Source organism: Glycine soja, chromosome 6 (genome assembly GCF_004193775.1).
Source record: "Glycine soja cultivar W05 chromosome 6, ASM419377v2, whole genome shotgun sequence".
Classification (NCBI taxonomy): Eukaryota; Viridiplantae; Streptophyta; class Magnoliopsida; order Fabales; family Fabaceae; genus Glycine; species Glycine soja.
The window spans coordinates 44,330,760-44,434,998 of NC_041007.1; the positions used below are offsets into that span (position 1 = coordinate 44,330,760).

The following is a 104,239-nucleotide window of genomic DNA, read 5'->3' on the forward strand; positions in this document are numbered from 1 at the left end:
CATATTCTTATTTTTTTTAAATATAGGTTTAAATATAGGAAAATAGGGCTCATATTCTTCATATTCTTATTTTTCTAAATGTTAAATTACTGAATTATGGAGACCACAACTGGGGGGGGAGGGGGGTTGCAGATTTTGTAGACCACAACGATTGTTTGTTGGCTTAAATAAGTAAATGTGCCTTTTTTTAAGAGAAATAAGTACATGTGTCTATTACTAAAAAAAGTGCATATACATATACATATAAAGAAATAAAAAAAGTAATCTTAATCCGAGTACGTAACTGATAAAATATAAATATGCCGAGTACATAAAGAAGCAGCAATAGTATTCTAATTTGGTTTTAGTATAAAAAAGTATTATAATTTGACCTTTACTTTTGCTTTTTCTTTTCCGAAGTGCAATTTATTTATTTATTTTCAATTTTTTCTTGCATCAAAATGTTCAGCCATCACTTTTTAACACGTGTCAAGTGCAAATTTATTGTCCTGACGCCGACTGAATCTCTTACTTAAAAAAGAATCCAGAAATAAAATGAAAAAAAAACATATCTATAATATAAATTGTTTTCATATTACTATCTAATATTTATCTTTTTTCAACTAAGTACTTGAAAAAAATATTAATTTTATTATTATCTGTAGTTAGTTCTCTTCACTTAAGTGATAATATGTCAGATGGAGTATTATGTCATCCTGACTTATTATGAACACCTTATTGTCACGTCATTACCTCCAATGATATGTCAATGATTGAGCGTGATGTTGTGACATTCTGTCTACTACGTCATCACTTAACGGAAGAAAATTAATGACATGTAGTAAAATGAAATTGATTTTTTTTTTAGATATGTAAAAATGAATTTATAGGTAGTAATATGAAAATGACCTATTTTTCAGGTATGAAAAATTTATTTAATATATGACTTGAAAACCTTATTTAAATCATATATAATTGGTATTTTAGGGTCTATTTTTCATGTTATGTCTTCCCTCACTCTTCCTTCACTATTTCTTGGACCCAAAATATATATCTCACCATTTGATTTTATTAGGTTCTCTTTTAGTTTTGTGTCTAGATATTAAATGTATGCATCTTAACTCTTTAATTTTATCTTTAATGCTAACTTATTAATTTAGTTCAGTTGATTAAACATAATAAATTGACATGTGAGTTATTGTAAATTTCAAATAATATTTTTTATTTCTACCAATAAAAAAATATCTTAATAATTTAATGTATTTCTTATTTTGAATGAAGAATTATCTTGAAAAAATAAATAGGATAAAGTTTCTTAAGCCAATATAAAAGTAAATTAGATATATGTTCATCAAGTTATTTTAATTAATTTTTAGTTATTTTGACAAGTTTACAAATAAAAGTGTTTGAAAAATAATTTTTTTCTTATTAACTTATAAGATTTGTTTTTAAACATAACTTAAATTTATAATTATCATTTTTATTTTTATTTTCAATAAAATAATAAAATTTATCATTTTATCTCAAATTAAATTATTTATTTTGATAAAACTCCTCTTTATCATTTGTTAACAAAAAATTTATTTTTTAGATTGACTTAAATAAGTTTTTCATACTCGAAAAAATAGGTCGTTTTTAGATTACTACCTAAAAATTCATTTTTTTGTCAAATACCTACCTGAAAAATTTTTAGTTTCATTTTACTACGTCCAATCATTGCCACGTCATTGAAGGTAATGACATGACAATGAGGTGTTCGTGATAAGGCATGATGACATCTCACGTCATCTGTCATGTCATCATTTAAGGGAAGACGATTAACGACATATAATAAAATGAAACTGAAATTTTTTTTCAGGTACTTGATTGAAAAAAATGAATGTTAGGTAGTAATCAAAAAACAACTTATATTCCAGATATGAAAAACTTAATTAAGTCAATCAAAATAAAACCAAACACTAGCTTCCAAAGTCCAACCAGGCAACCATGCACAGATCTATCTATCAAGCACTAACATAGTGGTTTTTTTTTTTCATAAATACGCATTCTCTCTCTTACTTTTTTTCCAATCTACACTATTTTGCAATTTAATTCTCAATATACACTACTTGAGACTTTCTCTCTCCTTTTTGTTTTTTTTTTAATTTAAAATATTATAAAATATAAATATTATATTATATAATTTTTAATTGGTTTTAAAATTACTTATTTATTAAATTAAATTTTATAATTTTGTTTTTTTTATTTTTTTAAAGAAAAAATATACAGATAAAGAAAAATAAAAAAACTGGATAAATTTATAGTACAATTTTTTAGTTACTTTGTATGTACTTTTGTAGTTAAATTTATGTGCTGTTGATATTTTTTTGTTATGTTCGTTAATTAAAAAATAAGATAATTAGTTAGTAGTATTAAAATAAACTAAAAAACACAGTAAAAAAAATTGATACATCTATCTTATACAATAGACATAAAATTTCAAAGAGTAGTAACTGCTATATTGAAAATATTTAGCAGTTATTTTTTGCTTAAGTGATAAGAATTGATATTTTTATTATTTATGGCTTGCAAATTTGAAAAGAAAAGATTAAAATATCCAAAAGATACTGATAACCGCTGAACATGAGCTATTTTTTATAATAAAAATATATTAAAAATATCTTTAAAGATATTTAATTAACAATTATTTTTTGCTGCCACCCGAATCAATGTGGCAGAATATGAACAATTAGTGGGGTGGTGGTCCTGATCCAAGGAGAAAGAGGAACGGCAAAGGGTCGTCCCGTTTCAAACTCTCATTCTTACTAAGATGGACCAAGAAGAAAATGAACGGGAAAATAGAAAAAAATGTGGAATTTGTCGGTAACATGATCATAACAGAAACAATTGTCCTAATATATCTCCATCTTAAGTTTTTTCTTAGCCAAGTTTAATTGTTTAAGTATTTTATTGATAATGTAGTATAATGTTCTTCTATAAATAAGTTGTTAAACAAAAAAATTTCTCATTTTTAATTAAATCTAATGACATAAACATACTAATTATATTTAGTAATATAATTATATTAAAAACAATTATATTAGAAAATTCAGATTTTAAATAAAAATATTCACCTAAAAAATATGTTAAGTAAATTAAATAATAAAACAAAAATAATTATATTTAATAATATCATTTTCTTTAAAAAAATTAAAAAAACAAAATTATAAAATTTAATTTAATAAATAAGTAATTCTAAAACCAATTAAAAAATTATATAATACCCTGTATTTATTATTTTCACACAAATTGTATTAAATTTAAAGGTGAACACCATTCAATTTGAGTAGTAGGTAAGGAAAATTTGAAGAAGAGAAAAAAGAATTATTTTGGATTATTTATATTATGTTTGATAGAGATGAATAAAAAGGAATGAAAATATGAAAAATGTTAAAAAAAGAAAAGAGATGAAAGATAGTGAAAAATGAAATATTTGGTATAAATGAAAAATAATTCAAAAAGGATAAAATATTTAAACTAAAGTAGTTTGATGAGAAATAGAAAAATTAAAATTAAACAATTATGAAATCTGAGTTTTACACCAACCTAATCCTCAAAAAGTTACTTGACAAAATGTTTTTTTATATAATTAAAAGGCTATAATGGATCATGCTAGTGTATGCTCAACTGAGTTTTTTTTAATTTTAAATGAAACGATCATAATTGATTATGCTTTTAATATTTAAAAGAACATTATCAAAATACTTTAACGACAAAAAATAAAATAAATATATTTTATAATGACTAAAATAATTTTTTTTCGGGAACAGAAATGAATAAAAATATTAAATTACAGGAAAAAATATATTTAAGTCTAAAATAAAATAATATGAGAGCATGATAATGATATGATATAATATAAATTACGTTCAAATGACAAAATTATTATTTGATAGAAATTACACATAAGTTTTTTTTATAAAAAATGAATTAGTTTTTGCAAATAATAAAAAATATTAAGAATTTTTTTTTTACTAAATTATATAAAATTGTATTTGATTTAAACAATTACATTTCTTAAAATTATAAAAAAATTATATAGATATTTTAAAATTATAATGATTATTCAAATGTTTTTCTTGTAATAATATTTTAACAATAATTATTTAATTTTTAATATATAATTAATAATATAATTTAAATACATGTATCAAATTTTATTATATATATAAGACAATATGTTGATTTTATACATACATATATATATATATATATATATATATATATATATATATATATATATATATTACCATGTTATTGGTACATAATATCTATCAATTTTATTGATGATTAATCGATTTGATTGAGTGTGTGTGTTTTATGTTAATATTTTACTATATATTATATTTATATGTTATTGGTATGAAATATCTATCAATTTTATGGACGACTAATTTATTATTAAGAAACCTAACTAGTTGCTTTTGGTGGGTCTCTCCTCCAATCTTCATTGTTTCATACAGATGACTCATCATCTCATCATCTGAGACCTTAATGAAGGAAATCGAATCTAATATATATTTTATATAGAAATTGATATTTATTATAAATTTAGTTATTGTGAGAGTTCCTATATTTTTATAAAATTTAATTATAATATAATTATATATGAAAACATATTTATTTATTATAAATTTTTTAAAATAAAATAAAATTTTGTGGTCATACAAATTATATTATAATTAAAATTCATAATAAATATTTTTTTAAAATAAATAAATTATTAGACTTATAATAAATAATCTAACTTTTTTTATATAAAATGATTGTTACCTATCATTAATTTCTTTTGAAAAAGTAATGAAGTTCATTTATTAGAAAAAATATGAAAATTAAAAGAGATAAATAGTTAACAAGATCTAAATATACACATAAAGATAAATGAATAATAATTGAGAGAGACATTCTCAACAATTTTAATTATAAAAATCTAAACTTTTAGAAAATAAAAATAAACAAAAAAAAATACAAAGTTTAAAATTAAAAAATACCAACTTACAAAAGAACTAAAAATAAAATAATAAATTATAAGAATTAAAATTAAAAATTAAAATTTATATGAAATAAATCATATTTAAGCCATCTTAATATTTTAAATTATCATTCTTTTATTTTTACGTCTCTATCTACTTAAATTTTCTTAGCTTTTTTTCTTCTTTTAATTATCATTTTATATCTATTTTAATTGAGTTTCAACAGTTTCTTTTAAAAATTTATCAATAGTTAAAAACATTTAAAAATATTCATTTATTATAAATTTAATTATATAGAAGTAAATATTTATTATGTAGAGTGAATTGAATGATTGTACTAATCTACCACTCTCTCATAAATGTTTAAACAAATCATCCTATTTTTTTTCTCATAATCTTAACGGTAACGTACCCATAACATTAAATACATTAATCGCTAAAAAAAACATTAAATGATTTTTTTTTGAAGTGTCATTAAATGAATGAATTAAATTAAAAGAAGAGAGAGAGAACTCACCACCTGGTAATCCTTTTTCTCTATAAATTCAAGGTCCTCTCCACCTCAAACCATGTCTCTTTCTCTCTCTGAGTGTGTGTGGCATTAGTAGAAGTTCTACACTTTTTCTCTGTACTTTTTTCCGTGCAGAGATCATAGGAAAAAAAACTATTAGCTTTGATCATACGAGATCTTGTCCATCACCAGATTTAATTTGTTATCGTAATTCTCCTGTTTTTAATTTTATCTTGAGGCCATCCCATTGCAACACACTCATAAAAAACCCCTTTTTCAGTCTCAGATTATTGTTACAACAAGTGTTATCCACTTTTCACAGTCACAGAGTGAGAAAAAAGCAAAGCCAGTGAAATTGTGTGTTGTGTCGTGTGTGATATATATAGAGAGAGAGGATGGGTACACGGAACTTTGAGAAAATGGCTTCTATTGATGCTCAGTTGAGGTTGCTAGCACCAAGTAAGGTTTCTGATGATGACAAGCTTGTTGAATATGATGCTTTGTTGCTGGACCGTTTCCTTGACATTCTTCAGGATTTGCATGGCGATGATATTAGAGAAACGGTTAGTTTCATGCCTTCACCACACCACTCTTTTCTTTGTTTTTTGTTGTTATGTTTAGGTTTGTGGGGTTATGAAAAAGATCATTTTTTTTTTTTGCTTAGTAGTGATGGATTTCTGATGCCCCCACTTGGAATTTTATGGAATGGTAAAATGTAAAGATGGTAGCTTTGGCTAACTTTGATGGATTCCTGAAACCCCTCTTTTGGTATTTGTTAAATGGTAACGTTTTTGGTATTGGAACATTGTCATTTGGTGGAAAGAGGGTCAAAATTTGTCTGGGGTATGTATGCACTCTGGAATGGGTGTTTTGAATTATTTTTTTATGGGCTTATGGGTCCTGAATTGTTTGTTCTGCGTTTCTTATCATTTTGATCATTCGAATTTTGAGTTAAAAGTTCAATATTTGGTGAAATACTGTTTCATGATTTAGTAGATCAAATCAATTCTCCCTCTTTATTGCACAATGGATTGTGTGGCTTATTAGTTTTGGTAATTTGATGTTGACTAGGTTCAAGACTGTTATGAGCTGTCTGCTGAGTATGAAGGGCAGAATAACCCTCAGAAGTTGGAGGAACTTGGGAACATGCTAACTGGTCTTGATGCTGGGGATTCTATTGTGATTTCCAAGTCGTTTGCTCATATGCTTAATTTGGCAAATTTGGCAGAAGAAGTTCAGATTGCCTACCGTAGAAGGATTAAGTTATTGAAGAAGGGTGATTTTGCTGATGAGAATTCTGCTATCACTGAGTCAGATATTGAAGAGACTTTCAAGAGGCTTGTGAATCAACTGAAGAAGACACCTCAAGAAATCTTTGATGCTTTGAAGAGTCAAACTGTAGATTTGGTCTTAACTGCTCATCCTACTCAGTCTGTTCGTAGATCTTTGCTGCAAAAGCATGGCAGGTTTGTCCATTACTTATCTCAATTTTGATTGTGGTAATGTAGCCAGAGGAGTAATGTTAGTCCATTTGTTAAGCATTTATCAATTAGTTGTGCTGAAAGTCAATGACCTGTAATGAAAGTGGACTACCCTTTGACAAGAAGTATTTTGAGGAAATGGTGGGGAGCACCCCTCCTCCTCACATCAACAAAGCCGGTTTTGTAGGGTTGAGTTAGGTCCAAATCTACAACTTTGATATTTATTAGTGGAATGTATTGATACTGCTCATGCCCAAGCGTGAAAGTGGGTTATACTTTTAAGTATTTTTCATTTGGAGGACATGGTGCTTGAGGGACTAGTGGGATGTGCTGGGAACTATCTTCTAGGGTTTACCAACGACAAGGACAATGGTTACTCCGTATCAAATTATACTTTGAAATGGGAAAATACAAATACTTTAAGTCTTTGGACAATAAAGATCGTAACAAGGTCCTAGATATTCTGTTGAAGGATTTGAAAGTCCTTACACAAGGAAACAAAGGGTTGATCAAAGACCTTAGTTACCTTTTGATAGTTGATAATACAAGGCAAATTAAACCAATATATCAATATGCAAATTATGGGAGAAAGAATATGATGATTGAAATTAAGGAAATTATAACTATTGTTCTTTGGAAAAACCCAAGTCCTGCATTGGATTATAATTTCAGATCCTTAATTTCAAATCAAATTCTTCCTTGAAAAATTCACATCTTGATATGTTGGTTTAATTCCCCTTATCAATGCTTCATTTCCACGTACAAGGACTTTTAGATCTTTCAAGAGGATATATAGGGCCTTGCGGTGAACGTTATTGTCTAAGGCTTCGAGGTATTTGTTTTCTCATTTCAAAGTATAGTTTTTGTAGAATAATTATTGTGAACCCTGAAAGATAGTTCTCAGCACATCCCACTTGTCCTCAAGCACCATGTCCTCAAAATACTTAGATTCAAAGTATAACTCACTTTCACGTCCAGACGTGAGCATTATCAATATGAACCATTAATATACCAAAGTCCAAACCTGAGCCTAACTCAACCCTACAAAATTGACTTGGTTGATGTGAGGAGGGTTGGTCTCCACTTATATGCTATATTCATGCTCCGCACTATTGGGCTTGGTGCGTGGATAATATGGTTGGGGACCCATTAATGGATATGAGATAAGTTTTGATACCATTTTAGATTTTAGGTTAGGGCCTAACTCAATCCCAAAAAATTGGGTTTTAAGATGAAGGTTGCCCCCCACTTATATACTCTATCTTGACACTATGTCTAGCCTATGTAGGACTTGTATTTTTCCCAATATGACACAACACAAAAATCCTATATTTCTGGCATTTTGACTGTTTTTATACTATGGTGACTTTAATCTTTCTGTTGATAATAATTGTTTTTTTAGGGGTTATAAGGTTGGCTTGGTGGTGAAGGGAGAAGGGAAGGGGGGGGGGGGGGGAAGGTCGTGGGTTTGAATCCCCCCACTAACAATTAACAACTAACATTTGCCGTTTAAAAAAATAGTTGTTTTTCTATTTCAGGATAAGGAATTGTTTGACACAGTTGTATGCTAAAGACATAACACCAGACGATAAACAGGAGCTTGATGAGGCTTTACAAAGAGAGGTAACTAACTGCTGATTGTTCTTGATTCCATATACTTGTATTTGTATAATGCCATTAATGATAACCACATGGTTCTTGGAGTTTTATGCAACTTTGCCTATATGGTTATTATATGTAAACAGCATAATTGAGGTTGATATTTTGATGGTGTCTAGACATGATAACCTAATGATTTATTAAGTGGTGAAATTATTTTATTTGGTTCTGCTAAGACAATCCGAGTTATCTGTGTTGTATGTCTATTTGTGTGGGTAGCATTGCAGAAATGCTATGATATTATTATGCTCTTCTTGCATGAAGGTATAATGGTTGGGATTTATGTGTTTAATAACCCAAGTTAAAACCTTTCGGCGTCTCATGTTTGGGTTCAGAACTGGCAGAAACTTTTATATAATTCATAGTTATGTTTGATCTTACCTAGCTTCAAGCTGTGCAGCATCTGATCAGATCAGAGTATAAAAGACTTAATCTTATTATGCTTGGTCAAAATTACTTATCTTAAATATTTTTCATTATATTTTAGCCTTTGATTCTGTATACGTTGCTGGTTAGCTGAAAAGCTCTACTTTTATGGATTTGGCTGTTCTGCTTGAATTTCCTCTCTTAGTTTCCCATTACTATAAGATTTGAATTCTATTAATAATCTTCTTTAAGAAGAATAGTTTTTATTGTGGCTTCAAATTAGTGGTTAAAATTGTATTTGACTATGTCAATCTTTATGGTATGGCTAAGGCCTAATGATGTTTCTCTCATGCAGATTCAAGCTGCATTTCGTACGGATGAAATTCGAAGGACCCCTCCTACACCACAAGATGAGATGAGAGCAGGAATGAGCTACTTTCACGAGACGATCTGGAAAGGCATACCAAAATTTTTGCGCCGGGTTGACACTGCTCTGAAGAACATTGGCATAAATGAACGTGTTCCATATAATGCCCCTGTTATTCAATTCTCTTCTTGGATGGGAGGAGATCGTGATGGTATCGTTCTTTTCCTAAGCAGTTAATGAGTGGAAACGTTCCTCTCTAAGCAGTTTTATTTGTCAAATGTGATTTTTTTTTGCCAAAGTATGCATGTGGTATAGATTCAAAATATCTACACCTCATTTTCCTTATTCAGTTTTCTGTCTATGTTAATCTCTCATCTTCTGTGTCAAACAGTTCCATAGAGATTTAGATTGTATTGTCTGAATATTATGAACCTGAATAGAAGCAGAAATGCAGAATGCAGAAGCAGAGAGAAAAGGGTAGAAAAGCTTAAGACATAGAGGGAAAACTTTGCTTATATTCTTCTTATTTCCCTTCTGTCAATACACTGCACATATATAGTTATATGTGCTCTCTACAGGACAAAAGCAACTAACAGAATCCTCCAGACATGCATAGGGAGCACTAATAGAATTATCCTAATGCACTACTGCTCATAACAGAATTGAGCACTACTACTACTAACATAATGGAGCACTACCAAATAACCGAAATTGTGCCAAAATCCCTTAAACATAATCCTTCAAGTGCTGAGGTGTTTTCTCGTTCCTAACAGTGAATCAACCTCTCACTATTTGTCTAATGTGTGTTGCAGGTAACCCCAGGGTAACTCCAGAAGTTACAAGGGATGTGTGTTTGCTGGCTAGAATGATGGCTGCTAATTTGTACTTCTCTCAGATTGAGGATCTCATGTTTGAGGTATCAAATATGCTGGTCATTACAGATCATTTATTTTATTCTAGCATCAAGGTTACTGTTTTAACTTCTTGCTTCTTGTTTGCTTCTGGCAGTTGTCTATGTGGCGCTGCAATGATGAGCTACGTGTTCGTTCTGATGAACTCCTTAGCTCCTCAAAGAGAGATGCAAAACATTATATTGGTATGTACTATGTAACAATGATAATATGTTGATCTGAATTATACTCTAAAATCTTATGTTCTTTATTGGAATCTACAATATTGATTAGAAATAATTTCATTTTCAATACTAAACTAAAGTTGTGGTGTCTCAGACTTATTATTGATTCATTTTGACTTGAACCTTGTGATAAGTAAATTGTAATGTAATTGTAATAAGTTCTTTGTTGCTCCAGAGTTTTGGAAACAGATTCCTCCCAATGAGCCGTATCGTGTTATTCTCGGTGATGTAAGGGACAAATTATATAATACACGTGAACGTGCTCGGCAGTTGTTAGCCAATGGAAGCTCTGAAATCCCTGAGGAGACTACCTTCACAAATGTTGAACAGGTATTATACTAAAATATCCTGATAAACTTTTGTTAGATACAGATAATTTAATGTTTTCACCTATAAAGCAAGTGTCTTGAAGTGACTCATTATTGCTTCTGTCTTTGTTCTTTAGATTATGTTCTATTTTTGAACACATTGAATTTCTAGCCCATTTTCTCAAGTCATACAAATATGTAGACTTTCATTCTTTGATGTTAATGTTAGTAGCAGTGCTGGATTTCCCATCCTTAAAAATTGTTTCGCTTCTTGATTATTGAAATACTAACGTATATTAGGTTTGGTTACTTTTAGTTTCATTAGTGTTTTGGTCAATCCTTCTAAAAATATGAAGAGGACAATTTTCAAACTACTTGGAGAATTGTGTATCTCTAATAATTGTAATAAACATCTGTTCTAGTTGGCAACAATTCTCTCAACTCTAATTAATTTCTTACTAATTTTAGTCAAACAGCATTAAACCCACAACTCTGAAAAGGCAATACCTTATGCATGGCATGACAATGAGACTATATGTTTTCAGAATAATCATGATATAGTAATTATATTAAAACTCTATAACCTCCAATTTTTTCTTGTAGTTCCTGGAGCCTCTTGAATTATGTTATAGATCGCTGTGTGCATGTGGTGACCAACCAATAGCTGATGGAAGCCTTCTTGATTTCTTGCGCCAAGTTTCCACATTTGGGCTTTCACTTGTAAGACTTGATATCCGTCAAGAATCAGATCGGCACACTGATGTTATGGATGCTATTACAAACCACTTAGAGATTGGATCTTATCGAGAGTGGTCTGAGGAACGCAGGCAGGAATGGCTGCTATCCGAGCTCAGTGGAAAGCGCCCTCTCTTTGGTCCTGATCTTCCTAAAACAGAAGAAATTGCTGATGTATTGGAAACCTTCCATGTCATTGCGGAACTTCCTTCAGACAGCTTTGGTGCCTATATCATCTCAATGGCAACAGCTCCATCTGATGTGCTTTCTGTAGAACTTTTACAACGTGAATGTCATGTGAAGCAGCCATTAAGGGTTGTTCCATTGTTTGAAAAACTTGCTGATCTTGAGGCTGCTCCTGCTGCGGTAGCCCGCCTATTCTCTATAGATTGGTACAGAGACCGTATCAATGGGAAACAAGAAGTTATGATAGGGTACTCGGACTCGGGAAAAGATGCTGGTCGTTTCTCTGCAGCATGGGCACTATACAAGGCTCAAGAAGAGCTCATAAAGGTTGCAAAAGAGTTTGGTGTTAAGCTCACAATGTTCCATGGCAGAGGAGGAACTGTGGGAAGAGGAGGAGGTCCCACTCATCTTGCTATATTATCTCAGCCACCGGATACTATTCATGGCTCACTTCGGGTAACAGTGCAAGGTGAAGTTATTGAACAGTCATTTGGAGAGGAGCACTTGTGCTTCAGAACACTTCAGCGCTTCACTGCTGCTACACTTGAGCATGGAATGCACCCTCCTGTGGCACCAAAACCAGAGTGGCGTGCCCTCATGGATGAGATGGCTGTCATTGCTACAGAGGAGTATCGCTCCATTGTTTTCCAGGAACCCCGTTTCGTTGAGTACTTCCGATGTGTAAGTATTGTTGAATACTTCAGTATAGAAAGATGTCCTTGAAAATCTAGCAGTTTAAGTGGCATATTTACAAAAATGATAATTTAGTTAGCATGATTAACTAAAATGCAATTGTTTCCAATCAAGACAAAATTCCTTTAGCATTATTGATGTTAAAATAAATCGTTAATAATGTTTTACCATTTTTTTTTCTTCCCCAATCTTGTGAATATATTATTATCAGTTGCAAAAATTCTGATTCAACTGGAATACAATTATATTTCTGATGATTTAAGAAACATTTCTCTTTCCTTTGGAGTCAACTATTTATCTTGCAATTTATTTCCTTATTTTCTTTCCTTGCTTTAATGCTGAATATTGTAAACTGCAGGCGACACCTGAGCTGGAGTATGGAAGAATGAACATTGGCAGTCGTCCGTCAAAACGAAAGCCAAGTGGAGGAATTGAATCACTTCGTGCAATCCCTTGGATCTTTGCTTGGACTCAGACTAGGTTTCATCTACCTGTATGGCTTGGCTTTGGGGCAGCATTTAGCCATGTTATTAAGAAGGATCCAAAGAATCTCCAAATGCTTCAAGATATGTATAATCAATGGCCTTTCTTCAGGGTCAGCCTTGACTTGGTTGAGATGGTGTTCGCCAAGGGAGACCCTGGGATTGCGGCTCTTTATGACAAACTCCTAGTGTCAGAGGAACTGTGGCCATTTGGCGAGCGATTAAGGTCTATGTTTGAAGAAACCAAGAGCCTTCTCCTCCAGGTATTCAATTATTACTGCTATAGGCTCCATTTCTATATGTTGATTCAGCATTTTGTGACTGTCATGCCATCATGCCATGGTACCATGACAAACTGACTATATATTGAAAGCTCAACAGGAAGCAGTTATAGTTTCTCTTTTTTCTCTAGTTGTATCATATGCATTTTTGATTTATTTTCTGGCTTAGTCCTAGCAAAAAGTGGAAGAGAAAATGACTTAATATTTTTCATAGTACATTAATGACCAACTTTGTTTCTTCTTGTTTGTAGGTTGCTGGACACAAAGATCTCCTTGAAGGAGACCCCTACTTGAAGCAAAGACTTCGACTTCGCGATTCATACATCACAACCCTCAATGTCCTGCAAGCCTACACATTGAAGCGAATTCGTGATCCTGACTACCATGTGAAGTTGAGGCCACATTTGTCCAAAGACTACATGGAATCAAACAAGCCAGCAGCTGAGCTTGTGAAACTCAACCCTACAAGTGATTATGCTCCTGGTCTGGAGGATACCCTTATTTTGACAATGAAGGGTATTGCTGCTGGCATGCAAAACACTGGTTAAGAAGCTGCATGCCTGTGTTGCCTTCCTATACAAGTAACTTAACTTTGGATACACACATTTTAACCTATGTTGTCTGCTACAGATGTGGACCAGCATTAAATAACAATTACGCTATCTATTATCGTTATCATGTAATAAAAACGGATTTTGGCTTATGCCAGCTTGGATTTTAACTGGATTCTCTTCTGTTTGATGTTATGTGTTTCTTATATTATTTCTCATAGGGATTAGTGTGTCTTCCAATTTTAAAATTGATGGGGCAAAACCCATTTTGCTCGATGCTCTCAAATTCTGTTGCATAGGGAACAACCTATCTGAATTTCACCAACATGCAGCAGGTGAGAAGTCAGCCTTGAAGGGTGTGTATGTGTGTGTGTCGGTGCTTTGTCCAAAAGTGACAAACTTCGTGAATGAAAATATACCCATTTGAATCTGTTCCAATGCTTGAACCTGTTTCTGCTAGATTAGCACCAGTACTGTCTTTTGTTCCCCTCTCAACGATCAAATTTTAATCTAGCTCCCATTTTTTTTAATCATAAAAAAAAGTTAAAAAGGAAAGAAAAAACCCTTAATAAATGAATTTTCTTATATTTGGTATACTTATTAAGAGAACAAAACATGAAATGAGGTTAAGTATGTCTAGAAAAAAAGTTACATCTTTCTCATTTAGTGCCTAGGAAAGTGTAAACTGAGTTTGAAAAAGCTTTGAAACGGTAATCCAAATACATCCTAAATAGAACATATTTTTTTGGATAAAAATAATAGAACATATTCCATTCTATTCCGTTACACTTTAACCATTTTCCTCGGATGGAGATAAGCTATAGCATTAGCATCAAACTTGTGTTTCCTGTCATGGCTTCTAAACTCTTGCACTCAAGCTTTTATCTCATGCTGTTCTTGCTTATCTCAAACATGGCCATAGCAAATGCTGCTCTTTTCAAAACCAAAGGCTTCAAAATCCTACACATTAAGGGTCACAACAGCCATGGAGAAACCAAAGTTGGAGGATTTGCTGCTCCGGTCTACTTGTCTATCCTTCCAAGAGGGACTCCAATTCCTTCTTCTGGCCCTTCACTACCCATCAATGGACGTGGGAATGTTCCTTAATGCAAACCAGGCAGAGATGTTTCAAGCCAAATGCAAAGTAGAAAGAAGGGTAGATAATTTCCTAAGAGCTAGCCACCTTCTAAACTTTTTCTTGGGGTTGGAGAGTGGACATGAAAGTGGGTCATGAATCTTCTTGACATTATGCTTATGTGTGTGTACTTTTGTTCATGTGCTTTCATTTTATTTAAATGAAGGTTTTAGATTAATGAAATAAAGGTGTTGTAGTTAAGCTGTGTATTTGGTTTTTCGTGTTAGAAATTTGTTAGAATTTTTTGCATCATATAATTAATAGTTGGGATTCATTGCAAGATGCAAGATGAAAGGATGAGGAGGGGCAGAGTCCTTGCGATTTTTTATTTTCGTTCATCGATCAGATTGAACTTTAGCTTATGATATTCGTAGTTCACGTGATTGGGTGAGAACTAAAGAGTTAAATCAGAATAAAAAAGAGACTCGCTCTTGTTTGAAATATTTTTAATGAGAACAAGTAGGAAACTACTCCCTAGGAGCTCTGAAATTCTTTCTATCATACTGAGGTAAAAGACAAAAAAGATACTACATATAAAAGTGACTTAGTAATTAATAACCATTTTAAAAAGTCACGCATTTATATTTCAATATTTATTATTCAAATTTAAAAAAAGTCATGTAATTTAATGTTAACAGGTGGGGGGGGGGGGGGGTCAGAATTCTCGAGCAATTGCAATCTTTATATTTACATAAAGAAAAATGTTAGGAATACTATTTTTAATAAATTTTTAATAGTTTTTTTATTAGTTGAAATTTATTTTAAAAAATAAAAAAATTTATGAGTTTCACATTTTATTCAGTGAATTTTTATTATAATTTTATAATTTCTAATAAAAATTTTAATCAACGGAATTAGTAGGAAAAAAATTAACAGAATATTACACCACATTTTAAGTAATAACTATGTTCGTTGATTATTGAGAATTTTAATGAAGAGAAACAAGAGCTTAATTTGATTCAGTATTTCTATATATCAAAAAACTATCATAGGTTAATTTCCTTACACTATCAAGATGTAATAGCGTGTCATAAAGTGAATAGACTTTCTAAATTTTGGTTGTAATAGTCATCAATTATTTTTTTTATAATATATGAATGATTAAGAGTGTTGAAGAATTTTACATCAAAACAATATTGAAGCAAAACTACATACAAACATGAATGCTATTTGCATTAAAATGTAGCAAATGTTTTTTATTTTTAAAGAGCATCAATATGCTATAAATATGCATTGAATATCATAAAATAAGTCAAATATTGGGAAGTGAAGGGGAAATACATATATTTAAAGTAGAGATTTCAAGGAATGATAGTTTACTCTTACTATAAATAGATAGATTTTTTTTTTTTTGAAGCGTAGGGGAAATAGATAATATATATATATATATATATATATATATATATATATATATATATATATATATATCTGTGTGTGTGTGTGTGTGTAAAATAAGATTTGTATCCATCAAATTATCTTTTTTATATTTATAATAATAACTTTGATATGTAAATTTTAAATAAAATTATAAAAATCAAATAATTATTATTTAAATATTGTTAAGAAAAACATTTAAAATATATTCTATTTTTTATATAATTTTAAGAAAAATAACTATATAAATAAGAAATAGTCAAAATGATAGTTTTTTTTAATAATTTTTAAAGAATAAAAAACTAAAACAGAAGTTCTTTTTAAAAAAATTATATGTAATTTCAGATAGAAAATAATTATCATTTGAATACAATTTATATCTTATATCATTATGCAGACTATGTCTAATACCAAACATGCTATCACAATATTATTCTCATGGTATATCTAACAATAAATAAAATTAAACTTATTTTTTGACTAGTAAGTATTAAATTTTAATTAATTTTTGTTAGTGAGAAAAATTGAACCCATGACTTTTTTCTTTCTTCTCTGTCTCTTCTCTCTCTATTATTTCACCATCAAATCAACCATAAAACCTTGATGAAAACTTGTTTTTTCCTATCATGCTCTGTCTTACTATCATGTCTTGTCATCCTATTTTATCTTGATCACCAAATGACTTAAGTTTTTTGAGTGGTTCAAATTGGTAAAAGTTGATTGGTTTTCGATTTTCAAACTTACAATAGTTACATATTTAGACATAAAACTCCCAAAAATGGAATACATGAATTTAATTGTGTCCCTTGATATCACTGATCGTAAATATGAAAAAAATGAAGTCGATATGTGCTTATTGTGGGAGAGAAGACTTAAGACCAAATATCTGGATATTATAATCAATAATCCAAATATGGAAAAACATAAATACAATTATATGTTCAATATGTGGGAGAGAAAAACCCAAATATAATGACATGGCATCCTCCCCCTCCACCCCTAATATTCTTCAGGTCTTTCTTGTAGCTACAGTAATTGCCTCCTCTATAGCTTGAGCAAAAGTTGCAATCTTGTATGTGAAAAAACCTACTAGCATTGGTATCAATTCTAAGTGCATAGATCCAAATTCTGGAACCAGAATCCTGTAAGAAAAGACAGGGTTTGACCATTATTCTAGGAAACTAAAAGAGAAAGAAGTGCCATTAGACCTAGAAGTCATTGGCATAGATGGCATCCAATCAATAATACATCACTCAAACATCAATGTATTTGGATATCTTGTCTAAACATTATATCATTAATATATATCTGTGTGTATAAAACCTAATCAAAATGTTTGGGAAAGGTTATTTTCTAGGATATAATCCCTTTTTTTCAAAAGTTTCCTCAGTAAGTTGGTAAAAATGAAAAGAAAGATTGTTTCTCTAAATTAATTTAAATCAAATATGAGACAAAAAACAAAAGCAAGAGAAGAGCTATACCTGGAAAACCTAGAAAAGATCAAGAAAATTTGTTTGCAAATTAAATTAACTTCGTTGACAAAATAATAATTGTTGCAATAACATATCAAATGAGAACTTACGCATTCCAGCGGTTATAGACCATGACCAAAACAACAGGAACCAGTAATCTTGGCTGCCCAATTGCTCCCCTGCAAGTAAAATATCCAAAAAAAGCAAGGTGAAAAAAAATAAAACAAAATAGAACATGGTTACACCTTTTTAAATAAAAAAAGAGGAACAAACTCATTGTCATCCAATTCCCACCTAGTAGGCATACCATGTGGAAATGTGGAAGACATCACTATACTTAAACAACATGATTGTACATATGAACCTTGGTTAAACTTCTACCTTTCTTTCTTTTACCACCATATTGCAATATGGAAGCTATAGGTATAAACTCAAACATGGATATCAATGGACATTGTTGACTAATCAAATAGTTGGGGTCCTAATAAGACTCATGTTTATCTACTAAAGAAACTAAATGATGAATAATATCTATCATCTATATAGATTACTTGACAAAGCCCTTTGCACCATCAGTCCTTAGCGAGTCCACGCTACTTCCCAGCATACGAATATACGCCAAAGAACCAAGAAAGCCAGCACCAAAGCTGAATACATGAAAGAAAAGCATACATTAAGTAAAATGATTAAACCTTACAACTTTCTTCTGATCTACTAGATGTTATGGAATATTAGCATTTAACCAATATTTCTATCTTACAAATCAGTAATTTAGATTTTACGAATGATAATTAACAATTATCATAACAGAGGAATTTATACAATATATCTCGCAATGGTAACTTGACAATAATTATACCCTAGAATATTTTACTTTTAACCATCTTAGTTCATTGGTGCCTGTTCTGAGCAAGGAGATATAAAATGAAAAAATGGGAAATGGGGAGGGGGGCAAAGACCTCAGATGAGGAGAGAATGGACAAACGTGAGTTAGCTTTTGGTAAGAAAGGGGAATGGAGAAGACCTATTAACTCAATTATTCTTCTTGAGAGTAAAACCCATTTTATTAAGCATTGGGATGAAGAGAGGAAAAAATAGGCTTTTAAAACTAATTCATTTCATTCATTTACCCTCTCTTTTAATCCTAATAAAACACAATGTAGATACATTTCCATTCAACTCCTCATTTTGTTTCTAAATGCAGGGAATGCAAATATCTTAATATCCCTTTCCTGTCCCTCCATACTGTTTCTATCACAAAGCCTTTGTTTCTCGACCAAACCTAAATCCTCAAAGACATCAATAAATATTGTTGACATTTCGTAGTTTAAAAGGAGAAATGTTTTAATAATATACATATGAAGTGAGTTCCCAGTTGAATGTTTAAACCCACATTAGTTAAACTGATCTAGAACAATGTCATATCCCAAGTGCCGAGAATTTCAGTTTATATCTCTTTTTGGAGAATGTTTACTGGATAGTGGTTGTACATTAAGCTGATTTTTAGCTCCAAATTCAACCATTTTGCCAGCATAGATGCAAAATTGAAGACCACCAATTCAGAATAACTATCTCAATAGGTACATGAAGAATTCAAATACCTAGCTGCAATCTCAGGGGAATAAGAAACATAAGCTGAAACCAGACCAACACCACCTATACCCAAGGTAAAGATTTGCAACTTCCTCTTTAACTGAACAGAAAAACCGAAATAAGTTTAGGAGCATAGTTAACAAAAATTGTTATTTGATCAATGCCACAATGGAGGGTATTATTCATATGACTTCTAACAAGGAAGAAAAAATAACCAGACAATGGTGCTTAGTACCTTATTATACTGCTCCTCAGCTTGAGCAGCCAAAACTTTTGGATCTTCACGAGACTGCCTTATTTCCCGGAACATCACATCCTATAGCAGTATAACTAGTCTAAATCAGATCTTTGAATATTAAAAATCAACTTTTAAATGTTGATAAAGGTAAGATACATAGGGTGTCAAGTTTCTGTTTTGGGTTCAAAAGTATACCATTAATCAAGTTCAATGTCTTACAGCAGTAAGTATTAATTTCTCCTAGGCTATATAAGATGGAATGAAAAATATATCCAGTTAATAAGTACAATGCTAGATCTTAATGGTAGGGACTCCATGATATAGCAAAGCATTACTTACACTGCCTCCAGTTGCGGCCTTGGTAGCTCTATCCCATTTTTCTTGCTCACGACGTGTTGGTGCTGATTTATATCTTACCCTATTGCTTCCTGTCACCTGATAATCATTTCAGTCGAAGAAAAGTGAAATGAATAATGTGGAAAAACAACATAAAGTATTATGTACCTTTGGTTTTTCTAAAATATAACTCAATAGAGGAAGAATATTACAATATTGGAGATATATCATAAGTCATTCAATACACAAGATATAATAATCAGGGGAAAATCAAGAGAAAAGACAAAGCTCTTACATTAGTTTCTGCATCAATTTGCAGGTGTGCATTATGATTTACAGGAGCTGCGAGTTCTTTGCTCAAATCAACTTCCAAACTGCAGTTCATAATTCAAATAACTTTATAGATAAAGAAAGAACAAATGTCAAGAGAATAATGGAACAGAATTTGAAGACTTGAATTTAAATAATGTAGAAAGAGACCTGTCCAGGCTCATGACTCTATTTAAGCTTAGAAACCCTGAAGGCTCTTCCTGTTGACAGGAACTTTATTTATGTCAGAAACAACTCACAGAAACAAACAAATTTAACTAATCTTGAATCATTCACCAAAATATCTTGAGTCACCACCACCACCAAAGCATTTTTTCACTAGGTGGGGTCAGCTAGCTACATGAATCAAATGACACCACTGTACTCTATCACCAACAAAGTCTCTATTAATTTCTTGAGTCACCATGGAATGAAAAGAAGAGCATTTTAGAAACCAAATATTGTGTTCTATCATTTTGATTCCTATGCAAAAATTGGAGCGAATTAATGACAAGAAAGAAAAGAAACCAATGCTGAACAAAGCAATTGTTCTCCGTACTCTTCTACCGCACCCAGAATTATATATGATATAAATTATAAAGCATTTAAGAAGTGTTTCTGTTGCGAGTAAATCTACACATTTGTCAATACAATGAAGTGCCACATAATAATGATTGTGCAAATTAAATCTGGTTTCATTAATTTCATCTCCATTTCCACCAAAAAATTGAATCATGCAATGTATACATTTTTCTTGCCTCGCAGAGTCTCATTATGTAAGAAATCACACAGATACAGGTCACTCAACATAACGATTGTATAAACTTAAGTGAAATTTGGTTATTTTAATTTCATTGCTTTGTTCACATGGTCTCAACATGTTACTTAAAAGGGTCGGACATCCAAGATAGGACACCACTGATGGGTTGAACATATCCATATCCATATCCTTATCCTCAATACTGAATAATTATCTAATTATCATAGATTAAACAAATTGAGATAATATTGTAGTTAGTAACAAATAGGAGTAAAACATTAGAGAATAACTGGGTTCCTAATAGTGTTGATTAGGATTGGGATTGATTACACAAGTGAAGATCATCACAGAAACTCAAAACTCAATATTAGAAAATTGATCGAGATAGGCATCATCAGTTTCTCTTGTTCCCTAATTCAAACACAAAAAACAAGCCAAAACCCACAAACACAAAGCAATCACCACAACCATCGAACAAATATTCCCCACAAGTAATTCTCCAACAACAATCCAGAATTCCAACAAAAACATACACCAGCACAACAGCGGATTTTTTTTTTTAAAAAAAGGTAAACCATCATTTTGGTCCTGAAAGTGTAAATTGGTGACAATTTAGTTCCTCAAACAACGAAAATTCTGATTTTGTATCCGAATGTGTAAAAAGTGCAACAATAACATCCTACTGATTAGAGATCATTTTTTCATTAAGCTGTAATGTTCAAGTACTAATTTGACATCAAGTTATATTTTCCAAGGATCCATTTGACATTAAGTTGTAAAGTTCACGTTCCAATTTGTAATTAAGTCGTTTGGTAGAATGCAATTGTTGCACTATTTACACATTTATGAACCATAGAATTCTGATTTAGTCTGTGAGCATATAAAAAGTTCAACAATTATGTGATTAAGTTGTAACATTCAAGAAATAATTTGAGATTAAATTGTATTTTTCGAAGACCAATTTATCACTAAATTGTAGGACATAACCCAATTGTCACACTTCTTACACATTGATGACAAAAAATTTACCCTAAAAAAAACCACACTGGGTGAGTGAGAGAACAGAGTGAGTGAAAGTTCAGACCTTTGCAGGAGGGGGTTGAGCATTGGGTTCCTCAATCAACTTTTGGAAGCGACCCATAAACTCCTTGTTCCACATATAGTCATCAGAGGCCAAAGGGTCTTCGTCATCGCCGCCCCAGTATTTGCGGAGTTTGGTGGTGGTGGGAGGGCCACCGTACTCCCCGGGAGCCACCCCGGTGGACCATTTCTGAGGCTTCTTCTTCGGAAGGAGAACCTTGGTTTGCCTTGGGTCTGGCAAGGGTGCCGAATTTGGGGACTCTGGGGAAGTGGGTGTGGCTACACATCTCACACAAACGTGGCTCACAAGTGCCATTTTTTTTGGTGTTGTTATGTGGGCATAGCAATGAAGGAATGGAATGGAACAACAAGGGATAGAAAGGTGTTATGTTATGTCAATTGTGTGTCTGTCATGTTTCCACATAAAAATCAGTTGCCACTGCTAAAATATCTCATTTCCTAAAATGTTTTCTAGTGTTCCATCCATCGCTCCGTCCATTCAATGATTGAAATCATGATATGCTTTTTGTATTATTTTTTATTTTTAAAAAAGAAGAAATTAATTTTGTATCAGTCTTTTTTCATATTATTGCTAAAGCCATTTTTACCCCCTTTGGTGGATTTTTCTAATGGTATCTTTTTTATCTATAAGACTTAGATTTAAAATTTTAGTTATGAAAATCAAACTCAGACTGAAATGATAAGTGACTTTTTAGTTTTATACTATCATCTAATATTAAATGAATGAATATTAATTAATTATTACATTTTATTTATAAGATTGAAGCATCTAATTTATTAAGATTAAAAAATAATTAATTTAATTGATAGTAATAATTTTTTCTTAAATATATATATATATATATATATATATATATTTTAAAATTATCCTATATTTAGTACTCTTCTCACTTTTAATTGTTTGCCAATATATTTTTTCTCCCTAAATTAAGAATATTTTTAATATAAAAATAATTAATAAAAAAATATGATAGATTAATAAATATCAAACTTTTACTCCTAATTTCCATTTCAAATCAAATATAATATATTTTTTTAAAAGAGATCAAATAATATGATGCTAAGTAATGAAAGAAAGACATTTCGGGTCTGCATTTATATTTTTTGAGTAAAATAATTACATAAAGATAAATAGGAAGTTAAAAGAAGAATAAGAAGTAATAAAAATCAAATAAAATTAGAAAAAAAAAACACATTCATACTCTGCAGTTAAAGAATATGATAAGTAAAAGGAAAGTGGAAACAAAAATGGAGTATTTCCTTTATTATTTTAGATAAGAAGAAAAATGTGTGTATGTATCCTATATGTATACTGAATTAAAGAAGTGTATAAAAATAAGGATAAGTTGGTACTTTAGTTATAAGTCATCCTTTTCGTCTTCTTTCCTCTCTAAAATCGGAAGAATTATAGTTAAATAAGTTAATAATGGATTTCAAAATCTTTTTCTTCCATCCTTTCACTTTTTAAAATGTACCAAAAAAGTAAAATAAATAAATAAAAATACAACTTTTCCATATCACCGGCCAACACGCGCAGGTTAAGTACTTCTGTAAGGAGTATCCGTTCCGTTTGGGTTTAGTTTGGTTAAATTTATGATTTTATTTAATTAAATTTGAATGAGTTAGTTTTGGTTAGTTTTTTTTTTTAAAACAAATGAAGCTCAATTTAAATTAATCTATTTATAAATATTTAATTTTGGATTAATTTGGATTGGGTCATTGAATCAAAATATTTAATTTTGTTTGTTTTTTTTTAATGTAGTTTTTTTATCAATTAATTTTTTTATTAAATGAATCAAACAATTATTTTTTTGTTAGATTTTTCTAAAAAAACAAATTATGATGATGTCACACTTCATTCCATGCCTCCTTTCCCAAATTGCAAACGGCATTATCAAATCAAATGAAGCCACATTTCCCATGCCTCTTTTCTTGTCCCTCCCTCATTGGTGCTCAAAGCAGCAACACAACACCCCCATCTCCTTTAACAGGATAAGATACAACCCATATTTCCACATTAATTCAAAAGGTCAAAAACTGTGCATGACTTTATACAACTATATACAATACTACCAACTCCAATTACAGTTTCTTTCTTATTAATTATTTTCAAGGAACCGCCCCCATAGCCCCCGGTATCTCCCACCCTCTCAGTAATAATAATAATAAAAAACAACTCAATTTTTGTTTTAAAAAAACCAACACACAAAAACAATCCAAGAAAACCACTACTGAATTTTTCATAACCTATATAGTAATTTCGTGTCTGGGTGCATTGTAGAATTGCCCCCCATAATTCTTGTAGAGGGTGAGAGTATAATTGCATTTTCGTACCATAAAAAACAGAACAAAAAAAGTAAGAAAAAAAGAGAGAGACAACAATTGAATCGAGCTAGAAATCGAAAGGGTTTAATTTTCACTTTTCCCATCAGCGATTGGAAGTAAAATTCCAATTTCACACACATATGAACAACAACAAGAAACCATCGTACAACAACACTAGAGACTGAAACCAAGAAAAACAAATCAAACATATCTACGATCCCAAGAAAGTGAATCTAATTAAGAACACTCAAGAGAGAGAGAGAACAATTCAATCGAAAGGGTAGGTTTTTCCACTTTTCCTATCACCGATTGGAAGTACAATTCCAATTACACGTATGAACAAGAAGCACAGTGTACAATAACTTCCATCCTACAACAACACTATATCGACTAAAACCAAGAAAGAAAGAAAAAAAACAACCCACAACAAGATATAACGCATATACGATCCCAAGAAAGCGAATCAAATCAACCGTCGAATTAATGTCTCCTAAAACAAAGACGCGACACGAATTCCGAACTCAACATTCTTCAATTGGACAAAACCCACTCCCCATGGCTCCACTCATGATGAACCCTAATCGCAGAAACATGATACGCAATCTCCTCATTAGTGGTAGAAAAATACACGTAGTAATGCTCGGCGTCTTTTTTTCCGGTGACCTGGCCGAGCCACCAGCCGTCGTTGTCGAAGGCGTCGACGCACTGGTAGAGCGCGAAATCGGTTTTGGAGACACGTGGCGGCTGGGGACGGAGTTCTTTGGGGAAAAGGGTTTCGGTAAGGGGTTGTTGTGATGCGTCGTCTTCGAGGAGCGTGTCGTAGCGTACGACGTAGAGGCCGTTGTCGAGGCGCGACACGACCGTGGCTTGGTAGTAGGAGCCGAGGAAGCCATCCTCGTTGCCGCAGATCTCCACCTTGTCGTCGCGCGCGAAATCCACCCTCTTACGCGGTGGACGCATTGTCGGAATCGAAAAGAAAAGGTTTCTTCTGTTTCTTTGATGAAGCAGCTGTTGCTTTGCTTGCTTCTTGAGTATGGTAATGGGTTCGTTTTCTGTGAGGGTGGGGATTTATTATATAGTTCTGGACCTTATGGTGGGGTCACGGGTGAAGATTTTATTTTATTTTATTTTATCTTTATTCTTTTGGATTTAATTTTTTTTTTTTACAGAATTTTATCTTTTTGGATGGTAAAATAAATAAAATGTGTACGGTTAGTGGTGGTAATATTTTTCTGGATTAAGTTTTTATTTATACTTGTTTTTGGTGTACTTGATTGTGATATACTATATATTAATTATAGAGGAATCTTAAATAAATATTTGATTGTTTTAAACAGCACATTAATATCTTTTTTTTTATCTCTTATCTTATTATTGTATATCATAAATATTTTTTTTTACCGTCATATATTATAAATTTTATCATCCTTATATATTTTTCTTCTCTTTATAAGTGTTTAATAGGAATTAGGGATGTCTATTAAATTTTTTCCTTTATAAGTGTTTAATAGGAATTAGGGATGTCCATTAAATTTTTTCCTTAATTATATTGAATGTGAATTTTATACATGATGATTTATTGAGTTTTATAAATAATAAATAATTGTCATTAAAGTTATATTTATTATGTTTTCTTAAATTATTGGAAAATTTATATTCCTTCTATTTATAATAATGGTTGTGCAAGGAGAGAATTTTTGTTTCAAAATAATTATTATTTTAACTTTTAAATGCAACATTAATTACTTTTTGTCATTTATATCCCTTATGATATTCATAATATAAGCTACAATTTTTTTTAATAATGACAAGGTTAATTTTATAAAATTGTAATTTTTTTATTTATTTATTAAATTTATTTATGTGTAAAATAATTAAAATGATAATTATAATAAAATTGAGGAATTACTGCATAAGTCATTAAAGTACATTTTTTTTGGGTTAGTGGTGTTTAGTTTTTGAAAAAAAATTCAAATTTTTATTTTTATTTTATTTTATTATTGATACAAAATATTAACGGAATTCATCAATAAATAATCTTCATCTGAAAACATAACTGAGTATCTTTTGTGAGATTCTTTCATTTTAATCACATTTTTTTCATTCAAAAGGCTTAAACTTAAAATCTTTCTAAAAAAACAAAATTCAGTATCACTTACACCAATAAAGTTTTGAAGTTTCAATATCCTGGGCTTTAAAACTAATATTTTTTTTATTCCTATATTATTTAAAATATCCATTTTTTTTCTATTAAGGCTTAAACTAACGGTTTTTTACTTGTACAGAAATTAAAGTTTGAATTTTAAAAAATATAGAAATTATAACTAATAATTTAAAAATCAAAAGACTAAAACTAAAATTTGAGAAACTTTCAAAGATTAGAAACGGCAATAAACTTTTTTTTATTAATTGAAATTTACTTAGGTTTGACTAACATTTTTTTTCCTTTTTGGGTTGTGGAATTTGGAGATTGACTTTTATCCAAAAGAAAACAAGATTGGTTTCTATAAAAAAAAATGGTAATTGGACGGTGGTCATTTTTTCGTGGTTTCTCATTTCGGGTTGGGAAATTGTTGGCTGGATTCTGTGGTCTGTGATCCGGAGGCCGTTTATACGGTAATTTTGTTGTTTTTAAAAGTCAAATACACAAATATGGGTTTGGGTATAATGTAATATAATTTATGAAAACAGTTGGATAGAATGATGAATTTCCATGAAAATAAATTTATTTTGTGTAAACGACGATACGAACATATTGAGATTTAAATTGGCAAGTGTCACTATTTTGAAATGGAGATTTTGAAGAAAATTTGAGACATTCTTTTCGAATATTTTGGATGTTAAGATAAGGTATTTCTTTCAAAATTAGAAGTAATTTTTTACTGATATATAAATTCTGGAGTTCAAAACTGATAACAAACATAATAAATTGTTGATAAATAATATATTTAAATTTTATAAAATAGAGAAAAAATACTTTGAGTTGATCAGAATTATTCCTATGAATTTTAAAGACTGATTGTTTTTCAAAATTTCAAAGTGTATATATTCGCTTATTAATAAATTTAAATATTATAAGATAAAATATTTTAATTTAATATATAATATATAATATATTTTAATATATGTAATAATTTATAAATATATTGAATATTTTATGGTTTAAAATGTCTTAAATATGTTTTCAATATATTAAAATTTAAGTTTTTTTTAAGAGAACAGACTTATATAATTTCATAAGAAATTAACGTGGTCAGCAATACAATGAAGAACATCATAAGAAAAGTGGTGACCAAGTTGATCCTCTCTTGGTCTATAGCTAGATTATGACCAATAGAGTTTGCTTGTCTCCTTACATGGCAAACTTTAAAGTTTGGTAAGTCACGAAGAAATTGACAACATAGACTCAATGATTACGCCAAATTCCAAGTGGTCCTTGGGCTTGTTATTTAAGGTTCGTCATGGCTTGGACAAACTGGCTTCTATCATCACAAATGCACGCTTGTGCCTCTCGGGTATTGCACTTCATAACTTATAAACTCACAGCGTTGGTATCCACAATGTTGAAATACTCTCCCTACCATATGCACATAGTACTAGGCTTTTTTTTTTTTTTTTTTATCGGGAGGGGATAAAATTCTAAGTTATTTTGTAATGGGGGTATTTTTTTTATAGAAATTATCCAAAAAGAAGTAAATCAAAAGAAGTAAGTTGTAATAGGTATTATGATTTTAAGTTAGAAGTCATAGTATTTGTTATGAATTTTTATTTATTTATTTATTTTCAATTGAAATGGTAAAATCATTTACTACTTTAGTTAAATTATTTTTATAACTTTAAGTCGTAAATATTTTTATTTTTTTATTTTACAATTTTAAAGTTGTAAAACTTTTTTTTAAGGGTTACTATTTTGAAGTTGTAAAATTATTTCTTTTTTTTATTTTTTTAAATTATTTAAATGTATAATAAATAATATTAACTTGACTTATTTATTAATATATTTTTTATAATTTTATTTTATATGTTATTAATTTATTTTAATGTTTTATTATTTAAAATATGTTATATATTTTTAATATTGTTTTATTTAAATATTTTTGTTTATTTAAAGTTTAGATAATCTAAATTGCAAAAAGTCGAGGTGCTTGATAGATTAACTTGGTAGTCGAAGTGCTTAAAATAGATTATTTAAATTTTAAATAAATAAAAACATTTAAATAAAACAATATTAAAAATATATAACATGTTTTAAATAATAAAATATTAAAATAAATTAATAACATATCAAATAAAATTATAAAAAAAATATACTAATAAATAAGTCAAGTTAATATTATTTATTATACATTTAAATAATTTTTTAAAATTTTGTTAAAAAAAGAGAAAAAAAAGCATAAAAAATGGTAAATTTTAAAAAAATTAACTTAAACATTGCAGCACACCTTTTTCTCTCTTCATATCTTAGAGTTACCTTTTCTCTCCAAGTTTGTCTTCTTTGTTTTCTCTAGATTTGTGTCCAAGTGTTTTTACCAAGGCCATTGCAACCTTCCTTTTTTGTGCAAGCCATGCAGTTGAAGGAGGATCTAGTTCTTGGGAGTTCAAACTTCAAACACAACATAAAAAGTGGAACATATTCTCTTAATTTTTAAGTAGAGGCTCAAATTAAAAGTTAGTTTATGAGGTGAAGTTGTCTCTCACTTATATACTTTAATTTGACTTTATGTTTAATCAATGTGAGACTTTGTTTTTTTCAAATATACCCTCTCACGTCAATGGTAGGTGATCCTCTAGATTAATCTTGAATATGTTGTGATACCATCTTAACTTGATCGACTTAAGGCCAAAGCAGTCCAAACAAAGACTTTAAGCCCCCCAAAATTTTTTTAGTACTAATATACCTAAAAAAATTATTGTAAAATTATATTTAAAAATAAATTTTAATTAAAATATTATAAGTAACTGTTAATATTTTTATTGGTACGGTAAGTAACAATTGATGAACAATAATTCTTTACCAATATCATAGTTTTGTTAAGAAAAAAAAGATTTAATAGTTAATAGCTAAATAAAACAATGATAATTTTAATAAACTATTTTATGAGTAAATAAAAGGTCTCATTCTTAAATTTGTTTTAGGTCTCTCAGGTACTAGAGCCGCGCTTGCATCTTAGATTTCTAAGAATATGAGATTAAGTTTAACTTAACTCCAAAAATTAATTCATGAGATGAGGGTCGACCCTCACTTATATACTCTACTGTGAAACTTTAATTTTTTCACAAAAGGAGGAGCACGTTAGCTATGACTATTCTCTCTTAATTCCTCCGGTGTCAAAAATCCTTCTTCCCCACAATCACAGAAAAACCCCTCTTTGCATACACAGCAACACCTTCTTAGTTTCACTCTAGACAGTAGACACACCTTCTCTGCCAGTTCCATCTTCCATCACAACACACACACACCCAACAGAACACAACACACTTTAATTAAGCCTTGGCATTCTTAACCGGCCATGAGCATCCTTAGAGACGCATCTTCATCCATTGAGCCATAGCCACCAACCAACTCTTGTCCCAACTGAGTTTCTCAATCTTATATATTAATTTATGTCATGTCATTTTGTATATTTCAATGTTACTGGTTGTTACAAATCTTTATCATTTTCCTTTTTATCAACTATATTTACATGTGTGTGCTTGTGGATATATCCTGGTTCCTGTTGCTTCCAAATTGCAACACTCATACATCATATTTAATCAATTGATCTGAGCTAGACTCCCATAATCATAACGTCGTTCATTGGCTCTTTGTTATTATAATATTAGTATGTGCTATTGTATTAAGTGTTGTTCTCTTGATCATTTTGTATTTTATTGTGTGATAACGTGAATCCAAAGTATTGTTTGTCTGCACTGTAGTGTTTTCATTGTTTTTATTTCACCAAATTATTTGAATCTATTGTTTTTCTCTTTTCTTATCATCGTTTACGTTTTTGTCTGCAAAGTTATGATAAAAAATTAGTTAAGGTAAAATTGGTTTAACATAAAAAGCATGAAAATTAAGATGCTTTAAAACTATTCACGTGCATTAGTAAATGTCTTGTATGAAAATAAAAAATAATGATAAGGATAACAAGAAAAATAATACTAAAATCATATTAAAATAAAGGTTTAAATATATTTTTTGACTATGTCATTTAGTGTTTTTAGACTTTGGATTTTCCCCAACACACTTCTTAGACTTGGTGTATGAACAACAAATGATGGGTCCCACTAGCTCGAGGGGTGAAGATTGTTCTTCATTTATATATTCTAATGTGACTTTACTTTTAGCCGATGTGGGACTTGGGCATGTTAGAATTTGAGAAGCCTAACTCAGCCCCAAAAGCTAGTTCAAGGGGTGAGAGTTGCTTATCATTTATATATTCTAATGTGACCTTATTTTTAGTTGATGTGGGACTTGGGTTTTTCCCAACAATTTTAAATAGTAAAAAAATTAAAAAAAATGTAATTTAAAATGATTTAAAGATGAAAAACAAAACAATAGAAATAAAAAAAATCTTAAATTACAAGATTGAAAAGTATATTTAAACCTACCTAAAGGACTTCACACTTATAATAAATGACATTAATTATAAAATGAAGCATAGGTATGACTACTTTGAATGTACTTCCAATTTAGTTATTACAAAAGCTATAAAAGATCAATGATTACTTTGGATCATAGTTCAAAAACCCAGTCGAACCAGTTCAATCAAGATCCAATGACATAACTGGATCGATTTGGTTATTGGACCAGTCATGTATTTGGTCCGGGATAATCTGGTTAGATTCGATCGATTTGGTGTAAACCTGGCGACCTGGACCGGTTTTGAAAATTCGCTTCACATAAAAAAGAACTCTCCAAAAAAACTCAAGACTTATGTAATTGTGTTATTGAATTATTATTTGTGGACTTGTGTTATCAACTTTAATAGTTCAATTGTTATGTTGGATTTTGGAGTATGAATAATTTTTTCTAATCAAATAATGTTAGTTATATGCTTATATATAATAGATACATATATAATTTTAAATTTTTTAATATATATCAAGTTAAACCGGATGAATTATTAACTCATCAATTGGACCACTGACTCACTATCTCAACCGAGTCACTAACTGGACCGAGTTTCATAGTATTGCTTCGGATGCACTTTTGATCTGATTGTTGCACAACCTTTTAAATTAATTAAAAAGGCAAAATTAATAAAAAAAATAACAAAAGTTTTATGATAATCACTTTAAATACACTTTTTAATTGATTATCGTGAGAGTCATTAAAAGATTATTAACTTATTTTAAAAAGTTTTTATCACAAATTAAAATCAGTCCTACAAATTATAGGATATAACATTGGATTCAATTAACAATCATTGTATTTCTTGAGATTGACATTCTCACTAAGATAAATGAGATAACACTATATATTTTAATTGTCCGTTAATTAGGGGTGGGAATAGGACAGGCTTTAAAAGGCCTGAGCCTAGCCTACGATTAATTTTTGAGGCCTAAGCCTGGCCTATAGCCTATCAAAGGCTTTTATTTTGCCTCGACCTGACCTTTTTAAAAGTCTAGCCTGGCCTGGTAGCCTATTTAAAAGCCTATTTAAAAGTCTTCTTCACATTAAATCTTTAATATTCTTAGTTGTTTTTACCAAAAAAATAAAATAAATAACACACCTTCTATAATAGGCTAAACATAGAATGTTAATTACCTCTATCAAAAAGCTTGAAGTGAAAAGGATATGATTTTTGTTTGGTTAGAAACATAATAGGAAAGTTAAAAAAAAGGAAACCTGATAGAAAAAGGATATGATTTTTGTATAGGGATATGATACGATATGATTTTTGTTTGGTTAGGAACGTAATAGGAAAGTTAAAAAAAAAAACTGATAGAAAAATGATATGATTTTTGTATAGGAACGTAATAAGATAGGATAAGATATGATTTGTGTATAGGAACGTAATAAGATATGATAAAACATGATTTTTATTTGCTCTAGAATACAGGAACGTAATAAAAGAAAAAGGAAACCTAATAGGAATAGAAAAAGGAACTGTTAACAGAAATATGAAAACTAATAAAAAAATGAGAAATATAAAGGAGCACCTGACTTACACCTTGTAATTAAAATTTTACTTAATTATAAGCCAGACTTTATGTAGGTCAGGTCGTAGGCCCCTGTAGGCCAACTTAGCCTATTCCCACCTTTACCACTAATATATGTTAGATAACTTGTAGAGGTATATAGTGAAAAAATAGTTAAAACCAATAACATCTAAACACTATAGATGATAAATATATGTAGATTTTGATTCTGGTAGAAAACATGACCTATAACATAACTAAAATACCTAAAATTGTATAGAACAATAAAATATGAAACAAACCCTCTATGGTAGTCTAAAGTAATTGGATCTTGAATAGGTAAAAATAAGACATTATTTACAAACCCTCTATGGTAGTCTAAAGTAATTGGATCTTGAATAGGTAAAAATAAGACATTATTTCTATGGTACACTAAGTTGACGAGTTTAGTTAAAAATTACTTGAGTTGAATGTTATGGTTAAAATTAGTTACTTGAGTTTTGGTCATAATTTGAATGTTATGTTGTTGCAAACTTGTTTCCTAGTATCTCAATTAGTTGCTTAAGGAAGTTTTTTTTCTTTTTCTTTCAGCTAGAATTATTCTTTAATTTTGATTTCTTGTCTCTTTTTTCTTTTATTTATTTATTTAGCTAATGTTTTATTTTTCCTGTAGTTGTTGATTTTCTTTTGCAACAAGTTGACTAGTAACTAAATTAGTTGCTCGAGAAAGTTAATTAACATCTCACAGAAGAAATGAAAGAGAAGCTAAATAAAGAAGAAAGAAAAAAGAAATAAAAGAAATCAAACTAAAGAATCAGCCTGGCTGAAAATACAAAAAAAAAAAACTTTCTTAAGTAACTAGTTGAGTTATTAGTAGACAATTTTGTAGTAGCAAAGCATTCAAATTCTGACTTTTATTTCAAGTCTAGTGATTTTTAACCCAGATCCATTCACTTGGCGTACCATAAGAATAATGTCCACAATTGTTGATCTTTTTTTACTTATTCAAGGTCTAAAGACTTTAGACCACTGTGGAGTGCGTTTTTTAATATTTTTATTGTCCTATTGAATTTCAGGTATTTTAGTTAAGTTATGAGTCATGGTTTTTGTAAGAATCAAAATCTACATATATTTATCTCCTCTAGTGTTGTACATATTATTGGTTATAACTACTATTTTTTACCTTTTACCTTCAAAAGTTATCTGTGAACTATTGGAATATAATATTCTTGTCTCAATAATCTTAGTGAGATTGTCTATCTCAAGAAACAATAGGCGGTTAATTGAATTTGTTGAGTCCTGTTTGTTAGAACTGATTCTAGCTTTAGTGATGATAACTTTTAAAGATGATCGAGGTGGTATGGCCACTTGTATACACTTGAGTGTCCAAGGGTGCTCTCACATGCATATATGTGTTTTCCATCAATATTACGTGGAATATTGTGCGCTTTTTATTTCACATGATACTGGATTTCAAGGTACATTTATCAATAGTTTCATCTATCGATAATTTCAAAAGAAAGGTTATGTGGATCACCAATTTTAAATATGCATTTTCAACTTCTTTACTTTAGGTCACTCGTGCGTCTCTCACTCAAGATGTACAACATTTAAATAATTAAGTGTGCACACATCAACAATTACAATGAATCAGTGTTTGTTAAGATATGTTTTATTATTATTAAAAAATGTTTTGTGAAATAACGTATACTTATTTTGAAAATATATTTCTAAAACTTTTGATGTACGTTATTTCAGCATTTCTGATATTATTTTATTTTGTTTTATCTCGTCACAATTTCATTTATTTTCTAGTTTTATTTTTTTATATGAACATGAAATATACTAATTGATGGTATAATGGATAAATAAAAACTAAAAAGAAGAGATGTGGGTGTACTTAAAAATGGGGTGTAGTAGCAAGTGCTAATTGAGTGACATGACATTCACAAATAATAAAGCCCAACAAAACATCATCTCCAATTAACGGTACCCTTCCCTCCAACCAAAATAAATAAATAAATAACGGTTACAAGCGGTTAAGTTTTCTTCCAAACCAAACATTAATATCAATGTTCTTCAATTCTAAGACACCATAGTTGATGACAAATTCAAATTGAAATCCAACATGACTCGTAGACACCACCAATCATCATCCGAATGTACCTCATATTCTTCCGCCACTGGTCCAACGCATCATCGTAGAACAACTCCAACCCAAAAACAAAAAGTAGTATCAAAAGAAGATTATTACAACGTTGACGATGATGCAGACGCTTCTGAATATTCTCAGGAAGACGAGTACGAATCTGATGAGGAAGAAGAGGAACCAGAACAAGACATTGATGAAGATGACAACAACGTTAACGGTATTTCTTCCGAATACGTGTCCAATAATAGTACACCACCCAACGTTCCCGAAACAAGCACTTCAATCTCCGCTTCTGATCTTCGCAACCCTTCATCGAATTCTTCTTCTTCCTACGTGAAAATCGCTCCGTTACCCATCTTTCGCGGCATGTCGAGCGAGTCTCCGGTCACCCACTTGAGCCGTTTCAACAAAGTGTGCAGAGCCAACAACGCTTCTTCGGTGGACATGCAGATGAGGATCTTCCCCGTGACGCTCGAAGACGAGGCCGCGCTCTGGTACGACCTCAACGTGGAGCCCTACTACGGTTCTCTCTCGTGGGAGGAGACAAAGTTGTCGTTTTTGCAAGCGTATTACGATGTGGAGCCCGTCGAGGAGTTGAGGTCGAAGCTTGTGGGAATACGTCAGGATCAGAGGGAGAGTGTTAGGTCTTATTTTCTGAGGCTGCAGTGGATTTTGAAGCGGTGGCCGGAGCACGGGTTGGGTGAGGATGTGCTTAAAGGAGTGTTTGTTGATGGGTTGAGGGAGGAGTTTCGTGAATGGGTTCTCATGCAGAAGCCTGGTTCGTTGAATGATGCCTTGAAATTGGCTTTTGAGTTTGAGAAGGTGTGGAGGGTTAGGGGAAAGGAGGGAGTGGGTCCCACTTGTGAGGTTAGGGATGTGTTGGGGAAGGATCTTATTGTGGGGTCGTGTTCTGTGGGAGAGATCAGCAGTGGCCAAGAAAGGGTTGAAGATGCAAAAGGGAGTGAAGGTTTGGTGGGGAGTGTGAAGAAAAAGCAGTGCCACAAGTGCGGGAAGAAGAAAGATTTGAGGAACAGTAGCATTGAATAAAGGATTTCTAATCGTGATTGATGTATTAGGAAATTTAGTGTTTTGCATTCGTAGTGTGTAGACAGTATTTTTGGCATGGAGTTGAATTGCCATGTTGTATTGTATGTTAGAATTTGTTATACTCATTTCAAAATACATAAACTTCATGATTCTCTATGTCTATCTATCTGGATATATACATAGATAACACCAACTTTAATGGTTAGAGTTAGAGAGTATGTTTTGAGCAGCTGAGGTGTGAAAAGAATAGGAAGAAAAAGAGATAGAAATAAAAGAAAAAAGAAAGAGAAAAAGTGAATTTGATAAAAGATGAGGAAAAAGCACACGTGAAAGAAATGTAAGATAAATAGATATAAAAATAAAAAATTATTAAAATTAAAAGAAATAACAAAAGATTTTTGGTGAATAGAAATAACAAAAGGTACTCACTTTTATTGTATAAAAATATTTTTCTTTTAAGTAAAATAGTGTGTTTGTGACAAAAAGAAGGTATAACAAAACCATTTTTATTTGACATATTATTCCTTTCTTTGTCTCTCTTTTTCATACCAGGATCTAAGTAAACCAAAATATTGTCCCTTTCGAGTAGTACCACAATTACATAATTTTTTCTTCACTCTGGTGTTAGTTAAAAAATAATTAATTGATTAATTAGTTTGTTAAAGCAACTTTAGTATGAAATCTTGAACAAAGATTTTGAGTTCAAGATTTGGTTCTAGGTGAATCTTTCAGTAAAGGGGGACTAGAGATCTCCACGATAGAGAATGAGTTCTTTTGCAAGAACCTTGGAGATTTCTAACATAACTAAAAAAACAAAAAAAAAATAGTGAAAAAAATTGAGAAGGTGGTTGAAGAAAAAATGGGCTTACTTGGAGGTGGTCATGGACGGTTGTGGATAGTCATGTCGGAGGGCCGCAGAGGGGAAAAGAGGAAGGGGGAGGTGGGTTGCGAGGCCACGGAAGGGAGGGGGGAAGGGGAGTACACATGGCAACGGGGCAGGACGGAGACGGGTATTGTCTCCCCAATCCCCGATCCCGACTCCCCAACATGTCTCCATACCCGTATCTGGGAGTAGTTAAATTTATTATCCCATCCTCGTACTCGTTGGGTATCGGGTATCTTCGACCCCGTCCCTTACCCGATTCAAATTAAAAAAATAATTTTTTGTAAAGAAAATATCAAAAATTTGATTTTAGAAAAAATAAATTGATTGTTAAACATTTATTTTTAACTACTTATATATTAACAAATTTATTATAACGCATGTGTCTACAAAAATCGTTAAGAGAAAAAATGTTAAATTATGTAAAAATTCTAAAATAAAATTAACTAGTAATAAAAATTCTAGACCTTTTGATTAAATTATGCAAAAATTCTAAAAATTAAGTGGTGGGGCGGGTCTAGGTTCAAGGTCGGGGTGGATGTAGTAATCCCATACCCGTACCTGTACCCGACTTTTGGTTATCGGAAAAAACTCAAACCCGAACTCATACCCGATCAACTTAGGTATTACTCGTCAAAGTCGGGACGGATACCCACGGGTACGGATTTTCTTGCCATGTCTAAGGGGGAGAGAAGAAAGTGAAGGAAGAAGGTGGAGGGGAGGGGAAGGGAAGAAGGAAAGTTAGGAGAGAAAAAAGGAAGCTTAATGGTGGGGTTAGGGGAGGGAGAAAGAAAAAAAAATAGATTTAAAAGTGAAATCTAAGTGAGATCTACAAAATATTGTTTAAGATCTCAAAATGAGATCTACTATTAAAAAAAAATAATTTTTTGTAAGTCTCACATAAATTCCTTTTAAAAAAAAAGTTTTAAAAGTTAAGAACAAAATTAACATTAAAATTTTTTTCAAAATCCAAAAGTATCATATTATACTAAATATTTTTAAGCCTAAAGAGAATAAAGGAAGAGAAAATGAGAGATGTAGGCAAATAAGAATAATTGAAAATAAAGAAAATATAACACATCATTTAAATTTATCGAACTTGTTAGTGACTAACAATTAAGAGTAACTTTAATGGTAAATCTCAAATTGAGATCTTAAACTACTTTTTGGTACATCTCAAATTAAGAAATTTTAAAACTTTTTTAAACTACTTTTTGGTACATCTCAAATTAAGAAATTTTAAAACTTTTTTTTAGCTTGTGCTTTTTGTTTTGTTGGTGAAAAACATTTCTATCATGAACTCCATTATTTTTAAGTAGTCAACGCTTTATAAATACAAATCTTTGTTATTTATATAGTCTTCTTTGTAGGAATTTTTAATCCAAGGCACTTCGAGTTCGAATCAAATTCAATTTGAACATAGTAGCATTAAATATACAATAAATCTATTTTATACTTTGTGCTGGATTTTCAATTTGTAAAAATGTTTTTGATCCTCTAGCCGTTCTAGGAATACAGATTATGTAAACTTTTCTATTCCTATAAGTGATATGCTTAAGATGGTGGCAGTGATTGGTTAAAGAAGACTTGTATATATAATTCAGTTTGCTTTATTATTTTATCATAATTCTTCTTCTTTCCAATTTATTATTCAAGTACTATAGTTGCTATAAATAACGGCTTACTTTACTATTAGAGAGTTACTCGAAAGTGCATTGAAGGAGATTCATTTATGTTTCCACTTAGATAGCTAGTCACATTTTTTTATTTTTTATTTTTTATTATGAGAATCATGTCCATGTAGTGCTTTCTTTCTACAACTCTAATTTTGCTGTTTTTTCTTTGCCTGCCCTTCCAGAAGATTCCCAGAAAGTGAGGGTGCAAAGGTGAGCAATTCTTTTATTCGGGGTTACCATTTAGAAATCTTTCTCATTTCTATTTGACTACTTTAATTTATCCATTCATTACATTTTTACTGAGGCCGATTCTTGGTGGCACCATGGGATTTGATGCAAATGCACGTTTTTGAGAATGAAACATAGAACTGCTGATTACTCATTTGCATTAGCTAGATACAGGTTTACATTGTTATTGTTTCCTATTGATTGGCCATAGTTCCCACTAGGAGAAAAAGAAACTACACTTTATGCAACTTCATATGAAGACACTGCAATAATTCTTAGCCTATACTTGCATGTTATTTTTTACTTTCAAATTTCAATATCCTTACAAGTTAGTATGTTGCTATAAAATGTGGAAGATGGGAAATAAAAGACCAGAGAGGAGAGGAGAGAGATCAAGAGAGAGAGAAGTAACCGAAGGTCGTTCATTCATTCAGCACGAAGCGAGAGAAGCGGAATCCAAAGTCGAGGCAACAGAGTCGCGAAGGTTGCTCCTCTTCCGCTTCAGCACCATTTTCGTTGGTTTCAGGTCTTTACTAGAAGCTTCAGGGATTGGGTTACGGGTTTCGTCGATCCTGTTCTCTTTCTGAGCCTGTGACAGCGAGTGGTTCACGACGCGGAGGCTCTGATCGGAGCAAGCAGCAGGGAACACGCTCTGGCCGTCGGAGAAGCTGATCTTCTCGACGGAGGTCACGCAGCACTCCTGCCAGCTGAGCTCGCCGAGATCTGCAACCACGTCCTCCAGCGCCACCGCCGCGAACGCCGACACGCTCTCGCTCACCGTTGACCGCGGCAGATCCACCAGATCCAGCGACTCCACCGCTTGCACCAGCACTTTCTGCGCACTAAATCGACTTAGGTTTTTGCAATTTCTCGAAACGAAAACCTATTCGAGAACATTCTCTTGTTCTTCGAAGATTCGCGGAGCGAAAAACACAGATCCTAGACTATTACCGCAACCTATATCTTCTCATTTTACTTAATTAGTGTTGTATAAAAAGAAAAAACTAATCGTATAGGCGTGAGTGAGAACAAAACCTTAGGAGCGTGGTGGATTTTCTTGAAGCCGTGAATGCGGATGACCTGTGATAGAAGGAAGAAGGAAAACGAATCGCGAGTGTTCAGAGAGAACGATCGGAATTTTTTTGAGAACGAGAACTGAAAATCGTATAGAACGAATCGAATTAAGGAACCTGATTGAGTTGATTCATGGTGAGCTGAAGCGTTTGGCGAGAGTGAACGAGGTGAAGGTAGTCCTCGAGGCACAGCTTTTCGTTCTTTGAAGCGCGTTTCTTCGTGGAGCTTGCTTGCGATTGCGGAATCGCTGTTGATAATTCTTCCGCCATTGTAATTCAAAACGGAAAGAGCGAGAGAGAAAGCGGAAATGCCACCTTTTATACCGTCATTAGGCGCACGTTAGTTCAGTAGTTCGTTAAGGGATCACTCAGCACTACTAGGTGCACTTGTTAATCATATTAAAATTTAAATATTAATTAAATGAATACGAGTACATAAAGTATGCACCTCCACAAAATCATTAGAAGTTAATCTGTTCACTTTATAAAACGAAAATCAAACTGGTGATGCGTGTGTATCTTAAGTCATAACCCATAAGATTCATAACCATGACTAATTTTTAGTTTCATAACAAGTGATAGGTACAGTGATTCATGTGAGGATACAATGTTATACACAAGTGATAGTGGAAAATGAGACTTAGAAGATATGTAAAACTGTATATAATTTAGGAATAGTGGTGTCCAAATTTGATAATTATGCAGTAGGGTAAGATGCCATCATAGCTATGCCACAGAGTCCTTCCTCAGCTTTTACACCCCTCTGCATTCTAATGTATCCTTCTTCGCCCCACTCGGTTCCCCAGGAGTTTTTAACCAACCAATACTCAGTTCCATCAGCGCTAACACCGTATCCCACGGCAGTGACACCGTGATCTAACTCTGTTCCACACGAACCAGTGAACACACCGCTCTGGTAAAATTGAAAGTCAGAGCCACTGGCATCAATGGCTACAGAAACTGGTTGATTCGCCACAGCTTTTTGCAGTGCCTTCTCATTGTTAACAGGAACATCTTCATAGCCAGTAATAGTAGCAACGTGGTTAGCTGCAGCCTTAGCATTGCATTTTCCATCAACAGCCTTATAGGGGTAATTGGGTTCATTGTTGAGTCCATGGTTTTGGATGATGAATTTGAAAGCACCATCCATAAAACCACCTGCACAACCTTGGTCCTCACCCTTTGTGTCACAATCAACGACTTCTTGTTCTGACAAAGATATCAATTTTCCAGCACTCAGTGCATGAATTCCTTCAGTTGCTGCAACTGCAGAAAAAGCCCAACAACATCCTACAATACAAGGTAAAATTAAAAGTTATTAGATAACAATTCAATTTAATTTGATTTGTGAAACAAATTATCAAGCACTTACCACATTGGCCTTGGTCCTTGATGGGTGTCACTGCACCCTTCTGCCTCCAATCCACTGTGGACGGTATTGCAGTCACATTTTCATACTTAAAAGTGGTTGTTCTTGTGATTGAGGAACACATGTGCCCCTTGAATCTATTTCTTGGTGCAATGAACTCCTCATTGGTGAGGTCTGCAAATTGATTGATGCCTAGCGTGTAAGGTTTGTTGGCAGCATTGTTGAAGGCTTCGATGTAATTCACATTTTCCTTAAATATCTTGAAACGCCTTTCCCTTTCCTGAGGGTCCTTATACACTTTGGCATAACGACCCATCCATTCTTCGTGCCTCTCATACATGGATGCATCTTGAAGAGTGCGACATGTGACTTGAAAAGCCAAGAATCCCGAACAGAAAAGCAATGCCAATGAAATTTGATAGAATTGATTTTTGGCAACCATGGTAGCTTAGCTAGTGTAGTGTGACAATAATTGGAACAAGTACTTCAGGCTGGTTAGTGAAATGTGTAAAAGATTTGTTGTTCCGTGCTATTTAGGAATATTTGTGGTCTTTATATAGGCATGTTAACGTTGAATTCTAAATTAGCCATTTCGGGATATTGCTACTATGGACAAATTACTTGTCAAGCGTAGCGTAGAGACTAGAGACTCGATAAGTCGATATATGGTGCCAAAGTAGTTCATTGAAAGGGAGAATGTGCGTATTGGGAAAGTTTAGTATTATAAAAATGGAGGTTTGAATTCTTTAGCAACTTCGTGGAGACAAATTAATAAGTGGAACGTAGATATTAATATTTAATTAAGACTACACGTCACGGTAAAACGGAGCATAACATGAAAACAACAAAGTAGTAGGTTTAATTAATCAAGATAGAGATTTGCTCTTATAACTAATTAATTAATTAACAAGTCATGCTTGTTTTTGCTGCATTAACAAGTGTTGCTAAAGTCACAACTTATGCCTTCTAAATTAAGTAGAGGGAGGTATTATTTTTTGACGCATGGATGTTCAAGTGATTGAGAGTTGCACATGCTAAAAACATTTTTCCTTGTAAGTGCTTATAGTCATAAAGGGATGTTAATTAAACCCTTAGATGTCAACAAGAAAATCATTAATTGTCATCAAATTCGGATGCCCTTTTTACGCTACAGCTGATCAAATTATGATTATATATATATATATATATATATATATATATATATATATATATATATATACACACACACACACATATGCATGTATTCGTGTGTATGAAATGAAGATGCAATAACATCAACACTGGCATGCAAAAATGAAATAATAAATAAATATTTGAAGATGTACAATGAAAAAAATACAGTGGAAAACAAAAAGATTTTGCATGCATTTAACAGGGGAATGAAGTTTGGTGATCGATCTAAGTCCATTACTTACACTCGTGTTTATATTCTTTTTGATGAGTACTTATCTGTTTATTTTTTTTTCCGGGTTAGGGACATAAGATATACTGCAACTCATTCAAGTGGATTCAAGAGAATTTTGTACATGTCAAAAATTAAATACGAGTTCTTATATTTAATAGATCATTATGTTATATGTAAATGCACTGAAACCTCATGCGTGTTATTTATTTGTTTATATTTTAATTTCAGTTAAAAAATGATCTCTAAAATATTAATTGGTGACATTTGTTATATGACAAAAATCTTATATATATATAATTTTTTTATTATAATTTTCATATGAAGTTTTTAATTTTATAAATTATACTTACATTCCTTAATTATTTTTTTTATTTGAATTAATGCTATAATTTTGACACTTCTTAGTTAAGTGTGATTATTCATAAATGAGTGATATTTTTCTTTATATTATTAGTATGAAATTAATATATATCGATTTTATGAATGATTAAATTTGATGGTAAAATTACTCACCACTTTAGTGAGATCTTTCTTTCACTCTTTCTAACCAGGTTCTTAATTAACAAAATTAAAATTCACAATTTCACTTACAAAACTAAGTCCAGTACTACGGATCAACCACTTGTTATTGAATTCCAAAACACAAGATAGAATGACGGGAAAGACCTGCATTTTTGTCTAATTAAATAGGCATTTTAATTAAAAGCTTGGAAAAGGACATACAAGAAGAGAAGTTGTAAGAAAGAACACTGTCTAAAGTGAGAGGCAATGAAGGAAGAGATTATTGCACTACACTTGTTAAATTAAATAGATACATAAAGTATATACGCATCTCCATAAAATCATTAGAAGTCTATTCACATCATAAAATAAAAATCAAACTCGTTATGCGTGTATCGGTGTGTGACTGTATATATATATATATATCATAACTAATGACCATGACTAATTTTTCATTTGATAATAATTGATAGGTACAATGATTCATACACCGTTATATGCACAACTGAAACTTAAAAAGATATGCAGAACTGTTTATGCAGTAGGGTAAGATGCCATCATAGCTATGCCACAGATTCCTTCCACAGCTTTCACACCCCTCTGCATCATAATGTAGCCTTCTTCACCCCACTCGGTTCCCCATGAGTTCTTAACCAACCAATACTTAGTTCCTTCATTGTTTTCACCATATCCCACAGCAGTGACACCGTGATCTAACTCAGTTCCACATGAACCAGTGAAAATACCGCTCTTGTAAAATTGAAAATCAGCACCACTGGCATCAATGGCTACAGAAACTGGTTGATTTGCTACGGCTTTTTGCAGTGCCTTCTCATTGTTAATAGGGACATCTTCATAGCCAGTGATGGTAGCAGCGTGGACCGCTTCTTCCTTTATATTGCATTTTCCATCAACACCCTTATAAGGGTAACTGGCTTCAGTGTTAATTCCATGATTTTGAATGATGAATTTGAAAGCACCATCCATATAACCACCCTCGCAACCATGGTCTGTACCCTTTGTGTCACAATCAACAACTTCCTGTTCTGAGAGAGAGACCAATTTTCCTGTACTTATCTTGTGAATTCCTTCAGTTGCTGCAATAGCAGAAAACGCCCAACAACATCCTACAAGATAAATTTATAGTTAGATAATCGTTCAATTTAATTAGACTTGGGAATGCCAATGAATAATCAAGCACTTAAATTACCACATGAGCCTTGGTTCTTGATGGGTGTAACTGCTCCTTTCTGTCTCCAATCTATTGAGTCTGGTAGCACAGTCACATTTTCATACTTAAAAGTGGTTGTTCTTGTGTTTGAGGAACGCGTGTGCCCATTGAATCTATTTCTTGGCACAATGAACTCCTCGCTGGTGAGGTCTGCAAATTGATTAATGCCTAGCTTGTAAGGTTTATTGGCAGCATTGTTGAAGGCTTCAATGTAATTCACATTTTCCTTAAATACCCTGAAACGTTTTTCCTTTTCCTCAGGATCCTTATACACCTTGCCATAACGAGCCATCCATTGTTCGTGCCTCTCATACATGGATGCATCTTGGAGAGTGCGAGATGCGACTTGAAAAGCCAAGAATCCCAAACAGAAAAATAATGCCAATGAAATATGATGGAACTGAATTTTGGTGGCCATGGGAGGTACTAAGTACTAGCTAGTGTGATGGTGGGAACAAATATTTCTGGTTGCTCAATGAGAGGTGAAGATGTTGTGCTGGTACTCCAGATCGTTTGAGGTATATATATGAAGTCACGTTGAATCATAAACTAACTGTTTTAGATTTTTAACTGAAAGATTTTTATTTATGTTATTTCTTTTTGTAGTTGATAGGAATTCGTGAAGACCCCTGTGTTTGGTCAATGTACTCAAAACAATTTACCTGTCAAGGAAACCTGATACAACCATTGTTGGGTCTGCACAAGAGTGGTCTATGAGTCTAGCCCAATATTTCTATATGTTCTCCTTTAGATATTAGGCCTAGGCCCAAGTAAATAAGACAGTAGATCCTAGAAAGCATTTGACAATTGTTAGGCATTCTGTTCGTGTATTTTTGTTATTGCATTCTGTTCTTAATGGGTATACCGTTATATATATGATTTGTAATGGTGCTGCAAGAAAAAGAATAAATTCAGTTTAGGTTCCTATTTTCTTCTCGCTTTCTAATTTCTGTGCAGTTCTCCCTTACTTGAAAAGGGCTTGTATCAAAAACCCAAATATAAAAACTAGAGATTTTTTTGTTATATGTCACAGGTTCAAATATATACTGATTTTATTGTACTAATTTTTGCTGTAAAACTTGTCTGGTCATGTTTATTTTTGGGTGAGATTTTTTTAAATTATGTTTTTGTCATCCAAAAAATTCAAATTGAGATTTTGTTAAAGGGATCTAAATTCAATTCTACTTAAACGAGTGTATTTTTGGTATAAAAATGAATAAATTTTTTAAACTTCAAACTAGCAAAGTGACAAGACTAACTTCAAATTAGCCTTAAGGGCAAAAGTACAAAACAGGACTCATAAAAAGAAACGTATGCAGAACACCAACTAGTACATACTCACACTGAGTGATAGGCAGCAAGATCCAAAGGACAGGCCCAAAAGGAGGATTGAACCAGCTCACCATTTGAAAGATTATGTTTAAGGGAGTTTGGGCACCAATTATGCTATTTTCATAGTGCCCCATTGTGCTATAATCATTAGTGAATAATTCTGTTAGTTCTGTTAGTAGTACTTGCATTTTGGCAATTCTGTTATAGTGCTCTATTAGTGCATAGGTGATTCTGTTATTGGCTTTTGTTTGCTAGCAAGCACTAATAGTTATAAATATCTGAGATGTATTAAAAAGAAGATAAGAATGATATAAGCAATTTCCCTTCTCTATCTTAAGTTCTTACCTTGTCTCCTGTTCTACAATTCTTCCTTTACGCTTCCTCTTCCTCTCAATTTCGTTTTTCCTTTTCCTCTTCCCAAAATCCTCTATTTTTTCTGCATACCACCAAACGACGATCTCAGACTTATTCACTGTTAGATCGTCGTGAAATTTGAGCACTAGGTTTGAAACTCATTTCCAAACATTCTCACCGTTAGGAATTACGAAAACATGTTGGAACTGAGAAAAATACCATTTACATCGTAGCTTTTTCTTTTTTCACAAAAACGCAGAACTATCTCAGTAAAACTATGATCCTGAACTCGTTAACTATTGGATTGTTGTGAAATTTTGATATGTGGTTCAAGATTCATTTCTGCACATTTTCAATATTGGGATTTACAAAATAACATATGTGGAGGGAGAAATACTCATCGCACGTAAACAGTGGAATAGAGGCTTCAATCCTTCTCCTTCTCTCTAACGTTTGGGAACTCTATCAAAATAGTTAGAGGAAAAACTTGAAGAATTTCAGGAAACCGCTAGAGATACCACTATTGCTGTCACAATACACACGTGAGCCCGCTTAGAGGTAAGAGATGAGTTATTCACAATTGGAAAGTAGTGAGAACATGTGTAGGGATCCTTAGAGTATCAACTGAAATGGGTTTTTGGGGTGTTTATGCAAATTTTGATTCTATCTTTATAATTACAACTGTGAATTATATATGTTTGATGAACCAATTGATGTCCCAATGAGAAATTGATGTGTTCTTGTGCTGAGTGTGAACCTTTAAAAAAATTGAGTTCTTTTTACTAACATGAATTATACTCTAAATAATATTATTTAATGATTTATTTTATACAAATTATTATCATGTTCTATATTTTCCCACGATGATGATCAACATGTTATGCCTAGTATTACAATATATATATATATATATATATATATATATTAATACTAAAATAATAAATTAAATAAAGTTGTAAGGTTAATGCCTAGTAGTAATTTCTTTTGATGTAATCTTAAATTAATTGTTGTAGAAACTCTTTTGATTAAAAATAATGTAGTTTGATTTAATATATATATATATATATATATATATATATATATATATAATATGTTTTGTGTTATGCAAATATTATTACTGTGTGATGTGTATATGAGTTATGAGGCATGATAAATTATTATAATAAAATTATAATATTGTTATGGAGATTGAGTAGTGCAAAGTTGAATGTGTCAATTGGAGAGATACATGTAAACATGAGATGATTGATTGTGACATAATGAGATGCGAAATTATGTACATGAGTTTTAGTTGTGAATAAGTGTGTGGTTAACACTTGATGTGACATTACTTGTGTTGTGAGCTGTGAATTATACAATAACCCGACCATTGTTTATCTTGATAAAAATGTTGATGCACAATCTTAAAGGGAAAATGTAGGTTTCCTAGTTAGGAATCAGTGTTAAATTGTAGCGCAATGTGTAAAAAATGTTTGAAACATGAGTATGAGGTCGTGGGTATTGTATAACTCATGAATAGTGTCTGCTTATAATATTATTGTGGAAATCGAGTATAAGTACAAAGTTGAACATCTATTAATTTGTGAGATACATGTAAACCTGTGATGGTGGATTGTGACATTCTGATATGTTAAATTGTGGACACGATATTTGATTGTGAATAAGAGTGTGTGTTTAACACTTGATGTGACAATAATTGTGTTGTGAACTGTGAATTATACAGTAACCCAACCAGTGTTTATATTGAGAAAAGTGTTTATGCGCAGTGTTAAAGAGAAAGTGTAGGTTCCTAGTTAGGAACCGGTGTTAAATTGTAGTGCAATGTGTTAAACGTATTTGAAACACGAGTGTGAGGTCATGGGTATTGTATAATTCATGAGTAGTGTCTGCTTTCAAAAATTATTTTAGGGGTTGGACCTGAATCAGAAAGGTGAGGCCCTAATGGATTCTTCGGAGTCTAGGCCTTGGGGGTAAAGACACTCGATTTGAGTGCTTCTTTAAGCCTATGTTGATCCCATATGGTTGGAGCATTCTCGCAAAACGGAGTGATCCTGACTGGTCACATTATGATTTTACTTAGTGAAAGTGAACTGACATACCCATTGTGTCGTGTGTCTTGTTATGTACTCCTAAGCGCCCAGGGTGGTTTTTCACTAACATGGTATCACATGGCATGTAGGCTTGAGTCTTAGTATAATTGTTGCATAACACTTGTTAGTTGTTTATTATGAAATTGATGAGTGTTATTGCGTCTTGACTCGAGTGTGTGATTCATGTGTAATGTGATTAGTGATTGAAAAACAAATTTTAAAGATAAAGTGGTGAAGTGATGTCGGTTGTATTAAGTTGAGTTATGTTATAAATATTTTCATAATTTATTTTGATTACGTCTTGTTTATTTGTTATGTTATTTTTTGTGTGATAACTCACTCCTTATGTGCTATTTGTGTTTGGATCATGTGATGATCTTGAACCTTGTGTTCATGGGAGCAGATGATTAGGTGGATGACTTCAAAGAACCTCGGTCAAAGGACGTTGGGACACAATGCTCTGATAGGATGTGACATTGGGGATGAGTTTTTATTTTAATTGCATGATGTTATTTTATTTTATTTTACCTTACTGATTTAACAAAACTCTTTTTGTAAACTTTGACGGTCTTGTTTTGAGTCGAATATGTTTTTAATAAGTCTTATTTGGTAATAGTGAAGTGAATGTGAACCTTTTATCATTTTGAAATGCTTTTATTTAAATGTGTTTTAAGAAATTTTAATTAATTATAATTTATTATTCCTTATATTATTAGTACATATATGTATGGAGTAGAGGGTGTTACAGATTTCACACGTTCTAAATCCACCTTAGATAATCTTGAAGATGCCATCGGAAAACTCGCCTCCTCGCAACTAAATCTTATGGCCAACCAAACCACCATGTCCACTAAGCTCAATGACCTCATATAGAAAATGTCCTTCCAAAAACCAATCAACCCTCACATTCTTCCTCATCGACCTCGGTTTGATGGCTCAGACCCACTGGGGTGGATCTTCAAGATCACCTAGTTCTTTGACCACCACGCGACCTTTGATAGTGAACGTTTGATGATTGCCTTGTTTTACATGGATGGTCCAACACTTGCTTAGTTTCAGTGGATGTCTCGCAATGGACAAATCGTGTCCTAGTCCAGCTTCTTAAAGGCATTGGAAGCTCGATTTGCTTCTTCTCATTACTATGATCCCGCCAGTTTCAGTGGATGTCTTTCAATGGACAAATCGCGTCCTTTGTTGAATTGATTACCATGGTGAGTTCTCCACTGTCCTTGCTGCTGGTTGTAATTCTGGCCATGAAATCCTAAGTATCCACCTACATTAAAATTTTGTCTTGGCTGGTTTCCCATGTAATTAACTTCGTGTGTTGTATCTTCAGTAGGAATACAACAACCAGATTCGTGAGCTCCACCACAAATAGTACAACCTACAACCTGCAAAACAAAATAAGGTAAAGGTTGACTTGCATTTAATTGAGTTGGCAACTTACTTAATGTCTCTGTTAAGATCTCAAGCTGCTTGGACAACAACTTGTTCTGTGCCAACAAAGCGTCCTGTGATGAAAGCTCTAACAAACTTCTCTTGGTGGGAATGTGTGTCCTGTCACGCAAGATAGCGTGATCACTAGCAGCCATATTTTCAATCAATTTCATTGCCTCTTCTGGGGTCTTCAATTTAATTTTCCCCCCAGCAGAAGCGTCAAGTAACTGCTTTGATTGTGGCCTCAACCCATCAATGAAGATATTAAGCTGGATAGGCTTGGAGAATCCGTGGGTTGGAGTTTTTCGTAGCAAGCTACGGAATCGTTCCAATGCTTCATTCAATGACTCATCAGGAAACTAGTGGAATGAAGAAATAACTGCCTTTCCCTCTGCAGTTTTTGACTCAGGAAAATACTTTTTCAAAAATTTTTCAACAACCTCATCCCAAGTCTTCAAACTGTTGCCCTTGAATGAGTGTAGCCATTTCTTGGCTTCGCTGGATAGTGAAAATGAAAACAAGCTTAGCCTAACTGCGTCTTCTGGCACACCAAAATTTTTGACAGTATTGTATATCTCAATATATGTTGTCAAATATGCATATGGGTCCTCGTTGGGTAGACCATGAAATAAATTCCGTTGTATCAGCTGAATTAAAGAATGTGGGTATGTGATGTTGTGTGCTTGCACCTCTGGCCGCACAATACTTGTAAAGAATTGCGGCACAATAAAGCTTGAGTAGTCCTTAAGAGTGACTCTGCGAGGTTGATCTTCAGCCATCCTATGAGCTTCAGATGCACTTGTGTGAGATTCCCTTGGTTGTGGGAAAATAGAAGATGATTATGATGAACAAGGCTCCTCTTGAATAGGTACTGCACTTTCCTGTAAGATTTTTCTTCGCCGTTCTGCGTTGTTTCTTCTGCAAGTAGCTTCAATCTCTAAGTCCAAATCAACTAAATCACCTGCAGAAGATCTACGGTGCATACAAAACACTAGCAAGAATAGTGGTTAACCAATTCAAGAGAAAAAACAAATTCTGCACTAACTAAATATTCACAAAAACAAATAATTAAAGAGTAAAGAATTAATGCCTACAATTGAACTAGACTTCCCAAATGGAAAGAAGTTCCCTGGCAACGGCACCAAAAACTTGTTCCACCCCTGTACTACTTGTTATTATGGATGCGAAATCTTATCGGCAAGTGTACCGAGTCGTGCAAGTAATAACAAAACTGTAAGAAACCGAGTATCGAACTCACGAAACTTGTTTCATTTAGTGAAGCATCATTCAATAAGTAGACATTTGTATAAAAAGACAATGAACATGAATAAAACTATGGTGTTTGCCATTCTAATTACTAATTGCAGAAAATATGAGGAAATGGGTGTTAAAACAGATAATTAAAAACGTTGGGTCCTCCTACTGAGTTACTTGATGCAATTAAGGGTTTTTCTCTATTCGAAGGTGTTCATGTGTTCTATGCTGATGACAACATTCCCAAACATCGATGTCTCGCATGAGTGGACAAATTCTAATTAAACTTCACTCTCGGATGTCCCGTCGAACTTAGTTTAATCGAACAACATTAGGGTCACAACATAATAAAACTAAATTACCGCACTCCGTGTCCAAACATACGATAACCTAGCCCGTTCTATCTAGTTCTAAGGATGCAGTACATTTTCCAATGCTAAAGCTCCTAACTTTACATACAAATGAGTGATCAAGCCACAAACATGCATAGATTAAGCACATATAGAAACATTGAACACATAAAAACAACTTTAAATAGATATGATAAGAATTTACATCAAGTTCTCAGCAGAATTCCCCAACAAGGGATTTAGCCTTCCATCACAAGGCAACACCTTTCACAAGTAGGAAGTGGGTTTTCAGAGAAAATAACATATTACACACTGGTGGGGATGTCTCCTCCACCTCTAAAAACCTAGAAATCATTTCTAAACCTAAGATCCTCCTAAAAGCTAAGGTTTTTGCTTCCTTGCTCTGTTTTGCGCCTCTATTCTCTGTTCTTCACACTCTATCCGCCAAGCTCTCTCTTTTCTTTCACTTCAGGCTTTAAAAAGGGCTTTCTATCCTTGAAGGCTTGCTTAACGCCATTTTCGCACTTAACGTGAGTAAGTGATCTTTGGCTAAGCGAGCCAGACGCGCTAAGCGCCAGAAGAGACAGATGACTCGCTAGGCGAGCTGATGACACATTGAGCACATGCTTGCATGGCATATTTCCTTCAAGATTCCTCTTACTCATTAAGCGGGCTGATGTCTCGCTTAGCGGATAATACTCGCTAAGCGCATGGTCCAGGCTTAGCGAGACAAAAGTTGCTGCTCCTTCAAAATTTTCTCCTTTTTACCTGAAATTGAAGTGAAATTTGCATTAATTCCATGCGGAGAGCCTCTACTGAGCAAAGATAAAACTAAACAAGAAAATATTTACAATCCTACAAAAAGTTAGTCGTATATGACGATTAACAGTAATCCACACAAAACTGCCATAACCTGTCGTGTTTCTTAACCAGTAGCACTGGAGAAGAGAATGGACTGGTGCTCGGTTGAATGAGGCCTTTCTAAAGCATAGATTCAACTTGTAGTTCAATTTCACACTTCTGATAGTGTGGATAATGATATGGGCACACATTGACTGGGGTTGACTGGGGAAGAAAGTGAATGTGATGGTCAGTGTCACACTCCGACGGTAAAGCTTGGGGTTGCTGGAGTAGGGTATGGAACCTAGTGAGGAGTGTTTGGATTGCGGGATAAGGTTTCTAAATGGTGGGGGAAGCCATGTCGTCGAGCACCGCTGTGATGTGGCAATAGAGGCCAGTTCCCTGTGTTTGAGACAACCGGTGAAACTGGGACGGGGTCAACATGCCCAGGGTTGATTCATTGCAGTGATGAGTTCGACCAAGCTGTCATCATGGAAGAACTTCATACATAGTGTATTATAATCTATGAGTATCGGGCCCAAGGATTTGAGCCACTAAATGCCCAACGCCACGTTGGCACCAGAGATAGGTAACACATAGAGATCAACCGTGAACTAGGTTGATTGAATGTCAATAGATATCGCCTCGCATATGCATGTACACTAGAGATGTTGGCCATTTGCCAGCATGACTCGTAAGGGATTGTTCTCGCAACAGGGTAAACGCAACAGGGTTACCAATAGTTGTTGGATGAAATTGTGCATGCTGCCACCGTCCACCAGCACCACCACCTGGTGATCGGCAATCAGGCCCAACAAGCGCAACGTTTCTGGGGCAAGATGACCCGCCAAGGAGTTGAAACTAATTTGGGCCGAGCATGGGTCAATGTTGTCGGGAGGGTCAAGAGGCGGGTCATATGGCACTATATTAGGCAGAGTTGTGTCTTCATCATCTGCGATCAACAGAAAAACCCTAGAGGCACAACCGTGACCTCTATGGTATTTCTTGTCGCAGTTGAAGCAGAGGCTGCGCTCATGCTGGGAAGCTAGTTCGTCTGGGGAGAGGCGCTTCAATGACGGTGGTGTAGGACGACCTGGAGAAGGAAGTAGCGGTGGAAGGGAAACAGAATGCGGCGGTGGCAAGGGTTGGTGTGGCGGAGCACGAGGGCGAGACGAATGACGGACGCCCAAGAGTTTCTCCTCTTGGAGGCAATCCAGACTGGCCGCTTGCACGAAGGTCAGGGGTTGGTGTGCTTCCACTTCATGCCGAATTTCCGGAGTAAGGCTCGATACAAAACAACTCAGGAGGAAGGGCGACAGAAGGCCAATGATTTGATTGGCAAGGTCTTCGAACTCCGACAGGTACTGTGCTACTGTTCCTCACTGTGTTAATTTGAATAGAGCTCCGATAGGGTCCTTGTATTGTGATGGTATGAACCTGGTTTATAGGGCTTGAAGAAAAATGGGCCAGGAGGTGAATTGGCCGTTACCGGTCATCCATTGGAACCATGCCAGTGCTCGTCCCTCCATATAAAACGAGGCAATTGTAAGTCGGTCCTATTCTGGTGTCCCGTGGCACTCAAAAAATTGGTTGATCTTGAAGACCTAACCAAGCGGTTTGGTGGCATCAAAGCGGGGCACATCTAATTTCATGCGGTGGTTATTTGCAGGTACTGACGGCAGTGGCGGAACATACAAGGTTGAGGAAGGGGATGATGAGAGGATGGGCGTCATGCGGTGGAGCAGTTCATTAATATAGAGGGTCAAGGATTGCATGGATTCCCCAAGGACATCTAATGATTGGTGAGCCTGAGCAAAGCATCATCGAGTTTGTCGGAAGACCCCATGGGTGAAGGTGGGGAGGAAGCTCAATGAGAGCACCAAAATTGATAAGGAAGCAAGAAAAGGGAAAGCTGGCTTCGAGGGCCAGAACCTCCAGACAAGGTAGGAAGGAAAATGAAGCTTATATTCATATCCATTGTTCATTACAATTGCCTTATTTATACTAATTTCTGACTAACAAAATTTGTCATTTTGTGCAAAGGAATATTGGCTAACAGATTATGGTTAGGCTTGTCTACCTAAGGCGGAGCAGCACCTAATTTAGCAATCTTCCATTCCAGGTCAGCCTCCTCTCTTTCTCTTTTTCATATACGTAATCACCGAGGTAAGAGGGCTTTGTGATGACCCTCTTTGATCTTCCTTCTATCTGCACCCCTGACTTGTATTCCTGCACCTCTGGTTCTTGTTCTTCGTTTACTGCCCCCTTTTCCTCAGCCTTTGTATCAAGATATATCAATTATATATCAAATAATAGTGCCACATGAGGCATGTATATATATGGTAAATTTTAAATTGTGATCTGTATAAATTGAAGTACCATCTCAACTTAGCTCATTGTTTCTCTTTGACTTATCGTGGTCTATGGTTCCAAATAATTTATACGAGCTGGCCTTTTGATATAACACCTATGACGATTTTCATTTTCATTAAAGCATGATAGAATTTTGAATGAATTTAAAGTGTTGATATATTGGTTAAGGAATCAATAGATTTAGTAGTTGCAATGGTCAATCAATATAATCTATCGGTTATTATTTTAAGAATATGGGAGCTACAAATCTTGGTCATATAATCACACGGTATCGATGATTATGATTAGAAGTTATTTAGTGATGACATGACTACTTGGAAGAGGCATGTGCATACATGTTCTCGTTTAGGATAAATGATATCCAAGAAATTGAAAAGAAAAAAAATTGTATTAAGAGGAGAAATGGAAGAACAAAACCACAATCCCAAAAGGATTGATGAGTTGAAGAGGATTCACCACAAAAATTCCCATTCTTTGATAAGAACCTAGGGTTCCAAGTATGGAGCAAATAAGTAGTAACAAATTATCTCTGAATTATCAGATGTATTCTCAATTCAAAATGATCAATTTTTTTTACAATTCGTTTAACAGTCTTGTTTACACTTTTAAGATACTTTGGATGTGTTTGGTTAAGAGGACGAAAATAGAAGATAATTTTAAAATTAAAGTAGTGTGTAAAAGACATTAATTCCTTGTGAAAAATACACAAATTTTCTCTTATTTCTTCATTCCCACCCTAATCCAAACATCACCTGTTTGTCTTGCACTTTAAAGTGTCATATCAAATTTAAAGCGTCATGATCAAAGCATGAACACACACGATGTTTTAAGAGGTTATGTGACTATTTACTAACTTTCAATGTGATTACTACTTGAAACAAGAAATGATCTCACCAAACATATGGGAGGATGTTATCTATTGATAGATGGACAGAATCAATTCACACTGTGTATCAATTTCTTGCATTTAATATATTTTTCTAAAATTGGTAAAAAAATACTAAATAATTCAATGGTTATACTCACTCTGAATTAATTTCACACTAATTAATAAAAATTTAGTTATCATTATTTAATTTTATTAAAAAAGAATAATTGAAAATCAAATTGCTATTAAATGAAGTTGTTTTAAGAATTGTATTATTAAATAGACTAAAGTAATTGCATTTATTTATATTTAAGTGTGTCATACATGCCAATTTTCTTTTTATATTCATGTTGAGAAAAGTATTTGTTAAAATTGTGTGTCAGTACGTGGTATAGATATCAGTGTAAAATTTGACTTCTAGTGTCAATTTATCATGTTTGACAGAGACAAACATGTAGGCAAGACAACTCACTCACAATCACACACACAGAGACATGCTCCTTGAAATATGAATCTGTCATTCTAATGGTCCTTCCCCCCTCCTGCCCAAGAAACGAAGATTTTTACAAGGTGAGAAGACGCCTGTTGTACAAAATGTCTTCACTAATCTATGTTAGTCTCCTACTGTGTGAGATTTATTGCCAATTCAAGCAACAAGTTATACGTTGGAAGACATCTTCACTGCAAGGAATTGTGAGGCCACCCATGGGATGATCATATCCAAAGTCTTCCTCAGCTTGAGTCAACAAGTCCTGGAATGAAGGTTGGTTCATGTATGATACAGGAATCACAAACCGCTTCATTTTCTCCCCGACATAGACTGCAAGATAGCCGTTTGGTGCATCCACCGCTTTTGATGCCTTTCTGATACCAGGTAAACAAAAACCCATCGCTGTATGGATTTCAGAAGAGAATTGCTTAAGAAAAGTGTTGAGAATTTTGAATGCTATGGGATGTGAATGATTTGTGTTGGTGATAAATGCTTTCTGCCATCAATATATACATATAGGAAAGCATATGTAAGAAATCATCGGCTGTATGAATTATTGGTGAAGGAGAGCTATGAGATAAGATAAATGGGACCAACTTAGAGACAAGGGCATATGGTGTTGTCTCGAGGACTTTATCAAGAATTAAGATAATACTATCCCAGCTTATCGAGTGAAGGTGATAGCATAGTAATGCCTGAGGTGCAAACAGCAGACACAAGTGCAGAACAAACAAAACCACATGAAGGTGAGGTACGAATAGCAAGTGGTATTAAGAGAAGGGTCTCTAGGCCCAAGTACCTGAAGGACTATGTTTGAACACGTTTGAAGCTGGAGGTTCATGAAGATGATGCTGCAGGATCGTGCCCAACGGTCTTGATATTTTCCATTATCTTGATATTCCAATTTTGCATAAAAAGACAAATTCGGTTATTGTAGAATATCACTATAAATATCCTTATGTAAATAACAGCATTATCAATAAGAATTTCACCTTCTTTTTCATATTGCTTGTGGAGGTTCCCCTGGTCCTCGAATTCCAGGGATTCTCTAGCTGTGTGTATCATTTTGGTGCTCTCGTTGCTATGCCTGACTCCTCTAATACTCCTGCTTCCTTAGAGGATGCCATTCTCAAGCTTGCAGCTCAGCAATTGTCCATGGGTGAGACCTTACAAACAGTCACGTTCCAGCTGAATGAAATCCTTCATCGTCTTCCCCCTACGAGTCCCAACACAGGTCCTGCCACAACTACCCCTGTTTCATCTTCTTCCCCTGCACACCATCACCGAATTAAAATTGATGTTCCTCGATTTGATGGGAGTGACCCCTCTGGGTGGATCTTCAAGATCACCCAGTACTTCGAGTACCATTCAACCCCAGAGGCAGAGAGACTTACCATTACTGCGTTCTACATGGATGGCCGTGCGTTGGCTTGGTTCCAATGGATGAACAACAATGGCCAATTCACGTCGTGGCCTACTTTTCTTCAAGCGGTTCAGACCCGGTTCGCTCCTTCCCAGTACGAGGACCCTACCAGTGTCTTGTTCAAGCTTACTCAGAGGGGTACGGTGGCCCAGTACCTCGCCGAATTTGAGGAATTGGCGAACCGCATCGTCGGACTCCCCCCACCCTTCCTGCTGAGCTACTTCGTGTCGGGGTTGTCGCCGGACATTCGCCGCGAGGTCCAGGCCCACCAACCACTGACACTCGTCCAGGCGACGGGTCTGGCTCGTCTTCAGGAGGAAAAGTTCCTCGATGGCCGCACCCTCTCCCGTACTCGTCACCCCCAACCCATACACACTCACCCTCAACCCACACACACTCATCCTCAACCCAACCCCACCCACCTTGAACTTCTTTCCCCCAACCAGAACCCTAATTCACCCATGCCCCTGCGCTCAGTCCCTACCCCACCTATGCTACCACCACCCCTGCGTCCCACCCCTTCACCTGTGAAGCGCCTCACCCCAGAGGAAATTGCCTCTCACCGGGAGCGAGGGCTTTGCTTCACGTGTGACGAGAAATACCACAGAGGGCATCGCTGTGCCTCTAGGGCATTTCTTCTGGTCGCTGAGGAAGACGAACCCCTCCCAAGCCTTATAAACCCCCCTGACCCACAACCCGACCCAGCCCCACCTGACCCGACTGACCCGTACCCGGCCCAGATTAGTTTTAATTCATTAGCTGGACAGGTGGCTCCCGAAACGCTGCGTTTCATGGGCTTCATCAGAGACCGCCAGGTCGTCTTGCTGGTGGACGGTGGGAGTACCCACAACTTCATCCAGCTCCAGCTAGTTTCAGAATTGGGTCTCTCCACACGTGACACTAGCCCCTTGCGCGTCATGGTAGGTAACAGACAACATTTGGAATGCACGCGCGTCTGCGAGGATGTCACGGTGGTTATTCAGAGCACTCAGTTCACCGTTGACTTGCATGTGTTACCCATTGCCGGTGCGAACGTTGTTCTGGGGGTGCAATGGTTGAAGTCCCTCGGACCGGTCCTCACCGACTATAACACGCTATGCATGAAGTTCTTTCATACTGGAAATTTGGTAGAATTAAAAGGGGACACTGAGACCACTTTAAACTTCATATCTTCCACCCAATTCCATCATCTCCGACGACACCAACCAACCAGTCTATACTTCCATGTTGTGATATTACCGGAGCCCCCTTCCATCCAAGCTAATCCTATTCCCCCTCCACAAATTCAGGCCATCCTTGACCGATATCACACTTTATTCCAACCACCCAGTGCTCTTCCCCCGCAACGAGAGACCGACCACCATATCCACCTTCTGCCCCAAGCCACACCCGTAAATGTCCGGCCCTATCGTTACCCTCACTTCCAGAAACAGGAGATTGAGCAGCAAGTTGAACTTATGCTACAAAAGGGCATGATACAACCCAGCAATAGCCCTTTTTCCTCTCTGGTCTTGCTTGCCAAGAAGCAAGATGGATCATGGAAATTTTGCGTGGATTATCGGGCACTCAATGCTCTCAACATTAAAGACAGTTTCCCGATACCTACTGTAGATGAATTGTTAGATGAATTAGGAGGTGCTCATTACTTCTCCAAGCTCGATTTACTTCAGGGGTACCATTAGATTTGTATGTGCCCAGAAGACATTTTGAAAACCGCTTTCAGAACCCATCACGGACATTACGAATTTCGCATAATGCCGTTTGGGTTATGCAATGCTCCCTCATCATTTCAAGCCACGATGAACGCAATATTCTGGCCATACCTCAGGCGCTTCATTATTGTCTTTTTTGATGACATATTGGTCTACAGTGCATCTCTGACAGAGCATCTTAATCACCTTGAAATTACTTTTCAGGTATTACTCACCCATCAATTTGTTCTCAAATTCTCAAAGTGCTTCTTTGCGCAGAATCAAGTAGAATACCTGGGCCATATCGTGTCGTCGGAGGGAGTGAAACCAGTAGCCTCGAAGGTTGAGGCCATCCTGCATTGGCCAATTCCACATTCGATTAAAGCAGTTAGAAGTTTTTTGGGGCTCGCCGGCTTCTATAGGCGCTTCATTAAAGGCTATGCTACCATAGCTGCTCCTTTGGTCCACATCACCACGAAAGCCCATTTTCTGTGGACAGAAAAAGCCTAGGCCGCATTTGAGCAACTGAAACTAGCAGTGTCAACGGCCCCTGTGCTATCGTTGCCGGATTTCGAGCAGCCCTTCACCGTTGAGACGGACGCATCCGGTGTGGGGATGGGAGCTATCTTATCTCAACAGGGACACCCATTGGCTTTCTTTAGCAAGCCTTTTCCCCTGAAACTCTTGAGTGCATCCACTTATGTAAGGGAATTATTTGCCGTCACGGCGATAGTTAAGAAGTGGAGGCAGTATTTATTGGGCCATCGCTTCACCATTGTTACGGACCATAGAAGCTTGAAGGAATTATTAACGCAGGTCATACAAACCCCAGAGCAGCATACTTATTTAGCAAGATTGATGGGATATGATTACCAGATAATTCATCGTTCTGGAGCCTTGAACCAAGCTGCTGATGCTCTTTCGCGTCTGCCAGAGCATAATTCCTCATTGATGACGTTATCGGTACCATGTCTTACTTTCATGGAGGAGCTCCGCCGACAGTTGGAAGCTTCCTCAGAATATGTGAATCAGAGGCAAGCAATTGGTCAATCTCCTACCACATTCCCAGGTTATTCAGTTGTCAACAACCTCATTCTGCACCAAAAGCGCATATGGCTTCCCAGGGGACTTCCATTAATACCCACTCTGCTCACTGAATTTCACTCAACTCCTGCCGGTGGACACATGGGAGTGGCTAAGACTTTAGCTTGAGTGTCAGAGAATTTCAGTTGGCCTGGTCTTCGCATGGATGTAACAAAATTCGTTGCCCAATGCGTTGATTGTCAACTCACTAAGTACGAAACCAAGAAAAGTGTAGGTCTGCTCTGCCCTTTGCCGGTTCCACAGAGACCTTGGGAAGATCTTTCCCTAGATTTCATAATGGGCCTTCCACCCTTCCAAGGCAATTCCGTAATCTTAGTGGTCGTTGACAGGTTCTCTAAAGGCATACACCTGGGTATGTTACCAGCTTCGCACACAGTTCACATGGTGGCTGTCCTGTTCATGGAGATCGTGGGGAAAATTCATGGGATTCCGCGAAGCTTAGTATCAGATCGAGACCCCCTGTTCCTCAGCAATTTCTGGCGTGAGCTATTCCAATTGAGTGGGACGCAACTTTGAATGAGTTCTGCCTATCACCCTTAGACAGATGGGCAGACTGAGGTGATGAACAGAATCATCGAGCAATGCTTACGCGCATTTGTTCACCGGAGACCGTGGGTGTGGGGGAAGCTCCTCTTATGGGTAGAGTGGTCTCATAATACCTCTTGGAACACTGCGATGGGATCCACACCTTACGAGATTACTTTTGGACGAAAACCATTCAATTTCCCAGATTATATCACAGGAACTTCAAAATTGGATGCGGTAGACGAGATGCTCCAAGACAGGGAGGAAACATTCCAATGTATCAGGAAGAAGCTTCTTAAGGCCCAAACTCAGATGAAGAAGTTCACAGACACGAAGAGGAGGGAAGTGTCGTATCAGCCCAGAGATTGGGTCTTACTCAAACTCAGGCCTCGCAGACAATCATCAGTGAAGGATAATCCTGGGGTGCACGAGAAATTAGCAAAGAGGTTCTATGGTCCATTTAAGGTGCTTGAGCGTGTGGGACCAGTTGCGTATCGATTAGAGCTGCCGGAAAATGCGCGTGTTCACCCTGTTTTCCATTGTTCAGTATTGAAGCTATTTCAGGGGACACCGGAGTCTGAGATTCCGGCCCAGTTGCCGGACCAATTTTTGCAGGATCAACCCCTCATCTCCCCGCTTTCTATCCTGGATTACAGGAGGACCACCCCAGCAGACCCGTGGCAGGTGCTTGTACAATGGAAAGGGCTGACTCCTGATGACACGACCTGGGAAGATTGGGACACCCTACAGCAAGAATATCACCTTGAGGACAAGGTGATTCTGCAAGGGCCCCCGAGTGATAGCATAGTAATGCCTGAGGTGCAAACAGCAGACACAAGTGTAGAACAAATGTAACATCCCAATTTTTCGTAAATAAATTTAAAAAGCTTTTTAGTAATAAATAAATAAATAAATAAATATAGAGCAAATAATTGGCTGAGTACCCTAGGTATAAATAGTTATGTTAAGTCAGCTGCTTCCTTTTGGCCTCATTTTCGTTTTTCCCCTTCTCCTCTCAAAACCCTTTTCTTTTTCCCGCAGTCCACCAAACCAGTCTCAGAAAAATGACGATCTCGAACCCGTTCACCATTGGATCGTCGTGAAATTTTAGTATCATGTTCGCAACACAATTCCGAGCATTCTCACCGTTGGGAATTTCGATATCATGTCTGAACTGAGAGAAAAACCCTTCGCATTGTAGCCATTTTCTTTCCCGCAGAAACCCAGAGCTGTCTTGGTAAAACTACGATCCCGGTTTCGTTAACCGTTGGATTATTGTGAAATTTGGATATGTTGTTCGAAATGCAATTCCGCACGCTTCCACCGTTGGGATTTGCGAGATAATATTCGTGGAGGGAGAAAAAGGAATCGTATGAAGACAGTACAAGTGTAGGTTTCAATTTCTTCTCCGTCTCTCTGACGTTTGGGAATTCTATCGGAGCAGTCGGATGAATAATTGAAAGAATTTTCGGGAACCGCTAGAGATGCTGCTATCGCTGGCTGAAGACACGTGAGCCCGCTTAGAGGTAAGGGATGAGTTATTCACAGTTGGGGATTAGTGAGAACATGTGTAGGGATCCTTAGAGGATTAAATTGGGATTTTATTTTGGAATGTTTGTTAAATTGCAATTTTTCCTTTATGATTATAAATAAAATATTGATGTCCTGATGAAAATTGCTTGATAAATTGTGCTCTTGATATTTGTATATTTGGACCTATGATTTGAATATAATTGTGTAATATTATTTGAGGGGTTTTAGTCCTCATGTTGTGATAGTCTTTTATATAAATTGTTATATTGAGGATATGAAATGATAATTCAAATTGTGAGTATGTGATGAATTGTAGAATAACATGTTGCTTTGAGATTATAATATTGTTATTGAGATTGAGTATAAGTGTAAAGTTGAACATGTGTTAATTTGTGAGATACGTGTAAACATGTGATGGTGGATTGTGACACTATGAGATGTGAAATTGTGAATGAGTTCTAGTTGTGGATAAGTGTGTAGTTAACACTTGATGTGAAATTACTTGTGTTGTAAGCTATGAATTGTACAATACCCGACCAGCGTTATCTTGAGAAAAGCGTTGATGCGCAGTGTTAAAGAGAAAATGTAGGTTTCCTATTTAGGAACCAGTGTTAAATCGTAGCGCAATTGTGTTGAACGTGTTTAAAACACGAGTGTAAGGTCGTGGGTATTGTATAATTCATGAGCAGTGTCTGCATGTAAAAAAAAAATATTTTAGGGGTTGGACCTGAATCAGGAGGGAGAGGCCCTGACGGACTCTTCGGAGTGTAGGCCTTGGGGGTCACCGGGTTTGAGTGCTCCTTTAAGCCTATGCTGATCTCATATGGTTGGAGCATTCTCGCAAAACATCGTGACCCTGACTGGTCTCCCTATGATCTTACTTAGTGAGAGTGACCTGACAAACTCATTGTGTGGTGTGTCTTGTTATGTACTCCTAAGCGCCCCAGGGTGGTTTTTCACTGACATGGTACCACATTGCATATAGAATTGAGTCTTAGCATAACTATTGCATATGCTTGCTAATTGATGTGTTATTATATCTTGATCGAAGTGTGGGATTCTTGTGTAATGTGATTGATAATTGAAAAGTGAATTTTGAATGACGAAGTGGTGAAGTTACGTGAGCTATGTTTAAGCAAGTGGTATCTCATTTATATAATATGTATATTTAATTGTCTTGTTTCTCTATTAGTTAGGAATGTGATAACTCACTCCCTGTGTGTTGTTGTGTTTGGATCCTGTGATGATCTTGAACTTGTGTTCGGGGGAGCAGATGAATAGGTGGATGACTATGAAGAACCTCATGCTAGAGGACACGGGAACACCACGCTTTGATAGGATGTGACATTAGGATATAGGTTATATATTAATTGTATGAGACTTATATGACTTTCTTTGAGTCAAGATGACTTTATTATTTATTTGGACAAGTTTGAATATGATGTAGAAGAAAGTGAATGTGAGCCTTTTACCCATTTGAAAAGCTTGTATTTAAAAATGTTTTAAAAATACTTTTAATTAATATTTGAATTTTTATTCCTTTATTAATATATATGTGAGGGGTAGAGGGTGTCACAACAAACGAAACCACATGAAGGTGAGGTACGAATAGCAAGTGATATTAAGAGAAGGGTCTCTAGGCCCAAGTACCTGAAGGACTACGTTTGAACATGATACAGAGCAACAGACCATTGCAGTTCAAGCTCAAGATGCAGGACCAATTGCATAACCAATTTCACAGACTCGAGAACAAGAAGAGAATGCAGAAGCAACAGATCAGCAGGTGCAATTAGTAAAGAGGCCTAAGAGGGTAGTAACAAAACCATCTTACCTTAAAGACTACGTCTGAGGGTGAGATGGGTATTTTAGCTAAGTAATATTCCCTTGCTTGGTGCTTGTTTGATAGTGGGGAACAAGAATAACGAACTTGTGTAATTGGGCTCCAAAATATCCAATTCTGTTAGGAAGAACTAGTATTAATAGCTATGTAATAATTCAAGCAAGGCATGAATGAGAATTACCTTCTTTGATTTTTCTTCTCGTGTGGAGGTGCTGGTTCCTCGAAAACCAGTTTTGCGTTTTCCCCTTTTAATTAGGTGTATCAGAACACGTTTGAAGCTGGAGGTTCGTGAAGATGATGCTGCAGGATCGTGCCCAACGGTCTTGATATTTTCCATTACCTTGATATTCCAATTTTGCATAAAAAGACAAATTCGGTTATTGTAGAATATCACTATAAATATCCTTATGTAAATAACAGCATTATCAATAAGAATTTCACCTTCTTTTTCATATTGCTTGTGGAGGTTCCCCTGGTCCTCGAATTCCAGGGATTCTCTAGCTGTGTGTATCAGAAGGCTAACAGATTTCCCAACTTTTTAGAAAACTCATGAGGAAAAAAAAATCAAAGTGGATCATGTTGACAATTACTAATTAAGGGGGGCAGAGACAATAAACTTAATGTGTGGAAATTAATTGTAGGCTGCTGTCGGTGAGAATAGTTCGTACATAAAAAATGTGGTTCATAGTACTTTATGATCATGTATTCAGTATTGGTTTTCTTCTTACTTCCAAAAACTTATTCAGAGCTGTCAATCTGGTCGGCTTAAGGTTTACTGGTTGCTATCGGTCACATGGTAGATATATTTATCAAAATAATTGTCAGCTTGCAATCATTTGAAGAAGCATGTGAGATGTCTTAAGCATATCCACCAATGGATTAGCCATACCACGATGCCTGAACAAACATTAGGTTGTCAGGTGGGTAATTTGGTGGCCACTAACTCAGAAGGTGAGGTACGTATGCACTCCTATTGAACTTCCTATTCCTTGAAAGAGACCTCTGAGACAATACCATGTGATCCTTTCTCCCTCAATAGACCCCATCATGGCCCACTGTGCAATTGGATTGCAGAGGTCCTAGACATTATATACACACAATTTCTTGGGTTTCCAAGCAACACAAGTCATCCCATTCCTGAAGTATCAGAACTCAAATATTTCTTCCGCATACGAGTTCTTTGATATCAGTATGATACTTGTTGTGTGGAGCAACAGAAAATAATGGGTTTTCGCATAGTAGGTATTGTTAGGCGGACTTCGTTTTCTACAACCCAAGCAGCCTCCAAGAGGGTTGACGTACCAAAAGGCTATGCTGCAGTCTATGTTGGAGATAAGATGAGACGGTTCACAATTCCAGTATCATACTTGAACGAACCTTCATTTCAAGAATTACTCAGTCAAGCAGAAGAAGAATTCGGATATGATCATCCAATGGGTGGTCTAACAATACCATACAAGGAAGAGGAGTTCCTAAACGTTACCGCTCACTTGAATGAGCTGTAATTCAGGCTAACGGAGACTGAGATAGATTAGATGAGGCAAATTTGTACAGATGGCATTTTATTTTTTGTACAGAATTTAAAACCTGTTGGCTGAATGAGAATGCAACAAAAGACATTCTTTAAGCACTTTTTTCTTTTTCCAAATCTCAATTATATATTGAACCGTAACATTATCATATTTAATTTGATATATGTCAGCATCAGGCTATCAGCTAATTAATATTGGGAATTAAGCACAGTAATCATGTTGGAGATATTGACCAACCTGGATAAGGGTTGTTAATTAATGCTTCCCTTCCTTATTTTTCAATATATGTCCGTGATCTGAACAAGGAACGCACAACACATTATTTTTCCTGAAACAGTTTTTGCCGCTAGCTTGTTGCTTTATTTTCTATTTAATATGTGGCTCATTCAGTTCCTGCTTTAAGCAACACAAAGTAATTGTGTATCTTGAGTTAATTTAGTACTCCCTTCCGTTCTATCATCACTCCAAAAGCATTATCATTTTCCAAGGGTCATTGATTCTTCTATTTTCCTAAACAAGATTGATTACATTGATTATTAGTTGTTATTTGGGCAGGAAAGCATGGATTGTCAGTACAGTGATATTGCCCCAAAATAGGAACACTAATCCATTCAATTTTAATGAATAGTAAACAGTAGTCTATTATCCATGGCCAATAATTTTTCCCTATCGAACTTATTTCTGTTTATTAAATGTAAATTGAGAATTTGGATCGCTGATTTCAAAGTCAAGGTGCATAAAGTATTTTGGGATGGTATAATTATGATATAAATGTTTGTCAGTCATACAGGGTGAAGTGAACATTGTAAAATAAATAATAGAAAACACAAAGGAGTTGCTTTGAGTAGTTGAATTCATTGTCATTACGCAAAAAAAATATGAAATACTGACTTTTGTCATTCTATAATCTTTCTTTTCCCTCTTTGTCAAAAAAGGGAGATCTTTACAAGTTGAGAAGACGCCTATTGTACAAAATGTCTTTGCTAATCTATGTCAGTCTCCTAAAGTGGCATTTATTAATTCAAGAAAGAAGTTATATGTTGGAAGACATCTTCACTGCAAGGAATTGTGAGGCCACCGTTGGGATGGTGATATCCAAACTCTTCCTCAGCCTGACTTAGCAAGTCCTGGAATGACGGTTTGTTCAAGTATGATATGGGGATCACAAACCGCCTCATTTTCTCTCCGACATAGACTGCAAGGTAGCCCTTTTCCACATCCACTGCTTTCGAAGATGCTTGGTTTGCAGAAAATGATGCCTTTCTGATACCAGGTAAACGAAAACCCATTGTTGTATGTGTTGAAATTAGGGAGAGAGTGTCCAAAAAGACTTGTAAATTGGAGATGAAAGTTTTTGAACTGCGAATGCTTTAGGATGTCAACGATTTTTGTTGTGCTAAAACCTTGCAACAATGAATATATATAGATGAAAGAATTTGTAAGAAACAGTTGGCTACTTGAATTATTGTGGGGGAAGGCAATGAGATAAGTGATGGGACCGAGAGGAGACAGGGGCATATGGTGTTGCCTTGGAGGACTTTCTCAAGAATTAACGTTACATGTTATAGTAAAACAGATGTATAATGTCAAACCTCAGAAATATAATGGTCTATGATCTCTCGCTATCTATCTGTGTTGCCTTATAATTCACCAGTCAGAAAATACCTTCCAGTTGTACTCCAGCATGACATGAAGAAAACATGTCCAAAGCATGCCTACAAAAGTACGGAATACCGATTAATGCACTAAGAAATGTGAGGATTCACTTAGGCACGTCTCATTTGGTTACACACGTCAATACAACTTTTGGAAAAAAACAAGGCCATATGGAGCTGTTCTATCGGAGTTGATAGCTCTGAAACAGTGTAGATAAGATGACAACTAACACTGAGTGCATCATCATATCACCAGGCAGGCATCCTGAACAACATTATTTTTCTGTACGTCAAATTCTAAGTAGCAGTAACTGCATGAAATTTGCACAAATGAAATTTCTGGCCCCCACCACACTGAATAAGCCTCTGTCAACAAGATCAAATGAAGGTGGGACTCTTGTTATCTACAATCACTTGTTACGTTGATTCTTAAGAAATTTCTCTAAGACAACACCCCATATGCCATGTCTCTCATTTGGTCCCATGACTCCTATCTGATGTCCCTGCATCACCAACAATTTAAGTACCCAACTAATGGTTTCATGCATATCCTTTTGTCTATATAAGTATTCACGGCTGCAAGCATTGAGGACCAACACAAATCATTCACATCGTAAAGTGTTCGAAATTCAAAATTCTCAACATTTCTCTTAAACCATTCTCTTCTCCAATCTATACAACAATGGGTTTTCGTTTACCTGGCATCAGAAAGGCATCAAAAGCGGTGGACGCACCAAAAGGCTATCTTGCAGTCTATGTCGGAGAGAAAATGAAGCGGTTTGTGATTCCCGTATCATACCTGAACCAACCTTCATTCCAGGACTTGTTGAGTCAAGCCGAGGAAGAGTTTGGATATGATCATCCCATGGGTGGCCTCACAATTCCTTGCAGTGAAGATGCCTTCCAACGTATAACTTCTTGCTTGAATTGAGCAGAAATCTCACAGTTAAAATAATAATTATCTTTATCAAATTAAAATTTTGAGCTGCAAGGTCCAAAGCACACGAGGTACCTTCCCTGCCGAAGCAGGTGCAAAATACAATTGGACGTAACACCGAGGTTTATTTTCTTCCTTGAATAGACATGGCCTACTCTCGTGACAAAAACATTCTCTTGTACGATATTCACGAATGGTATGGCCCATTTTCACTAACCCTATATAGGGAGAAGTGGAGGAACCAATGCTTTTTCCATAACTTCGGTCTACCAGATAAAATAAAACATATATGACCATACCATGCAAGAAGAATAGTTCGAAACTGTGTGGATCGGAGTTCTTATTTTATGTCCACCAAAATTGGCGATCTGTTCTGTTATTGCTGTGAATTTTGGGGCAATACCATGGTATGTAGTAATAATTCCATGGCAATACCATAGTAGTAACAACTCCATAGCTGCTTGTTCAGGAAAATGAAACAGTTGATGAACCTTTGGACAACGATAATGATTTTGCAGTGATGATAGAATGAGAGGGAGTAATAATTTAACCGAAGATATATAATTACATTGTGGTGCTTAAAGAGGGGGAACTAAAAGAACCACATATTATAGAAAAAGGCAACAAGTGGGGAGTACTGTTTCAGGACAAAAAAGTTTTGTGGGTTTCTTGTTCAGATCATGGACACATATTGAAATACAATAGGTCAGTTTAGTAATTAACAATCTTATCAAGGTTGCCCTATATCTCCAACAGAATTATGGCAATTAATGCCTAATATTTATAAGCTGATAGTCTGATCATGCTGATAAATATCAATAACTTAAATTTGACAATGATACTGTGTGTTATCTGTTAAACCATATTGAGATTTGGCAAAAGCAAAAACTGATTAAACGAAACGTGTCCTGTGCTGCATTACTTCTCATTCAGGAAACAGGTTTCAACTTCTGTAGAAAATAGAAAATCAAGAAAATGCCTCTTCTGTACAAATTTGCCTCATCTAATCTATCTGGGTATCCATTAGCATGATTTACAGGTCATTCAAGTGAGAGGTGACGGTTAGGAACTCATCCTCCTTGCATGGTATTGTGAGACCGCCCATTGGATGGTCATACCCGAATTCTTTCTCAGCTTGATTCAGCAAATCCTGAAAGGATGGTTGGTTCAAGTATGATACGGGGATGACAAACCGCTTCATTTTCTCTCCAACATAGACTACAAGGTAGCCCTTTGGAACCTCCACAGCTTTGGAAGATGCTTGGTTTGCAGCAATTGATGTCTTCCTGATGCCAGGTAAGCGAAAACCCATTGTTGTTGTATGAGTCGAGACTTGGGAAGAGAATATTGTAAGGAAAAACTTGTGAATAAGATGCAAGCTTTTGAACTTCAAATGCTTTAGGATGTGAATCACTTCTGTTGTCCTAAATGCCTGCATTCATGAACATATATAGAAGAAATAATTGGAGAGGAATCGTTGGCTACATGAATCACTGAGGTGGGAGGACTATAAGACAAGACTGGTTGGATGGGACCAACAGGGAGGCAAGGGCATATGGACGGCCTTGGAGGACTTTCTCGCTGATGCTGATTCCGTGTGAAATAAAATAGATGTCAAACATCAGAAATATTTAAAATGATATATGACCTCTCGCTATCCGCTGCCTTATAATTCATCAGCCACAAATTACCTTGCAGTTGTACTTCGATGTAACGTGAACAGAACATGTCCAGAGCATGTTTACAAAAATATGGAATATCAATTAATGCATGAATAGACGTTACGTTTCACTGAGGCACGTCTCATTTGGTTACATGTGGAGGCTTTATGCTGGCCAATTAATGTTTGATAAGGTGGGGTTACACAAGTCTTCACAACTTATCCTTGATAGTTGGACCGAAGACAACACCATGTGATATCTCGTGCGTATGCCCTCCATCCATTGACAGTCGCTTTCTCTGGGAATTGGGTTTCCACAGAATCTTACAAACTATATATATACACAATTCTTGGTCTTCAGTAAACACAAATAACACAAGCCATTGCATTCCTCCAGCTTTGACATTTTGGATCATTCTTTTCAAATTAGAGATTGTTCTTCTTCCTCCAATCAAGCAAAACAGAATGGGTTTCCGTTTACCTGCTGTTCGACGGGCATCATTCACGGCTAGCCAAGCAGCTTCAAAATCTGTACAAGTTCCAAAGGGCTATCTTGCAGTGTATGTTGGAGAGAAACAATAGCGGTTCGTGGTTCCCGTATCATACTTGAATCAACCTTCATTCCAAGATCTTTTGTGTCAAGCTGAGGAAGAGTTTGGATATGATCATCCCTTGGGTGGCCTCACAATTCCTTGCAGTGAAGATGTTTTCCAACATATAACTTCTCACTTGAATTGAGACCACAAATCTCACTGTGGGAGACCCACATAGATTAGTGGACATTTTATACAATAGGCATCTTCTCAACTTAATTGTAAAGATTGCCAATTTTTGAGTAATGACAACAAATCCAATTGCTATGCATTTCTATTTATCAATTACATTCATGTTCACTTCCTTCTGCTAGCTATTATAGAACGATATATAGACACTATTAAGAGGTTTCTCATGGTGAAAAAAAAAAAAATCATGACTGTTATATATATAACAGCCCTCATGCTTCACAGCCAGGAAAAGCAATAATAGTATTTTGGTAGGATCTAAGAGGAACATGAATTTAATAATTCGGGTCGGGATTAAATGATTTTTACTTTCTATTATAACACATAATATTAAAATTCATGACCCCAATCGTACACCTTTTTATTGAGATATATCAATTATATATCAAATAATAGTGCCACATGAGGCATGTATATATATGGTACATTTTAAACTCTGAGCTGTATAAATTGAAGTACCATCTCAACTCAGCTCATTGTTTCTCTTCGACTTATCGTGGCCCGTGGTTCCAAATAATTTATACCAGCTGGCCATTTGATACAACACCTATAACGATTTTCATTTTCATTAAAGCATGATAGAAGTTCGAATGAAATTAAAGTGTTGATATGTTGGTTAAGGAATCAGTAGATTTAGTAGTTGCAATGGTCAGTCAATATAATCTATCGGTCATTATTTAAAGAATATGGGAGCTACAAATCTAGGTCATATAATCACACGGTATCGATGATTATGAGTAGAAGTTATTTAGTGATGACATGATTATTGTATAAAAATATTTTTCTTTTTAGTAAAATAGTGTGTTTGTGACAAAAAGAAGGTATAACAAAACCATTTTTATTTGACATATTATTCCTTTCTTTGTCTCTCTTTTTCATATGAGGATCTAAGTAAACCAAAATATTGTCCCTTTCGAGTAGTACCACAATTACATAATTTTTTCTTCACTCTGGTGTTAGTTAAAAAATAATTAATTGATTAATTAGTTTGTTAAAGCAACTTTAGTACCAAATCTTGAACAAGGATTTTGAGCTCAAGATTTGGTCTTGGGTGAATCTTTCAGTAAAGGGGGACTAGAGATCTCTAGGGTAGAGAATGAGTTCTTTTGCAAGAACCCTAAAGATTTCTAACATATCTAAAAAAACAAAAAAAAAAAATAGTGAAAAAAATAGAAATTAGCGAGAAGGAGAGACGGTGGTTGAAGAAAAAATGGGCTTACTTGGAGGTGGTCATGCACGGTTGCGGATAGTCACGTCGGAGGGCCGCAGAGGGGGAAGGAGGAAGGGGGAGGTGGGTTGCGAGGCCACGGAAGGGAGGGGGGAAGGGGAGTAAACATGGTAATGGGGCGGGACGGGGACGGGTATTGTCTCCCAAATCCCCGACCCTGACTCCCCAACATGTCCCCATACCCGTACCCGGGAGTAGTTAAATTTATTATCCCATCCCCGTACCTATTGGGTATCGGGTATCTCCGACCCTGTCCCTTACCCGATTCAAATTAAAAAAAATAATTTTTTTTGTAAAGAAAATATTAAAAATTTGATTTTAGAAAAAATAAATTGATTGTTAAACATTTATTTTTAACTACTTATATATCAACAAATTTATTATAACACATGTGTCTACAAAAATCGTTAAGAAAAAAATGTTAAATTATGTAAAAATTCTAAAATAAAATTAACTAATAATAAAAATTCTAGACCTTTTGATTAAATTATGCAAAAATTCTAAAAATTAAGTGGCGGGGCGGGTCTGGGTTCGAGGTCGGGGTGGATGTAGTAATCCCATACTCGTACCCGTACCTGACTTTTGATTATTGGGGAAAACTCAAACCCGAACCCATGCTCGATCAACTTGGGTATTACCCGTCAAAGTCGGAACGAATACCCACGGGTATGAGTTTTCTTGCAATGTCTAAGGGGGAGAGAGGAAAGAGAAGGAAGAAGAAGGTGGAGGGGAGGGGAAGAAGGAAAGTTAGGAGAGAAGGAGGGGAAAAAAAAGAAAGAAAAGGAAAAAGAAGGTAGTGTACACAATGCCGAAAAAGAAAGAAAAAAGAAGAAAAAAGGAAGCTTAACGGTGGGGTTAGGGGAGGGAGAAAGAAAAAAAAAATATTTAAAAGTGAAATCTACGTGAGACCTACAAAAAATTGTTTAAGATCTCAAAATGAGATCTACTATTAAAAAAAATAATTTTTGTAGGTCCCACGTATATTCCTTTTAAAAGAAAAGTTTTAAAAGTCAAGAACAAAATTAACATTGAAAAAATTTTCAAAATCCAAAAGTATCAGATTATACTAAATATTTTTAAGCCCAAAGAGAATAAAGGAAGAGAAAATGAGAGATGTGGGCAAATAAGAATAATTAAAAATGAAGAAAATATAATACATCATTTAAATTTATTGAACTTGTTAGTGACTAACAATTAAGAGTAACTTTAGTGGTAAATCTCAAATTGAGATCTTAAACTACTTTTTGGTACATCTCAAATTAAGAAATTTTAAAACTTTTTTTTCGCTTGTGCTTTTTGTTTTGTTGGTGAAAAACATGTGTGTTTTCTATCATGAACTCCATTATTTTTAAGTAGTCAACGCTTTATAAATACAAATCTTTGTTATTTATATAGTCTTCTTTGTAGGAATTTTTAATCCAAGGCACTTCGAGTTCAAATCAAATTCAATTTGAACATAGTAGCATTAAATATACAATAAATCTATTTTATACTTTGTGCTGGATTTTCAATTTGTAAAAATGTTTTTATCCTCTAGCCGTTCTAGGAATACAGATTATGTGAACTTTTCTATTCCTATAACTGATATGCGGAAGATGGTGGCAGTGATTGGTTCAAGAAGACTTGTATATATAGTTCAGTTTGCTTTATTATTTTATCATAATTCTTCTTCTTTCCAATTTATTATTCAAGCACTATAGTTGTTATAAATAACGGCTTACTTTACTATTAGAGAGTTACTCGAAAGTGCATTGAAGGACATTCATTTATGTTTCCACTTAGATAGCTAGTCACATTTTTTTATTTTTTATTATGAGAATCATGTCCATGTAGTGCTTTCTTTCTACAACTCTAATTTTGCTGTTTTTTCTTTGCCTGCCCTTCCAGAAGATTTCCAGAAAGTGAGGGTGCAAAGGTAAGCAATTCTTTTATTCGGGGTTACCATTTAGAAATCTTTCTCATTTCTATTTGACTACTTTAATTTATCCATTCATTACATTTTTACTGAGGCCGATTCTTGGTGGCACCATGGGATTTGATGCAAATGCACGTTTTTGAGAATGAAACATAGAACTGCTGATTACTCATTTGCATTGTTATTGTTTCCTATTGATTGGCCATAATTCCCAGTAGGAGAAAAAGAAACTACACTTTATGCAACTTCATATGAAGACACTGCTATAATTCTTAGCCTATACTTGCATGTTATTTTTGACTTTCAAATTTCAATATCCTTACAAGTTAGTATGTTGCTATAAAATGTGGAAGATGGGAAATAAAAGACCAGAGAGGAGAGGAGAGAGAGCAAGAGAGAGAGAAGTAACCGAAGGTCGTTCATTCATTCAGCACGAAGCGAGTGAAGCGGAATCCAAAGTCGAGGCAACAGAGTCGCGAAGGTTGCTCCTCTTCCGCTTCAGCACCATTTTCGTTGGTTTCAGGTCTTTACTAGAAGCTTCAGGGATTAGGTTACTGGTTAGTGAAATGTGTGAAAGATTTGTTGTTCCGTGCTATTCAGGAATATTTGTGGTCTTTATATAGGCATGTTAACGTTGAATTCTAAATTAGCCATTTCGGGATATTGCTACTATGGACAAATTACTTGTCAAGCGTAGCGTAGAGACTAGAGACTCGATAAGTCGATATATGGTGCCAAAGTAGTTCATTGAAAGGGAGAATGTGCGTATTGGGAAAGTTTAGTATTATAAAAATGGAGGTTTGAATTCTTTAGCAACTTCGTGGAGACAAATTAATAAGTGGAACGTAGATAGTAATATTTAATTAAGACTACACGTCACGGTAAAACGGAGCATAACATGAAAACAACAAAGTAGTAGGTTTAATTAATCAAGATAGAGATTTGCTCTTATAACTAGTTAATTAATTAACAAGTCATGCTTTTTTTTTTTTACTGCATTAACAAGTGTTGCTAAAGTCACAACTTATGCCTTCTAAATTAAGTAGAGGGAGGTATTATTTTTTGACGCATGGATGTTCAAATGATTGAGAGTTGCAAATGCTAAAAACATTTTGTGCTTACAGTCATAAAGGGATGTTAATTAAACCCTTAGATGTCAACAAGAAAATCATTAATTGTCATCAAATTCGGACGCCCTTTTTACGCTACAGCTGATCAAATTATGATTATATATATATATATATATATATATATATATATATATACACACACATATGCATGTATTCGTGTGTATGAAATGAAGATGCAATAACATCAACACTGGCAAGCAAAAATGAAATAATAAATAAATATTTGAAGATGTACAATGAAAAAAATACAGTGGGAAACAAAAAGATTTTGCATGCATTTAACAGGGGAATGAAGTTTGGTGATCGATCTAAGTCAAATACTTGCACTCGTGTTTATATTCTTTTTTACGAGTTCTTATGTTTAATAGATCATTATGTTATATGTAAATGCACTGAAACTTCATGAGTATTACTTATCTGTTTATATTTTAATTTCAGTTAAAAAATAATCTCTAAAATATTAATTCGTGACATTTGTTATATGACAAAAATCTTTTATATATATATATATAATTTTTTTATTATAATTTTCATATGAAGTTTTTAATTTTATAAATTTTACTTACATTCCTTAATTAATTTTTTTTTTATTTGAATTAATGCTATAATTTTGACACTTCTTAGTTAAGTGTGATTATTCATAAATGAGTGATATTTTTCTTTATATTATTATATTATTAGTATGAAATTAATATATATCGATTTTATGAATGATTAAATTTGATCCTAAAATTACTCACCAACTTTAGTGAGATCTTTCTTTCACTCTTTCAAACCAGGTTCTTAATCTACAAAATTAAATTTCACAATTTCACTTACAAAACTAAGTCTAGTACTACGGATCAACCACTTGTTATTGAATTCCAAAACACAAGATAGAATGACGGGAAAGACCTGCATTTTTGTCTAATTAAATAGGCATTTTAATTAAAAGCTTGGAAAAGGACATACAAGAAGAGAAGTTGTAAGAAAGAACACTGTCTAAAGTGAGAGGCAATGAAGGAAGAGATTATTGCACTACACTTGTTAAATTAAATAGATACATAAAGTATATACGCACCTCCATAAAATCATTAGAAGTCTATTCACATCATAAAATAAAAATCAAACTCGTTATGCGTGTATCGGTGTGTGACTGTATATATATATATATATATATCATAACTAATGACCATGACTAATTTTTCATTTGATAATAATTGATAGGTACAATGATTCATACACTGTTATATGCACAACTGAAACTTAAAAAGATATGCTGAACAGTTTATGCAGTAGGGTAAGATGCCATCATAGCTATGCCACAGATTCCTTCCACAGCTTTCACACCCCTCTGCATCATAATGTAGCCTTCTTCACCCCACTCGGTTCCCCATGAGTTCTTAACCAACCAATACTTAGTTCCTTCATTGTTTTCACCATATCCCACAGCAGTGACACCGTGATCTAACTCAGTTCCACATGAACCAGTGAAAATACCGCTCTTGTAAAATTGAAAATCAGCATCACTGGCATCAATGGCTACAGAAACTGGTTGATTTGCTACGGCTTTTTGCAGTGCCTTCTCATTGTTAATAGGGACATCTTCATAGCCAGTGATGGTAGCAGCGTGGACCGCTTCTTCCTTTATATTGGATTTTCCATCAACACCCTTGTAAGGGTAACTGGCTTCAGTGTTAATTCCATGATTTTGAATGATGAATTTGAAAGCACCATCCATATAACCACCCTCGCAACCATGGTCTGTACCCTTTGTGTCACAATCAACAACTTCCTGTTCTGAGAGAGAGACCAATTTTCCTGTACTTTTCTTATGAATTCCTTCAGTTGCTGCAATAGCAGAAAACGCCCAACAACATCCTACAAGATAAATTTATAGTTAGATAATCATTCAATTTAATTAGACTTGGGAATGCCAATGAATAATCAAGCACTTAAATTACCACATGAGCCTTGGTTCTTGATGGGTGTAACTGCTCCTTTCTGTCTCCAATCTATTGAGTCTGGTAGCACAGTCACATTTTCATACTTAAAAGTGGTTGTTCTTGTGTTTGAGGAACGCATGTGCCCATTGAATCCATTTCTTGGCACAATGAACTCCTCGCTGGTGAGGTCTGCAAATTGATTAATGCCTAGCTTGTAAGGTTTATTGGCAGCATTGTTGAAGGCTTCAATGTAATTCACATTTTCCTTAAATACCCTGAAACGTTTTTCCTTTTCCTCAGGATCCTTATACACCTTGCCATAACGAGCCATCCATTGTTCGTGCCTCTCATACATGGATGCATCTTGGAGAGTGCGAGATGCGACTTGAAAAGCCAAGAATCCCAAACAGAAAAATAATGCCAATGAAATATGATGGAACTGAATTTTGGTGGCCATGGGAGGTACTAAGTACTAGTTAGTGTGATGGTGGGAACAAATATTTTGTTGGTTAATTTGAAAATCGAGATAATACTGGATAAATCTGAAGTCGTGTATAACACTTTCAGATTGAATCAAATTTCGGGGTTCAACCAAAATTGTTCAATCGGATAAAATCAGAAGATTAAGAGTTTTGTTTTGGTCTTGTATGTTTTATCACCCGTTATGCTTTCTGAACCAGAATGATTATTTATGATCAAAGAGCAAGTGGTTTTTGGCGGTTGATGGAAGTTTTATCTTTTTAAAAACTGCCTTTTCCTGAAAGTCGCTTCCATGTAATTTCCAAAATTTGCCTAAACCGAACATCTCGTCATTACATTAAAACAAGCGTGCACTCTTATTTTAACATAATAAAGAGATCAATTACACTAAAATGTCCAACAAACCTCCCCCATTTTAGTGTAATTACCGATCAAATCACCAAAGTCATAACATACCACAAACTACTGCATAGATGAAATATCGTGACGATTGAATTTCATCTTAGCAAATTACACGTTTCAAATATTCGAATATCAGGGTGTCACTAAGGATTGAACCCTTTCTATTCATAATGAATACATGAAGATAATCTGCACAATAGTTTATAACATTACTCTTGCTCGACACTAGTTTACTAGCCTGTGTCCCTATCCTTCATAAGCATATCAAAGCCAAGTCCCAGCTTCTTGAAGCAGCTAAACTTCATGCTTATATAGGTAGTCCTTTTCTTTCTTGCACCTGCAAATGCAATTTTTCAAAAGAACCATTGAGAAGTTATACTTCAACCTCTTTAACTTACAGAACCGAACACATACCTTTTGGGATACTTTCGATGATGTGTTCCAATCTCTACATGTTAAGCTTTCCACATTGAATTCAGCACCTAATGTCATATTAGATGGGAATTGGGTATCTTAACATAAGAGATTTCAGATGGACTTTAATCCTAATCCCATAGCCGACCTTTTCACGAGATCTCTACTTAACCCTTTGGTTAAATGATCGACCAAATTATGCTGAGTTCTCACAAACTCCACTGATATCACACCATGCATGATTAACTCCCGAACCATGTTGTGACTAACACCCAAGTGTCTAGACTTTTCATTATACACTTGACTATATGCCTTAGCCAAAGTAGCCTGACTATCGCACCTGATAGACATGGGAGGTATAGGTTTGGGCCACAATGGAATCTCATAGATCAGATTTCTTAGTCACTCAGCTTCTTTACCAGCTGCTGCTAAAACTACAAATTCAGATTCCATTGTTGAATTTGTAATGCAGGTCTGTTTCTTGGATGCCCAAGAGATAGCACCTCCTTCAAGGAGGAATACCCAACCACTTGTGGATGAATAATCTTTCATATTGGTTATCCAACTTGCATCAGAGTAACCTTCAATAACCGAAGGAGATCCAGTATATGTCAAACCATAGTCAATGGTTCCCTTTAAGTACTTGAATACTCTATTCATAGCTTGCCAATGATGAGAACTGGGATTACTTGTAAACCTACTAAGTTTAGCAACAACATAAGCTATATCAGGCCTAGTACTAATCATTGCATACATGAGTGATCCTACCGCCCTTGAGTATTCAAGTTGAGACACTGCTACACCTTTATTAGGTAATAGCTTCAGGTTAGGATCAATGGGAGTATTTATCGGAGAACAATCTTTAAAATTAAATTTCTCCAATATCTTCTCAATATAATGTGATTGAGAGATGGAAATGCCATTGTTTCCACGTTTGATCTTTATTCCTAAGATCACATCCGCCTCCCCCATATCTTTCATATCAAACTTAGAAGACAAAAATGCCTAAGTTTCATCAACTTGATCTTGGTCGGTACCAAAGATCAACATGTCGTCTACATACAACCACCCTTATAAGGGTAACTGGCTTCAGTGTTAATTCCATGATTTTGAATGATGAATTTGAAAGCACCATCCATATAACCACCCTCGCAACCATGGTCTGTACCCTTTGTGTCACAATCAACAACTTCCTGTTCTGAGAGAGAGACCAATTTTCCTGTACTTATCTTGTGAATTCCTTCAGTTGCTGCAATAGCAGAAAACGCCCATGGCCAACAACATCCTACAAGATAAATTTATTGTTAGATAATCATTCAATTTAATTAGACTTGGTAATGCCAATGAATAATCAAGCACTTAAATTACCACATGAGCCTTGGTTCTTGATGGGTGTAACTGCTCCTTTCTGTCTCCAATCTATTGAGTCTGGTAGCACATTCACATTTTCATACTTAAAAGTGGTTGTTCTTGTGTTTGAGAAACGCATGTGCCCATTGAATCTATTTCTTGGCACAATGAACTCCTCGCTGGTGAGGTCTGCAAATTGATTAATGCCTAGCTTGTAAGGTTTATTGGCAGCATTGTTGAAGGCTTCAATGTAATTCACATTTTCCTTCTCTTCGACTTCAACAAAGTCTCATTCTCATTTGGTGACAAAGTAGTCTCATTTTGAGGTTGGGTATAACCTTTCTCTACAATCTCTCAAGCATCTTGAGAACCTAACAAGGCTTTCATGCGATGACACCAATTATCATAATTCTCTTTGGTAAGACGAGGGAATTAAAACATACTCAAGCCATTGCTTGTCATCTCTCAACTCACAAAGTATTTCTCTCTCAACACTCTAGAACTCAAGCTCTGATACCACTTTGTTGGAAGAAGAAGATTTTATTTTTTTGCCACACCAAATACAAGAGTATGATCCCCTATTTATACTAGAATAGAGTGACCATTTGACTAATCACATAAATGCTTAATACCTTATTCCAAGATACTAAATGCTAATGGAAAACCTTGACTTAGTAACTTACAACTTTTAACTTAGAAAATTGCACAATTATAAGACTCATAATTATAAGCTTAGAAACTTGCTATTATTAATTTTCTAATCAATATCTAACAATTATATATCTTCGGTTAAATTATTACTCCCTCCCATTCTATCATCACTGCAAAATCATTATCATTGTCTAGGGTTCATCAACTCTTTCATTTTCCTAAAGAAGCAGCCATGGAGTCGTTACTACTATGGTATGGCCATGGAGTTGTCACTACTATGGTATTGCCATGAAGTTAGTACTACGTAACATGGTATTGCCCATAAATTCGCAACAATAATAGAAGGGATTGCCATTTTCGGTTGTCATAAAATAAGAACTCTGATCCACACAGTTTCTCTTCTTGCATGGTATGGTCATATTTAGTTTCATTTTATTTATTAGACCGAAGGTACGTTGTGTGCTTCGGACCTTGCATGCTAAAAATTTTAATTTGATAAAAATAATTATAATTAGAATACAATTTAACTTTTTCTGCCAAATTATTTTAACTATCCTTGGTCCGAGGGAAATTACTTCTGCTATACCCATTTGTTTACCATTATTGATTTGAAATTTATCAACTTATTGTTGAAATATAAACTTGATTTGGGCCTAAATTAATTATTTGGTTCCTTGAACTTAGTTATTTTGGGCTTAAGTAATTATGGGTCATGTTTCTAGAGAATTCTTGTAATGTTTGGAGTGTCTAGATATTTCTTATGGTTGTAATATTCTCTAGAATACTCTTTGGATCTCTAGAGTTGAGAACTCTCTAGAATTAGTGTGTCTAGAGTTCTCCTTAGAGTAGTATAAATAGAAATGTAATCCTACACATTTGTATCAAGCAAAAATACAAAGTTCTCTCCTCCATAAAGAATTCTCCTTCCTATCAAGTTTCTATTCAAAGTCTCCAATATTCCTAAACACTTTTCCTAAACATAAAAAGCCTTATTTCCAACAAAGTGGTATCAGAGCTTCAAGATCCTCAAAAGATGGCGAATGGAGGTTTCCTTTCCAAATGCCGATGCTCGCAAAGAACAACTATGATAATTGGAGTATCAAGATGAAGGCGCTACTAGGAGCTCAAGATGTGTGGGATATCGTAGAGAATGGCTTCGAGGAGCAAGATGAAGCCTTGCTAAGCCAAGGTGTAAAGGAGACGTTGAAGGAGTCAAGAAAGAGAGACAAGAAAGCTCTCTTTCTCATTTATCAATCGGTGGATGAAGATACATTTGAGAAGATATCCATCGCAACGACGGCCAAAGAAGCATGGGATAAGCTTCAAACTTGCAACAAAGGAGTTGAGCAGGTAAAAAAGATTCGTCTTCAAACTCTTAGAGGTGACTTTGAGCGTTTGTTTATGGAGGAGTCCCAGTCAATTTATGATTATTTTTCTCGAGTATTGGCCGTAGTCAATCAACTTAAAAGAAATGGTGAAGATGTTGATGAGGTGAAGGTCATGGAAAAAATACTTCAAACTTTAAATCCAAGTTTTGATTTCATTGTTACCAACATTGAAGAAAACAAGGATTTAAAGACCATGACTATTGAGCAACTCATGGGTTCCTTACAAGCATACGAAGAAAAACAAAAGAGAAAAATTAAACAAAAGGAGGCTACGGAGCAACTACTACAACTCAACGTAAAGGAAGCAAACTATGCAAATTACAAGAGCCAAAGAGGACGAGGTCGCGGCCAAGATCGTGGACGTGGACGAGGACATGGAGGAGAAGGAAGAGGTGGTTACAACAACCACTCCAACAAATTCAACAATGGAGAAAGAAGTTGGAATCCACAAGTAACAAGAGGTCGTGGAAGAGGAAATTCATGGTCGAGGTATGACAAATCACAAATCAAGTGCTTCAATTGCAACAAGATTGGTCACTATGCATCCGAGTGTAGATTCTCGAAGAAGGTTGAAGAGAAAGCTAACTTTGTAGAAGAAAAAGGTGGAGAAGAAGAAACTTTGCTACTCGCGGGCCAAAACAAATTTGAAGAGAAAAGAAACAAGTGGTACCTCGACACCGGCGCAAACAACCACATGTGCGGCGATAAAAGCATGTTCGTGGAGATCAATGAAGCGGCAACTGGTGATGTCTCATTTGGAGACGACTCAAAGATACCAGTCAAAGGCAAAGATAAAATTCTCATACGTTTGAAGAATGGGAGTCATCAATTCATATCCAATGTCTACTATGTGCCTAACATGAAGAATAATATTTTGAGCTTGGGACAATTATTAGAGAAAGGCTATGACATCCGTTTGAAAGAACATAGTCTTTTCTTAAGAGATTGTAGACATAACTTGATTGCTAAGGTGCCTATGTCAAAGAATAGAATGTTCCTCTTGAACATTCAAAATGATGTGGCAAAGTGTCTCAAGGCTTGCTATACCGACTCTTCGTGGCTATGGCATCTACGGTTCGGGCACCTCAACTTCGACGGTCTAGAACGTTTAGCGAAGAAGGAGATGGTGAGAGGCTTGCCTAGCATCAACCACCCAGACCAACTTTGCGAAGGATGTCTAATTGGGAAGCAATTTCGTAAAAGTTTTCCAAAGGAATCAACAACAAGAGCAACAAAGCCGCTAGAGCAAATACACACCGATGTTTGTGGACCAATCAAACCCAATTCATTTGGTAAGAATAAGTACTTTCTCCTCTTTATTGATGATTATTCCAGAAAAACCTGGGTTTATTTCTTGAAGGAGAAATCAGAAGTGTTTGAAAACTTTAAGAAGTTCAAAGCCCTCGTGGAGAAAGAAAGTGGTCTTTCCATCAAGGCCATGAGATCTGATCGAGGAGGAGAGTTCACTTCAAATAAGTTCAACAAATATTGTGAAGACCATGGGAGCTAAGACTGCCAAAGAAGCGTGGAACACATTACAAGAGGAGTTTCAAGGAAGTGTTAAGGTACGTGCCGTTAAACTTCAATCTCTAAGAAGAGATTTTGAACTATTGAAGATGAAGGAGTCTGAGACAGTTAAAGATTACTATTCTAAAGTTAAAGAAATAGTTAATCAAATAAGAGATTTTGGGGAAGATATTCTTGACAAGAAAATTGTTGAGAAAATTCTAATTACTATGCCCCAAAAGTTTGACCCAATCGTGACAACGATTGAGGAAACCAAAGATCTGTCCACTCTATCAGAGATAGAACTTGTGGGCTCTCTTGAAGCATATGAGCAAAGACTGTATAGGCATAAAGAAGATACACTTGAAAATGCCTTCCAGTCAAAGTTTAAATTTCAGCCCCAAAACAAAGAAAATGGAGGAAAGAAAAATTATGGAGAAACTTCCAGAAGAAGAGAAGGTTCTAGGAATTTCCTTAAGAACAAAACAGATAAAAATTCTCCATGCAATATATGCAAAAGGCAAGGCCACGCAGAGAAAAATTGTTGGTTCCGTAATATGCCACAATGCAACCATTGCAAGAAGTTCGGGCACGTAGAGAAAAATTGTTGCAACAAAAATAGGCATCAAGCCAATATCGCAGAGGAGCATGATCAAGAACAATCTATGTTCTATGCCACTCAAGACTCAATAAAAGAAAAGGGAGGAAGCTGGTACTTGGATAATGGATAAAGCAATGACATGGCCAAGGATGAGACTATTTTCAAAAGCATTGATGAGTCTGTCAAAGTCAAAGTTTGACTGGGAAATGGAAGTGTGGTTGAATCAAAAGGCAAAGGCACTGTCATGGTGGAGACAGATAAAGGTATGCGACTCATCCATGATGTCTTACTAGTTCCCAGCCTAAAAGAAAATCTTCTAAGCATTGGCCAAATAATGGATTGAGGCTACACACTTCACTTTGAAGGAGGTGTATGCAAAATCTTAGACAACAAAAATAAAAGGTCTGAGATAGCCCAAGTAAAGATGAATAAGAGCAATAAAAGCTTCCCTCTAAATTTAAAATATGCAACAAACATTGCCATGAAGGTACAAGTTGATGATTCATGGCTATGGCATCGAAGATTTGGCCACTTCAACACACATGCCTTGAAGTTGTTACATGAGAAGAACATGATGAGAGATCTTCCAAGCATAAAGGAGAACAATGAAGTGTGTGAAGGATGTCTTCTTGGTAAGCAACACCAATTTCCTTTCTCAGCAAGCGGAGCATGGAGAGAGAAAGATCTATTGGAGCTGATACATACAGACGTCTGTGGACCAATGAGGACGCCATCAGATGAGAACAACAGGTACTTCATACTCTTCATTGATGACTTCTCTAGAATGAAATGGGTATATTTTCTAAAAGAAAAATCAGAAGTCTTTGGAGTATTCAAAAAGTTCAAGGCCCTTCCTGAAAATCGAAGTGGAAAACGGATAAAAGTACTAAGAAGTGATTGCGGCAAAAAGTACACCTCTCGCGAGTTTAAAAGATTTTGTGAGGATGAAGGCATTGAGCGACAACTTATAGTCTCATATTCTCCTCAACAAAATGGAGTGTCCGAGAGAAATAATCGCAGAGTTATGGAAATAGCTAGATCAATTCTCAAGGAGAAGGGACTACCTAACACATTCTGGGCTGAAGCAGTCTACACTGCTGTTTACATACTCAACAGATGTCCAACTAAGTCTGTAAAAGACAAGACTCCAATTGAAGCTTGGAACGGGAAGAAGCCATCAGCAAAGCACTTATGGGTCTTTGGATCTATATGCTACATTCATATTCTAGACGTGAAGAGGCACAAGCTTGAAGACAAGACTATACGAGGTATCTTCCTTGGGTATAGCAATATCTCTAAGGGCTACCGTGTCTACAACTTGCAAACTAAGAAACTCGTCATCAGTCAAGATGTTGAAGTTGATGAGTATGCTTCTTGGAATTGGGATGAAGAAAAAGTGGAGAAGAACGTTCTTATACCCGCTCAACTACCTCAAGAAGAAGCTGAGGAAGAAGACCTAGGTGAACCACCTTCACCTCCACCACAACAACAAGATCAAGAACTATCATCACCAGAGTCTACTCCAAGACGAGTAAGATCTTTGGTGGACATATATGAAACCTGTAACTTGGCCATACTTGAACCTGGAAGCTTTAAAAAAGCGTCAAAGCAAGAAGTATGGGTCAAGACAATGGAAGAAGAGATATAGATGATCGAGAAAAACAACACATGGGAGTTAGTAAATCGTCCCCATGGAAAAGATATCATTGGGGTTAAGTGGGTCTATAAGACAAAGCTCAACCCTGATGGCACCATACAGAAACACAAGGCGAGGCTAGTAGCTAAGGGTTACTCACAGCAACCCGAAATTGACTACAATGAGACATTTGCACTAGTAGCTCATCTTGATACCATAAGAGCTCTAATAGCTCTTGCGTCACAAAAAGGATGGAGTATCCATCAACTAGATGTCAAATTCGCCTTCCTTAATGGCGTACTTGGAGAAGAGATCTATGTGGAGCAGCCATAAGGATTCGTGTCTGAAGGCAAAGAAAGCAAAGTGTTAAGATTAAGAAAAGCACTCTACGGTTTGAAGCAAGCACCTCGAGCATGGTATAGCAGAATTGATCAGTATTTCATGGATCGAGGATTCAGGAGGAGCAAGAGTGAGCCTACACTTTACATCAAGTCTCAAGGTCAGTACACTCTCTTACTCTCTCTATATGTAGATGATCTTATCTACACGAGAAACAATACTAAGATAATGATGGAGTTTAAAGAAGATATGATGAAGACCTTTGAGATGAGCGACCTGGGTTTGATGAGTTAGTTCCTCGGCATAGAGATAAGTCAGAGAAATGAAGGGATATTCATCTCGCAAAAGAAATACACAGAAGGCTTACTTAAGAAATTCAAGATGTATGGTTGCAAACCTGTTGCTACTCCAGTCATAACAAATGAGAAACTACAGAAGAATGATGGAGCACCAGAAGCTGATGCATCCAAATACCGAAGTGTAATTGGAAGCCTCCTATATTTGACAGCTACACAACCTGACATAATGTATGCCATAAGTCTTCTATCAAGATTCATGCAAAGCCCAAGTCAAATACACTTTGGAGCAGGAAAAAGAATTTTGAGGTATCTACAAGGAACAAAAGAGTTCGGTATATGGTATACTACCAAAACCAACTCAAAATTACTTGGCTACACCGGCAATGATTGGGCAGGTTCGACAGATGACATGAAGAGTACCTCTAGCTATGCTTTCTCACTAGGATCGGGAATGTTCTCTTGGTGTTCGGGAATGTTTCTCCCCAACATACACTGCAAGATAGCCCTTTGGAACTTGTACAGATTTTGAAGCTGCTTGGCTAGCGGTGAATGATGCCTGTCAAACAACAGGTAAATGGAAACCCATTCTATTTTGCTTGATTGAAGGAAGAAGAACAATCTCTAATTTGAAAAGAATGATCCAAAATGTCGAAGCTTGAGGAATGCAATGGCTTGTGTTATTTGTGTTAACTGAAGACCGAGAATTGTGTATATATAGTTTGTAAGATTCTTAGGAAACCCAATTCCCAGAGAAAGTGACTGTCAATGGATGGAGGGCATACGCATGAGATATCACACGGTGTTGTCTTCAGTCCAACTATAAAGGATAAGTTGTGAAGACTTGCGAAACCCCACCTTATCAAACATTAAGTGGCCAGCATAAAGCCTCCACATGTAACCAAATCTCGATATGGTTTAACAGATAACACATAGTATCATTGTCAAATTTAAGTTGTTGATATGTATCAGCATGATCAGACTATCAGCTATGCATTAATTGCCATAATTTTGTTGGAGATACAGGGAAACCTTGATAAGGTTGTTAATTACTAAACTGACCTATTGTATTTCAATATGTGTCCATGATCTGAACAAGAAATCCACAACACTTTTTTGTCCTGAAACAGTTTTCGCCACTTGTTGCCACATTTTTCTATAACATGTGCTTCTTTATTTCTCTCTTTAAGCACCACGATTTAATTATATATCTTCGGTTGAATTATTACTCCCTCCCACTCTATCATCACTGCAAAATCATTATCGTTGTCCAAAGGTTCATCATTTTCCTAAACAAGCAGCCATGGAGTTGTTACTACTATGGTATTGCCATGGAATTATAACTACGTACCATGGTATTGCCCCAAATTTCACAGCAATAACAGAACAGATCGCCAACTTTTGGTGGACATAAAATAAGAACTCCGATCCACACAGTTTCAAACTATTCTTCTTGCATGGTATGGTCATATATAGTTTCATTTTATTTGGTAGACCGAAGTTATGGAAAAAGCATTGGTTCCTCCACTTCTCCCTATATAGGGTTAGTGAAAAGGGGCCATACCATTCGTGAATATCATACAATAGAAAGTTTTTGTCACTGTGACACCCTCTACCCCTCAGATATATACTAATAAAGGAATAAAATTCAAATATTAATTAAAAGTATTTTTAAAACATTTTTTTTTCGAAACAAGTCTTTCAAAGGGGAAAAAGGCTCACATTCATTTTCTTCTACATCATATTCAAACTTGTCCAAATAAATAATAAAGTAATCTCGACTCAAACAAGGTCGTCTAAACTTCATACAATTAATATAGAACTTATATCCTAATCTCACATCCTATCAGAGCGTTGTGTTCCCGTATCCTCTAGCATGAGGTTCTTCATAGTCATCCACCTATTCATCTGCTCCCCCGAACACAAGTTCAAGATCATCACAGGATCCAAACACAACAACACACAGGGAGTGAGTTATCACATTCCTAGCTAATAGAGAAACAAGACAATTAAATATACATATTATATAAATGAGATACCACTTGCTTAAACATAGCTCACGTAATTTCACCACTTTGTCATTCAAAATTCACTTTTCAATCATAAATCACATTACACAAGAATCTCACACTCCGATCAAGATATAATAACACATCAACTTCATAATAAACAATTAGCAAGCGTATGCAACAGTTATGTTAAGACTCAATCCTATATGCAATGTGGTACCATGTCAGTGAAAAACCACCCTGGGGCGCTTAGGAGTACATAACAAGACACACCACACAATAGGTTTGTCAGGTCACTCTCACTAAATAAGATCATAGGGAGACCAGTCAGGGTCACGATGTTTTGCCAGAATGCTCTAACCATATGGGATCAGCATAGGCTTAAAGGAGCACTCAAACTCGATGACCCCCAAGGCCTACACTCCGAAGAGTCCGTCAGGGTCTCTCCCTCCTGATTCAGGTCCAACCCTAAAATAATTTTACATGCAGACACTGCTCATGAATTATACAATACCCACGATCTCACACTCATGTTTTAAACACGTTCAACACAATTGCGCTACGATTTAACACTGGTTCCTAAATAGGAAACCTACATTTTCTCTTTAACACTGCGCATCAACGCTTTTTTCTCAAGATAACACTGGTCGGGTTATTGTACAATTCATAGCTTACAACACAAGTAATTTCACATCAAGTGTTAACTACATACTTATCCACAACTAAAACTCATTTACAATTTCACATCTCATGGTATCACAATCCACCATCACATGTTTACACGTATCTCACAAATTAACACATGTTCAACTTTACACTTATACTCAATCTCAATAACAATATTATAATCTCAAAGCAACATGTTATTCCACAATTTATCACATATTCCATTTATAAACGCTGCTCATGAATTACACAATACCACGACCTCACACTCATGTTTCAAACACGTTTAACACATTGCGCTATAATTTAACACTGGTTCTTAACTAGGAACCTACACTTTCTCTTTAACACTGCGCATAAACACTGGTTGGGTTATCGTATAATTCATAGCTCACAATATAATTAATGTAACATCAAGTGTTAAACACATCCACTTATTCACAATCAAATATCATGCCCACACTTTAACATCTCATAACGTCATATCAATCATCTCATAACATTCCTAATGATATTCATAAGGTACAACATACACATGTTCATCAAATTTAACCATAATATTCTCAAACTCCAACACTTAATAATTTTTTGAATCATACTATAATAACTCTACAATATTATTTACCTAAATTATTAATATAAATAAATATATAACTACTTCTATATATATAAACTAGCATACATCATATTGGATCACAAATTTCAAAGTAAGCTTTCAATGCACAAATTCTAAATAATTATATGAACACTTTGATCAATTTCAATTATGATATTAATTTTTAAATTATATAAAAAAAACCTAGAAAGCAAGAAAAGAAAATACAAAATCAATATCTCACTCTAAATTTCTCCTTACTTTATTTCATCAATTCATGTTAATTAGAAAAATGCTCGATTTATAGGGTTCACACTCGACACAACAGCATATCAATTTCACAACAATTGGTTTGTCAAACATATATAATTCACACTTATAATTATAAGGATAGAATAAAAAAATGACGGAAACACCCAAAAACCCATTCCAATTGATACTCTAAGGATCCCTACGCATGTTCTCACTAATCCCCAATTGTGAATAACTCATCCCTTACCTCTAAGCGGACGCACGTGTCTTTCGATAGCGATAGCGGCATCTCTAGCGGTTCCCTAAGATTCCTCCAGTTTTTCCTTCGACTGCTCCAATAAAGTTCCTAAACGTCAGAGAAACGGAGAAAGGATTGAAGCCTCCATTTGGACTATCTTCATGCGATTCCTTTTCCTCCCTCCACGAACATTATCTCAGAAATCCCAACGGTAAAAGCTTGAATTTCGAACAACATATCCAAATTTCACGACAATCCAACAGTTAACAAAATCGGGATCGTAGTTTTACCAAAACAGCTCTGGGTTTCTACGGGAAAGAAAAATGCTATAATGCGAAGGATATTTCTCTCAGCTCAGACATGATATCAAATTTCCCAATGGTGAGATTTCTCGGAATTGTGTTGCGAACATGGTGTTTAAATTTCACGACGATCCAATAGTGAATGAGTCCGAGATCGTAATTTTTCTGAGATGGGTTTAGTGGCCTGTGGGAAAAAGGGAGGGTTTTGGGAGAAGAAAAGAGAAAAAAATGAAATTGATAGGCAGAGAAGGCTAAGGAGTCAGTCTGAAAACTGTCCTAGCATGTTGCTATTTATTCACGACCTATTATTTACTCTATTTATTTATTATTATTATTTTATAAAATAAAAACTCTATTTTATGCTCCATCAAATTAATAATAAAATACTCTTTTTATTTTCTTTCAAACCATTATTTTATTAGTAGAATACATTTTAACTTTTTCTGCCAAATTATTTTAACTATCCTTGGTCGGAGGGAAAATACTTCTGCTATACACTTCCTGGAAATCATTTGTGTACCATTACTGATTTGAAATTTATCAACTTCTAACAGAATATTGATACCTGGCTCATACAGAGAGAAGGGAAGATTGAAACAAATAAACATAAAGTATAGAGATCGAAGCTGCCTGAGTTGCTGAATTCAATGTAATTAATCAAAAGAATAAAATATTATGTTTGTATTTCCTCTCTCTTGAGAAAGGGGGATCTGTACACTTAGAGAAGACGCCTATTATACAAAATGTCTCCTCTAATCTATGTCAGTCTCCTATACTGTGAGATTTCTGCTCAATTCAAGCAAGAAGTTATACGTTGGAAGACATCTTCACTGCAAGGAATTGTGAGGCCACCCATGGGATGATCATATCCAAACTCTTCCTCAGCTTGACTCAACAAGTCCTGAAATGAAGGTTGGTTCAAGTATGATACGGGAATAACAAACCGCTTCAATTTCTCTCCGACATAGACTGCAAGATAGCCTTTAGGTGCGTCCACTGCCTTTGATGCTTTGTGATGCCAGGTAAACGAAAACCCATTGTTGTATTGATGTGAGAAGAGAATGGTTAAAGAGAAGTGTTGAGAATTTTGAATTTCAAACACTTTATGATGTGAATGATTTGTGTTGGTCCTCAATGCCTGCGGCCATGAATATTTATATAGACATAAGGATATGCATGGAAGCATTAGTTGGGCACTTAAATTATTGGTGATGCGGGGACATCAGATAGGAGTCATGGGACCAAATGAGAGACATGGCATATGGGGTGTTGTCTTAGAGGACTTTCTTAAGAATCAACGTAACAAGTGATTGTAGATAACATGTGTCCCACCTTCATTTGATCTTGTATACAGAAGCTTAATCAGCGTGGTGGGGGCCAGAAATTTCATTTATGCAAATTTCATGCAGTACTGCTACTTAGAATTTGACGTACAGAAAAATAATGTGGTTCAGGATGCCTGGTGATATGATCATGCACTCAGTGTTAGTTGTCATCTTATCTACACTGTTTCAGAGCTATCAACCCCGATAGGACAGCTCCATATGCCCCTGTTTTTTGCAAAAGTTGTTTTGACGTGTGTAACACCACCTTATCAAACAATGGCCAACATAAAGCCTCCACTTGTAACCAAATGAGACGTGCCTAAGTGTATCCTCGCATATTTTAGTGCATTAATCGGTATTCCACACTTTTGCAGGCATGCTTTGGACATGTTTTCTTCATGTTATGCAGGAGTACAACTGGAAGGTATTTTCTGACTGATGATTTATAAGGCAACACACATAGATAGCGAGAGATCATAGGCCATTATATTTCTGAGGTTTGACATTATACATCTGTTTTATTTCAAGCGGATTCACACCAGAAAATTAGATATTATTATCTTAACTACTATAACATGCAACGTTAATTCTGGATAAAGTCCTCCAAGGCAACACCATATGCCCCTGTCTCCTGTCGGTCCCATCACTTATCTCATTGCCTTCCCCCCACAATAATTCATGTAGCCAACTGTTTGTTACAAATTCTTTCATCTATATATATTCATGGTTGCAAGGTTTTACCACAACAAAAATCGTTCACATCCTAAAGGATTCACAGTTCAAAAATTTCGTCTTCAATTTACAAGTGGTTTTGGACACTCTTTCCCTAATTTCAACACATACAACAATGGGTTTTCGTTTGCCTGGTATCAGAAAGGCATCAGTTTCTGCAATCCAAGCATCTTCGAAAGCCGTGGATGTGGAAAAGGGCTACCTTGCAGTCTATGTCGGAGAGAAAATGAGGCGGTTTGTGATCCCCATATCTTACTTGAACAAACCCTCATTCCAGGACTTGTTAAGTCAGGCTGAGGAAGAGTTTGGATATCATCATCCCAACCGTGGCCTCACAATTCCTTGCAGTGAAGATGTCTTCCAACATATAACTTCTTTCTTGAATTAATAAATGTCAATCTAGGAGGCTGCATAGATTAGCAAAGACATTTTGTACGATAGGCGTCTTCTCAACTTGTAAAGATCTCCCTTTTTTGAGAAAGAGGGAAAACAAAGATTATAGAATGACAAAAGTCAGTATTTCATTATTTGTTTTGGTGTAATGACAATGAACTCAACTACTCAAAGCAACTCCTCTGTGTTTTCTGTTATCTTTTTACAATGTTCACTTTACCCTGTATGATCAAGGTTGGTTTCTGTAAAAAAAAAATACTTTAATTTGTTCCGATAAATTTTACAATGGAAATATAACACATGATTCCTAGCAAGGGTAGGGCAAAAATATTTTAGGACCATGAGAAAGATAAATTAATTTGGGAAAAGTAAAAATATATTTCATTAAAATTTTGGTGCAAAGGCAGGTGTAAAATAACAATGGGCTTAACATCCACCCACATGTTTGGTGAGAACATTTCTTATTTTAAGTAGTAATCACATTGAAAGTTAGTAAACAGTCACATAACCCCTCAAAACATCGTGTGTTCATGCTTTGATCACGACACTTTAAATTTGATATGACGCTTTAAAGTGCAAGGCCAAGAGGTGATGTTTGGATTAGGGTGGGAATGAAGAGATAAGAGAAAATTGTGTATTCTTCACACGGAATTCATGTCTTTTACACTCTACTTGAGTTTTACAATTATCTTCTATTTTCCTCCTCTAAATCAAACACATCCGAAGTATCTTAGAAGTGTAAACAAGACTGTTAAACGAATTGTAAAAAAAATTGATCATTTTGAATTGAGAATACATCTGATAATTCAGAGATAATTTGTTACTACTTATTTGCTCCATACTTGGAACCCTAGGTTCTTATCAAAGAATGGGAATTTTTGTGGTGAATCCTCTTCAACCTATCAATCCTTTTGGGATTGTGGTTTTGTTCTTCCATTCTCCTCTTGATACGGTGAGATTATATGACCAAGATTTGTAGCTCCCATATTCTTAAAGTATTGACCGATAGATTATTATATTGATTGACCATTGCAACTACTAAATCTACTGATTCCTTAACCGATATATCAACACTTTAATTTCATTCGAAATTCTATCATGCTTTAATGAAAATCGTTATAGGTGTTATATCAAAAGGCCAACTGGTATAAATTATTTGGAACCACGGGCCACGATAAGTCGAAGAGAAACAATGAGCTGAGTTGAGATGGTACTTCAATTTATACAGCTCACAGTTTAAAATGTACTGTTGGACATTTTAGTGTAACTGATCTCTTTATTATGTTAAAATAAGAGTGCACGCTTGTTTTAATGTAATAACGAGATGTTCGGTTTAGGCAAATTTTGGAAGTTACATGGAAGTTACTAAAACTTCCATCAACGGTTGGAAGTTACATGGAAGTTACTAAAACTTCCATCAACGGCAATTTTTAAAAATAAATAACTTCCATCAACCGCCAAAAACTACCTTTTCTTTGATCATAAATAATCATTCTGGTTCAGAAAGCATAACGGGTGACAAAACATACAAGACCAAAACAAAACTCTTGAATTATAATCTTCTGATTTTATCCGATTAAACAATTTTGGTTGAACCCCAAAATTTGATTCAATTTGAAAGTGTTATACACGACTTCAGATTTATCCAGTATCATCTCGATTTTCAAATTAACCAACAAAAGATTGAATCAAATCTTTCGAGATGACGAACGATAGTTCGAAGATGACAAGCAAGTTTGCGAAGTTGGACAAGTTTGAAGGGCAGGATTTCAGAAGATGGCAGAAGAAGATGCACTTTCTCTTGACAACATTGAATGTGGTGTATGTGCTGAGTACACCGATGCCTGTGTTTATGGAAGACGAAACTCTGGATCAAACAAGGAAGCGTTCGAAATGGGAGAACGACGATTACATTTGTCGTGGACACATTCTGAACGGTATGTCGGACTCTCTCTTTGATATTTATCAAAATGTTGAGTCTGCTAAGGAATTATGGGACTCTCTTTAATCCAAGTATATGGCAGAAGATGCTTCAAGTAACAAATTCTTAGTTAGTAATTTCTTTAATTACAAAATGATTGATTCAAGGCCTGTTATGGAACAATATAATGAACTGCTGCGGATTTTGGGTCAGTTTACTCAACATGATTTGAAAATGGATGAATCCATTGCAGTTTCATCTATAATTGATAAACTGCCTTCTTCTTGGAAAGACTTCAAGCATACCTTGAAACATAAGAAGGAAGAGTTGACTCTGGTTCAACTCGGTAGTCATTTCATGATTGAGGAGTCGCTGAGGGCTCAGGAAATTGACAAAGTCAATGATAAAAACGTAGCAGGTTCCTCTTCCGTTAATATGGTAGAGGAAAGTGGAACAGTTAAGCAAAATTAAAATGCTAAAGGTAACAAACGAAAATTTCAAGGAAATAAGAACAAAGATCCAAACAAACAGACAAAATTGTCATGTTGGAAGTGTAGGAAACCTGGTCATTTAAAGAGGGATTGCCGGGTGTTCAAAGGAAAGAACAAGGTGGTCCAAGTGGGTCTAATGATCCTGAAAAGCAACAAGGATGATGACGTTGCTTGGTGGTTTGATTCGGGAGCAACAAGTCATGTGTGCAAAGATTGTCGTTGGTTTAAGGAATTTAGACCAATCGATGATGGCTCTATTGTGAAGATGGGCAATGTTGCAACTGAACCAATCCTAGGATTAGGTTGTGTGAATTTAGTTTTTACTTCCGGAAAAAGTTTGTATTTGGATAATGTCTTATTTGTACCTGGTATTCGTAAGAACTTATTGTCTGGTATGGTTTTAAATAATTGTGATTTCAAGCAAGTACTTGAAAGTGACAAGTACATCTTGTCAAGACATGGTTCGTTTGTTGGATTTGGTTATCGTTGTAATGGAATGTTTAAATTAAACATTGATGTTCCTTTTGTTCATGAATCTGTTTGTATGGCCTCGTTTAGTTCTATAACTAATATGACAAAATCAGAAATTTGGCATGCTAGATTAGGACATGTTCATTACAAAAGATTAAAAGATATGTCAAAAACAAGTATGATTCCTCCTTTTGATATGAACATTGGAAAATGCAAAACTTGCATGTTGACCAAGATCACTAGGAAACCTTTTAAGGATGTTAAAAGCGAGACTAAAGTCTTAGACCTTATTCATAGTGATTTGTGTGATTTGCATGTTACTCCATCATTAGGTCATAAAAAATATCATGTTACTTTTATTGATGATGCATCAAGGTATTGTTATGTATATTTATTAAATACAAAAGATGAAGCTCTTGATAAATTTAAAATTTATAAGAAAGAGGTAGAACTTCATCAAAATGGGCTAATCAAAACTCTTCGTACGGATAGGGGAGGTGAGTATTATGATCCGGTTTATTTTCAATCTACTGGAATAATACATCAAACTACAGCTCCCTATACACCACAACAGAATGGTGTAGCCGAAAGGAAGAATAGAACCTTGAAAGAAATGGTGAATTCCATGTTATCCTATTCGGGTTTAAGTGAAGGATTTTGGGGTGAGGCTATGTTGACAGCCTGTTACTTGTTGAACCGAATTCCTAACAAAAGGAATAAGGTTACCCCATATGAACTTTGGCACAAAAAGACACCAAATTTGAGTTATCTCAAAATTTGGGGATGTAGGGCTGTAGTCAGGCTTACAGAACCTAAAAGGAAAACCATAGGTGAAAGAGGTATAGATTGCATATTTATTGGATATGCTGAACATTCTAAAGCATATAGATTCTATGTGCTAGAATCTAATGATTCTGTTGCTGTGAACTCGATTATAGAGTCACGGGATGCTATCTTTGATGAACAAAGATTTACATCTATACCTAGGCCAAAGGACATGATTTCCATGTCGAAAGTCTCAGTTAATATTGAGGATATACCTTCAACTAGTACTGAAACTAGAAAGAGTACGAGAGTAAGAAAGGCTAAGTCATTTGGTGATGACTTTCAACTCTATTTGGTTGAAGGGTCAAGGAATGATATTGAATTTCAATATCAATATTGCCTTAATGTTGAGGAAGACCCAAAGACTTTTAGTGAATCAATGGCTTCAAGGGATGTTGTATTCTGGAAAGAAGCAATCCAAAGTGAGATGGATTCCATCATGCAAAATAATACCTGGAAATTGGTTGACTTACCTCCTGGATGTAAGCCATTAGGATGTAAGATGATCTTTAGGAGAAAGATGAAAGTGGATGGTACTGTTGACAAGTACAAAGCCAGATTGGTTATCCAAGGCTTTAGGCAAAAGGAGGGTATTGATTTTTTCGATACATATGCTCCTGTTGCTAGGATATCCACTATTAGACTGTTGTTAGCACTTGCTGCTATCCACAATCTGGTGATTCACCAAATGGATGTGAAAACTGCATTCTTAAATGGTGAATTGGATGAAGAGATATACATGAAACAACCTGAAGGGTTTGTTATGCCAGGAAATGAAAATAAGGTGTGTAAACTGATGAAATCTCTTTATGGCTTGAAACAAGCGCCTAAACAATGGCATAAAAAATTTGATGAGGTTGTGTTGTCTAGTGGTTTTGTTCTAAACCAAGCAGATAAATGTCTATACAGCAAGTTTGATACTCATGGCAAAGGAGTTATCATTTGTCTGTATGTAGACGACATGTTGATCTTTGGTACCGACCAAGATCAAGTTGATGAAACTAAGGCATTTTTGTCTTCTAAGTTTGATATGAAAGATATGGGGGAGGCGGATGTGATCTTAGGAATAAAGATCAAACGTGGAAACAATGGCATTTCCATCTCTCAATCACATTATATTGAGAAGATATTGGAGAAATTTAATTTTAAAGATTGTTCTCTGGTAAGTACTTCCATTGATCCTAACCTGAAGCTATTACCTAATAAAGGTGTAGCAGTGTCTCAACTTGAATACTCAAGGGCGATAGGATCACTCATGTATGCAATGATTAGTACTAGGCCTGATATAGCTTATGCTGTTGCTAAACTTAGTAGGTTTACAAGTAATCCCAGTTCTCATCATTGGCAAGCTATGAATAGAGTATTCAAGTACTTAAAGGGAACCATTGACTATGGTTTGACATATACTGGATTTCCTTCGGTTATTGAAGGTTACTCTGATGCAAGTTGGATAACCAATATGGAAGATTATTCATCCACAAGTGGTTGGGTATTCCTCCTTGGAGGAGGTGCTATCTCTTGGGCATCCAAGAAACAGACCTACATTACAAATTCAACAATGGAATCTGAATTTGTAGCTTTAGCAGCAGCTGGTAAAGAAGCTGAGTGGCTAAGAAATCTGATCTATGAGATTCCATTGTGGCCCAAACCTATACCTCCCATGTCTATCAGGTGCGATAGTCAGGCTACTTTGGCTAAGGCATATAGTCAAGTGTATAATGGGAAGTCTAGACACTTGGGTGTTAGACACAACATGGTTCGGGAGTTAATCATGCATGGTGTGATATCAGTGGAGTTTGTGAGAACTCAGCATAATTTGGCCGATCATTTAACCAAAGGGTTAAGTAGAGATCTCGTGAAAAGGTCGGCTGTGGGATTAGGATTAAAGTCCATCTGAAATCTCTTATGTTAAGATACCCAATTCCCATCTAATATGACATTAGGTGCTGAATTCAATGTGGAAAGCTTAACATGTAGAGATTGGAACACATCATCGAAAGTATCCCAAAAGGTATGTGTTCGGTTCTGTAAGTTAAGGAGGTTGGAGTATAACTCCTCAATGGTTCTTTTGAAAAATTGCATTTGCAGGTGCAAGAAAGAAAATGACTACTTATATAAGCATGAAGTTTAGCTGCTTCAAGAAGCTGGGACTTGGCTTTGATATGCTTATGAAGGATAGGGACACAGGCTAGTAAACTAGTGTCGAGCAAGAGTAATGTTATAAACTATTGTGCAGATTATCTTCATGTATTCATTATGAATAGAAAGGGTTCAATCCTTAGTGACACCCTGATATTCGAATATTTGAAACGTGTAATTTGCTAAGATGAAATTCAATCGTCACGATATTTCATCTATGCAGTAGTTTGTGGTATGTTATGACTTTGGTGATTTGATCGGTAATTACACTAAAATGGGGGAGGTTTGTTGGACATTTTAGTGTAATTGATCTCTTTATTATGTTAAAATAAGAGTGCACGCTTGTTTTAATGTAATAACGAGATGTTCGGTTTAGGCAAATTTTGGAAGTTACTAAAACTTCCATCAACGGTTGGAAGTTACTAAAACTTCCATCAATGGCAATTTTTAAAAATAAATAACTTCCATCAACCGCCAAAAACCACATTTTCTTTGATCATAAATAATCATTCTGGTTCAGAAAGCATAACGGGTGACAAAACATACAAGACCAAAACAAAACTCTTGAATTATAATCTTCTGATTTTATCCGATTGAACAATTTTTGTTGAACCCCGAAATTTGATTCAATCTGAAAGTGTTATACACGACTTCAGATTTATCCAGTATCATCTCGATTTTCAAATTAATCAACATATACCATATATATACATGCCTCATGTGTCAGTATTATTTGATATATAATTGATATATCTCAATAAAAAGGTGTACGATTGGGGTCTTGAATTTTAATATTATGTGTTATTATAGAAAGTAAAAATCATTTAATCCCAACCCGAATTATTAAATTCATGTTCCTAGCTCTTAGTTCCTACCAAAATACTATTATAGCTTTTCCTTGCTGTGAAGCATGTGGGCTGTTATATATATAACAGTCGTGATTTCTTTTTTCAGCATGAGAAACCTCTTAATAGTGCCTATATATCGTTCTAATAGCTAGCAGAAGGAAGTGAACATTAATGCAACTGATAAAAAGAAATGCATAGCAATTGGATTTGTTGTCATTACTCAAAAATTGGTAATCTTTACAAGTTGAGAAGATGCCTATTGTGTAAAATGTCTACTAATCTATGTGAGTCTCCCACAGTGAGATTTGTGGTCTCAATTCAAGTGAGAAGTTATATGTTGGAAAACATCTTCACTGCAAGGAATTGTGAGGCCACCCAAGGGATGATCATATCCAAACTCTTCCTCAGCGTGATACAAAAGATCTTGGAATGAAGGCTGATTCAAGTATGATACGGGAACCACAAACCGCTTTTGTTTCTCCCCAACATACACTGCAAGATAGCCCTTTGGAACTTGTACAGATTTTGAAGCTGCTTGGCTGGCCGTGAATGATGCCCGTCGAACAGCAGGTAAACGAAAACCCATTCTATTTTGCTTGATTGAAGGAAGTAGAACAATCTCTAATTTGAAAAGAATGATCCAAAATGTCGAAGCTTGAGGAATGCAATGGCTTGTGTTATTTGTGCTGACTGAAGACCAAGAATTGTGTATATATATAGTTTGTAAGATTCTGTGGAAACCCAATTCCCAGAGAAAGTGACTGTCAATGGATGGAGGGCATACGCATGAGATATCACATGGTGTTGTCTTCGGTCCAACTATGAAGGATAAGTTGTGAAGACTTGCGTAACCCCACCTTATCATACATTAGTTGGCCAGCATAAAGCCTCCACATGTAACCAAATGAGACGTGCCTCAGTGAAACGTAACGTCTATTCAAGCATTATTTGGTATTCCATATTTTTGTAAACATGCTCTGGGCATGTTCTGGAAGGTAATTTCTGGCTGATGAATTATAAGGCAGCGGATAGCGAGAGGTCATATATCATTTTAATTATTTCTGATGCCTGACATCTATTTTATTTCACGCGAGAAAGTCCTCCAAGGCAGGCCATATGCCCTTGTCTCCCTGTCTCTCCCATCCAATCAGTCTTGTCTTATAGTCCTCCCACCTCAGTGATTCATGCAGCCAACGATTCCTCTCCAATTATTTCTTCTATATATGTTCATGGATGCAAGCATTTAGGACAACAGAAGTGATTCACATCCTAAAGCATTTGAAGTTCAAAAACTTGCATCTTATTCACAATATTCTCTTCCCAAGTCTCAACTCATACAACAACAATGGGTTTTCGCTTACCTGGCATCAGGAAGACATCAATTGCTGCAAACCAAGCATCTTCCAAATCTGTGGAGGTGCCAAAGGGCTACCTTGTAGTCTATGTTGGAGACAAAACGAAGCGGTTTGTTATCCCCGTATCATACTTGAACCAACCATCCTTTCAAGATTTGTTGAATCAAGCTGAGGAAGAATTCGGGTATGACCATCCAATGGGCGGTCTCACAATACCATGCAAGGAGGATGAGTTCCTAACCGTCACCTCTCACTTGAATGACCTGTAAATCATGCTAATGGATACACGGATAGATTAGATGAGGCAAATTTGTACAGAAGAGGCATTTTCTTTTATTGTTAGGGATTTCTATTTTCTACAGAAGTTGAAACCTGTTTCCCGAATGAGAATTAATGCAGCACAGGACACGTATTGTTTAATCACTTTTTGCCTTTGCCAAATCTTGATATGGTTTAACAGATAACACACAGTATCATTGTCAAATTTAAGTTATTGATATGTATCAGCATGATCAGACTATCGGCTTATAAATATTAGGCATTAATTGCCGTAATTCTGTTGGAGATACAGGGCAACCTTGATAAGGTTGTTAATTACTAAACTGACCTATTGTATTTCAATATTTGTCCATGATCTGAACAAGAAATCCACAACACGTTTTTGTCCTGAAACAGTTTTCGCCACTTGTTGCCACATTCTTCTATAACATGTGCTTCTTTTAGTTTCCTCTTTAAGCACCACAATGTAATTATATATCTTCGGTTGAATTATTACTCCCTCCCACTCTATCATCACTGCAAAATCATTATCGTTGTCCAAAGGTTCATCAACTCTTTCATTATCCTAAACAAGCAGCCATGGAGTTGTTACTACTATGGTATTGCCATGGAATTATTACTACGTACCATGGTATTGCCCCAAATATCACAGAAATAACAGAACAGATCGCCAACTTTTGGTGGACATAAAATAAGAACTCCGATCCACACAGTTTCGAACTATTCTTCTTGCATGGTATGGTCATATATAGTTTCATTTTATCTGGTAGACCGAAGTTATGGAAAAAGCATTGGTTCCTCCACTTCTCCCTATATAGGGTTAGTGAAAATGGGCCATACCGTTCGTGAATATCATACAAGAGAAAGTTTTTTTGTCACGAGAGTCGGCCATGTCTATTCAAGGAAGAAAATAAACCTCGGTGTTACGTCCAATTGTATTTTGCACCTGCTTCGGCAGGGAAGGTACGTCGTGTGCTTCGGACCTTGCAGCTCAAAATTTTAATTTGATAAAAATAATTATTATTAGAATACATTTTAACTTTTTCTGCCAAATTATTTTAACTATCCATGGTCCGAGGGAAAATACTTCTGCCATACACTTCCTGGAAATCATTTGTGTACCATTACTGATTTGAAATTTATCAATTTCTAACAGAATATTGATACCTGGCTCATACAGAGAGAAGGGAAGATTGAAACAAATAAACATAAAGTATAGAGATCGAAGCTGCTGGAGTTGCTGAATTCATTGCAATTAATCAATAGAATAACATATTATGTTTGTATTTCCTCTCTCTTGAGAAAGGGGGATCTGTACACTTAGAGAAGACGCCTATTATACAAAATGTCTCCTCTAATCTATGTCAGTCTCCTATACTGTGAGATTTCTGCTCAATTCAAGCAAGAAGTTATACGTTGGAAGACATCTTCACTGCAAGGAATTGTGAGGCCACCCATGGGATGATCATATCCAAACTCTTCCTCAGCTTGACTCAACAAGTTCTGGAATGAAGGTTGGTTCAAGTATGATACGGGAATCACAAACCGCTTCAATTTCTCTCCGACATAGACTGCAAGATAGCCTTTTGGTGCGTCCGCCGCTTTTGATGCCTTTCTGATGCCAGGTAAACGAAAACCCATTGTTGTATTGATCTGAGAAGAGATTGGTTAAAGAGAAGTGTTGAGAATTTTGAATTTCAAACACTTTATGATGTGAATGATTTGTGTTGGTCCTCAATGCTTGCGGCCATGAATATTTATATAGATATAAGGATATGCATGGAAGCATTAGTTGGGCACTTAAATTATTGGTGATGCAGGGACATCAGATAGGAGTCATGGGACCAAATGAGAGACATGGCATATGGGGTGTTGTCTTAGAGGACTTTCTTAAGAATCAACGTAACAAGTGATTGTAGATAACATGAGTCCCACCTTCATTTGATCTTGTTGACAGAAGCTTATTCAGCGTGGTGGGGGCCAGAAATTTCATTTATGCAAATTTCATGCAGTACTGCTACTTAGAATTTGACGTACAGCAAAATAATGTGGTTCAGGATGCCTGGTGATATGATCATGCACTCAGTGTTAGTTGTCATCTTATCTACACTGTTTCAGAGCTATCAACCCCGATAGGACAGCTCCATATGCCCCTGTTTTTTGCAAAAGTTGTTTTGACGTGTGTAACACCACCTTATCAAACAATGGCCAACATAAAGCCTCCACTTGTAACCAAATGAGACGTGCCTAAGTGTATCCTCACATTTTTTAGTGCATTATTCGGTATTCCATACTTTTGCAGGCATGCTTTGGACATGTTTTCTTCATGTTATGCTGGAGTACAACTGGAAGGTATTATCTGACTGATGAATTATAAGGCAACACACATAGATTGCGAGAGGTCATAGACCATTATATTTCTGAGGTTTGACATTATACATCTGTTTTATTTCAAGCGGATTCACACCAGAAAATTAGATATTATTATCTTAACTACTATAACATGCAACGTTAATTCTTGATAAAGTCCTCCAAGGCAACACCATATGCCCCTGTCTCCTGTCGGTCCCATCACTTATCTCATTGCCTTCCCCCCACAATAATTCATGTAGCCAACTGTTTGTTACAAATTCTTTCATCTATAAATATTCATGGTTGCAAGGTTTTAGCACAACAAAAATCATTGACATCCTAAAGCATTCGTAGTTCAAAAATTTCATCTTCAATTTACAAGTCTTTTTGGACACTCTGTCCCTAATTTCAACACATACAACTATGGGTTTTCGTTTGCCTGGTATCAGAAAGGCATCATTTTCTGCAAACCAAGCATCTTCGAAAGCCGTGGATGTGGAAAAGGGCTACCTTGCAGTCTATGTCGGAGAGAAAATGAGGCGGTTTGTGATCCCCGTATCTTACTTGAACAAACCCTCATTCCAGGACTTGTTAAGTCAGGCTGAGGAAGAGTTTGGATATCATCATCCCAACGGTGGCCTCACAATTCCTTGCAGTGAAAATGTCTTCCAACATATAACTTCTTTATTGAATTAATAAATGTCAATTTTGGAGGCTGCATAGATTAGCGAAGACATTTTGTACAATAGGCGTCTTCTCAACTTGTAAAGAGGGAAAAGAAAGATTATAGAATGACAAAAGTCAGTATATCATTATTTTTTTTGGTGTAATGACAATGAATTCAACTACGCAAAGCAACTCCTCTGTGTTTTCTGTTATTTTTTTACAATGTTCACTTCACCCTGTATGATCAAGGTTAGTTTCTGTAAAAATTAAAAAAATATACTTTAATTTGTTCCGATAAATTTTACAACGGAAATATAACAATGGGCTTAACATATATTTCATTAAATAATTTTACCTAGGACCATATATGACAAAGATAAATTTACCTAGGACCATATATGACAAAGATAAATTAATTTGGGAAAAGTCAAAATATATTTCATTAAAGTTTTGGTGCCAAGACAGGTGTAAAATAACAATGGGCTTAACATCGAGGGTTACAATTATGACGGACAAACAATAATATCATAATTATAGCATCCCAAAATACTTTATGCAGCTTGACTTTGAAATCGGTGATCCAAATTCTCAATTTAAATTTAACAAACAGAAATAAGTTGGAAAGGGAAAAATTATTGGCCATGCATAATAGACTGCTGTTTACTATTCATTAAAATTGAATGGATTAGAGTTCCTATTTTGGGGCAATATCACAGTACTGACAATCCATGCTTTCCTGCCCAAGTAACAACTAATAATCAATCTTGTTTAGGAAAATAGAAGAATCAATGACCCTTGGAAAATGATAATGCTTTTGGGGTGATGATAGAACGGAAGGGAGTACTAAATTAACTCAAGATACACAATTACTTTGTGTTGCTTAAACCAGGAACTGAATGAGCCACATATTAAATAGAAAATAAAGCAACAGGCTAGCGGCAAAAACTGTTTCAGGAAAACTAATGCGT

At 35.1% G+C, this 104,239-nt stretch overlaps 15 protein-coding genes, 1 long non-coding RNA gene and 1 pseudogene across 17 annotated transcripts; 6 read left to right on the forward strand and 11 right to left on the reverse strand.

Moving 5' to 3' along the window:
* Nucleotides 1-5,535: 5,535 nt before the first annotated feature.
* On the forward strand, nt 5,536-13,966 carry LOC114417103 (phosphoenolpyruvate carboxylase 2). Its single transcript, XM_028382211.1, has 10 exons — nt 5,536-6,065; nt 6,574-6,968; nt 8,522-8,606; nt 9,364-9,586; nt 10,188-10,291; nt 10,384-10,471; nt 10,686-10,840; nt 11,422-12,420; nt 12,791-13,177; nt 13,447-13,966. Exons 1-10 carry the CDS (start codon nt 5,898-5,900, stop codon nt 13,741-13,743), a joined length of 2,901 nt encoding a protein of 966 aa, XP_028238012.1. The 5' UTR covers nt 5,536-5,897; the 3' UTR covers nt 13,744-13,966.
* A 3,077-nt stretch (nt 13,967-17,043) lies between these two features.
* LOC114417104 (protein CONSERVED ONLY IN THE GREEN LINEAGE 160, chloroplastic) lies at nt 17,044-22,464 on the reverse strand. 2 transcript variants are annotated; one of them, XM_028382212.1, is made up of 9 exons: nt 22,048-22,463; nt 20,375-20,424; nt 20,190-20,268; nt 19,898-19,993; nt 19,556-19,636; nt 19,329-19,420; nt 18,279-18,374; nt 17,838-17,906; nt 17,044-17,397 (listed from the first exon to the last, which is right to left on the reverse strand). In XM_028382212.1, exons 1-9 carry the CDS (start codon nt 22,357-22,359, stop codon nt 17,265-17,267), a joined length of 1,008 nt encoding a protein of 335 aa, XP_028238013.1. In that variant the 5' UTR covers nt 22,360-22,463; the 3' UTR covers nt 17,044-17,264. The 2 variants fall into 2 exon arrangements, with proteins under 2 accessions (XP_028238013.1, XP_028238014.1); XM_028382213.1 differs by lacking the exon at nt 18,279-18,374 and having other exon boundaries at nt 22,048-22,464.
* A 2,137-nt stretch (nt 22,465-24,601) lies between these two features.
* On the reverse strand, nt 24,602-25,448 carry LOC114417106 (DUF724 domain-containing protein 3-like). The gene has a single exon (XM_028382214.1). The coding sequence runs from the start codon at nt 25,347-25,349 to the stop codon at nt 24,921-24,923; it is 429 nt and encodes a 142-aa protein (XP_028238015.1). The 5' UTR covers nt 25,350-25,448; the 3' UTR covers nt 24,602-24,920.
* Nucleotides 25,449-38,513: 13,065 nt separating this feature from the next.
* Nucleotides 38,514-39,915, reverse strand: LOC114417108. Its single transcript, XM_028382216.1, has 3 exons — nt 39,693-39,915; nt 39,538-39,582; nt 38,514-39,337 (listed from the first exon to the last, which is right to left on the reverse strand). The coding sequence occupies exons 1-3, from the start codon at nt 39,843-39,845 to the stop codon at nt 38,933-38,935; spliced, it is 603 nt and encodes a 200-aa protein (XP_028238017.1). The 5' UTR covers nt 39,846-39,915; the 3' UTR covers nt 38,514-38,932.
* A 180-nt stretch (nt 39,916-40,095) lies between these two features.
* Nucleotides 40,096-41,466, reverse strand: LOC114417107 (senescence-specific cysteine protease SAG39-like). The gene is made up of 2 exons (XM_028382215.1): nt 40,948-41,466; nt 40,096-40,865 (listed from the first exon to the last, which is right to left on the reverse strand). The coding sequence occupies exons 1-2, from the start codon at nt 41,384-41,386 to the stop codon at nt 40,273-40,275; spliced, it is 1,032 nt and encodes a 343-aa protein (XP_028238016.1). The 5' UTR covers nt 41,387-41,466; the 3' UTR covers nt 40,096-40,272.
* Nucleotides 41,467-43,273: 1,807 nt separating this feature from the next.
* On the reverse strand, nt 43,274-46,507 carry LOC114417109 (senescence-specific cysteine protease SAG39-like). The gene is made up of 2 exons (XM_028382218.1): nt 44,061-46,507; nt 43,274-43,977 (listed from the first exon to the last, which is right to left on the reverse strand). The coding sequence occupies exons 1-2, from the start codon at nt 44,497-44,499 to the stop codon at nt 43,385-43,387; spliced, it is 1,032 nt and encodes a 343-aa protein (XP_028238019.1). The 5' UTR covers nt 44,500-46,507; the 3' UTR covers nt 43,274-43,384.
* Nucleotides 46,508-56,552: 10,045 nt separating this feature from the next.
* LOC114416335 lies at nt 56,553-58,574 on the forward strand. The gene has a single exon (XM_028381200.1). It carries the CDS (start codon nt 56,553-56,555, stop codon nt 58,572-58,574), a length of 2,022 nt encoding a protein of 673 aa, XP_028237001.1.
* A 4,813-nt stretch (nt 58,575-63,387) lies between these two features.
* LOC114414234 lies at nt 63,388-64,198 on the reverse strand. The gene is made up of 3 exons (XR_003667164.1): nt 64,027-64,198; nt 63,767-63,925; nt 63,388-63,702 (listed from the first exon to the last, which is right to left on the reverse strand). It is a non-coding gene; the product is annotated as an uncharacterized LOC114414234 (long non-coding RNA).
* Nucleotides 64,199-64,687: 489 nt separating this feature from the next.
* LOC114414235 (auxin-induced protein 10A5-like) lies at nt 64,688-65,322 on the forward strand. Its single transcript, XM_028378538.1, has one exon. The coding sequence runs from the start codon at nt 64,809-64,811 to the stop codon at nt 65,088-65,090; it is 282 nt and encodes a 93-aa protein (XP_028234339.1). The 5' UTR covers nt 64,688-64,808; the 3' UTR covers nt 65,091-65,322.
* Nucleotides 65,323-67,270: 1,948 nt separating this feature from the next.
* On the forward strand, nt 67,271-68,454 carry LOC114417113 (auxin-induced protein 15A-like). Its single transcript, XM_028382221.1, has one exon. The coding sequence runs from the start codon at nt 67,455-67,457 to the stop codon at nt 67,701-67,703; it is 249 nt and encodes an 82-aa protein (XP_028238022.1). The 5' UTR covers nt 67,271-67,454; the 3' UTR covers nt 67,704-68,454.
* A 144-nt stretch (nt 68,455-68,598) lies between these two features.
* Nucleotides 68,599-69,176, reverse strand: LOC114417111 (auxin-induced protein X10A-like). Its single transcript, XM_028382220.1, has one exon. The coding sequence runs from the start codon at nt 69,145-69,147 to the stop codon at nt 68,743-68,745; it is 405 nt and encodes a 134-aa protein (XP_028238021.1). The 5' UTR covers nt 69,148-69,176; the 3' UTR covers nt 68,599-68,742.
* A 6,515-nt stretch (nt 69,177-75,691) lies between these two features.
* Nucleotides 75,692-76,807, reverse strand: LOC114417110 (senescence-specific cysteine protease SAG39-like). The gene is made up of 2 exons (XM_028382219.1): nt 76,368-76,807; nt 75,692-76,284 (listed from the first exon to the last, which is right to left on the reverse strand). Exons 1-2 carry the CDS (start codon nt 76,804-76,806, stop codon nt 75,692-75,694), a joined length of 1,032 nt encoding a protein of 343 aa, XP_028238020.1. The 5' UTR covers nt 76,807.
* Nucleotides 76,808-78,047: 1,240 nt separating this feature from the next.
* LOC114416337 (chymomexicain-like) lies at nt 78,048-79,134 on the reverse strand. The gene is made up of 3 exons (XM_028381204.1): nt 79,014-79,134; nt 78,709-78,930; nt 78,048-78,448 (listed from the first exon to the last, which is right to left on the reverse strand). Exons 1-3 carry the CDS (start codon nt 79,132-79,134, stop codon nt 78,048-78,050), a joined length of 744 nt encoding a protein of 247 aa, XP_028237005.1.
* A 10,866-nt stretch (nt 79,135-90,000) lies between these two features.
* LOC114417112 lies at nt 90,001-90,512 on the reverse strand (annotated as a pseudogene).
* Nucleotides 90,513-91,385: 873 nt separating this feature from the next.
* LOC114417117 (auxin-induced protein 6B-like) lies at nt 91,386-92,121 on the forward strand. The gene has a single exon (XM_028382224.1). The coding sequence runs from the start codon at nt 91,647-91,649 to the stop codon at nt 91,917-91,919; it is 273 nt and encodes a 90-aa protein (XP_028238025.1). The 5' UTR covers nt 91,386-91,646; the 3' UTR covers nt 91,920-92,121.
* A 7,732-nt stretch (nt 92,122-99,853) lies between these two features.
* On the forward strand, nt 99,854-100,538 carry LOC114417114 (auxin-induced protein X10A-like). Its single transcript, XM_028382222.1, has one exon. The coding sequence runs from the start codon at nt 99,965-99,967 to the stop codon at nt 100,241-100,243; it is 279 nt and encodes a 92-aa protein (XP_028238023.1). The 5' UTR covers nt 99,854-99,964; the 3' UTR covers nt 100,244-100,538.
* A 931-nt stretch (nt 100,539-101,469) lies between these two features.
* LOC114417119 (auxin-induced protein 15A-like) lies at nt 101,470-101,993 on the reverse strand. Its single transcript, XM_028382226.1, has one exon. The coding sequence runs from the start codon at nt 101,892-101,894 to the stop codon at nt 101,646-101,648; it is 249 nt and encodes an 82-aa protein (XP_028238027.1). The 5' UTR covers nt 101,895-101,993; the 3' UTR covers nt 101,470-101,645.
* Nucleotides 101,994-104,239: the final 2,246 nt, after the last annotated feature.

Excerpts from the sequence above, each read along its gene's own strand:
- LOC114417103 (XM_028382211.1), top strand. The coding sequence starts at position 5,898 with ATGGGTACACGGAACTTTGAGAAAATGGCTTCTATTGATGCTCAGTTG. Across the intron at positions 6,969-8,521 it reads TTGCTGCAAAAGCATGGCAG|GATAAGGAATTGTTTGACAC; the intron begins GTTTGTCCATTA and ends TTTCTATTTCAG. Across the intron at positions 13,178-13,446 it reads CCAAGAGCCTTCTCCTCCAG|GTTGCTGGACACAAAGATCT; the intron begins GTATTCAATTAT and ends TCTTGTTTGTAG.
- LOC114417104 (XM_028382212.1), bottom strand. The coding sequence starts at position 22,359 with ATGGCACTTGTGAGCCACGTTTGTGTGAGATGTGTAGCCACACCCACT. Across the intron at positions 20,425-22,047 it reads CTCAACCCCCTCCTGCAAAG|GAAGAGCCTTCAGGGTTTCT; the intron begins GTCTGAACTTTC and ends TCCTGTCAACAG. Across the intron at positions 19,421-19,555 it reads CTGAGGAGCAGTATAATAAG|TTAAAGAGGAAGTTGCAAAT; the intron begins GTACTAAGCACC and ends TTTTCTGTTCAG.
- LOC114417106 (XM_028382214.1), bottom strand. The coding sequence starts at position 25,349 with ATGCGTCCACCGCGTAAGAGGGTGGATTTCGCGCGCGACGACAAGGTG.
- LOC114417108 (XM_028382216.1), bottom strand. The coding sequence starts at position 39,845 with ATGGCGGAAGAATTATCAACAGCGATTCCGCAATCGCAAGCAAGCTCC. Across the intron at positions 39,583-39,692 it reads CCATGAATCAACTCAATCAG|GTCATCCGCATTCACGGCTT; the intron begins GTTCCTTAATTC and ends CTTCTATCACAG. Across the intron at positions 39,338-39,537 it reads AAATCCACCACGCTCCTAAG|AAAGTGCTGGTGCAAGCGGT; the intron begins GTTTTGTTCTCA and ends TTTAGTGCGCAG.
- LOC114417107 (XM_028382215.1), bottom strand. The coding sequence starts at position 41,386 with ATGGTTGCCAAAAATCAATTCTATCAAATTTCATTGGCATTGCTTTTC. Across the intron at positions 40,866-40,947 it reads CAAGGACCAAGGCCAATGTG|GATGTTGTTGGGCTTTTTCT; the intron begins GTAAGTGCTTGA and ends CTTGTATTGTAG.
- LOC114417109 (XM_028382218.1), bottom strand. The coding sequence starts at position 44,499 with ATGGCCACCAAAATTCAGTTCCATCATATTTCATTGGCATTATTTTTC. Across the intron at positions 43,978-44,060 it reads CAAGAACCAAGGCTCATGTG|GATGTTGTTGGGCGTTTTCT; the intron begins GTAATTTAAGTG and ends TTTATCTTGTAG.
- LOC114416335 (XM_028381200.1), top strand. The coding sequence starts at position 56,553 with ATGCCTGACTCCTCTAATACTCCTGCTTCCTTAGAGGATGCCATTCTC.
- LOC114414235 (XM_028378538.1), top strand. The coding sequence starts at position 64,809 with ATGGGTTTTCGCATAGTAGGTATTGTTAGGCGGACTTCGTTTTCTACA.
- LOC114417113 (XM_028382221.1), top strand. The coding sequence starts at position 67,455 with ATGGGTTTTCGTTTACCTGGCATCAGAAAGGCATCAAAAGCGGTGGAC.
- LOC114417111 (XM_028382220.1), bottom strand. The coding sequence starts at position 69,147 with ATGCAGGCATTTAGGACAACAGAAGTGATTCACATCCTAAAGCATTTG.
- LOC114417110 (XM_028382219.1), bottom strand. The coding sequence starts at position 76,806 with ATGGCCACCAAAATTCAGTTCCATCATATTTCATTGGCATTATTTTTC. Across the intron at positions 76,285-76,367 it reads CAAGAACCAAGGCTCATGTG|GATGTTGTTGGGCGTTTTCT; the intron begins GTAATTTAAGTG and ends TTTATCTTGTAG.
- LOC114416337 (XM_028381204.1), bottom strand. The coding sequence starts at position 79,134 with ATGCGTTTCTCAAACACAAGAACAACCACTTTTAAGTATGAAAATGTG. Across the intron at positions 78,931-79,013 it reads CAAGAACCAAGGCTCATGTG|GATGTTGTTGGCCATGGGCG; the intron begins GTAATTTAAGTG and ends TTTATCTTGTAG. Across the intron at positions 78,449-78,708 it reads TTACCCTTATAAGGGTGGTT|GTGTAGCAGTGTCTCAACTT; the intron begins GTATGTAGACGA and ends TACCTAATAAAG.
- LOC114417117 (XM_028382224.1), top strand. The coding sequence starts at position 91,647 with ATGGGTTTTCGTTTGCCTGGTATCAGAAAGGCATCAGTTTCTGCAATC.
- LOC114417114 (XM_028382222.1), top strand. The coding sequence starts at position 99,965 with ATGGGTTTTCGCTTACCTGGCATCAGGAAGACATCAATTGCTGCAAAC.
- LOC114417119 (XM_028382226.1), bottom strand. The coding sequence starts at position 101,894 with ATGGGTTTTCGTTTACCTGGCATCAGAAAGGCATCAAAAGCGGCGGAC.